The sequence below is a fragment of the Melopsittacus undulatus genome, assembly GCF_012275295.1.
Source record: "Melopsittacus undulatus isolate bMelUnd1 chromosome W unlocalized genomic scaffold, bMelUnd1.mat.Z SUPER_W_unloc_2, whole genome shotgun sequence".
Classification (NCBI taxonomy): Eukaryota; Metazoa; Chordata; class Aves; order Psittaciformes; family Psittaculidae; genus Melopsittacus; species Melopsittacus undulatus.
The window spans coordinates 515,956-660,134 of record NW_022993944.1 but is presented as its reverse complement, the minus strand read 5'-3'; the positions used below and the strand labels follow the sequence as shown (position 1 = coordinate 660,134).

At 42.7% G+C, this 144,179-nt stretch overlaps 1 protein-coding gene across 2 annotated transcripts; it reads left to right on the top strand.

The window, feature by feature from the left end:
* Positions 1-35,297: 35,297 nt before the first annotated feature.
* On the top strand, positions 35,298-139,814 carry LOC117438217 (transportin-1-like). Of its 2 annotated transcripts, XM_034073704.1 has the most exons (25): positions 35,298-35,524; positions 35,647-35,796; positions 37,933-38,008; positions 87,364-87,513; positions 93,877-93,983; positions 96,067-96,200; positions 98,277-98,358; positions 99,066-99,188; positions 103,934-104,052; positions 108,357-108,417; positions 109,639-109,810; positions 114,264-114,416; positions 115,498-115,723; positions 116,686-116,857; positions 118,938-119,024; positions 119,737-119,844; positions 120,062-120,220; positions 120,316-120,403; positions 121,505-121,603; positions 121,823-121,918; positions 124,741-124,816; positions 125,585-125,684; positions 127,115-127,189; positions 136,596-136,738; positions 138,072-139,814. In XM_034073704.1, exons 2-24 carry the CDS (start codon positions 35,692-35,694, stop codon positions 136,701-136,703), a joined length of 2,676 nt encoding a protein of 891 aa, XP_033929595.1. In that variant the 5' UTR covers positions 35,298-35,524; positions 35,647-35,691; the 3' UTR covers positions 136,704-136,738; positions 138,072-139,814. The 2 variants fall into 2 exon arrangements, with proteins under 2 accessions (XP_033929595.1, XP_033929596.1); XM_034073705.1 differs by lacking the exons at positions 127,115-127,189; positions 136,596-136,738; positions 138,072-139,814 and adding an exon at positions 126,063-126,589.
* The last annotated feature ends 4,365 nt before the right edge of the window (positions 139,815-144,179 follow it).

The window sequence follows — 144,179 nt, the reverse complement described above, 5'->3', positions numbered from 1 at the left end:
TGTAGCACATGTTTCACACTCACAAATAACCTGGGCAATAGTGTCCATTGTTAAGTCCACCCCTCGATCACAGGGCCATCTCTATGTTGCATCTCTGCCCTGATGGCCTGAAGTGTCATGGGCCCACCAGGCGAAAAATAATTCACCCTTATGTTGCCAATCTAAGTCCATCTGAGCCACTTCCATCTTAGCAGCTTTATCCACTTGTTGGTTATTGTGGTGTTCCTCAGTGGCCTGACTCTTGGGTACATGAGCATCTACATGGCGTACATTGACCAACAGGTTCTGCACGTGGGCAGTGATATCTTGCCACAGTGCAGCTGTCCAGATGGGTTGACCTCTGCTTTGCCAGTGTCTCTGCTTCCATTCCTGCAACCACCCCCACAGGGCATTTGCCACCATCCATGAGTCAGTATAGAGATAAAGTACTGGCCACCTTTCTCGTTCAGCAATGTCCAAGGCCAGCTGGATGGCTTTCACCTCGGCAAACTGACTCGATTCACCCTCTCCTTCAGCAGTTTCTGCAAATTGTCATAGTGGTCTCCATACAGCTGCCTTCCATCTCTGATGCTTTTTCCACAATGCAACAGGACCCATCAGTAAACAAGGCATACTGTTTTTCACTTTCTGACAGTTTATTATATGGTGGTGCCTCTTCAGCATGCATCACCTCCTCTTCTGGTGACATTCCAAAATCTTTACCCTCTGGCCAGTCCATGATGACTTCTAGAATTCCTGAATGACTGGCATTTCCTATTCGAATTCATTGTGTAATTGGTGCAGCCCACTTACTCCATGGAGCATGGGTTGCATGATGTGTAGATGAGATTCTGCTTTTGAAGATCCAGCCCAGCATGGGCAACGGGGTTGCCAGGAGGAGCTGTGCTTCAGTGCCAATCAATTCTGAAGCAGCTCAAACCCCTTCATAGGCTGCCAGTATTGCTTTTTCAGTTGGTGTATAGCTGGTCTCAGATCCTCTGTATCCCCAAGACCAAAAGCTGAGGGGTCGACCTCAAGTCTCCCAGGAGCTTTCAGCCAGAGGCTCCAGGTAGGACCATTCTCCCCAGCTGTGGTGTAATGAACATTTTTCACATCTTCTCTTGTCCGGACTGGTCCAAAGGCATGAACTATCTCTCATTTAATTTGCTCAAACACTTGCTATTGCTCAGGGCCCCATCTCAAAGCATTCTTCTTCTGGGTCACATGATAGAGAGGGCTTACAATCAAACTGTAATTTTACATGCACTTTCTCCTGAACCCCACAACACCCAAGAAAGCTTATGTTTCTTTCTTGTTAGCTGGTGGAGACATTGCTGTTATCTTGTTGATCACATCTGTGGGGATCTGGTGATGTCCAATGTTGGCATTTAATTCCCCAAAATTGAATATCCTGTGCAGGTTCCTTGACCTTACTCCGTTTTATGGCAAAACCGTCTTTCAGCAGGATTTGGATTATTTTCCTCCCTTTCTCAAAGACTTCTTCCTCTGTATCACCCCACACAATAATGTCATCAATGTATTGCAGGTGTTCTGGAGTTTGCCCCTGTTCCAGTACAGTCTGGATCAGCGCATGGCAGATGATGGGGCTGTGTTTCCACCCCTGGGGCAGTCGCTTCCAAGTGTCCTGGACACCCCTCCAAGTAAAAGCAAACTGTGGCCTGCACTCTGCTGCCAAAAGAATTGAGAAAAATGCATTGTCAGTATCAGTTGTGGCACACCACTTGGCTGCCTTTGACTCCAGTTCATAATGAAGTTCTAGCATGTTCAGTATGGCAGCACTCAATGGTGGTGTGACTTCATTCAGGCCACGAGAGTCTGCTGTTAGTCTCCACCCTCTGTTAAACATTCACACTGGCCACATGGGGCTATGAAAGGGTGAGCGGGTCCTACTGATCACTCCTTGGCTCTCTAGTCTATGGATCAGCCTATGGATGGAAATCAGGGAGTCTCAATTGGTGCAATATTGCTGCCGGTGCACTGTTATTTTCACCATTGGCACTTGTTGTTCTTCAACGTTCAGCAACCCCACAATAGAAGGATGCTCTGAGAGACAAGGCAAGGTGGACAGCTACTCAATTTCCTTAGTCTCCAAAGCAGCAATACCAAAAGCTCATCGATACCCTTTTGAGTCTTTGAATCACCCTCTCCTGAGGTAGTCTATGCCAAGGATGCATGGAGCCTCTGGACCAGTCACAATGGGGTGCTTTTGCCATTTCTTCCCAGTCAGGCTGATTTCAGCCTCCAGTACAGTCAACTCTTGGGATCCTCCTGTCACTCCAGAAATAGAAATGGATTCCACCCCTTGACAGCTTGATGGCATCAGGGTATACTGTGCACCAGTATCTGTGGGACTGATGTGCCAGGCCATCTTTTCCAAGCAGTCCAGTAAATTTGATTGTCCCCTACCTCCACCTGGCTGGAAGCAGGGCCCCTCTAACAGTTATAAGGACACTGGTCACTTCTTGTTGACAGGAGCTGGAGTAAAATCAGCTCTTCCATTCCATCTGGGAACCTGCTCACCAGAAACTGAAGCCACAGCTTTCAAGGGATGATCATCCTTGACCTTTGTTCTTCTCTTCAATTCACACTCCCATTCTTTCAGATCTGAGGCAGGTTTTCCATCCCAGTTCCTCATGTCTTCACCGTGATCCCGCAGGTAAAACCATAGCGTGGCCCATGGCATATACATCCTATATCTTCTCTCTCGAGCAGTAGGGCAGCTTTTGTTAATAGCTGAGTTGGTACACATGGGGAGCTGGATAGATCGTATCTCAATTGCTTGAACTCCTGGGGTTTTCCACAGCTGAAATGATGGAAGGGGTGAGATTGTCTTCTCGGAGTTGATGAATCATTTCATCCACTGTTGGCACTGCTATGTCATTCGAGTTTATTGCTGCCAATGAGTGGGCAATGATGGTGCATTCTGTGTAAATTTCCACCATATGGGTTGTGTACATTCAAATTCATCTGGATCTATGGGTGCATTCCCCGCATCCATTCTGCAATAGATCATCTCTACAATGGCTGATTCCCTCAGAGACTGGATTCCTTTCTCTGTAGTAGCCCACTTGGCTGAACCACTCATAACATTGTCCTTGTAGGGAAACCTGTCCTTCACAGCTGCCAAGAGCCACCTCCAAGGTCTGAGGGACTGTTTCTCTTTTGCAATTGCTTTGTCAATTCCCCCTTCCCTAGCAAGTGATCCCAGCTGCTTGGCTTCCCTACATTCTAGTTCCTGACTGTCAGCCCCATTTTCCCAGCATCGGAGCAACCAGGTGATGATGTGCTCGCCTGGTTGATGGGCAAAACCTTTTCACATATTCCATAGCTCAGTTGAGGTCCGGGGTCAAGTCACCTCTTCTTCTTCCCCTGTTTCATGTAATAACTCCTGATCAGATGCTGTCGTGGGTAGTAAGTTTCTTCATCTTTCTTCAGCTTTCCTGACTCTTTTTTGCTTTTCCCCTTGCGTACAGGGGCAGCCGATATTGGCACAAATTGGTCCTCTGGTTTAGCTACAGAGATTATCACTGTGGTTGGAGTGGCTGCAGTGTCTGTTGTCGTGTTTGAGAAGCTGCTGTACTTGTTGCTGGGGTTGGGGTAGCTGCTCTGCTTGGAATTGGATTAGCTGCATGCTGTGGAATGCACTCAGTCAGAGATCAATATGATCAGACAAAAAGACATTTATTGCAAAGCATTAACTCCTTATATACTATTGCTTACAAACACCTACAGCAATTCGGCATATCATGATTGGATACTTGTCTTGAAGACCATTAGTGACTAACATAATTGATTAAGCACAGGTGTGAGAACTTGACCTCAAAAGCTTGCCAACAGTCCACAGTTCTCTTAACTCGGTGAATTACAGCTTCTTCTTATCTCGCTTGCTTAAGCTTCCTCGGGCCTCTCATGGCCTTGCTGTATCTTTCAGAGTTATTCAGAGTTCATGTACCAAATATCCATTCTCCTGTGAGAACACTGTCTCCACATCTCCCCTTTTTAGTTTTACTAAAAGTTTTTTACAATTTGGTGTGTCTGCTCTATCACTGCTGGACTTGTGTAACATAACAACCCACTACTACAGGCAGCATTATTTCAGTAAGATTAGTCTGATTTGAAGTCACTTGAACCTTTATAACATGTGGCATACCAGTGAATCCTACACACCATATAACAGGTTGGAATAATGGGGATTTAACAAATGTGCCCAGTACACTTGTCTGTTACCCATGGTCACACATAATAAAAGAGATAGTACAAAGTTTTCTGTCATTGCTGTTTCTTTATGTTGTTGAGTTCTGGGGCTTTATAAGTTCCTCTGGCAGTCAGTATGGTCCTGTTGATAGCTGTACACAGCTGGGCCTGCCCTTTTTGCTCCTGGATGGCTCTCTGATAACAGGGGAGGCCATCCCTCACATCAAGGTCTAGCATGGCATGTGTTCCCACCACTCCAGACCTGCTGGGTTGCAGCCAGCAGTGGAGCTAAAGGTTCTTCTTGGTGGCAAACACAGAGGCCAACCCAGTCTTGCCCTTGACTGTGGTAGCAGGCATTTGGTCAATCTCAGTCTTTGCACCTTGTTGTCTATGCAGAGTTTCACCTGCTTCATCCAGTAACAAGTCACTACTTTGGCAAAGCACACACAGATTTACATTAGCAGAGTAACTATTACAGGGTGCATCAGCGTGTTGAAGATGCTGATGGCAGCGAGGGACTAACCAAAGAAACTTCTTACCAGTGAAGTTCTCCCACCCTCTTAATTTGTTCCATTACCTGCTTTATAACAATACCATCATATTAGAATCTTTCTAGCTTTTGCCTTAGCATTTTCTAGCAGCTGCTGAAAATTTGTATGCTCTAACATCTCTTTTTACAAGGGATAAATCCATACAATACAAGGTGTAGTTTCTTACTAGCAACTGGCTAGTAAATACAGGTAGTTTTATACACAAAATCACAACCTCTAATAGCTACTTTACAAGCACACATATTCAAGTTGTTACTTTTCATTTGCCCCCAAGTGATGTTTTGCAATCATTCGTTTTTCTCTTCCTCTATCTCATTTTGCTTGGGGTATTCACAGTCAGCTTCTGTAGCTGATGCATCAAGTTTTTCCACTCATCTGTCCAGCTCATGGCAAGGCTTGACAAACTTTGCAGGCACTACTGCATACTACCTGTATGTAGGAGGACACAAATATACCCCTTCCTCCAGCTGATCAGTTTTTGAGAAACAGACAGGTTAAAATGATTCCTTAAAGCAGAAGCATTCTGATGCAAATGGAATGTGAAGCAGCTGCAGAAATAGACCGCACAGTGTTAACAGTCAAGAAGTTTCCTCCATCATTACACCCTCCTTTTTTTTTTTTTTTCTCAAAGTCGCTCACCCTCCTTTGCACAGCTACAACCACCGGCCTGCTCGGCAGCCACTATAAATGCCTGCCTGCTCAGCAGCAGCAAGAAGTACCTGGGGCACTTTTGCATTAACCATTTCTTGCCTAAAATGTTAAACTGCTACCCGTTGAAAACTTTTACATGAACCTGACAACAAAAAATATACAGAACACCATCTGCCCTCATCACACACACACACACGGGATCCCACAAGCACACTTCCCACAACTACAATATTTGAAACACAAAATCCACACAATCATTACTCCCAATACATGATCCCACATGCAGAACGTGGCACAAAGACCCTGTAAAGACTATCAGGAAACTAGCGCCGAGACGCATCATCACAGTGCCGGGTGGCAGGCTCAGCCTTAGTGAGCGTCCCTGCAGAGGCTCTGCCTCCCTCACATCGCATGAGGCTTGGGCTTTTATACTGACCAAAATTCACTCATTCCAAGACAGGTGGCCAGCCTACATCAGAAGAAGTGACTGTAATATCTATAAAGGTCTCCAAAGGTCGCTAGAAACTTGGACAAACTTATATTAACCAACTTCTAGTACATGAGTATCACAGAGAGACTGTATCAAAAGGAGTTGTATATGGGGTCCCAAGTCCAGGATGTACCACAGTCCACCCAATACCCATGATAAGAACATACAAGAGACTTTCCCACTGCGGGTTTTGAACCAGCATATACACCACAGGGAAACTGTGCAATACATATGCATCCCCCACACGTCTCGCTTCTCCCTTTACAGCTGCCCATTTATCACGAGGATCTGAGGGATATAAATCAGGCTTCTTTTCCGGATGAATAGGCTCCAGATCAAAAGGATTATCCAAGTCAGCATCGGCATTATCAGGTGTCAGAATCTCAGGATCAGCAACAGCAAACTGATGAACGTGCACAGGCTCCTTCTCGGGGTCAATAGGGCCTGAGTCGAAAGGATTGTCTTCATTCCCGTCCTCAGTCTTCACAGCCACGGTGGCAACCGGTGGAGGTTTGGGGGGGGAAGGGCGGGGGGGAGGGGGGCGCGCTGGTCTCCGTGATCTCATTGTTTTACTTTAACATCTCTAAAACAGTTCTCCAAATGACTAACAAACTTTTCACAGTGTCATTGCCTTTCGTGGCTGCATTCCACAGTTAAACTCCTGCCTCATTCCATGAAGAGATCTCAAATCCGGTAGACTCATCAATGTCTGTGTAACGCGTCTTCAACCATTTCAACATTAACTTTAAGTCTGTCTCTTTAAAGGTTGCTCCCTTCACCTTAAGAAGGACTGAAAACACCCATAAAAAGGAGGCTTCTTCCTTAGCAATTTTTTCCCAAGTCTTGAGATTAAAAGCTTCACTGACTCCCCCAATTAACTCCTTATCCTTACTCCAGAGCAACAATCTTTTTAGCATAGCTTCATCATAGTCTGTCCCTCTCACAGAGAGGATATGTTGGAAGAGCTTAAGTATTACTTCTTCTTTACTTAACTGGTTTCCCATCCTTAAGCTCCCTCCCAACCATCCAGCTGCTCACCTTATTTGCACTGTGCAGTGTCTTCCGGGTTCACAAGGCTCCGATCCGAGGATTTCACCTCCAATGCTTCTGCCTCCCGATCTTGGTCCAGCCAGATCGATTGTAGCTGATTTCTTCATGGCCCAGCGATTCACACCCTCTTCCGTTTCAATGTGAACTTATAGAGGGTCCCTGTTTGGGCGCCATTTGCCGCGTAATGGACTCAGTCAAGGATCAATATGATCAGACAAAAAGACATTTATTGTAAAGCATTAACTCCTTATAAACTATTGCTTACGCACACCTACAGCAATTTGGCATATCATGATTGGATACTTGTCTTGAAGACCCTTAGTGACTAACATATAATTGGTTAAGCACAGGTGTGAGAACTTGACCTCGAAAGCTTGCCAACAGTCCACAGTTCTTATCACTCAGTGAATTTCAACTTCTTATCTTGTTTGCTTAAGCTTCCTCGGGCCTCTCACGGCCTTGCTGTATCTTTCAGAGTTATTCAGAGTTCATGTGCCAAATATTAATTCTCCTGTGAGAACACCATCTCCACAGCTGCATTGCCTGTTGTAGTCAGTGTTTGAGTATCTGCTGTACTTGTCGCTGGGGTTGGTGTAGTTGCTCTACCTGGAGATAGAGTAGCTGCATTATCTGTTGCAGTCAGTTTGATTAGCTGCTGTACTTGTCTCTGGGGTTGGTATAGTTTCTCTACATGGAGTTGCAGTAGCTGCGTTATCTGTTGTAGTCAGAGTTTGAGTAGCTGCTGTACTTGTCACTAGGTTTGGTGTAACTGCTGTATTTAGAGTAGCTGCCTTGTCTGTTGCTTTGCCATCAGATCCAGAGACATTTTTTTCCTTTTCAAGGTGCTGGATAGTGTTGAACAAGGACCTGTAAGCATAGTCCAAGCCCCAGCCCATTGCCATTTGTCCCTCTCTGGTATGACCAGGATGACAGCACACCTCATTTAAGTGTTTTACTAGTTTTTCTGGAATTCACACTTGTTCAGTGGTGAAATTCCAAAGCCCTGGAGGGACCCACTGGTCTAAAAACTTGCCCATACTCTCCCACACACCCTGCTACTCATGACTGTCCAGGCTCAGGGAAAATCTCTTGGTCTTCCTATATTGTCATCTAACACAAGACAAGACCCAAACCCAACTCTGTTTAACTTTCGATATCAGACAAAATGGTCATGGGTAAAACATATTCTGTATGCATGCCAACATGGTAATGCCCATATCAATCAGCAGACAGGTGTCAAGGGTAATCAAAGGTCATTCAAAACCTTCAGAACTCTCAAATGATGCTGTAAATAGTCTGTTAGGAGGTCTGGGAAAATAAGATTGTTTCCTTCATAGGTTGACCACCCAAGGAGGAGAAAAAAGATGTGTAATTGCTAAACACTTCTATTATATACCTCCCAAAGTATAGAGGTGGTGACCACACTGGGAACGTAAGCCAGATCAGTTTCATGATCAATGATTCTATTGTTCTACAAGTCATTATCATAAAGTACAGTGAAACAAGAACCTTAGCCCAGGCTCCCCATCCAATAAACACTAAACCAGCAAATACCGGCTGTAAGGTACAACATGCTGGAACTGTGAGATCAAGAACAACAACTTTGAGAGCCAACAAATCAGCATTGTGACAAGTGACTGTTAATCCGAAATAATAAATGCTTATCACAAATACAATCAGACACACTGGTCAAATCTCTTGTTATCTCAACCCTTCATGCCACATGTTGGGTGCCAAAAAGAACTGCTGTGGCCAGCTGGCAACCCAGAATCACGCAGCTGTTTGCTCACTCCCTCCCTTACTCCCCCTGCTCCCGGAGGGATGGGGAGGAGAATTGAAAGAATGTAGCCCCCATGGGTTGAGATAAGAACAGTCCAGCAACTAAGGTATAACACAAAACCACTACTGCTACCACTGATAATAACAGTGATAAGGGAAATAACAAGGGAAGAGAATACAACCACTCACCACCCACCGAGTGGTCCCCAGCCCAACCTGAGCAGTGATCTAGCCCTTCCGGGTAACTGTCCCCAGTTTATATAGTTGGGCATGACATGCTGTGGTATGGAATACCTCTTTAGCTAGTTTGGGTCAGGTGTCCTGTCTCTGCTTCCTCCTTTTTCCCCTCCTCCCTGGCAGAGCATGAGACTCGAGAAGTCCTTGGTCAGAGTAAGCTTTACTTAGCATCAACTAAAAACATAGGTGTTATCAGCGTTGTTCCCAGGCTGAAAGTCAAAACCACAGCACTGCACCAGCTACTAAGAAGGAGAAAAATTACTGCTACTGCTGAACCCAGGACAGTGACTCCACTCTGAGAAGAACAGAGCCCCATATTTCAATTGTGCCCAACTCACAGGGAAATCTGCTTCCTCCCTGGGGCCAGGGTAAGGCTCATCACCAGAAAACTCTCTTGTTTGGTGTGGACTAATGATTACTGTCCTTTACTAGTCTTTCAGGTGGACAATGAAGAATTCTCAACAATAAGAAGCCTGAGGGGACCCCAGAAAGACTTCACAACCTTGAGGTGATTGATTCAGAGTTCATGAGTCCAAGTAGTTTTCTCCTCCCTCCTGCCAGTCACAAGCCGTGACAATCAGGAAAATCTTGCAAAGTAATTCCTGACTCCAGGACTGGAGTCAATGTAAGAATTTTGTGTTTTCTTGACCATGTGTCATCCACACAGCACCAGGCCTGCTGGCAGTAGACAGGGTATGTCTGTCCCAAATAGGGAAAAGTATCCTAGCCCAGGAGCCACCAGGGCTCCTAGAGAGGTCTTTAAATCAGATTCAGAGGGGGAAGAGGATAAAATCAGTCTCGCTAGAAATGAGCCAGGGTGTAGCATGCCATTGTTGGAGGCCAGATCCACAATGCAACTTAAAAGCATCTATGCAAATGTCCGCAGCATGGGCAACAAGCAGGAGAAGCTGGAAGCCATTGTGCAGCAGGAAAACTGTGACATTGTTGCTATCACAGAAATGTGGTGGGACAATTCACATGATTGGAATGCTGCAATGGATGACTACAGGCTGTTCAGAAGGGATAGGAAAGTTGGTGTTGTTGCATTGTATATCAGGGAGTGCACTGACTGCCTTGAACGCAATTGATCATGAAACTGGTCTAGCATGCATTCTCAGTGTGGTCATCACCTCTATATTTTGGGAGGCATGTAATGGGAATTTTTAGCAATTACACATCTTGGTTTTTTTCCCTCGGAGGGTCAACCTATGGAGGAGACATTCCCTCACACCCTCCATTTCCCCACCAGTCTATTTACAGAAGCATTTGAGAATTCTAAAGTTTTTTAATATCCTGTGCATACCTGTGAAGAAAGTGTTCTCACAGGAGAATGGATATTTGGTACATGAGCTCTGAATAATTCTGAAAGATACAGCAAGGCCGTGAGAGGCCCGAGGAAGCTTAAGCAAGCAAGATAAGAAGAAGCTGGAATTCACTGAGTGATGAGAACTGTGGACTGTTGGCAAGCTTTCGAGGTCAAGTTCTCACACCTGTGCTTAACCAATTATATGTTAGTCACTAAGGGTCTTCAAGACAAGTATCCAATCATGATATGCCAAATTGCTGTAGGTGTGTGTAAGCAATAGTATATAAGGAGTTAATGCTTTACAATAAATGTCTTTTTGTCTGATCATATTGATCCTTGACTGAGTCCATTACGCGGCAAATGGCGCCCAAACAGGGACCCTCTATAAGTTCACATTGAAACGGAAGAGGGTGTGAATCGCTGGGCCATGAAGAAATCAGCTACAATCGATCTGGCTGGACCAAGATCGGGAGGCAGAAGCATTGGAGGTGAAATCCTCGGATCGGAGCCTTGTGAACCCGGAAGACACTGCACAGTGCAAATAAGGTGAGCAGCTGGATGGTTGGGAGGGAGCTTAAGGATGGGAAACCAGTTAAGTAAAGAAGAAGTAATACTTAAGCTCTTCCAACATATCTTCACTGTGAGAGGGACAGACTATGATGAAGCTATGCTAAAGATTGTTGCTCTGGAGTAAGGATAAGGAGTTAATTGAGGGAGTCAGTGAAGCTTTTAATCTCAAGACTTGGGAAAAAATTGCTAAGGAAGAAGCCTCCTTTTTATGGGTGTTTTCAGTCCTTCTTAAGGTGAAGGGAGCAACCTTTAAAGAGACAGACTTAAAGTTAATGTTGAAATGGTTGAAGACGCGTTACACAGACATTGATGAGTCTACCGGATTTGAGATCTCTTCATGGAATGAGGCAGGAGTTTAACTGTGGAATGCAGCCACGAAAGGCAATGACACTGTGAAAAGTTTGTTAGTCATTTGGAGAACTGTTTTAGAGATGTTAAAGTAAAACAATGAGATCACGGAGACCAGCGCGCCCCCCTCCCCCCCCCGCCCTCCCCCCCCAAACCTCCACTGGTTGCCACCACGGCTGCGAAGACTGAGGACGAGAATGAAGACAATCCTTTCGACTCAGGCCCTACTGACCCCGAGAAGGAGCCTGTGCACGTTCATCAGTTTGCTGTTGCTGCTCCTGAGATTCTGACGCCTGCTAATGCTGATGCTGACCTGGATGGTGCTTTTGACTTGGAGCCTATTCATCCGGAAAAGAAGCCTGATTTATATCCCCCAGATCCTCTTGATAAATGGGCAGCTGTAAAGGGAGAAGTGAGATGGGTGGGGGTTGCAGATATATTGCACGGTTTCCCATGGTGTATGTGCTGGATGGGTGTGTGTGTGCTGGTGTGTGTACTTCCCACCTGAGATGGGAAGGTCTCTTGTATGCTCTTATCAGGGGTATTGGACAGACTGTAGCAGACCATGGGCTTGGGACCCTATATACAACTCCTTTTGATACAGTCTCTCTGTGATACTCATATACTAGAAGTTGGTAAATATAAGTATGTCCATGTTTCTATCGACCTTTGTAGCCCTTTATAGATATTGCTGGCCACTTCTTTCGATGTAGGCTGGCCACATGTATCGGAATGAGTGTGCATTTTGGTCAGTATAAAAGCCCAAGCCTCATGCGATGTGAGGGAGGCAGAGCCTCTGCAGGGACGCCCACTAAGGTTGAGCCTGCCACCTGGCACTGCAATGATGCTTCTTGGAGCTGGTTTTCTGATAGTCTTCACAAGGTTCTTGTGCACATTCTGCATGTGGGACTGTGTAGTGGGAGTAATGATTGTCTGGATTTTTGTGTTTCAAATATTGTAGTTGTGAGGAGTGTGCTTGTGGGATCCCACATGTGTGTGTGTGTGTTTGTGATGTGAGCAGATGGTGTTCTGTATATTTTTTGTTGTCAGGTTCATGTAAAAGTTTTTAACGGGTAGCAGTTTAACATTTCAGGCAAGAAAGGGTTAATGCAAAAGTGCGGTTGCTGGCAGGTATTTATGGCTGCTGCTGCTGAGAAGGCAGGCAGCTGTAGCTGCAGCCAGGTAGGCATTTATAGCAGCTGCCGAATAGGCCGGCCTTTGTAGCTGTGCAAAGCAGGGTGAGCTACTCTGGGAAAAAAAAAAAATGGAGATGAGAAGTTCATTGGAACTTCTGGCATCAGCTGATGGGCTTACCCTGCCTTCTCCCCATAGAGACACCTACTGGGTAAGAATTTTATGCATGCTAAATAATTAACTCATTCTAGCTGTTATTAGTGACTGTAGTTTTGTTGTGTATTGCTTCAAGCTTGTTTTCCAGCCAGTGTACTATCAACAGCACGTAAGGGATTTGATTCAGTGACTCTGTCAGCGTGGGTCCCTGAATAGGTTAGTCGAATCGCCCTCGATACAGTGGGCTGTCCAGTACCGTTCCCACAATGGGATGCAGACAGGCTGGTCGGACACAAGGGTCTCATCTTTCTTGGGACACTGACAGGCTGATAAAATATAAAGGGTTTAAGGAAACCCCCCTTATGATGTTACAATGTGGTCTGAGCTATAGCGGTTAGGAAGTATTGCTTTTGATAATGCATATACATCAGTGAAAAGGAAGTGCCAGACATCTCTGCGCTCCAGAAGCACCAAAGCTCCTCTTCATCTACTACATCACATAACTGGACTGTTGGGTGAAATTTTCGCCACCATGTCCTGGTATCTATGGGACAAGGGATTGTCGTGGTTTAAATCAAGTCCACACACAGCTCGTTCATTCACTCCCCCCCTTCGCTCCCCCAACTCCTGGAGAGTTAGGAAGGAGAATCCAAAGAATGTAGCCCCCACGGATTGAGATAAGAGCGGTTTAATAGCTAAGGCACAACACAAATCACTACTGCCATTACTACTACAAATAATGATGATAAAGCCAATAACAAGTGAAAAGAATACAACATCTCACCAGTCACCGACCCATAACTCACTCCACCCTGCCCGACCGAGCACCGACTGATACTTCCTCCATCCCCCCAGAGCTCCAGTCCTTCCGGGTCTCTCCCGGTCACATCCTGGGTATGACGTGCTATGGTATGGAATACCTCTTTGGCTAGCCTGGGTCAGGTGTCCTGTCTCTGCCTCCTCTCAGCCTCCCTCCTCCCTGGCAGAGCATGAGCTCAGAAAAAGGCCTTGGACAAAACCAAACATTTGAGCAGTAACTCAAAACATACTTGCTATCAGCAACTGTTCTCAGCCTGAAAGTCAAAACACAGCACTGCACCAGCTACCAAGAAGGAGAAAAATGACTGCTACTGCTCAAACCAGGACAGGGATAGAACCCAGTGGCAAGACAAACTCATGTGGAAAAAGAGAATCTATGGATTACGGAGGGAGGGGCTGTCCACTTGAGGTGCCTGAGGATTGGAGGATGGCAAATGTCACGCCGGTCTATAAGAAGGGCAAGAAGGAGGACCCGAGTAATTAAACACCAGTCAGCCTTACCTCCATCCCTGGAAAGGTGATGGAACAACTTATTCTTGACTCCATCTCTAGGCATATCAAGGATGAGGGGGTTATTAAGAACAACCAACATGGTTTTATGAAGGGAAAGTCATGTTTGACCAACCTTACAGCTTTCTATGAGGAAGTGACTAGGTGGAGGGATGATGGTAGAGTGGTAGATGTGGTTATTCTTGACTTCAGTAAGGCATTTGATACTGTCTCCCACAGCATCCTCATAGGTAAGCTAAGGAAGTGTGGGCTTGATGATCAGGTAGTGAGGTGGATCGAGAACTGGTTGAAAGGAAGAAGGCAGAGAGTTGTGGTCAGTGGGGCAGAATGTAGCCGGACATCTGTGGCTAGTGGAGTGCCTCAAGGGTCGGTGCTGGGACCAGTGCTGTTTAATATTTTCATCAACAACCTGGATGAGGGAACTGAGTGTACCCTCAGCAAGTTCGCTGATGACACTAAATTGGGAGGAGGGGCTGACACACCAGAAGGCTGTGTTGCTATTCAGGGAGACCTGGACAGGCTGGAGAGTTGGGCGGGGAGAAACTTGATGAAATTCAAGAAGGGCAAGTGTAGAGTCTTGCATCTGGGGAAAAACAATCCTATGTACCAGTACAGGTTGGGGGTTGACCTGCTGGAAAGTAGTGAAGGGAAAAGGGACCTGGGGGTCCTGGTGGATAGGAGGATGACCATGAGCCAGCAATGTGCCCTTGTGGCCAAGAAGGCAAATGGCATCCTAGGGTGCATTAGAAAGGGTGTGGTTAGTAGGGCAAGAGAGGTTCTCCTCTCCCTCTATTCTGCCTTAGTGAGACCGCATCTGGAATATTGCGTCCAGTTCTGGGCCCCTCAGTTCAAGGAGGACAGGGAATTGCTTGAAAGAGTCCAGTGCAGAGGCACAGAGATGATTAAGGGAGTGGAACACTTCCCTCATGAGCAGAGGCTGAGGGAGCTGGGCCTCTTCAGCTTGGAGGAGACTGAGGGGTGACCTCATTCATCAGTGTTTACAAATATGTAAAGGGTGGGTGTCAGGATGATGGAGCTAGGCTTTTTTCAGTGATATCCAGTGGTAGGACAAGGGGCAATGGGTGTAAACTGGAGCATAGGAGGTTCCACGTTAACATCAGGAAGAACTTCTTTACTGTGAGAGTGACAGAGCACTGGAACAGGTTGCCCAGGGGAGTTGTGGAGTCTCCTATGTTGGAGATATTCAAGGCCTATTCAAACCCCAAAAAAAAAAAAAACAAATAAAAACCCAAACCTCTCAATCTACTGAAGTATTGGGGCAGTTTGTAACCTGGGGGTAAATCCAAGTCTTGGAGGAACAGTTCGCTTGAAACAAGAACTGCTAATTAAAAAAGCAAGAGGGGAAATGCAACCATAAGTTCTATCAGCCATCATGGTGACAGAGAGAAAAAAAAAAGGGGGGGTGTAATGATGGAGCAAACTCCTTGACTGTTAACAATGTGCAGTCTATTTCTGCAGCTGCTTCACATTCCCTTTGCATCAGAATGCTTCTGCTTTAAGGAATCACTAACCTGTCTACTTCTCAAGAACTGAAAACCTGGGAGAGGGGGTATATATGTGCCCTCCTACCTACAGGTCCATGGCACCTGCCTGCAACGTTTGTCAAACCTTGCCATGAGCTGGACAGATGAGTGGAAGAACTTGATGCATCAGCTACAGGAGCTGACCGTGAATACCCCAAGCAGAATGAGATAGAGGAAGAGAAAAACGAATGATTGCAAAACATCACTTGGGGGCAAATGAAAAGTAACAACTTGAATATGTGTGCTTGTAAATTATTAGAGGCTGTGATCTTGTTTATAAAACCACCTATATTTACTAGCCAGTTGCTAGTAAGAAACTACACTTTGTATTGCATGGATTTATCCCTTGTAAAAAGAGATGTTAGAGCATACAAATTTGCAGCAGCTGTTAGAAAAATGCTAAGGCAAAAGCTAGAAAGATTCTAATATGATGGTAGTGTTATAAAGCAGGTAATGGAACAAATTAAGAGAGTGGGAGAACTTCACTGGTAAGAAGTTTCTTTGGTTAGTCCCTCGCTGCCATCAGCATCTTCAACACGCTGATGCACCCTGTAATAGTTACTCTGCTAATGTAAATCTGTGTGTGCTTTGCCAAAGTAGTGACTTGTTACTGGATGAAGCAGGTGAAACTCTGCATAGACAACAAGGTGCAAAGACTGAGATTGACCAAATGCCTGCTACCACAGTCAAGGGCAAGACTGGGTTGGCCTCTGTGTTTGCCACCAAGAAGAACCTTTAGCTCCACTGCTGGCTGCAACCCAGCAGGTCTGGAGTGGTGGGAACACATGCCATGCTAGACCTTGATGTGAGGGATGGCCTCCCCTGTTATCAGAGAGCCATCCAGGAGCAAAAAGGGCAGGCCCAGCTGTGTACAGCTATCAACAGGACCATACTGACTGCCAGAGGAACTTATAAGCCCCAGAACTCAACAACATAAAGAAACAGCAATGACAGAAAACTTTGTACTATCTCTTTTATTATGTGTGACCATGGGTAACAGACAAGTGTACTGGGCACATTTGTTAAATCCCCATTATTCCAACCTGTTATATGGTGTGTAGGATTCACTGGTATGCCACATGTTATAAAGGTTCAAGTGACTTCAAATCAGACTAATCTTACTGAAATAATGCTGCCTGTAGTAGTGGGTTGTTATGTTACACAAGTCCAGCAGTGATAGAGCAGACACACCAAATTGTAAAAAACTTTTAGTAAAACTAAAAAGGGGGAGATGTGGAGACAGTGTTCTCACAGGAGAATGGATATTTGGTACATGAACTCTGAATAACTCTGAAAGATACAGCAAGGCCATGAGAGGCCCGAGGAAGCTTAAGCAAGCAAGATAAGAAGAAGCTGGAATTCACTGAGTGATAAGAACTCTGGTCTGTTGGCAAGCTTTTGAGGTCAAGTTCTCACACCTGTTCTTAATCAATTATGTTAGTCACTAATGGTCTTCAAGACAAGTATCCAATCATGATACGCCGAATTGCTGTAGGTGTTTGTAAGCAATAGTATATAAGGAGTTAATGCTTTGCAATAAATGGCTTTTTGTCTGTTCATATTGATCTCTGACTGAGTCCATTCCACGGCAGGTAGCCTTTGTACACCCTGGAGGATCAGGAAAAATGGCCTAGAAATGAAACTCTGAATTATAGTACATTGTTGCAGTTAATGTTTTTTTTTTTTTTGAGGCGGCAAGGAAAATGGGATGAAGTAATGTATGCAGATATGCTTTTCATGTTGAGAAATCGCCCGGAATGGCTAAAAGAATGTGGAATTAATATAGCACCTTCGGATCCCTTAATTTTAGCTCTAGAAGAAGAAAGGAAGCAGGCAGGGAATAGATTGGAAAGATATTGTTCTGATTATGATATTGGGGAAATTTGTTTGAAATTTAAGAAAGAACTGAGGATTACAGGGTTGAGGATAGATTGGAGGATTATATATCCCCAAAAGTACTGGATCAGAGACCACCTCCAATTGAGGAGGAAATCTCTGATTCAGATGAGAAACAAGAACAAAGTGTAAAACAAATTCCCTCCCATCCTGTTGCTGCCCGGATTCATAGTAAAATTAAGACCTTTCTGCAAGCCCCTCTGAGGGAAGCAATGGGACCGGAGGGACGTACCAAAATAAAAGTGAATTTTTCTTTAGGATATTTGGATAGATGGAAGCAGGTTGCAAAAGATTATCGAAATGACCCTATAGGGGTAGCAAAGAAATTTGAGATTCTGGTAAAAAGTCAAGATCCTGACTGGAAGGATATAGATGTAATCCTGGATGCATTAACAGAGACAGAAAAACAGTTAGTTATAAAAACTGCTTGCACTCAGGTAAATGCCCAGATTACTGCAGGGGCGATAGAGGGGAGGGTTGAAGATCATATTCCTCTTACAGCTCCGGATTGAGATTATGATGATGATGGAGATTATGCATCTTTAAAGAGATACCAGGATTGGATTAAATATGGGCTTGAAAATGCTATACCTAAAGCTGTAAATTGGTCAGTGCTGTTTGAAGTAAGACAGAGGCCGGGGGAGTCACCGACAGAGTTTCTGTATAAGCTCAGAGAAGCTATGCAAAAATGCACCACACTGGATCCTTCCTCAGAAGAAGGAAAATTACAGTTTGCAAATTCCTTTGTGGGGCAGTGTCATGGTTTGAGCATGTTTTGAGGGTGTTTTTGTTCAAGGTTTTTTCCAGCCAGGTGGAGGAGGGGAGTCCGGGAGGAAGGAGAGACAGGGCACCTGACCCAGGCTAGTCAATGAGGTATTCCATACCATATCACGTGATGCCCAGGATGCTTACTGGGAAAGAGAAAGCTGGAGGGATGGAGCTCTGGAGGAAAATGGAGGAGGGAGCACATGGTGCTTGGCCAGGCAGGGTAGAGTGAGTTTATGGGTCGGTGGCTGGTGGGGTGTTGTATTTTTTTTCACTTGCTATTTGCTGTGGGAGCTACTGGCCGTCAGGAAAAAGCATTCTTTCTAAAACCTTTAAAATATAAGATAGGGAAACAAACTGGAGTACACAAATTTCTATATATGCCAAACTCAACCAAATCATTATTGGGAAGGGATTTATTAGAACATTCGGAGGCAGTCATAAGCTTCAAAAAAGTTGTAATAGAACTAAAAGTAAATGATAACCAGTTAATTGAAGCTTTGAGTGTGTCATTAATTCAACAGGAAATCGAGAAGTCCAATTTCCCTGAAGTAGAAGAAGTCCTCAATCAGGTACATCCAGGAGTTTGGGCATAAGAAATTCCAGGTAAGGAAAAGAACACTTTGCCTATTAAAACTGAAATAAAAAGGGGGGGCTGCCCAATTCGAATAAAACAGTATGCTTTAAGAACACAAGATACAAGGGGAATTAAAGAAATAATTGATAAATTTTTAAGATATGGTCTATTAGTGGAATGTGAATCAAAATATAACATCCCCATTTTACCAGTAAAGAAAGCACATGGGAAAAGCTACAGGCTAGTTCAAGATTTAAGGGAGATAAATAAAATAGTAGAGGACATCCACCCTGTGGTGGCTAATCCATGTACTTTATTGACCAAATTAGAATTAAATCAAAAATGGTTTGCCGTCCTGGATTTAAAGGATGCTTTCCTTTGCTTACCATTGGCCAAAGAAAGACAAAATTTGTTTGCTTTCTAATAGGAAAATCCTGACAGAGGAAGAAAAACTCAGTTAACTTGGACAGTATTACCCCAGGGGTTTAAAAACAGTCCAGCAATTTTTGGAAATCAGCTAGCACGAGAACTAGAATCATGGGAGCCACCTACGCAGACAGGGAATTTGTTACAATATGTGGATGACCTATTAATTGCTACAGAAACAAAGGAAGAATGTATTCAGTAAATGGTGGAATTATTAAATTTTCTGGGACTGAGTGGTTATTGGGTATCCAGACAAAAGGCCCAACTAATCCAAACCCGAGTTTCCTACCTAGGATATGAAATAACAGGAGGACAGAGAGAACTCGGAACTGCTAGAAAAGAAGCCATCTGTCAGACTCCATGACTGTTGACCGTCAAGGAGCTCCGGACATTCCTGGAAATGGTGCAGACTTTGGATTCATGATTATGGTATTTTGGTAAGACCACTATATGAACTGCTGAAGGGAAACCCTCCCTCTTTAGAATGGACTGATTCAGCAAAGGGGGCTTTTAGAAATTTAAAGATGGAGTTAATGAGAGCTCCAGCTCTGGGACTTCCGGATGTGACTAAACCATTTTGGTTATATTCCTATGAAAAACAAGGAATAGCTTTGGGGGACCTTGCTCAGAAATTAGGACCCTACAGAAGGAAAGTGACATATTTTTCAGAACAGCTGGATGAAGCAAGCAAAGGATGGCCCAGATGCCTAAGAGCTGTGGCAGCAGTTGTCATGAATATTGAAGAGGCTCACAAATTCACCTTGGGACAAAAGATTACTCTACTAGTGTCCCATGTGGTATCAGCAGCCCTGGAGCAGAAAGGAGCCCACTGGTTATCTCCCTCATGTTTTTTAAAATACCAGGCCACCCTTGTGGAACAAGATGATATAGAAATTGTGGTCACTAACGTTGTCAATCTAGCATTTTTTTGCATGAACAATCTACAGAAGCACTAACACACAGCTACTCGGCCACCATAGAAACTGTATATTCGAGCCGACCAGACTTGAAAGAAAAACCTCTGTAAAATGCTGATTCGTGATTTACTGATGGAAGTAGCTTCATGAAAAATGGTAAACGGAAAGCAGGTTATGCCATTACTACTACTTCACAGGTAACAGAAGCTAAACCGTTACCCTCGAATACTTCTGCCCAGAAGGCAGAAATAATAGCCTTAACGAGAGCCCTGGAATTGGCTAAAGATAAAAGGATAAATATTTGTACTGATTCTAAATATGCATTTGGTGTGGTCAATGCACATGGTGCTATCTCGAAAGAATGAGGACTTTTGAACACACAAGGGAAACGGATTAAACATGCTACAGAAATTCTACAATTACTGGAAGCTGTTCAGCTACTGGAAGAAGTAGCTATTATGTACTGTAAAGGACATCGACAAGATGACTCTGATCAGGAAATTGGAAATAATTTGGCCGATTTTGAAGCCAAACGAGCAGCTGAACAATCTAAAATCATGTCCTTAATCCCTGATGGCAAACTAACAATTGAAAAATCTAAACCTAGGTATTCAAAAGAGGATAGAAAATTGATTGGGGATATAAAAGGACAGGAAAATAAAGAGGGTTGGCTTCAGATACCTGATGGGCGAATTGTAATTCCCTATAATCAACTCTGGAAGTTAGTTCAGGAAAAACATAATAAAACTCATTGGGGTGGCAATTCTTTATATAAATATTTAGACAAACAAATTGTAGGAAACAAATTGTCAAGAATAAAGAAAGCACCAGAACTAGAGAAGACATGGCAGATCGAACCTTCAGGACCCTTACGTATGAAATTGCATTGGTCATAATTTGGACTCCTATGATAAGTGGTGCACAAGCTTGGAACCAGAATTTATACCTGAAATTAATGCAAAATGCTACTGAAGTTTTTAATAGTAGTGGCTGTTGGGTATGTGCACAGTTGCCTAAATCAGGAGAAAGCCTGGAACTCCCATTAATTGGAGTTCCAATTCCTAACACTGTTGCATAGACAAACCTGTGGGTGAACACTAGCAATTTGTATTCAAAGGGAAGGTTAAGATTTGGAATAGTTAATCCTAATCCAGGTAATAAATATTATACCTGTGCACAAAGATGTATTACACCAGGAACCAGGATAGGAGACCATACTTGCTTAAATGCCACAGATGTATGTCACCATTCAAATTTCAATCACACTATCAATGTAGAATCATAGAATCATAGAATAGTTAGGGTTGGAAAGGACCTTCAGATCATCTAGTTCCAACCCCCCTGTCATGGGCAGGGACACCTCTCACTAAACCATATCACCCAAGGCTTCATCCAACCTGGCCAGGGATAGAGCATTCACAACTTCCCTAGGCAACACATTCCAGTACCTCACCACCCTAACAGTAAAGAATTTCTTCCTTATATCCAATCTAAACCTCTGCTGTTTAAGTTTCAACCCATTACCCCTTGTCCTATCACTATAGTCCCTAATGAATAGTCCCTCACCAGCATCCCTGTAGGCCCCCTTCCCATTCCTAAAGTGAAAGGATGGTATTGCTTATGTGGAGAAAATGCTTATAAGACCTTATCCCCCAACTGAAAGGGGACATGCAACAGGTATCCTTCCGGAACCTGGATTAGAAATTTTGTTAAACGGATTAAGCGAGGGTTTAACTCTATTATTGAACGGCACACTGCATTTCATAGTTTTGTGAGAGGGCTAATTCCATCTTTGGGAGTAAGTGAATTAGAGAAAGCGATTGTAAGTATCTCAGTAACCATAGAGGAAATGGAAAGTAAAAACATTGATATAGTCCAGGCAGAACAACAAAAGATAACCAGCCTATCTAAGGTGGTATTACAAAACTGAACGGCTCTAGACATGTTGTTGGCATCACAAGGAGGGGTTTGTTCTATAATCAATGAGAGTTGTTGTTCCTACATAGACCAAAGTGGCAGAATTGAAACAGATCTGGAGGAAATTTGGAAACAAACAAAGATATTTCATGAGATGGCCTTGGATGACACTTCCTGGGGTTTTGAAGAAATATGGAAAAAGTTAACTTCATGGTTACCTAATGTCTCCTGGTTGAGGCAACTGGTTGTAGGAATATTGATGTTATTTATTTTATTATTGATGACTTGTGGTATGATACAATGTTCCCTCTGGTGTTGTAAACTATCTCTGATAAATTATGAAGATTGGAAAAGGAATGAAATTAAGCATCAAGTAGAAACAGGGAATTATTTCAAAAGGACTTTTGATGGTAATGGTAATATATAAAATGTTGCAAAAGAATTTGCAAAAGGGCACAAAAGAGGGGAGGCTGCAGTGCAGAGCTCGGAGTGTAGAGTGCCTGCACTGGTATTGTGAGGGGAGGGTGCAGAATGGGCAGGGCTGCACTCGGTGCTCCCTGGTGGAGTTCCTCCTGCAGCAGGTGACTGAGCTGCGGGATGATATTAATAGTCTGCAAGATGTCAGGAAAGCTGAGAGAAAGCAGGAATACTTGCTCCAGGCCCAAACTGTGCACGGGCCTCAAGCTTCCCATCTAGCTCATAGAGGAAAGAAGGAGGCTATTAACCTGTGAAGCTGGGAATTAGTAACAAAAAAAAACAAACAACAAAACAACAAAAAAAAGGAGGAAGAGGACAATTAAAAGCAAGGGACTTACTTCTAAATCTGTTGTCCCCACCCAGAACCACTTTGCTGTCCTGCAGGGGGCTGATGTGGAAACGCCCTTGAACCAGAAACAATCAGCTGGTGCACTGGTAAAGATCTCTACTGGCGCTACTAGGAAAAAGCAGCAGGTGGTAGTAGTAGGGGACTGTACTTTGAAAGGCACAGAGGCACCCATCTGTCGGCCTGATCCGGTCGCAAGGGAGGTGTGTTGCCTACCTGGGGCACGCATGTTGCAGAGAGGCTGCCTGCTCTAGTAAGTCCCACGGACTATTACCCGCTTCTAGTGATACATGTGAGTGCTGGGAATATAGATAGTAGTAGCCTGGGGAACATAAAAAAGGACTACAGAGCCCTGGGAGAGGTGGCTAGAGGCTCTGGAGCTCAGAGAGTCTTTTTGACAATTCTCCAGGACACAGGGGAGGACCTTAAAAAAGCTAGGAGGATTGGACAGGTTAATAAATGGTTAAAAGAGTGGTGTCATAGTCAGGGATTTGGGTGTCTTGAACATGGGACCCATGTTTGTAGGCCAGGCCTACTGGGGGCTGGTGGAGCTGCTCTGATAAAGAAGGGAAAGAGTGGTTTTGGTAGGAGGCTTGCCAGACTTGTCAAGGATGCTTTAAACTAGATTTGTTGGAGGAGGGGGGCATCATTCCATCCCAACACACCCAGTCAGTTGCCAGCACCTGTAATAAATACTCAGAGCAATGTAGCAATTCCAGCCGCTCCAGCCAATGAGCTGGCTTCATTTGGAGCTCGGCTCAGATGCCTCTATACAAACGCCTGTAGCATGGGGAACAAACAAGAGGAATTAGAGATGTGGGCACGTCTACAGGGTTATGGTATAATAGGTATCACAGAAACATGGTGGGATGGCTCCTATGACTGGAGTGTTGGAATGGAAGGGTACAGGCTTTGTAAAAAAGACAGGCCCGTCAGGCAGGGAGGGGGAGTTGCCCTTTATGGTAGAGATATGCTGGAGAGTATGGAACTCTCTCTGGGGACAGGTGATCAGTTAACAGAGAGTTTGTGGGTCAGGGTTAAAGGGAGAACAGCTATTGGAGACATTACTGTGGGGATCTGTTACAGACTTCCTGATCAAAAGGAACCTGTGGATGAAGCACTCTACAGACACATAGGTAAGCCTCATGCTCTCAGGCCCTTGTTCTCATGGGGGACTTCAACAACCCTGATATCTGTTGGAATGATGGAACGGCACAGCAGAAGCTGAGGTTTCTCGATTGTGTGGAAGTCAGCTTCCTTCTGCAAGTAATAGAGGAGCCAACAAGGAGAGGTGCCATATTACCTCAAGCTCAACAACAGCTCATTGGAAATGTGACTCTCCAGGGCAGCCTGGGATGCAAATGGTTTTGGGTCCAGCACATAAGGGATTTGATTAAGTGATGCTGTCAGTGTGGGTCCCTGAATAGATTAGTCAAATCACCCTCTGATACAGTGGGCTGTCCAGTACCGTTCCCACAATGGAATGCAGACAGGCTGGTCGGGCACAAGGGTGTCGTCCTTTTTGGGACACTGACAGGCTGATAAAATAGAAATGGTTCAAGGAAACCCCCCTTATAATGTGACAATATGGTCTGAGCCATAGGGGTTAGTAAGTATTGCTTTTGATTCTGCATGTACAGCAGTGAACATGAAGTGCTGGACACCTCTGCCCTCCAGCAGCACCAAAGCTCCTCTTCATCTACTCTCAAGATGTCAGAGCAGAGACTTGTAGGGCTCCTGTTTTGCCTGCTGCACTAATTATTCTGTTTTTATTGGTCATATTAGGTTGCATTCCAACCTGCCTGGCCCTTTAACTGCAGGTAATGACATAGCATACTCCTTGACTGTTAACACTGTGCAGTTTACTTCTGCAGCTGCTTCATATTCCTTTTTCATCAAAATGCCTTTCCTTTAAGGAATAATTGAACCTGTCTTCTTAGTCAAACAATTTGTCAGGTCTTGCCCTGTCAGTCAACAGCTCAATCCTCATTTGCCATGTGTGTAAATCCTCGTGGCTTAAGAAGGAATGTGGTATTTTGACCCTTTGGGGCCCGTAGAACTGGGAAGGGCCAGTGGAACTGATAACCTGGGGGAATGGGTATGTTTGTGTCCTCCTACCTAGAGGTCCATGGCGGCTGCCTGCAAAGTTTGTCAAGCCTTGCCATGAGCTGGACAGATGAGTGGAAAAACTTGATGCATCAGCTACAGGAGCTGACCGTGAATACCCCAAGCAGGATGAGATAGAGGAAGGGAAAAATGCAAAACATCACTTGGGGGCAACTGAAAAGTAACAACTTGAATATGTGTGCTTGTAAAGTAGCTATTATTAGAGGCTGTGATTTTGTGTATAAACCACCTGTATTTACTAACCTGTTGCTAATAAGAAACTACACTTTGTATTGTATGGATTTATCACTTGTAAAAAAGATGTTAGAGCATGCAAATTTACAGCAGCTGCTAGAAAATGCTAAGACAATCTAGAAAGATTCTGATACGATGGTAGCATTATAAAGCAGATAATGGAACAAATTAAGTGAGTGGGAGAACCCCATTGGTGGGAAATTTTCTTTGGCTGGTCCCTCGCTGCCACCAGCATCTTCAACACACTGCTGCACCCTGTAGTAGTTATACTGCTAATGTTAATCTGTGTGTGCTTTGCCATAGTAATGACTTGTTACTGGATGAAGCAGGTGAAACTCTGCATTGACAACAAGGTGCAAGGACTGAGGTTGACCAAATGCCTGCTACCACAGTCAAGGGCAAGACTGGGTTGGCCTCTGTGTTTGCCACCAAGAAGAACCTTTAGCTCCACTGCTGGCTGAAACCCATGAGACACATGTCATGCCAGACCTTGATGTGAGTGATGGCCTCCCATGTTATAAGAGGGCCATGCAGGAGAGAAGGGCAGGCCAAGCAGCCTGTGGCTAGCACGAGAGATGATCTAGTCCAAATCCCCTGCTCAAGCAGGTTCATCTAAAGCAGGATTTATCATTAGCATAAGTAACTATTATAAGTGATAATAATATAATAAATAACTATCATATTTAAATCTTCAGTTCCAAAAGGCTAATGTCAAGAAGCTGCTCTTGTGTGATTTAAGATTCCTTGAGCAGAGAAGGGGATAAAGAAAGCCAAGGACTGTGTCTTTGGAAGTAACAGTATCTCCAGGTTCCCAAGACTCCCAGTATATCTGACCAACACATTTGTGAAACATTTTTTTTCGAGCCTGGACATCACTACTTTTCTTTGCTTTCCCTCCATGTCATGCAGAGACTTGTTATCAACTTGCAAAGAACCAAAGCCAAAGTGCTCGCCACCTTGATCAAAATAGGACAGCGATTGATTTTTTTTTTTTTTGCTTTTAGTATGTAAGCATGGGTGTGAAGACTTTGACGAGTTATGCTGCATGAATTTAAGATCCTTGCTAACCAGCTAGCAGAAAACACCAGGTGGAACCCCTTTCAGAGATGGACGTGGGGGGTGGTACTAGCTGCAAAAAGCTGTTGTATTATTAGTGGTAATAGATATTGGGGTTTTATGTATTTTGTGTTCCTTGTCTTTTAGCACTAATCCATTCCCTTATAGATAGTATACTATATAAAACTGTAGCATGGATAGTAAAATATTTGTGTGTTCCAACTACAGACCACAGGATGGAATGTATCAGCACAATAGATAATGGTCAGTGGTGAAATACACAAAGATAGAAAAGTACTGTTTGTCCACTTTGGCTGCTCCCTGGAAAATACAGTTTTGGTTCCTACCCGGAAAGTTGCGCTTTAGAACTCCCTGGAAAAGTCTCAACACTTAGAGACCTTTCTAGATACTGCTGGCCACTTCTTCCGAAGTAGGCTGGCCCCCTGCATCAGAATGAGTGGGTATATTTGTCAGTATAAAAGCCCAAGCCTCATGCGATGCGGAGGAGGCAGAACCTCATACCACCCAGGTCAATGTTGCCTCCACGGGGATGCCCGCTAAGGTTTAGCCTGCCAAATCTCACTGCGATGATGATCCTCGGATCTGGTTTCCTAATTGTCTTCACGGGGTCCTTGGGGTTGGTAAGATACACACTCTTCGGAAATATTCTTTACTGTATCTGTTAGATTCTCTGTATTTTCCTATATTAATAAACTAGTTGAGAGTTTTCTCTCACCTGGAATCCTCGAACTCTGGAACACCATTTCTTTTTGCCTCATATATGTATATATATATATATATATATATATACACACACAAAGAGAGAAATAGATATCATTCCATAGTCCATGGACCATTCATATAAAATTTGCTGAATTCATTCAGTCCCTGATGTCAGGCTTCATCTCTTGTAAGAGTCTTTCAGGGCAGGAGGGAGAGTGTGTATTGTTGGATTGTTGCTTGCGGACAACACCGCTGAACTTGTCAGTCTTTCTTGGAGTGGTGATCGTGGGAAAGTCAGGGTCTGTCTATGGTGACCTGAGGTTAGTTCTATTGCGGGTGACTTTTTCTATGACTTTATTCTCTGCTGATGATCATGACAGCACATATCTTCTTTTCAAAGCCCAGAGTGGTGGTAATGGGCATCTAGCTGACGGGCTATAAAAGTGTTATATAGCAGGAAACAGCATATAATAGAGGTTATTGACTGTTTTCTCCAAAAATTAAATCCCCTTGAGGTGCACACCAGACTTCGCCATCTTACCGCATTACCCAGCAAGTACATCCACATCCCTGAGCAAAAGCAATCCCATAAATGTGTTTGCCTGTACCTGAAGCAGGAATAACACAGACTGTCTTCCCCAGTAAATTCCTTATGTGCACCACAGGAACTTTATCTCCCTCTACAGTATGTAAAAGTTCTAACTGGGCTGGGCCAGCCCTGTTGGCAGATTCCCTACTGTTGACCAACCAGATGGCTTTTGCTAAATGTGTAACCCAGTATTTGAAAGTCCCACCACCCATTGCTCTCAGTGTAGTTTTTAACAGCCCACTGTATCGTTCGATTTTCCCAGAGGCTGGTGCATGGTAGGGGATGTGATATACCTATTCAATACCACTCTCTTTGGCCCAAGTGTCCATAGGGTTGTTTCAGAAATGACTCAGTACTCTTTGGGGTGCCATGTCACCACAAGACTTGTTTCTCAAGGCCCAGGAGAGTGTTTTGGCCAGGAGCATGTGGTACAGCGTGTTTCCAGCCATCCAGTGGCTGATTCCACCATCGTAAGCACATGGTGCTTGCCTTGGCGTCTGTGTGTCATATAATCAATTTCCCAGGCCTCCCCATATTTGTACTTCAGCCATCAACCTCCATACCAGAGAGGCTTTAACCACTTGGCTTGCTTAACTGCACTACATGTTTCATGTTCGTGAATAACCTGGGCAATAGTGTACATTGTTATGTCCACCCCTCAATCACCAGACCATCTGTAGGTTGCATCTCTGCCCTGATGGCCTGAGGTGTCATGGGACACTGGGCTAAAGTAATTCACAATTATGATGCCAATCTAAATCCGAGTCACTTCAGTCTTAGCTGCTTTATCCAACTCTTCTTTGTTCATAGAATCATAGAATAGCTAGGGTTGGAAAGGACCTTAAAATCATCTAGTTCCAAGCCCCCTTGTCATGGGCAGGGACACCTCACACTAAACCATACCACCCAAGGCTTCATCCAACCTGGCCTTGAACACTGCCAGGGATGGAGCATTCACTACCTCCCTGAGCAACACATTCCAGTACCTCACCACCCTAACAGTAAAGAATTTCTTCCTTATATCCAATCTAAACCTCTGCTGTTTAAGTTTCAACCCATTACCCCTTGTCCTATCACTACAGTCCCTAATGAATAGTCCCTCACCAGCAACCCTGTAGGTCCCCTTCAAATACTGGAAGGCTGCTATGAGGTCTCCACACAGCCTTCTCTTCTCCAGGCTGAACAGACCAAACTTTCTCAGCCTGTCTTCATATGGGAGGTGCTCCAGTCCCCTGATCATCCTCGTGGCCCTCCTCTGGACTTGTTCTAACAGTACCATGTCCTTTTTATGTTGAGGACACCAGAACAGCACACAGTACTCCAAGTAAGGTCTCAAAAGAGCAGAGTAGAGGGGCAGGATCACCTCCTTTGATCTGCTGGTCGCACTTCTTTTGATGCAACCCAGAATACGGTTGGCTTTCTGGGCTGTAAGTACACACTGCTGGGTCATGTTCATTTTCTCATTGACTAACACCCCCAAGTCCTTCTCCGCAGGGCTGCACTGAATTTCCTTATTGCCCAACCTGTAGTTGTGCCTGGGATTGCACAAACCCAGGTGCAGGACCCTGTACTTGGCATGGTTAATCTTCATCAGGTTGGCATCAGCCCACCTCACAAGTGTGTCAAGGTCCCTCTGGATGGCATTCCTTCCTTCCAGCATATCAACTGAACCACACAGCTTGGTGTCATCGGCAAACTTGCTGAGGGTGCACTCAATCCCACTGTCCATGTCACTGACAAAGATGTTGAACAAGACCGGTCCTGACACCGATCCCTGAGGGACACCATTCATTATTGGTCTTCAGCCAGACATTGAGCCATTGACTACAACATTTTGCGTGCGGCCATTCAGCCAGTTCTTTATCCACCAAATGGCCCACCTATCAAATTGATGTCTCTACAATTTAGAGACAAGGATGTCGTGTGGGACAGTGTCAAACACTTTGCAGAAGTCCAGATAGATGACATCAACTGCTCCACCCCTGTCCATCAGTTCCCTAGCCCCATCCTAGAAGGCCACCAAATTGGTCAGGCAGGACTTCCCCTTAGTGAAGCCATGATGGCTGTCACCAAGCACCTTGTTGTTTTTCATGTGCCCTAGCATGCCTTCCAGGAGAATCTGCTCCCAGATTTTGCCAGGCACAGAGGTGAGATTGACTGGTCTGTAATTCCCTGGGTCATCCATTTTCCCCTTCTTGAAACTGGGGGTTATATTTCCCTTTTTCCAGTTATCAAGAACTTCACCTGACTGCCATGGTTTTTCAAATATGATGGCCAGTGGCTTAGCAACTTCATTAGCCATCTCCTTCAGGATGCACAGGTGGATTTCATTAGGTCCCATGGACTTGTGCATGTTTAGGTTCTTAATATGGTCTCATACCAGATCCTCTCCTACAGTGAGCCTAAGGTCTTCATTCTCACAGTGCATGAGTCTGCCTTCCAAGACTTGGGTGGTGTGGTCAGAGAATTTGCCAGTGAAGACTGAGGCAAAGAAGTCATTAAGAACCTCAGCCTTCTCCAAATCCAGGGTAGCCAGTCCTGATAGCTTCCGGAGAGGTCCCACATCGTCCCTAGTCTTTTATTCGCAGTGTGCCTATGGAATCCCTTCCTGATACCTTTCACATTCCTAGCCATATTTAATTGTAACTGATGCTTAGCTTTCCTAACCTGGTCCCTAGCTTCCCAGACAACATCCCTGTATACTTCCCTGGCTGCTTGTCTTTGTTTCCACCTTTTATAAGCCTCTTTTTCCCCTCTAAGTTTCCTCAGGATCTCCTTATCTATTCATGGAGGTCTCCTGGCCCTCCTGCTGCACTTCCTTTGACTCAGGTCGCTGAAGGTCAAAGAACAGGTGCCAGTTGCGACCACAACCGTGCACCGGCAGCAATATTACACCAACCGTGTCTCCCTGATTTCCATCCTTAGGCTGGTCTGTAGACTGGAGAGCCAGGAGATGATCTGCAGGAGCTGCTCACCCTTTAATTGCCCCATGTGGGTGGTGTGAAAGTCTAATGGAGTGTGGAGACTAACAGTAGACTATCATGGCCTGAATGAAGTCACACCACAATTGAGTGCTGCCATACTGGACATGCTAGAACTTCAATATGAACTGGAGTCAAAGGCAGCCAAGTGGTATGCCACAATTGATGTTGCCAATTCATTTTTCTCAATTCTTTTGGCAGCAGAGTGCAGGCCAACGGTTCACTTTTACTTGGAGGGGTGTCCAGTACACTTGGAATCGATTGCACCAGGGGTGGAAACACAACCCCACCATCTGTCATGGACTGGATGAATTCAGCAGCTTTATAGGAATTGGTCCATGAACTAAAGAATGATAGCTTTCTCTTTGTGTGTGGTTGTGTGTGTGTGTATATATATATATATATATATATATATATATATACAAGACAAAAGCAATGGTATATTGAAAATGTGGGATCTAAGCATGATTTGAATGGTATGGAATAATGGGTGAATATTGTCCTGGGTTCAGCAGTAGCAGTAATTTTTCTCCTTCTTAGTAGCTGGTGCAGTGTTGTGGTTTTGACTTTCAGCCTGGGAACAACGCTGATAACACTGATGTTTTTAGTTGTTGGTAAATAATGTTTACTCTGACCAAGGACTTCTTGAGTCTCATGCTCTGCCAGGGAGGAAGGGAAATCAGGAGGAAGCAGAGACAGGACACCTGACCCAAATTAGTCAAAGAGGTATTCCATATCACGGCATGTCATGCCCAGTATATACCTGGAAGGCTCAGATCACTGCTTGGGTTGGGCTGGGTATCGGTTGGTGGGTGGTGAGTGGTTGTATTCTCTTCCCTTGTTATTTCCCTTATCATTATTATTATTGTTGGTAGCAGTAGTGGTTTTGTGTTATTCCTTAGTCATTGGACTGTTCCTATCTCAGCCCATGGGAGTTACATTATTTCAATTCCCCTCCCCATCCCTCCAGGAGTAGAGTGTGGAAGAAGTGGGGGCTGAGTAGTTCTGGGTTACTGGCTGGGCTTAAATGACAACAGTTGATAAAGCTCTGATGTGGAGAGTGCACGTGTAACAGATGGCAACCTACCTGAGAGTTGATTCTCTCTCATGACTGAGAGATATAACAAAGTATTTTTGTCAAACTGTAGATATAGTCTATATGTGTCCTGGGTTCAGCAGTAGCAGTCATTTTTTTTCTCCTTCTTAGTAGCAGGTGCAGTGCTGTGTTTTTTGACTTTCATAGAATCATAGAATCATAGAATAGTTAGGGTTGGAAAGGACCTTAAGGTCATCTAGTTCCAACCCCCCTGCCATGGGCAGGAACACCTCAAACTAAAATATATCACCCAAGGCTTCATCCAACATGGCCTTGAACACTGCCAGGGATGGAGCATTCACAACCTCCCTGAGCAACACATTCCAGCACCTCACCACCCTAACAGTAAAGAATTTCTTCCTTAAATCCAATCTAAACCTCTGCTGTTTAAGTTTCAACCCATTACCCCTTGTCCTATCACTACAGTCCCTAATGACTAGTCCCTCACCAGCATCCCTGTAGGCCCCCTTCAAATACTGGAAGGCTGCTATGAGGTCTCCATGCAGCCTTCTCTTCTCCAGGCTGAACAGCTCCAACTTTCTCAGCCAATCTTCATATGGGAGGTGCTCCAGTCCCCTGATCATCCTCGTGGCCCTCCTCTGGACTTGTTCTAACAGTACCATGTCCTTTTTATGTTGAGGGCACCAGAACTGCACACAATACTCCAAGCGAGGTCCTGGGAACAGCACTGATAATACCAATATTTTTTGTCACTTCTCAAATGTTTAGTCTGACTGAGGACTTTCTGAGTCTTATGCTTGGCCAGGGAGGAGGGGAAGCCGGGAGGAAGCAGAAACAGGACACCTGACTCAAACTAGTCAAAGAGGTATTCCATACCACAGCACGTCATGCCCGGGATTTAACTGGGAGTTACCCGGAAGGGCTGGTTCACTGCTCAATCGGGCTGGGTTTTGACGGGTGGTATTGTATTCTCTTCCCTTGTTATTTCCCTTATCATTATTATTATTGGTGGTAGCAGTAGTGGTTTGTGTTGTACCTTAGTTACTGCACTGTTCTTATCTCAACCCGTCGGAGTTACATTCTTTCTATTCTCCTCCCTGTCCCTCCGGGAGTGTTTATGTTCATTATGACTTTGTTGGAAAGAGAAAAGAAAACATAGGTTTGCAGCTGTTCTATGACCTTCTGTCGTGGTTTAAACCAAGTCCCCCAACTCCCGGAGAGTTAGGAAGGAGAATCCAAAGAATGTAGCCCCCACGGATTGAGATAAGAATGGTTTAATAGTTAAGGTATAATACAAAATCACTACTGCCATTATCACTACAAATAATAATGATAAAGCCAATAACAAGCGAAAAGAATACAACACCCCACCAGCCACCGACCCATAACTCACTCCACCCTGCCCGGCCGAGCACCATGTGCTCCTTCCTCCATTTTCCTTCAGAGCTCCACTTCTCCTGCTCTCTTTCTCCCAGTATGCATCCTGGGCATCACGTGCTATGGTATGGAATACCTCATTGCCTAGCCTGGGTCAGGTGTCCTGTCTCTCCTTCTTCCCGGCCTCCCCTCCTCCACCTGGCTGGAGCACGTGCTCAGAAAAGGCCCTGAACAAAAACACCCTTAAAATATGCTCACTATCAAGCAACTGTTCCCATCCCATAACTCAAAACACAGCATTGCACCAGCTACAAGAAGGAGAAAAATGACTGCTACGGCTGAACCCATGACACCTTCACACATGGCTGCTCTGGGTTACCTGACCAATGCTCTCGGCATGAACAACAGTGAGATCATGAGAAATGTGTAAAGAATTAGAAATCTGGTATAAAGCCAGTTGTTTTTCTAAGGTTATAAAAGCAGGACCTTCTTGTGGCTGAGTCCAAAGCCTCACTTATGGGTGGATGAACCACATAGGGCTTTTCCCAATTACCTGATACTCCCAGCATCAGCTGCAATGGGGCTTCCCATCTGTAAGTGTGGGTCTGGATTATGATGATTCAGTGGTAATTGGTGATGTATTTCTTCTTAATCTCTGTACTTTACTTGAATTTCTGATTTTCTTTATTGTACTTATTTATTGTATATATAGAAATATATACCTGATTGGAGTTAGTGTGCTTGTTTGCTGTAGTGTGCTTGTTTAATAAACTGTGCATGTTATACAGCTAGTGTGTGGTAATTTTGTGGCAAACCCTGCCTGTTAGCAGAACAGTGTGGCACTTGTATTGAGTACTACGCCATAGCATAGGAAGCAGAAAGTGAAAGTAGTTTTCAATTAAAGCAGGATGTAAGCCGGATAATTACAAACACAATGACTAAAAATATGATTGTAAAAAGCTAAGGATTTACTGGTTTTCATTTTTGTATTTTAGACCAGTTTTAAGCAGTGTATGTTCTTATTTTGCCCAGTAATATATGTATATTATATATAAAGTAGCAATATATATAATATGTATGTAATGCATATATATTTATATATATAAAAGCATTGTGTAATCATTCATGGGGTGTAATTTAACAAGAACAAATGCCAGATTCTGCACCTGGGATGGAGTAACACTGGGCACAAGTATAAATTGGGAGAGGACTGTCTGGAGAGCAGCCCTGCAGGGTGCTGGTTAACAGCAGCCTCAATAGGAGTCAGCAGTGTGCTCTGGCATCCAAGAGGGCAAACTGAATCCTGGGATGCATCACGGTACAACCAGCCAGTCAAAAGAGGTGATGATCCTGCTGTATTCAGTGTTGGTGCAGTCTCACCTTGAGTACTATGTTTAGTGCTGGGCCACATGGTTTAAGAAGAATGTTAAGGGACTAGAATCCATCCAGAGGAGGGCAACAAAACTGGTGTAGGGGCTGAAAGGCATGTCCCATGAAAAGTGACTGAGGACTCTGGGTTTGTCTCATTTGCAGTCAAGGAGGATGAGGGATGATCTCATTGCTCTCTACAGATTCCTGAGGAGAGGACTTGGAGAGGGAGGTGCTGATCTCTTCTCCCTGGGATCCAGTGATAGGACACATGGAAATGGCTCAAAGCTGTGTCAGGGGAGTTTCAGACTTGACATTAGGAAGCATTTCTTTACCAAGAGGGTGGTCAAACACTGGAACAGGCTTCCTAGAGATATGGTTGATGCCTCAAGCCTGTCAGTATTTAAGAGGCATTTGGACAATGGTCTTAATAAGATGCTTTAACTTTTGGTCAGCCCTGAAGTGGCCAGGCAGTTGGACTAGATGATCATAGAATCATTTAGGAAAAGATCCTTAAGATCATCAAGTCTCAAGTGTTAACCACTGCCAAGTCCACCATTAAACCATGTCCCTAAGTGCCACATCTACACGTCTTTTAAACACCTCCAGGGACGGTGACTCCATCACTTCCCTGGGCAGCCTGTTCCAGTGCTTGACAAACCTTTTGGGGAAGAAATTTTTCCTAAAATCGTTGTAGATCCCTTCCAACTGAAGTATTCTATTCTATATACACAAAAATTGCTAATTTTGACCTGAGATTTCCTCTGATATATTTTGAGGCTCAGGTTAATATACAATAGATATTCAAAGTAGTTTTAATTTTCTTTCCCCCTTATTGTGTAGTTGCTCCTATTACCTCTTTACAGGTGAAATTGAGAACTTATAAAATCTACGCAGCATTAAGCCAACTCACATAAAAATAAAGCAGACAGCAGAGTAGGTACACGCTCCTAACTCCCGGGTCTGCATTCACATCCCCGCTTCTACTCCGTGGGCGGAACTTGCTGCCAGGCGCTGCGGATGCAAAGCCGCAGCTGTCCCAAGGAGGCCAGACTGGAACTCTGCTTCATCCCTTGCCTGTCAGGGCTGCTGGAGCTTACTTTTTTATTTCGGGTGGTGGGGAGGGGCTGTGGAACGGCTCTTGTTTTGTTGCCCCCAGGCTCCTGATGATGTGGGACGCACTGGAGAAAGGCTGACGGCTATGCCGGCAGATCCGAGGAGGCTTGGGCGGGCGGGGACATGCCTGGCGCTAGGACCCAGGAGGATGCGAGGCGGCTCTTAGAGCCAGATTGCAAATTCGCCGTGACTTAGTGTGTTTGGTGTTTGCGTACGGCCTGCGACGGCAGGAGCAGGTTAGTGTTGTCTGTAGGGTCGGGCTCGGAGTCGGCGGGGTGTGTGAGAGTGGGCCGGGCACCGAGCAGCTAGTTAAATGCGAGCTAGCTAACTTACTTGCTTCCTCCTTCCACTCCCACAGGGCCTGCTGCGCCCCTAACCGCGGCTACGTTTTTCAGCAAGCAAGATGGAGTATGAGTGGAAGCCTGACGAACAGGGGCTTAAGCAAATCCTGCAGCTGCTTAAGGAGTCCCAGTCCCCGGACACCACCACGCAGAGAGCCGTGCAACAAGTATCCTTGGTTGAGGCCTACACTGCACGGGAGGGTGGGGCGGACGAAGCGAGTAGGCAGAGAGGAGCTGTGGTGGTCCGGGCGGGTACTAGGGAGGCCAGGGGCGCCGGGGGTGGGGGCAGAGCAGCCACAGGCTGCTGCAAGGCGGCGGCAGCCGAGCCTGCCCAGTGAGCGGCTACAGCTAGTGCTGTGGGCTGAGTCTCCGCCGGAGCGGGTGGCCGTAGCGCGGCCTTTGAACTGCCGAGGTGTGGGCTGCGGGGTTGCCTTCCCCCGTCGGGAGCCCGGGCACCTTTTATGAATCCAGAGCCAAGTTCCGGGTTACTTAGTTTTGTTTTTAAAGCTATGGCGTGGCAGTTTTTCAGTATCTGCTACTTTCTCAGGTTACTTCACGTTGGGCTCCTGTCAGTGCCTAGCTTTCAGCCGCGGCGGATCCCACCGAGGGGGCTGGAGCGGGGGAGAGGAGGGGCGTGCTGCCTGCTGGGCTGAGTTGGCGGAGCGGCGCGGGGCACCTACGGCAAAGCAGGGCTTGAGTAGGGGCTTCCTAAAATCTTGCTCTGGTATTCAAGGCGAAAGCCATAGTTAGTGAGAGGAGCGCCCCTGGTGGAGCCGCTGCCTGCGTGCTCTCGTTGGCCTGCTGGCTCTGACATAGTATTTTGCTACGTTGTGAGTATGTTTCGGCTTGCCTGGAGTCTTGAGCTTGAAATACTGTTATACTCCTTACATTTCATGAGAAGGGGGAAATCTACCTTATGTGGTTTCTTGTGCAGCTTTGCGGTGCATTTTATGTTAGTGTTGTGAGTTGCTGGTTTGTTGTTTGGGTGTCGTGTTGCACCCCACCACCCCCAAGTCTCTTGATAGTAGAAGTGATGAAATAGCAAGGTTTTAAGGAACTGAGATTGAGAAGCATTTCCCATCTACTGTCTCCTACTCCCAGAGTTAACTATGCAAGTGTTTTAAGATATCTAGAAGTCCTGAAAGGATATCCTTTTATATACATATAAATATATGTAAAGATGTAATGTTAGAAGTTTAGCTTGAATCCAAATTTACTTGACTTCTACTTTCTTAACAGATGTGGTGAAACTTTGTAAGAATTTTTATCTGAAAAGTGAAGGTAGTTTTCATCTTGTTCTTGCAGCTATGTTTTAGATTCTTAAGATGCTTTTGCTTCCTTTCAGAAATAGTATACAGAAGTGGCTAAGCATTCTTATAATAATATTCTTTAATAGTCTTATAATATATATATTATATTATTATATATTAATATATATTATATATTATTATAATAAATTTTTTTGTGTTTCTTGATTGGTTTATTTTTTTTGTTTGGTTTTTTTTGTTGTTTTGTTTGTTTCTTTGTTTTAAGAGACCATGGACAAGCATGACGAACTTGGTACAAATATCTGGGCATTTACAATTAAACAGGTTATTACTGTTGAAAGCTCAGGCTATGGCTAGTTAGTATCATAAAAAAAGTATATGACTAATCATAGAATAGGGTTGGAAGGGACCTTAAGATCATCTAGTTGCAACCTCTCTGCCATGGGCAGGGACATATTAAAGTGACAATATTAAAGTGAGTAGCTTATCAAAATCGTAGCTGTTGTATTTTAATGCTGAAATGCTTTTGTTATGGAGGAAAAAAATGTATTATGGGATTGTGTCTCTCTGGATTCCTTGGGCTTTGCTGGCTTCCAAGTATAAACATTGAGATCTAAAACCACAGAGGAAGGTGGTGGGGGTGTGGTTTATTTTTGTTTTGGTTTTGCTTAGTTTTTTTTTTTGTGGTTTTGCTTTGTAGGGTTGTTTTGTGGTGTTTTTTTTTTTTGCTTGTTTGGTTTTGTTTGGGGTTTTTTTTTCCCCCCTTAGAAATATTTTTAAGGATCTATTAAATTCTGTGTCTGGCCCTGGATGATTTTTTTTTTCCAGATTTCAACGTAAGTAAAAGCTGCTACTTTAGTATGAAAATTACAGAAACTGCTTTCAGATTGTTCATACTCTCTCTGTGTTGTGAACTTGTAGTCGCAGCTGTTTGAAATTATGCAGTAGTACAACTCACATAATAATCATAGTATTCAGAAAGCTATAAGTGTTGTGTGTGAAGATTCAAACTTCCTTAGCAGTTTCTCTTTTCAGAAACTAGAACAACTCAATCGGTATCCAGATTTCAACAACTATCTGATTTTTGTTCTTACGAAGTTGAAGTCTGAAGGTAAGTTCTTGAGATACTGGCTGGGTTTTTTTTGGTGTGGGTGTTTTATTTTTGTTGGGGTTTTTTTTTTTGTTGTTTGGGTTTTTTTTCCCTCAAATTTATTTTATTTAGCTAGAAAGAAATAGGAAGCTGATTTCTATACCCAGTTTCCTGGTTGGTTGGTATAGAATCATAGAATAGTATCTGTAGTTATGCAGAATTTTATTTATCCTCTTGGGAGTCTTTGTGGAAAAATATCTGATAATATGTTGGTGCTTATAGTTTCAGCCTTGGAAGAGATTGTATTCTAAATGTCCTATGAAATCTCAGAAGTGTGGGAGCATTGTACTGCTATCAGACTATTGTCGACGCAGGAGTCACGGACAACGCAGAGACGATCAATGTGATCAAGCGATTGCCAAACTTTATTAGATTCAGTGCTCTTCTTATACCCTTACACCCTTATGTAACAGCCTTGGATACTGAGCTCTAATTGGTTAGTCTAGAGGTTACTACCGTTTACAGAGCTAATGTTTATAACTTGTTATAATTGCAATTAAATACCTTACTGTAAAAATACAGGGGGAAACTACAACCTTGGCAGAGATTATTCTCTGCATGTTTTCAGTGGAAAATTACAGAGGCCTAACAAGACAACTGACCTTGCTTATGCCTGCCAAGAATCTTCTTACTTTAGAGTAACAAGGCTCAGGGTATCAGGATCGCTCACTACGTGGCCTTGGCTCTTTAAGAATTCCCACAGACTATATTCAAATTGTGCAATAACTGCATTTCATGGTGATGAATCATGACTATAACACATTATAAAATGTGCTGCTAAAACCATTTGTGATTGTGATCTCCCTAGTAATCAACCTATTAAATATTTTGAAGATCACATACTAGTGATTTGGAAAAATCTCCAGGAACTCATAAGTAAAGTTTAAGTTGACAAGCAGGTATTCTTTATTGTGGCGCTGGGAGACATGGGGGATTGCTCCTCCTAGTGTGTCTCATCCAAGCATCAACCAGGCTGTGATTATATTGTCCTTAAACATACATATTAGATTACGTATATTACATCACACTTTTAGAGAATGCCTCCTGAATGCACACTAAAATGTGGTAGTGGGCTTTGGGACCCCTGGTGGTTATTAATTCATCACTTTGTTTTAGCGTCCTTGTCATATCAGTAACCACCAGGTGGTTCTGGCAAAGCTTATCTTAGTAATTTCCTTTTCTCTATAGTTGCTAACAAAGCCTAACATTCTTGAGGTTACTTATTTACAACCCTATTCTTCAATCAACCCCATTCTTCAATCCACCCTATTCTTCAATCAACACCATTCTTCACTAGAGTTGTCCAAAGATTCTGTCAGAATCTTCATTCTGAAGTCTTAATTGTAATTACCATTGGCTTATTTTTTTGGTCATTAGTGCCAACTGTTTATGGCATACCATGTAGCTTCTTCCAGTTGTTTTCAGGCAGTTCCTTAGTAACAATCGGGGTGTGTGAAAGATTTTCTTTCCAGTATACTACAGCTACTGATTTCTGAGGTCTTTGCCAGTAGTGTGTGCTTACAGCCCAGAAAGCCAACCGTATTCTGGCCTGCATCAAAAGAAGTGTGACCTGCAGGTCGAAGGAGGTGATCCTGCCCCCTCTACTCTGCTCTTGTGCAACCTCACTTGGAGTATCGTGTGCAGTTCTGCTATTCTCAACATAAAAAGGACATGGAACTGTTAGAACATGTCCAGAGGTGGGCCACAAGGATGATCAGGGGACTGGAGCACCTCCTGTATGAAGACAGGCTGAGAAAGTTGGGGCTGTTCAGCCTAGAGAAGAGAAGGCTGTGTTTTTGCCCAACCTGTAGCTGTGCCTGGGATTGCTCTGACCCAGGTGTAGGACCTTGCACTTGGCATGGTTAAACTTCATGAGGTTGGCATCAGCCCACTTCACAAGCGTGTCGTGGTCCCTCTGGATGGCATTCCTTCCCTCCAGCGTATCAGCCGAACCACACAGCTTGGTGTCATCAGCAAACTTGCTGAGGGTGCACTCAATCCCACTGTCCATGTCACCTCAGAGCAGCCTTCCAGTATCTGAAGGGGGCCTACAGGGATGCTGGTGAGGGACTATTCATTAGGGACTGTAGTGATAGGACAAGGGGTAACGGGTTGAAACTTAAGCAGCAGAGGTTTAGATTAGATCTAAGGAAGAAATACTTTACTGTTAGGGTGGTGAGTTACTGGAATGGGTTTCCCAGGGAGGTAGTGAATGCTCCATCCCTGGCAGTGTTCAAGACCAGGTTGGATGAAGCCTTGGGTGGTATGGTTTAGTGTGAGGTGTTCCTGCCCATGGCAGGGGATTGGAACTAGATGATCTTAAGGTCCTTTCCAACCATAACTATTCTGTGATTCTATGATTCTATTTCAAGAACTCTTTTGGCACATCTTCTGTTGTCTTTATATTTATTTGCACTTAAGATTTTTGATTTGTGAGGGTTTTGTTGTTTTCCTTATTGTTCTGCTACCAGTGCTTTTTCTGCCTTCTAGTGCTTCGCCTCTGAGTTTTTGAATGCTTGCTTTTTTCACTTTGAATTAGATTTTACTTACATGTGGCCCTATAACATTCAAAGCATCAGTAAGAACTTTTATATTTAGAACTGCTGGTTTTTTTTGTGCTGCCAGTTTACTTCAGGAGGAAAGGAAGAGGGAGGAGAAGGAAGAAAGTATGTTTTCATATCTGAAGGCTGGAGTATATCCAAATGTTTTTGTATGGTGTTTGTATAAAATCTGATAATCTTTAAGGCCTTGGGGGAATACCTTAAGTATTTAATCCTTACTTGTTAATGAGTATGCTATCATACCTTAATTGTTCATGTGCTTTATGCCATTGTTGTGGTTTAACCCCAGATGGCAATTTAGTACCACAGAGCTGCTCATCGTGCCCCTCCCTGCCAGGGGGTTTGGGGAGAAAGTCAGAAGACTCAAACTCATGGGCTGAAATAAAGACAGTTCAGTAGGAAAGAAAAGGAAGAAAGTAATGATTAAAAAAAAATGGAATATACAAAACAAGTGATTTACAATATAACTGCTCACCACTTGCTGACTGATGCCTAGACAGTTACTGAACAGCAGCCCCTGGCCGGCTATCTCCCCAGTTCATTTATGGAGCATGCTGTCATATGGTCTGGAATATCCCTTGAGTCAGTTGGGGTCAGCTGTCCCAGCTGTGTCCCCTCCCAACTTGTTGTGCACCCCCAGAACTTTGAACTTGATGATCTTAAGGTCCTTTCCTATTCTATTGTTCTATCAATCTTATTCTCATAATAAACACAATACTGAACCAGCTACTAGGAATAAGAATAACTGTTCCAGCTGAAACCGGGGGAGTATCCACCTCTTATTCCACATCATTTGTATCATGCCAAATCCCACACTTGCCAATATACCATCACCTTTCCTGTATTTTGAGATAAATAAATGCAGATATCATTCCCTTAATCTATGGACCATCCCTATAAAATTCTATTGACATTATTCAGCCCATGAGTTTGGGCTCCATCTGTTAAAACAGTTTCTCCGGGAAGGAAAGATGGTGTATGGTGTTGGGTTGTTGCATGTTGAAACCGGTTCTGATTATATAACTGCTGCACTTCTCTGGTTCTATCACCAAAATTAATTCTTTAGACTGGGTAATTCTACTATAATGCTGTTGATGCAGCATATAACAACCATAGTAGTGATCACATACAGTGTTATATAGCAGCCAACAGGACAGCAGTGAGTTCATTGCCTGTTCTCACTGATTCAGAGAAAACTCCAGGAACAAACTCGCCAACAAAGTTTTCAAGCTGACAAGCAGGTATTCTTTATTGCGGCGCTGGGAGACAAGGGGGATAGCTCCTCCTAACGTGTGTCCCCCTATTGCTACACAAGCAGTTTTTATATAGTCCCTGGGCATACATATTCATGAGGCTATGTATGGATTACATTATTTTCCAGAAAGTTCCCTGCATGCGTACAAAAATGTGGTGGTGGTCTCTGAGGGTCATTTACTTCTTCCAACAATCTTCATCACTTCTGGCAGCCTTTGAAGCACACGCAGTAGATGCTTGTACCAGTTTAATTAGTTTGTTAGCACCACAAACATAATAATCCTCCTGTCCTACTTATCAGTTAGTTTAACTGTAGCCCATCCTGGACACCTGCCATTCCCAGATACTCCTTATCCTTGCATCCTGTTCTAGACTGTTTTTCTTAAAACTATGTCAACTATAACGATCTATTTTGTACAAGAATTCTCAGTATGTTCTCTAGCTGTACTCTATTTTTTTTTCTATGTACCATGCAGCTCAGTAATTTTCCATTGCTACTGTTACAAAGCCATTGAACTTAACGTTACTTAAAACTAATTCTAAAGGTTTATATATTCCAGTTTGTAATTGTGTGCCCCCCCTTGTCTCAAATCCCCCCTTTTTCTGTCCTTTTGCAAATACTTTTGCAGCATTTTATATATTACCATTACCATAAGAAGTCCTTTTGAAATAATTTCCCGTTTCTACTTGATGCTTAATTTCATTCCTTTTCCAATCTTCATAATTTATCAGAGATAATTTACAGCACCAGAGGGAACATTGTTTCATACCATAAGTAATCAATATGAAAACAATTAACATCAATATTCCTGCAAACAGTTGCCTCAACCAGGAGACATTAGGTAACCATGAAGTTAACTTTTGCCATATTTCTTCAAAACCCCAGGAGGTGTCATCCATGGCCATCTCATGAAATATCTTCATTTGTTTCCAAATTTCCTCCAGATCTGTTTCAATTCTGCCACTTTGGTCTATATAGGAACAACAACTTTCATTGATTATGGAAAAAACTCCTCCTTCTGATGCCAAGAACATGTGTAGAGCCATTCAGTTTTGTAATACCACCTTAAATAGGCTGGTTATCTTTTGTTGTTCTGTCTGGATTATGTCAATGTTTTTACTTTCCATTTCCTCTATGGTTGCTGAGATATTTACAGTTGTCTTCCCTAATTCACTTACTCCCAAAGATGGAATTAGCCCTCTCACAAAACTATGAAATGCAGTGTGCCGTTCAGTAATAGGGTTAAACCCTCACTTATTCCGTTTAGCAAAACATGGAATCCGGGTCCTGGAAGGATACCTGTCGATAATAGTAAAATTGGGTATTATAGCACCTAAGGTGCATGTCCCCTTTCAGTTGGGGGGTAGTCTTATAAGCATTTTCTCCACATGTTGGAATGGAAGGTTACAGGCCCTTTAGAAACGACAGGCCTGGCAGATGGGGAGGGGGAGTTGCTATTTATGTTAGGGATAGGCTGGAGAATATGGAAATCTGTTTGAGGACAGGTGATCAGTCAACAGAGTTTGTGGGTTAGGGTTAAAGGGAGAACAGCTGTGGGAGACATTACTGTGGGGATTTGTTACAGACCGCCTGATCAAAAGGAACCTGTGGATGAAGCACTCTGCAGACAGATAGGAAAGGACTCATGCTCACATGCCCTTGTTCTCATGGGGGACTTCAACCACCCTGACATCTGTTGGAGCGACGGTACGGCCCAGCACAAGCAGTCCAGGAGGTTCCTCGATTGTGTGGAAGAAAACTTCCTTCTGCAAGTAATAGAGGAGCTGACGAGGAGAGGTGCCGTGCTTGACCACGGGCTCACCAACAGGGAAGGGCTCGTTGGAAATGTGACTCTCCAGGGCAGCCTTGCATGCAGTGATCATGAGATGGTCAAATTCGCGATCCTCAGGACAGTGAGAAGAGCGTGCAGCAAGCTCACTGCCCTGGACTTCAAGAGAGCAGACTTTGGCCTCTTCAGGAACCAGCTTAGTAAGGTTTCATGGGGTAAAGCCCTAGGGGGCAGGGGGGCCCAAGACTGTTGGTTGATATTCAGGGATCACCTGCTACAAGCTCAGGAGTGTCGCATCCCGACTAGAAGGAAGTGCAGCAGAAGGACCAGGAGATCATTTGCTGAGGTAAGTAGCTGGAGAGAAGACGCCTGCAACACCAGAGTGGAGCGGGGAGTGATCAGCGTCCAGGAGCTTCACCACAGAGCAAGAAGAGCCACTGAGGAGGGAGCCCCAAGTCCTCAACAGGACTTGCCCAGGAGCCAGCTGCTCAGCCTACACGAGGGGCTGACTCACTGGGGGGCCGAGCTAGGAGGAGTGGCACCAGCTGTGAGTGATTAAAAACCTACCCATGGAGCGTGGTGACCAGGAGCGTGGCGACCAGAGCGGGTCGAGGCAGTTCGCACGGGCAGGCAAGCGGGCTGGCAAGCGGGATAACCGCCTTATCAACAGGACTTGCTTGGAGCTCAGGAGGGGAAGGAGTGCTTGCTTGTGTGTTGAGATGTAGATGGATTGATCGACCAGATAGATCATGGTCACAACACGATCAAAAGCTGTAGTGAGGAATAATGTGGGTATCCAGACTGAGCATTCCTGCAGACATGTGGCCGTGCAGGTCTCTGGCTGCAGCAAATGCCTGAGCCTGGCACTTGTATTGGAGGGAGCCAGTGACACTGCTTGTGTTCGCTGTGAGCAAATAAATGATCTGCTCAGACAGATGGTTGAACTGAGGGAGGAGGTAGAAAGGTTGAGAGCCATCAGGGAATGCGAAAGTGAAATAGATTGGTGGAGCCACACCCTAAGGCAGGGGCAGAGGGAAGTGGTTGAACAAGTGACGGATCCCCTTCCCTCCTACCATCAGACAAAAGGAGAGAACTTAAGGGACAAGGATGGATGGAGGGAGGTCCCTCCTCGGAGAGGTAAGCGAAAACCCTAGCAATCCCTTCCTCCCTCCCAGTTGCCCTTGAATAACAGGTTTGAGGTCTTGGTACTACAGAGCCAGGTAAATGGAGATGGAGAGGTACATCTATCTACGGAGTCACCTAGGGCTTGTCACTCACCCCCATGCCTTAGAACTTCCCCAACCAACAAGAAAAGAAGAGTAATTGTGGTGGGTGACTCCCTTCTGAGAGGAACAGAAGGGCCCATTTGTCGACCGGATCCATCCCACAGGGAAGTCTGTTTCCTACCTGGGGCTCGGATTAGAGATGTTAAAAAGAAACTCTCTGATCTGGTGCAGCCCTCTGCCTACTATCCGCTGCTGGTTTTTCAGGTTGGCAGTGATGAAATTATTACAAGGAGGGCAAGGGCAATGAAGAGAGACTTCAGGGCCCTGGGACGGCTGGTTAAAGGGTCTGGAGCGCAAGTGGTGTTTGCCTCTGTACCTGTTACAAGCAAGGGTGAAGAGATAAATAGGAAGAGTCTGCAGATTAATGTATGGCTACGTGACTGGTGCCATAGGCAGGCTTTTGGGTTTTTCAATCATGGGCTGCTGTATGAGACATCTGTTTTGCTGGTAGCAGGTGGGATACAGCAGTCCCAGAGGGGGGAAAGGTTTTTGGGGCAGGGGTTAGCAGGGCTTATTGACAGGGCTTTAAACTAGATATGAAGGGAGGAGGGGATTTAACTGAGCCTGTTAGGGACAAGCCCAAGAGAAACATGCTAGGGCTTGAAGGATGGCAGACTAGGGTGGACTATCAATCTATTGTTTCATTTGTGGGAAAGGATAGTTTAGACCCTGTCCCGCAGGTGAAAAAGGGTACTAGGACAAGAGTTAGCAGAGCTAACTCACAGAGCTTTAGGTTAGATTCAAAGTGCGAGGGGGTCATACCAGAACTAGTGCGGCATTGTTCTAGTATTAAGGAAGACCAGAAGGCCTCCTACCTCCCAAGGATGCCATCAGCATGCTCTGCTCGCTCCCTGAAATGCCTGTACACCAATGCACACAGCATGGGGAATAAGCAGGAGGAGGAGGAAGTCTGTGTGCATTCTAAAGGTTATGACCTAGTGGCAATTACAGAGACATGGTGGGACAGCTCACATGACTGGAATGTGGTCATGGATGGCTACGTTTTTTTTAGGAAAGATAGGTCAGCAAAGCGAGGTGGTGGAGTTGCTCTTTATGTGAGAGAGCGACTAGAATGTATTGAGTTCTGTCCAGGGGCAGATGAGGAGAAAGTGGAATGTCTGTGGGTACGAATTAAGGGACAGACTGGTACGCGTGATACAGTTGTGGGAGTCTATTATAGACCTCCTGATCAGGACGAAGGAGTTGATGAGGCTTTCTACAGGCAACAGGAAACAGCCTCATGACTACATGCCTTAGTCCTCATGGGGGATTTTAACTACCCTGATACTTGCTGGAAGATTCACACAATCGATCATTCACAGTCTAGGAGGTTCCTCCAGTGCATTGATGATAAATTCTTAATGCAAATGGTGGATAAACCAACTAGGAGAGGAGAGCTTATAGATTTAGTACTCACCAACAAGGAGGGTTTTGTTGAAGTGATGATGGTCAATGGCAGTCTTGGCTGCAGTGACCATGAGATGGTGGAGTTTAGGATCCTGTGTGGGAGGAATAGAATAACTAGCAAGGCCACAGTTCTGGATTTCCAATGGGCCAACTTGGGCCTCTTCAATCAACTGCTAAGGGAAGTCTCATGGGAAAGGGTACTAGGTGGTAAAGGGGCTCATGACAGTTGGTCAGCATTCAAGAACCACTTCTTCCAAGCTGAGGATCAGAGCATCCCAATGAGTAGGAAATCAAGTAAGGGATCTAGGAGACCACTGTGGTTAAACAAGGAGCTGCTGGGCAAACTCAAGTGGAAAAGGAGAATCTATGGATTATGGAAAGAGGGGCTGGCCACTTGGGAGGAATATAGGACAGTTGTTAGAGGATGTAGGGAGGCAATTAGGACAGCTAAGGCCTCCTTGGAACTTAATCTTGCTAGTTGGGTTAAGGACAATAGAAAGGGCTTCTTCAAATACATAGGGGATAAAACTAACACAACAGGCAATATAGGCCCACTGCTGAACGAGGTGGGTGCCCTGGAGACAGAGGATACAAAGAAGGCAGAGGTTCTGAATGCCTTCTTTGCCTCTGTCTTTACTCCTGCAGACTCTCCCCTGGGGCCCCAGATTCCTGTAGCCCCAGGACTCAGGACAAGGAGGAGTTTGCTTTGGTAGATGAGGATTGGGTTAGGGATCAGCTATGCAATCTGGACATCTATAAATAGATGGGTTTGGATGGAATGCACCCACGGGTGCTGAGGGAGCTGACGGAGGTCATTGCTAGGCCACTCTCCATCATCTTTGGTAAATCGTGGGAAACGGTAGAGGTGCCTGAGGATTGGAAGATGGCAAATGTCATGCCAGTCTATAAGAAGGGCAAGAAGGAGGACCTGGGTAATTATAGACCGGTCAGCCTTACCTCCATCCCTGGAAAGGTGATGGAACAACTTATTCTTGACTCCATCTCTAGGCATATCAAGGATGAGGGGGTTATTAAGAACAGCCAACATGGTTTTATGAGGGGGAAGTCACATTTGACCAACCTTATAGCCTTCTATGATGAAGTGACTAGGTGGAGGGATGATGGTAGAGCGGTAGATGTGGGTTTTCTTGATTTCAGTAAGGCATTTGATACTGTCTCCCACAGCATTCTCATAGGTAAGCTAAGGAAGTGTGAGCTTGATGATGAGGTAGTGAGGTCAATCAAGAACTGATTGAAAGGAAGAAAGCAGAGAGTTGTGGTCAATGGGGCAGAATCTAGCTGGAGGTCTGTGACTAGTGGAGTCCCTCAGGGGTCGGTGCTGGGACCAGTGCTGTTTAATATTTTCATCAACGACCTGGATGAGGGAACTGAGTGTACCCTCAGCATGTTCACTGATGACACTAAATTGGGAGGAGTGGCTGACACACCAGAAGGCTGTGTTGCCATTCAGCGAGACCTGGACAGGCTGGAGAGTTGGGCGGGGAGAAACTTGATTAAATTCAACAAGAGCAAGTGTAGAGTCTTGCATCTGGGGAAGAACAACCCCATGTACCAGTACAGGTTGGGGGTTGACCTGCTGGAAAGTAGTGAAGGGGAAAGGGACCTGGGTGGATAGGAGGATGACCATGAGCCAGCAATGTGCCCTTGTGGCCAAGAAGGCAAATGGCATCCTAGGGTGCATTAGAAAGGGTGTGGTTAGTAGGTCAAGAGAGGTTCTCCTCCCCCTCTACTCTGCCTTGGTGAGGCTGCATCTGGAGTATTGCGTCCAGTTCTGGGCCCCCCAGTTCAAGAAGGACAGGGAATTGCTTGAAAGAGTCCAGCACAGAGGCACAGAGATGATTAAAGGAGAGGAACACCTCCCTTATGAGGAGAGGCTGAGGGAGCTGGGTCTCTTTAGCTTGGAGGAGACTGAGGGGTGACCTCATTCATCAGTGTTTACAAATATGTAAAGGGTGGGTGTCAGGATGATGGAGCTAGGCGTTTTTCAGTGATATCCAGTGGTAGGACAAGGGGCAATGGGTGTAAAGTGGAGCATAGGAGGTTCCACGTTAACATCAGGAAGAACTTCTTTACTGTAAGAGTGACAGAGCACTGGAACAGGTTGCCCAGGGAGGTTGTGGAGTCTCCTACGTTGGAGATATTCAAGGCCTGCCTGGACAAGTTCCTGTGTGATGTACTCTAGGTTACCCTGCTCTTGCAGGGGGTTGGACTAGATGGTCTTTTGAGGGCCCTTCCAACCCTTGGGATTCTTTGATTCTGTGATTCCCTTGGATGGATAAGGAGCTGCTGAGAAAAATTCACAGGAAAAAAGAGGCTTATAAAAGGTGGAAGTAAGGACAGGCAGCCTGGGAAGAATACAGAGCTGTTGTCCGGGAAGACAGGGACCAGGTTAGAAAAGCTAAGGCCCAGTTAGAAGTAAACTTGGCTACGGATGTTAAGGATAAAAGGAAGGGATTCTATTGGTGCATAGTGAATAAAAAACAGACTAGGGACAATGTGTGCTTCTTCATAAACTATCGGGAGAACTGGCTACCCTGGATTTGGAGAAGGCTGAGGTTCTGAATGACTTCCTTGCCTCGGACTTCACTGGCAAAGGCCCTGTTTGCACCACCCATATCTTGGAAGTCAGGCAGAGGGACTGGGAGTATGAAGACCTTGGGCCCACTGTAGGAGACGATCTGCTATGAGACCATCTTACAAAACTGAACACACACAAGACCATGGGACCTGATGAAATCCATCCGAGGGTCCTGAAGGAGTTGGCGAATGAAGTTGCTAAGCCAGTGGCCATCATATTTGAAAAACCATGGCAGTCAGGTGAAGTTCCCCATGACTGGAAAAAGGGAAATTTAACCCCCAGTTTCAAGAAGGGGACAATGGATGACCGCGGGAATTACGGACCAGTCAATCTCACCTTTGTGCCTGGCAGAATCTGGGAGCAGATTCTCCTGGAAGGCATGCTAGGGCACCTGAAAAACAACAAGGTGCTTGGTGACAGCCATCATGGCTTCACTAAGGGGAAGTCCTGCCTGACCAATTTGGTGGCCTTCTAGGACGGGGTGGAGCAGTTGATGTCATCTACCTGGACTTCTGCAAAGTGTTTGACACTGGCCCACACGACATCCTTGTCTCTAAATTGTAGAGACATCAATTTGATAGGTGGGCCATTTGGTGGATAAAGAACTGGCTGAATGGCCGCACGCAAAATGTTGTGGTCAATGGCTCAGTGTCTGGCTGGAGACCAGTAACGAGTTGTGTTCCTCAGGGATCTGTGTTGGGAATGGTCTTGTTCAACATCTTTGTCAGTGGCATGGACAGTGGGATTGAGTGCACCCTCAGCAAGTTTGCCGATGACACCAAGCTGTGTGGTTCAGTTGATATGCTGGAAGGAAGGAATGCCATCCAGAGGGACTTTGACACACTTGTGAGGTGGGCTGATGCCAACCTGATGAAGATTAACCATGCCAAGTACAGGGTCCTGCACCTGGGTTTGTGCAATCCCAGCACAGCTACAGGTTGGGCAGAAAAGAGATTCAATGCAGCCCTGCACAGAAGGACTTGGGGGTGCTGGTCGATGAGAGACTATAGTGAATAGGACAAGGGGTAATGGGTTAAAACTTAAAGAGGGGAAGTTTAGATTGGATATAAGGAAGAAATTCTTTCCTGATAGGGTGCTGAGGCACGGAAACGGGTTGCCAAAAACAGTTGTCAATGCTCCATCCTTGGCAGTGTTCAAGACCAGGTTGGATGAAGCTTTGGGTGGCATGGCTTAGTGTGAGGTTTCCCTGCCCATGGCAGGGGGGTTGGAACTAGATGGTCTTAAGGTCCTTTCCAACTCTAACTATTCTATGATTCTATAACCAGTATCATCCTTTCCGTTTAGGAATGGGCCACCACTGAACTAGGATACCTTCTATATTATTAGGATGATTGGAATTTGAATGGTGACCTATATCTGTGGTGTTTAAACGAGCATGGTCTCCTATCCTGGTTCCTGATGTAATACATCTTTGTGCACAGTTATAATATTATTTACCTGTATTAGGATTAACTGTTCCAAGTTTTAACCTTTCTCTCGAATACGTTTTGCTAGTGTTCACCCAGAAGTTTGTCCTTGAGACAGTGTTAGGAATTGGAACTCCAGTTAATGGGAGATCCAGGCTTTCTCCTGATTTAGGCAACTGTGCACACACCCAGCAGTCACTACTGTTGGTTTATATTTTCAGTTTTAGGATTATTCTTAAGAAATAGCTGTCACTGTTTTATAACTAATTGAACTGTAGTATATACATTTCTTCCTACAATTTTTTTAAGTATACAAAGATTTACTACCCCATCGGGTTTTATTATGTTCCTCTTGAACTAATTTCCAGAGTTGGTTGTAGGGGATTGCAGTTTGCCCATCAGGTATCTGAAGCCAACCTTCTTTATTTTCCTGTCCTTTTAGACCTTGAGTCAGTTTTCTATTTTTTTAATACCTAGGTTTAGATTTCTGAATTGTTAGTTTGCCGTCAGGGATTAAGGACATGATTTGAGATTGTTCAACTGCTCGTTTGGCTTCAAAATTGGCCTAATTATTTCCAGTTTCCTGATCAGAGTCACCTTGTTGATGCCCTCTACAGTACATAATAGCTACTTCCTCAGGCAGCTGAACAGCTTCCAGTAATTGTAGAATTTCTGTAGCATGTTTAATCCGTTTCCCTTGTGTGTTCAAAAGTCCTTGTTCTTTCCACATAGCACCCTGTGCATGTACCACACCAAATGCATATTTAGAAACAGTCCAAATACTTATCCTTTTATATTTAGCCAATTTCAGGTCTCTCGTTAATGCTATTATTTCTGCCTTCTGGGCATAGGTGTTCTCAGGTAAAGGTTTAGCTTCTGTTACCTGTGAAGTGATGGTATCGGGATATCCTGCTTTCATTCACCATTTTTCATGAAGCTACTACCATCAGTAAACCAAGAATCAGCATCTTACAGAGGTTTTTCTTTCAAGTCTGGACAGCTCAAATATACAGTCTCTATGGTGGCCAAGCAATCGTGTGTTAGTGGTTCTGTCAATCATTCCTGCAAAAGGATGTTGGATTCACAATGTTAGTGACCACAATTTCTATATCATCTTGTTCCACAAGGGTGGCCTGGTATTTTAAAAAATGTGAAGGAGATAACCAATGGGCTCCTTTCTGTTCCAGGACTGCTGATACCACATGGGACGCTATCTTTTGTCCCAAGGTGAATTTGGGAGCCTCTTCAATATTCAAGGCAACTGCTGCCAGAGCTCTTAGGCATCTGGGCCATCCTTTGCTCACTTCTTCCAGCTGTTCTGAAAAATATGCCACTGCCTTCTTATAGAGTCCTAGTTTCTCAGCAAGGACTCCCAAAGGTATTCCTTGTTCTTCATAGGAATATAGGCAAAAGGATTTAGTTACATCTGGAAGTCACAGAGCTGCAGCTCTCATTAGGTCTGTATCAGTCCATTCTAAAGAGGGAGGATTTTCTTCTAACACTTCATATGGTGATCTTACCACAACACCATAATCATGCATCCAGAGTCTGCACCATCCAGTCATTCCCAGGAATGTCTGGAGCTCCTTGGCAGTCTACTGTTGTGGAGTCTGACAAATAGCTTCTTTTTTAGCAGCTCCAAGTTCTCTCTGTCCTCCTGTTATTTTATATCCGAGGTAGGAAACTCAGGTTTGAATTAGTTGGGCCTTTTGTCTGGATACCCAATAACCATTCAGTCCCAGAAAAGTTAATAAATCCACTGTCCACTGGATTCATTCTTCTTTTGTTTCTGTACCAATTAATAGGTCATCCACATATTGTAACAGTGTCCTCATCTGAGTAGGTGGTTTCCATGATTCTATTTCCAGTGCTCATTTCCAAAAATTGCTGTACTGTTTTAAACCCTTTAGGTAATACTGTCCAAGTTAATGGGGTTTCCCTTCCTGTGTCAGTATTTTCCCATTTAAAAGGAAATAATTTTGGCTTTCTTTGGCCAATGGTAAGCAAAGGCAAGAGAACATGTCCTTTAACTCCAAGATGGCAAACCATTTCTGATTATTATTCAATTTCGTCAATAAATCATACAAATTAGCTACTACTGGACGAATATCCTCTGCAGTTTTGTTGATTGCTCTGAGATCTTCAACCAATCTGCAACTTTTCCCGTCATATTTCTTTACTGTGCGGATAGGAGTATTATATTCCAATTCACATTCAAATAATAATCTATGTTTTAAAGTTTATCAAGCATTTTTTAATTCCCTTTGTTCTAGTTTTAAGGGATATTGTTTTATTCTAATTGGGCAAACCCCCCCCCCCCTTTTTATTTCCACTTTAATAGGCATTTTTCACCTTACCTGGAACTTCAGATGCCCATACTCCCAGATATACCTGATTAAGGATTTCTTCTATTTCAGGGAGGTCCTCCTGTTTGCTTCTGTGTTGAATTCAAGATAAACTCAAAACTGCAATTAACTGATTGTTCTTAACTCTGAATTCCATTTTGCCTTCTTTAAATGTTGCTTCTCACCCTAATAAAGATTTTGGAGAATTTCTGCCGCGGAATGGACTCAGTCAGAGATCAATGTGATCAGACAAAAAGCCATTTATTGCAAAGCATTAACTCCTTATATACTATTGCTTACACACACCTACAGCAATTTGGCATATCATGATTGGATACTTGTCTTGAAGACCCTTAGTGACTAACATATAATTGGTAAAGCACAGGTGTGAGAACTTGACCTCGAACGCTTGCCAACAGTCCACAGTTCTCATAAGTCCGTGAATTACAGCTTCTTCTTATCTTGCTTGTTTAGGCTTCCTCGGGCCTCCCATGGCCTTGCTGTATCCCTCGGAGTTATTCAGAGCTCATGTACCAAATATTCATTTTCCTGTGAGAACACTGTCTCCACATCTCCCCCTTTTTAATTTTGTTAAAAGTTTTTGACAATTTATTGTCTGCTCTATCACTGCTTGACTTGTGTAACATAACAACCCACTACTCTAGGTAGCATTATTTCAGTAAGATTGGTCTGACTTGAAGTCACTTGAAGTCACCTTTATAACATGTGGCATACCAGTGAATCCTACACACCATGTAACAGGATGGACTAATGGGGATTTAACAGATGTGCTCAGTATACTTGTCCATTACCCACGGTCACAAATAATAGAACAGATATTACAAAGATTTTTGTCATTGCTGTTTCTTTATGTTGTTGAGTTTTGGGGCTCTGTATATTTCGCTGGCAGTCAGTATGGTCCTGTTGATAGCTGTACACAGCTGGGCCTGCCCTTTTCTCCTGGATAGCTCTCTGGTAACAGTGGAGGCCATTCCTCACATCAAGGTCTGGCATGGCATGTGTCTCCACCGCTCTACACCTGCTGGGTTGCAGCCAGCAGCGTAGCTAAAGGTTCTTCTTGGTGGCAGACACAGAGGCCAACCCAGTCTTGCCCTTGACTGTGGTAGCAGGCATTTGGTCAATCTCAGTCCTTGCACCTTGTTGTCAATGCAGAGTTTCACCTGCTTCACCCAGTAACAAGTCACTACTACAGCAAAGCACACATGGATTTACATTAGCAGAGTAACTATTGCAGAGTGCAGCAGCATGCTGAAGATGCCAATGGCAGTGAGGGACTAACCAAAGAAACTTCTTACCAGTGGAGTTCTCCCACCCTCTTAATTTGTTCCATTACCTGCTTTGTAACAGTACCGTCATATTAGAATCTTTCTACCTTTTGCCTTAGCATTTTCTAGTAGCTACTGCAAATCTGCATGCTCTTAACATCTCTTTTTACAAGTGACAAATCCATACAATACAAGGTATAGTTTCTTATTAGCACCTGGCTAGTAAATACAGCTGATTTTATACACAAAATCACAACCTCTAATAATAGCTACTTTACAAGCACACATATTCAAGCTGTTACTTTTCAGTTGCCCCCAGGTGATGTTTTGCAATCATTTGTTTTTCTCTTCCTCTATCTCATTTTGCTTGGGATTTTCACAGTCAGCTCCTGTAGCTGATCTTCGAGTTCTTCCACTCATCTGTCCAGCTCATGGCAAGTCTTGACAAACTTTGCAGGCAGCTGCCATGAACCTGTAGGTAGGAGGACACAAATATACCCCTTCCTCCGGGTTATCAGTTCTTGAGAAGTAGACAGGTCAAAGTGACTCCTTAAAGCAGAAGAATTCTAATGCAAAGGGGATGTGAAGCAGCTGCAGAAGTAAACTGTACAGTGTTAACAGTCAAGTTTGCCGTAGCATTACCCTTTTTTTTTTTTTTTTTTTTATCACACATGCATATTGTCTGGAAAACAAGCTTGAAGTAATATACATCAAAACTACAGTCATTAATAACAGCTAGAGTGAGTTAATTATTTAGCATGCATAAAATTCTTACCCAATAAGCATAAAAACTATTACATGAACCCAACAACAAAACAAAACACTGTCTGCCCTCATCACACACACGCTTGGGATCCCACAAGCACACTTCACCCAACTACAATATTCGAAACACAAAATCCATACAATCATTACTCCCTCTACACAGTCCCACATAGAGAGCATGGCACAAGGACCTTGTGAAGAGTATCAGGAAATCAGCTCCAAGAAGCATCATTGCAGTGCGAGGTGGCAGGCTCAACCTTAGCGGGTGTCCCCGCAGAGGCTCTGCCTCCCTCACATCGCATGAGGCTTGGGCTTTTATACTGACCAAAAAGCACACTCATTCCGACACAGGTGGCCAGCCTATGTTGGAAGAAGTGGTCAGCCATATCTATAAAGGTCTCCAAAGGTCACTGGAAACATGCATATACTTATATTAGCTCACTTCTAGCTCATAAGCATAACAGACCGACTTCGTGCAAAAGGGTAACCTAACCCATAATCGTAATTTATATTTTAAACACTCATGAGAGACCCACAGTTCACAAGACCCATGTATTGGATAAATTACAGAATCACAGAATCCCAAGGGTTGGAAAGGACCTTGAAAAATTCAGTCCAACCCCCTGCAAGAGCAGGGTAACACAGAGTATGTCACACAGGAACTTGTCCAGGCGGACCTTGAATATCTCCAACGTAGGAGACTCCACAACCCCCCTGGGCAACCTGTTCCAGTGCTCTGTCACTCTCACAGTAAAGAAGTTCAGAGTTCATCCAGTTAACTCATTCAGCTGTTGACAAGGGGGATATCCTGGTTCTCCTTTGGTGCTGCTGGCTCTTTCCAGGGCTTCACCCACCGAGCTGGCACCCACCGCAGGCCGGAGTCTGTAATTACACACATATATCCTCTACCACTTAATTTTACTTCCACAGGACCCTTCCAAACACCAGTTTCCATGTCCTTGTATTGGACCAGGATACCCTGAGTCTTATTCATATAACCTGGGCCTAACACCTGGCCATGTATTACAGCAGGAGGGTCATTAAAGTCTCCTGTTAGTCGCAAGAAATTTATAACATATACAGCTTTCTGTATTCTTGGTACCGGCGTAAGCCCTTCTTCCCCCTTTTTTTTTTTTTTTTTTTTTTGTTTTTCCAATAACTGTTTCAGTGTTTGATGTGTTCGTTCAATGATAGCTTGTCCTCGGGCATCTGTCAAGGACAGGCCGAACTGTCGAACCAACATTTTTGCCGATTGGTGGAAGAAGGCATGAGATGTCCGGGCTTGTTGAAAAATATCTACTGGTGGCCCTGCCCATGCCGGAGCAACTAATTTATCTGCCTTATCATTCCCGTCGCAAAGGCTTCCAGAAAGGCCTGAGTGGCCAACTCTGATTGTAATAGTCCAAGTAGGTGGTCCTTATTTAAATCCTGCATTGCAATCAGAATATCATCCATATAGTGGTAAATTAAACAGTGCTGTAAGTATTGATGAATCGGCTGTAATGACCAAGAAACATAAAGCTGACAAATAGTAGGAGAATGTTTCATCCCTTGAGGCAGCACAACCCATTCATATCTTTTTACTGGTTCTCCTTTGTTAATTGCTGGGACAGAGAAAGCAAATTTTTCCCCATCACTCGGATGCAGGGGAATTGTGAAAAAGCAGTCTTTTAAATCAATTATCATTAAATCCCATCCTTCGGGTATCATAGTGGGACTAGGTAAACCAGCTTGCAAGGCACCCATGTCTTGCATGACGGCATTTATAGCCCGCAAGTCATGTAACAATCGCCATTTTCTGCTTTTCTTGGGGATGGTAAATATAGGAGTATTCCATGGGCTGGTGGAAGGCACAATATGGCCTGCTTCTAATTGTTCAGCGACCAATTAATGAATATGGGACAGCTTTTCTTTTGTCAGCGGCCATTGATCAACCCATACAGGTGTTTCAGTAAGCCATCGTAATTTATAGGTTGGCCGTCCATCAATGGCCACCATTAAAAATTTTTTGTAGTCAATCTCATTCCCATTTGACTAAGAGCATCCCGTCCGAGCAATGCAATTGGAGAGTGCATGACATATGGTCTGATGCGTGTATGACTGCCATCAGATAGAAAGACATCCACCAATTCTGTACTAATTTTTGTCTATTTTATTCCTCCGATTCCAACAACTCCTGTGGCAACGGCTTGTAGGGGCCAAGCTTTTGGCCACTGACGATATGGTATGATAGTAACATCAGCCCCCGTGTCGATTAGCATAGGCAGTTTAATTATTTGATTATTATGGCCCCGTATAGAGACCTGGTCCTCGGGTTTGTGCTTTGCAATATCCAATGCAAACAAAATGTGTGGGATTCCTGTGGAACCCCATGCCTGATTTCCTCTGATTTTTCGCCCCATCTGGGGAACTTTTGCTTCAAATGGGACTAATTGAGCTATTTTAGAATCCTTGGGGATGTGTACTGGGGGTGCATGTGTCTGCACCATGATCCCAATGTTTCCAGTATAATCAGCATCAACTACGCCTGGTAATACAAAGACTCCTGTCCTGGATGTTGATGAGCTTCCTAATAGCAGAGCACATAACCCATGACCAAGGGGCCCACTTAATGTAGATGGAATGCAATGGACAGAAGTATCAGTAATGGTAAAATCTATTGCTGTTGTGACGTCCACTCCGGCACTCCCTGCTGTGGCGGAGGGGACGCAGTCCAGACACCCTGATTTTGTGTCATCGCGCAGGGTGGTGTCGCGCTCACCACCAAGTTTCCCAACAGGGTTCCATCTTTCTTAAACCTAGAATGACATGCTGCTGCTGTGTGACCACGTCTGTCACATCTAGCACAAATGCTTGAGCCGCTGCCCTGGGGGGGGCGACATTTCTTTGCAGTGCATTGTTTTTTAACATGTCCCAGCCGTCCACAATTATGACATTTTACACCCTTCATGCCCCCTCGATCATCCTGACCTTGTTGTAGAAGAGGTCTGACAGCAGCGGCAAAGGCATGTGCCATATATTCCGCCTTTTCCTCTGTTGTGCCCACCTTAGAGCATGCATCCATCATTTCTTGTAATCCAGCAGATTTTGGCAAAGCCTGTAAAATATGCTTACAAATCGGGTTAGCATTTTCCATAGCTAAGGACATAAGCACAGACTCTTTAGCATTAGATGCCAAATCAATATTCTTTCCAATAGCATCTGTTAATCTATCGATAAATTGCATGTAAGGCTCAGTAGCTCCCTGTTTTACCGATGTATAAGAGGGATTAGGTTTTCCTGCCTCTGGTACAGCTTTTAAGGCAGCTAATGCCAATTGCTGTGCTTGCCGTAAAACCTCAACCCTCATATGAGCCTGTACTGCATCAGGATGAAATTGGCCCCTCCCTAGTAACATGTCAGCTGTGATACCATGTAAAGGGTCAGTGGGATTGCGAGCTAAGTTGTCATCAGCAGCTCTTGCAGCTAACTCTTGAAACCCACTCTTAAAGTGTAAGACCTGGGAGGGGGTTAATAAAATTGCAGCTATTCGATAACAATCACTAGGAGTTAACAGCATACTAGAAAATAAGGCAGTTAGCATCTGTTGAGTATATGAGGAAGACAACCCATATTGAGCAATTGCTCCTTTTAGTGCTTTCATAGCCTTCCAATCCATAGGAGTCCAGAGAGGTTGCCCTTGGGCATTCACAATAACTGGAAATGCAGAAGGGATATCAATCGGTAAAATAGTGCCATCTATAATCGCATCTTGAATAAGACCACGCCATCTCAGGGCACTGGGAGCAGCTTGCTGAGAGAGTGCCGGAGTTGGTGGTAGCGGCACCTGAAAAGGGTTAACTTCTGTGGATTGCTCGAGAGCTTGCTCCTTATCTTTAGGCCCCAGCTCCTCCAGGCGGTCTCGTAAATCTTGTAGCTTTTGATCTAACAGCTTTAACCAGCGATGCCATTCCTGGCTAATTTGCGGCTCCAACGGGAGCGCTGCAAGTGCTGGTGTCAAAGGCGAAGGGGGGTGTTGTAAAGTGGGAGTTTTATTATCCTCCTCAAAAGGTTCTCTCTCCCCGTCCGTAGGGGGTGGGGGGTGGGGGGTGGGGGTGGTGGGCCGGGGGAGAGATATTGTCTGCCTCTGGGGCAGTAGCATCACAAAAAGGATTAACCATAGGTGGTCGTGGTCGCACACCCTCCCTCTCCCAAGCCCCCTCATCGCATATTGCGGGGTAGGAGGGGGGCACTGGGTCCTCAAACATCCGTACTTTCTGACGCACGGGCTTTCGAGCTGGAGCCGCCTTGCCCGAAACCAACACTCCGGCTGCTACCGGCACACCAGCAGCAGCCGGCTGTTGCTCAGGCGAGTCCGAAAACATCGGAAAGGCAGACATGACTATTTCCTTCTCAGCTTTCATAATAGTTAACGTGTCTTTTAATAGTCGCCACAGTGTGGCAAGGGGCTTTGCCTCCTTTGACCCTTGGGAATTATCGTCCCACAAACACAACAAGCACAACACACACAAACACAAACCAACAAAAAACAAACAAAAAAACCCAAATACAACAAACACAAACAAACACAAAAACAACTTTCTCCCAAGTCTCAATCTTAAAAGCTTCACCAACCTCCACAATTAGCTTTTTCTTTTTACACCAGAGTAAAAGCCTCTTCAGAGTTTCATCATCATACTTTATCCCTCTCTCAGAGAGGATATGTTGGAAGGTCTTAAACATTACTTCACCTTCTTTACTTAACTGGTTTCCCATCCTTAAGCTCCCTTCCAACCGTCCGGCTGCTTACCTTATTTGCACTGCGCAGTGTCTTCCGGGCTCACAAGGCTCCGATCCGAGGATTCCCTCCTCCGAGGCTTCTGCCTCCCGATCTTGGTCCAGCCAGATCGATTCCAGCCGATTTCTTCACGGCCCAGCGATTCACACCCTCCTCCGTTTCAATGTGAACTTATAGAGGGTCCCTGTTCGGGCGCCATTTGCCGCGGAATGGACTCAGTCAGAGATCAATGTGATCAGACAAAAAGCCATTTATTGCAAAGCATTAACTCCTTATATACTACTGCTTATACACACCTACAGCAATTTGGCATATCATGATTGGATACTTGTCTTGAAGACCCTTAGTGACTAACATATAATTGGTAAAGCACAGGTGTGAGAACTTGACCTCGAACGCTTGCCAACAGTCCACAGTTCTCATAAGTCCGTGAATTACAGCTTCTTCTTATCTTGCTTGCTTAGGCTTCCTCGGGCCTCCCATGGCCTTGCTGTATCCCTCGGAGTTATTCAGAGCTCATGTACCAAATATTCATTTTCCTGTGAGAACACTGTCTCCACAAATTTGGCATGCATAAATTTATGTATTCCCATTTGTATTCCCAAGGGTTTCAAAAACAATGCCTCAGGGTTTTTTTTTGCTTTTTTTTTTGTTTGTTTGGGTTTTTTTGTTGTTGTTTTTTTGTTTTTTTCTTTTTCTTCTCTTTTGTTTTGGTGACCGATAGATTCCAGATCTGTAACAAATTCTTTTCTCTCTGTTTTAAGACTGAATAAGTTGCTCCTGTATCCACTAAAATTTTACTTTATTTCCTCTAGTCCCTAGTTTTAATTTAACCAGTGGATCTGCTAGGGTAGATTCCTCAGGTCCCTGTTAGTCTAGTTCCAATTCAGTCCCCGGAGCCACCCCATGGCACTCCTCCCCTCGGGGCAGTCTCACTTCCAGCATCCAAACTCCCTATAGCACTCACACCGTTTTGGTTCCACAGAAGAGCACACTCCCCCACCTCTGCCCGACATCCCTCCTCCCAGCCTCAAACATAGGTGCTGCAAATCTCCCCTCCTTTCCCCCTTGCTTTTCCCTTTTTTTTTTTTTTTCTTCTCCTCACAATTGCTCACCCTGCTCTGCAGGAGCTGCAGATGCCTGCCTCTGCAACAGCACTTCTGTTCTAACCCTTTCTTAACTCTGAATGTGAATGTGCTGCTCTGTTGCCAGTGACAGCAATCTCTTCCTCCTTATCAATATCAGATAGGACAGATAGGGTGCTCCTCTGGAAGGTACTTGTAATGCATAATTTTCCAACCTATCTTCCTGATTACTGTTTTTTAACTTTAAACATCTTTCCCCAATATCAGAGGCTGAACAACGTCTCTCCATCTTAACTTTCAGGTTTTCCCTGTCCTTTTCCAAATCCAAAATTAAGGGATTTGGTGGAGCTATATTAATTGTGCATTCATTCTGTCCCCCTGGGTGAAAGTGAAAAACATACTTGCATACATTACTTCATCCCCTTTTCCTTGCTGCCTCAAAACAACATTAATTGTAACAGTGTATTATAGGTCAGAGTTCCATTTTTAGGCCATTTTTCCTCATCTTCCAAAGTATACAAAGGCCACCATTGGTTACAATATTTTCTTATTTACTGAGCCCCCAGCGAACTTCCCAATTCTTTCCAATGTGCCAAAATGCACCTTATAGGACTCTTTTTCAAGATCTCTCCATTCTGCTGATTTTCCATTATCAGTCTCTCACTCACACACTCGCTAGGGACTCCACACAGTTACAGCACTTGAAACAGAGACTAAAATTCTATCAAACTACAATTAATAACACAGTTGTAACAGTCCATCACTGATATCAAAATCACAAGACCAAAATTATTACTGTAAGAAGCCACAAAATAAGATGAATACCAGTAGAATCAAAAGCAATACTTCCTAACCACTATGGCTCAGACAATACTGTAACATTATAAGGGGGGTTTCCTTGAACCCTTTATATTTGACCAGCCTGTCAGTGTCCCAAGAAGGATGACACCCTTGTGTCCAAACAGCCTGTCTGCGTCCCACTGTGGGAACCGTACTGGACAGCCCACTGTATCGGGGTATCGGGGTGTGATTTGACTAACCTATTCAGGGACCCACACTGACAGCATCACTGAATCAAATCCCTTATGTGCCGTTGATAGCACACTGGACCCAAAACCATTTCCCCAAGACACCCCCTGTGTCTTGTACGACCCAAACCACAAGAATGCTCCCTGCTTCTTGTGGGTGTATACCAAAGGGATGCTAGCAGCCAGGTATACGCCTTTACCTACGAGATTTCCTATCTCGATTTACGGAAGCCTTGCAAACATTGTGTATGCTTACCAAACCAATGTAGTCTTTATGTAAGATGCCCCTTACACCTTACAGACTATACAAAAGAAAAGAATACCTTTTATGAAGATGGTCCTCCTTGTCTGCTCCCGCAGTGATCCAAATGAGTCGAGGGGTCCCTCCAGGAAAAATTCCCGAGGGCCCTAGGAAGCCCTGTCCTCAGTGGGTCCTGCAGCCGAGAAGAGTAGGTCCCATCTGGAGTGCCAAATACAAGACTTGTTTCTTAAGGTCCAGAATAGTGTTCTGGGCTGTGATGTGGGGAAAAGTGTACGCTTGAGCCATCTGGTGGTGGCTTCAACCATGGGAAGCACATGGTGCTTCCCTTGGCTGGTCAGTGGGAATGTGATATAGTCAATCTGCCAGGCCTTGTCATCTTTGTACTTCAGCCATCATCCTCCATACCAGAGAAGCTTTAGCAGCTTGGCTTGCTTAATTGCAGCAAGTTTCACATTCATGAATAACCTGGGTGGTAGTGCCTAGGGTCAAGTCCACCTCTTGATCATCTATATGTTGCATTTCTGCTTTGATGTCCTGAGGTGTTGTGGGCCCACTGGGCTAAAAGTAATTCACCTTTATGTTGCTAGTCTAAATGTGTCTGAGGCACTTTATTCTTAGCAGCTTGATCCTCCTGTTGGTTGTTCTTATGTTCCTCAGTGGCTCAACTCTTGAGTTCATGAGTATCTAGATGGCATACCTTCACCATCAGGTTCTGCACTCAGGCAGCAATATCTTGCCATAGTGCAGCAGCCCAGATGGGTTTACCTCTGCGTTGCCAGTTGCTCTGCTTCCATTGCTGCAACCACCCCCACAGGGCATTTGCCACCATCCATGAGTCAGTATAAAGTACTGGCCGCTTCTCTCATTCAGCAATGTCTAAGGCCAGCCCAAATGGCTTTCATCTCTGCAAAGTGACTTGATTCACCCTCTCCTTAAGCAGTTTCTGCAACTTTTCATAGGGGACTCCATACAACTACCTCCATCTCCAGTGCTTTCCCACAGTATGGCATGACCCATCAGTAAAGAAGGTATATTGCTTCTTATTTTCTGGTAGTTTCTTGTACAGTGGGGCCTCCTCAGTATGTATTCCGGTGACATTTCAAAATCTTTGCTCTCTGGCCAGTCTATGATGACTTCTAGTATTCCTGGATGACTGGCATTTCCTATTTGGGCTTGTGAGATTAGTGCAGCCATGTAGCATCACTTGCATGGTGTGTAGAGGAGATGCTGCCTTTGAATGTCCAGATCAGCACAGGCAACCAGGGTGCCAGGAGGAGCTGTGCTTCAATGCCAGTCACTTCTGAAGCAGCTTGAACCAGGCTGCCAGTATCTATTTTTAGTTGTAGTATAGCACCTACATTCCCAATTCCAGAAGCTGAGGGGTTGACCTTGAATTTCTAGTGGTGCTTTCTGACAGAGTCTCCAAGTAGGACCATTCTCCCCATCTGCAGTGTCGAATTAGTTTTTCACATCTTGTCTGGTCCAGGCTGGCCCAAGTTTTACTGCATGAACTTTCATTTAATTTTTTCAAAGGCTTGTTGTTGCTTAGGTTCCCATTTGAAATGGTTCTTCTTTGAGGTCACATGATAGAGAGGGCGTACAATCAGACTGTAATTTGGGGTGTGCATTCTCCAGAACTCCACAACACCTAAGAAAGCTTGTGTTTCTTTCTTATTAGTTTGTGGAGTTGCTTTTATCTTGTTGATCGTATCTGTTGGGATCTGGTGATGTCCAGTGTTGGCATTTAATTCCCAAAACGTTTAACTCCTGTACAGATCCTTTGGCCTTGCTCTGTTTTATGACAAAACTGGCCTTCAGAAGGATTTGGATTATTTTCTTCCCTTTCTCAAAAACTTCTTCCACTGTATTGCCCTGCATGATGATATTATCAATGCATTACAGGTGTTATAGAGCTTTCCCCTGTTCCAGTGCAGTCTGGATCAGTCCATGGCAGATGGTAGGGCTGTGTTTCCACCACTGAGGCAATTGATTCCAAGTGTACTGGATGCTACCCTAAGTAAAAGCAAACTGTGGCCTGCACTCTCCTGCCAAAGGAATTGAGAAAAATACACTGGCAGTATTAATTGTGTCATCCCACTTGGCTGCCTTTGACTCCTGTTCATATTGAAGTTCTAGCATGTCTGGTATGGCAGCACTCGGTGGTATGACTTAATTCAGGCCATGATATTCTACTGTTAGTCTTCACTCTCCATTATACTTTCTCAGTGGCCATATGAGGCTATTAAAGGGTGAATGGGTCCTTCTGATCACTCCTTGGCTCTCTTGTCTATGGATCATCTTATGGATGGGAATCAGGGATTGTCAGTTGGTGTTATATTACTGCCAGTGCACTGTTGTGGTTGTGATTGGCACTTGTTCTTCGTCCTTCAGCAACCCCATAACAGGAGGATCCTCTGAGAGACCAGGCAAGGTGGACAGCTGCTTAATTTCCTCTGTCTCCAAGGCAGCTATACCAAAAGCCAATTGGTACCCTTTTGGGTCCTTAAAAATATCCTCTCCTGAGATATAAGGATGCTGGGGAGGGATTCTTCATTAGGGCCTGTAGTAATAGGACAATGGGTAATGGGTTATAACTTAAACAGGGGAAGTTTAGATTAGTCATAAAGAAGAACTTTTTGTGAGGATGCTGAGGGACTGGAATAGGTTGTCCAATGAAGTTGTGAATGCGCAGTCCCTGGTGGTATTCAAGGCCAGGTTGGACAGAGCTTTGGGTGACATAGTTTAGTGTGAGGTGTCTCTGCCCATGGAAGGGGGTTGGAACTTAATGATCTTAAGGTCCTTTCCAACCCTTAAGCATTCTGATTCTATATTCTGTGCCAAGGATGCATGGAGCCTCTGAACTAGTCATTATGGGGTGCTTTTGCCACTGTTTCCTGGTTAGGCTGATTTAATCTTCCAGTGCAGTCAGCTCTTGGGATTCTTCTGTCACTCCAGAAATAGAAATGGGTTGTACCACTTGATAGCTTGATGGCCTCGAGTTGCACTCTGCAGTGCTATCTACTAGAGCCTTTTAGTCCTGTGGACTGGTGTGCCAGGCCACCTGGTCCACACAGTCCAATAAACCCAATTGTCCCTCTCCTCCACCTGGCTGGAGTAGATATTCTTTATTGCAGTGCTGGGTGCAGGCATGAATAGTTTTTCCAAGTTGAATGCATCTGCTACTTGCCAGCAGTGGCTCTATGTTTAGCATATTCATGCATATTCACAACTTTCCAAGAAATTTCTTGGCATATTTTATTTAGTTTTAACTTGCGTGTCTGATTCATGCGTTCCACTTTCCCACTATCCTGTGGTCTCTATAGGGTATGCAAATCCTACTTGATTCCTGAACATTCTCACACTTTCCTAACTACTTCTGCAACAAAGTGCAGACCTCTGTCTGAGGACAAGCTTGCTGGTACACCAAATTGGCGTATTATTTGATTTAATAAATATTCTACTACTTCACGAGCCATATCGATGTGATAAGGGAAAGCCTTTGGCTAACCAGAACACATATCTATTAGTACCTGTATATATATATATGTATATATATATATATATGAGCCTGTTAAGCTGTTCTGTAAAGTCCACTTGCAATAGTCTCCTGGACAGTTGCCTTTGTTGTTCCAGGTGGGGGTCTCTTAGCATGGTAAGAATTTTCTTGTAAACAATGTTTACATTTCTTTATAACACTTTTATAATTGCAGCCCTTTGCGTACTCAGAACTTGGAGATTTAAAGCCTCAGTCATTGATTCTGTTCCCCTATCAGTTGCCTCATTAGAGGCTGGTCAGTTATTACTTGTGTGTTAGGTGTAACCCACTGTCCTTCATCATTGTTCTTGGCTCCCAGTAGGCTAGGTAATTTATCATCCTGTGTTTGATAACTTGGAAATTCATTATCCAAGCACTGATAGTTATGAGGCAATATTAATAAAAGGTCTCTGCCTGCAGCTTCTTTGACTGCTTTGTGAACATAGCGATTACCAGTATTCACTGGAGTATTGTCAAATTGATATGCCTTAAAAGCAAATTTTGACTTTCTGGCAATTCCAAAACTCGGTAGCTTGATCAGATCAGCTTTCTCTGCTGATGTGTTGGGGTGGCAGGGCTTTAGCCTCTCTTTTCTCATGTTTGGTTATGTTGTGGTTTAAGCCCAGCTGGTAACTCAGAACCACACAGCTGGTCATTCCCCCCATTTTTTCCTCCCCGCTCCCAGAGGGATGGCGAGGACAATCAAAAGAATGTAAATCCCACAGATTGAGAAGAAGATAAGAACAGTGCAATAACTAAGGTATAACACAAAACTACTACTGCTACCACCAATAATAATAATGATAAAGGAAATAACAAGGTGACAGAATATAAAATTAAAAGGGGAAAAGGAAAAGAAAACAATAAACACAAGTGATGCACAATACAATTGCTCACCATCCGCCGACCGATATCCAGCCTGACCCAAGCAGCGATCTGGGCCTTTTGGGTAATTCCCTCCAGTTTATATATTGGGCATGATGTGCTGTGGTATGGAATTCACTTTTGGCTAGTTTGGGTCAGGTGTCCTGTCTCTTCTCCCTCCTGGCTTCTTGAGCTACAGCCAACATTTTTTTATTATTATTTTTTTTAAATTTATTTTTTTCCCTTAAACATTCCAGTTTTACTCTGGAGCTTATCTTATGCCCCCATATATGCAATAACATATTCCTAGTTGAAACCCGCAGACACTATAACCCACAATGCACAATATTGTATTATATCAACCAACAATATTAATAATTGGGGACTTGAACTCCTTTCTACCATTTGATCTGTTTCGGGGAACTTGCACCAGAGGCATGGTGGTCAGATTGCAATAGGTCTCTTGGGCCACATTCATTATTTTTCTCAAATCATGTTGGTCCTCCCCCTTTAGCTTTTGTGCCTTTTTCCTTGTATATTCTGTGGATTGACCTTTTATTAAATGGTCTAATTCCTTCCTTCCTTCCTTCCTTCCTTCCTTCCTTCCTTCCTTCCTTCCTTCCTTCCTTCCTTCCTTCCTTCCTTCCTTCCTTCCTTCCTTCCTTCCTCCCTCCCTCCCTCCCTCCCTCCCTCCCTCCTATTCAGGATCAATAGTAGTTTATTTATGCATTGTCTCTTTATCTTTCCATGAATCTGGTGAATGTTAGTATCTTTCTCCAAGGACAATACAAACTGGTCCTGAGGTGCAAGATTAAAACCACAATCTCTTTGCCGTTCTGGATGACTTGTCAAAGTGAAAAACATTTCTACATAAGCTACTTTAACCCTCTTTCCTTCTCATCTCAAGAATAGCATCAATTGTAACAAAGTATTATAATTAATTGTGCCGTTCACAGGCCACTTTTCCCCAAAATCCAGTTTGTACAACAGCCACCACTGATTACAGTATTTTACTAGTCTCCCAAATGACCAAACCACCCTGGGGGTCCACTGATTTGTGTCCAGTTTTGCAAAATGCAACTCAGAGGGGACTTTTTCAGGATTCCCCCTTTGGAGGCAGTGGTACCCATGATCCTGACCTCCACCCAGGTCCAAACAACCAGAACCAGGCTACCTTTACCCATCACGCAGGGCATACCTTGTGACTAATGGGGTAAAGGACAAGAAAGAATGCCTTTTTAAAGAAATAATATCAGGGTCTTCAGGAGGTCCCAAGTTGGTCTGGGGATTTGTGGTTCCTTTCAGGGAAATTCCCTGATGCTGGCATGGAGGTCCTAGAGACTCCCCAGATCTGCGGAAAGCACGGCAGAGGGTCCCTGTTTGGGTGCCAAATTGTTACTGCAAAAGTTGGTAGGAGAAACTCTCCAAGGTTCAATTTGGAGTTTTAGAAAGCAGCATTCTTTATTGCAATGCTGGGCACACACGCGAAAAGTTTTGCAAAGGTGAGCATACCCATTACTTGCTGGCTGCAGCTATATATTTAGCATACTCGTGCATATTCACAGATTTTCCAGTAACTAATTATAACATTTGCATCCTAATTATTCATGCGCTTTCTTGCTGAGTGGGGTCTCTGGTGGTGGCCGATAGTCTTCCTCATTGTGTTTACTGAATGACCTTAGTGCTTGTGCATGCTTGCAAGGTCCTAGAGCTGAGTTAGCAGTTGGTATGTCTTTGCTTCTGTTCTCTTTGAGTCTCTCTTATCTTGAAGGTTAGCGTCCTTTGTCTTATTTACTGTCTCCTTAGTTGTTATCAGTCCTGTGTTCTTTCCCCCATCAGCTGGACATTCCTTACTCCCCATGTGTCAGCAAGTTAGAATAATTTGCTGTATTTTATTACTTTAGTTTAAAGCCACACACACTATTGTTACTTTAAACCTATAATTTAAGACTACAATAAGATTCTCTACTTTGTTCTTATACAAAGGGACTAGAATTCCTTTTCATAGGAGTCGGAGTAAAATCAGCTCTTCCACTTCTGGGAAACTGCTCACCAGAGACTGAAGCAGCAACTTTCTCAGGAGGATCATCATTGACCATTGTTTTCCTTTTCAATTCATGCACCTGTTCCTTCAGAACTGAGGTAGGTTTTCCATCCCACTTTCTCAAGTATTCTCTGTGATCCTGAAGGTAAAACCATAGGGTGGCCCATGGCTTGTACCCCCTATATCTTCCTTCTTGGGCAATAGGGTGCCTTCTGTTAATAGTTGATATGCAGGTCTGTACATGTGGAGGGCTGGATAGGACATCTCTCAATTGCTTGAACTCCTGGGACAGGAGCTTTTCCCACAGCTGAAATGATGGAAGGAAGGGGCAAGATTGTCTTCAAACTCCTGGAACTGATGACTCACTTCATTCACTGTTGGTGCCACTGCATTCCTCCAGCTCATTGATGCCAATGAGTTGGTGTATGATGGTGTTGCACTCCTTGTAAATTTCCACCACATGGGTTGTGTACATTCAACTTCATCTGGATCTACAGGTGCATTCCCGGCATCTGACTTATGATAGATCATCTCTAGAATGGCTAATTCCTTCAGGTACTGGAGGGCTTTCTCTATCATGGTCCACTTGGCTGGGTGACATATAATATTTGTCCTTTTAGGGATATCTTTCCTTCACAGCTGCCAAGAGCTGCCTCTAGAGGCTAAATACTCATTTCTCTTTCACAGTAGCTTTGTCAATTCTCCCTTCCCTAGCAAGTGATCCTAGCTTCTTGGCTTCCCTAACTTCTAGTTTGTGACTGTAGGTCCCGTTGTCCCAGCATCGGAGCAACCAGGTGACGATGTGCTCATTTGTAAAATGGCTGAAATATTTTGTGTATTCTGCAGCTCAGTCAAGGACAGGGATTGAGAAAATACCTCTTTCTCTGATTCTAGTACTAATTCCTCTCATTCGGGTGTCATCCCTTCTGGTTCATGCATTGAGTCTTCATGTTACTTCATTGCAAGTTGCTTTTTGTGCTTTTCGCTTGCTTTTCCCCTTGCTTATAGAGGCAACTGATATCGGCACGGATTGGTCCTTTGGTTCAGCTGCAGTGTCTTCACTGGGGTTGGAGTGGTTGCTGTGGTCATTTCTGGGGATGGAGCAGCCGTATTGTCTGTTACTTTGAGATCAGATCCAGAGATATCTTTTTCTTGCTCCTTACAGAGCAGGGCTATGTAGGCATAAGCTAAACCACAGCACGTTGCAGCGAGTTGTTCCTCTCTGGTATTGCCAAGATGACAGCACACCTTGTCTAAGTGTTTTACTATTTTTTTCAGATTATGCACTTGTTGAGGGTTGAAGTTCCAAAGCACTGGAGGGGCCCACTAGCCTAGGAGCTTGCCTATACTATCCCACACACCCTGCCACTCATGGCTGTTCAGCATCAGGGAAGATCTCTTTGTGGTATTCTTGGATAGCTGCTTAACCTTAGATAAGACCCGAGCCCAACCCTGCTTAGCTTCCAGCATCAGATGAGACTGGGCATTCTCGGGGTGGTATGGCTGTGGGTAGAACATATGCAGCATATGCAGTAGCATGTTGAATCCCAATAAAAGGAGCAGGCTAGTTTCAAGGGTCCTGAAAGGATATTCAAAATCTTTAAAATTCTCAAATGATGCTGTAAATAGCCTGCTGGGGGAGCAGGTGTGATAGGATGTCACCCTCATAGGTTGGCCCTTGGAGGAAAAAAAAAAAGATAGGTAATTGTTACCAGTTCACATTACATGCCTCCCAAAGTATAAAGGTGATGGCAGTGCTAAGAATGCATACCAGATTGGTTTCATGATCAATAATTGTATTTTATTACAGGTCATTATCATAAAGTACAACAAAATGAGAACCTTAGCCTAGGCTCCAAAGCCAATAAACACTAAACCAGCAAATACTGGCTGCAAGTAAGATGTAACATAATGAAACTCTGAGACCTTGTGCAACAACTCCAAGGGCAAATAAATCAACATTGTGATTAGTGACTATTAATCCAAAACACTCAATTCTTATCATAAATACATTTTGACACACTCTGGTCAGATCTGTCATTATCACAACCTTTCGGGCCCCATGTTTGGCAACACACAGGACTGTCATGGTTTAAGCCCAGACGGTTGCACAGAACCACACAGCTGCTCGCTCACTCCCTTGCTTCTTTCTCGCCCCCCCAGCTTCCGGCTGGATGGGGAGGAGACTCGAAAGAATGTAAACCCTACAGGGTGAGATAAGAACAGTCTACTAACTAAGGTATAATACAAAACTACTACTATTACCACCAATAATAATAATGATAAGGGAAATAACAAGGGATATAAAATTAAAAAGAGAAAGGGAAAAGAAAACAATAAACACAAGTGATGCACAATACAATTGCTCACCACCTGCCAACTGATACTCAGCCTGACCTGAGCAGCAATCTGGGCCTTGCAGGTAACTCCCCTCAGTTTATATACTGGGCGTGACATTCTGTTGGTTGGAATACCCCTTTGGCTAGTTTGGGTCAGGTGTCCTGTCAGTGCTTCCTTCTGGCTTCCCATGCCCCTCCTCACTGGCAGAGCATGAGACTGAAAAGTCCTTGATCGGGGTAAGCATTACAGAGCAACAGCTAAAAACATTGGTGTATTATCAGCATTGTTCTCAGACTAAAGTAAAAAACACAGCACTGCACCACCTACTAAGAAGGAGAATAATGCCTGCTACAGCTGAACCCAGGACAAGCTGCACACACTATTGTTAGTTTAAATGTATGATTTAAACCTACAGGTCACCCCTTGTCTTTCCCATTTGATTCTTTGTAAAAAGGGAGTCTCTACCTTCTTTGTAACCACTCCTTAAATCCTGGAACATAGAATCATAGAATAGTTAGGGTTGGAAAGAACCTTAAGATCATCTAGTTTCAACCCCCCTGCTATGGGCATGAATGCCTCACACTAGACTGTCGCCCAAGGCTCTGTCCAACCGAGCCTTGATGCCTGCTACGAGATCTCCCCTGAGACTTCTTTTCTCTAGGCTGAACAAGCCCAGCTCTCTTAGCCTTTCCTCAAACAGCTTCCCAGCCCTTGGATCATCTTTTTGGCCCTTCTCTGGACCCTCTCCAGCCTGTCCTGATTCGGAGAAAACTGCAGGAACAAACTCACAGTTTCAAGTTGACAAGCAGGTATTCTTTATTGCGGTGCTGGGAGACATGGGGGATAGCTCCTCCTAACGTGTGTCCCCATATTGCTATACAGGCCATCCTTATATGGTCACTGGGCATATTACATAATTTTCCAGAAAGTTTCCCGCATGCATACAAAAATGTGATGGTGGTCTTTAAGGGTCGTTTACTTTTCCCAACAATCTTCATAACCAGCTTAATTAACATTACAGACATAGCAATCATCCTGTTCTTCTACTTATCAGTTAGTTTAACTGCTCCCATCTGGACATCTGCTGGTTCCACATACTCCCCAGTAGATGTTTACACCAGCTTAATGGGTTTATTAACACCACAAACATAGCAATCATCCTGTCCTTTTACTTCTCAGTTTTGCTGTGCCCATCCTGGACATCTGCTAGTCCCAGATACTCCCCATCCCCAGGTCCTGTTTTTCTATTCTGGTTTTACACCTTTTGTACTAAGGTCCTAAGGACCTGAAACTATGTCAACTACCTTCAAGCACCTCAGTTATTTTCCATTACAAAGCCATCAAACTTAACATTACTTAGAACTGATTACATTTTGTGCTTTTGTGCCTCCTTGTCTCAGTCCACATCTTTTTCTTTTGTAGAGCAGGGACCAAACCTAAATACTGTATTCCAGGTGTGGCCTGACAAGCACTGAGTACGGTGGAATAATGACTTTATTTCTGCTGGTGATGCCCCTAGTGATGAAACCCAGCATCCTGTTGGCATTCTTTGCCACAGCAACACACTCTTAACTCATATTGAGCTTGCTCTGCACCAGAACCCCAGCTCCCTTTCCACAGAGCTGCTCCCCAGCTGGGCAAATAAATCTGTTCTCCTAGAAGAGTTGTTAGCCTTTGAAATGCAGTGTTGTGCAAATGGAAGAACTTTTATTTATACGCTGTTCAGATTTTGGTGGGTATTTAAAACCTTTAGCATAGGTGAATTGTTATGAATATATATACATAGTGTGGATTTCTGGTTTATAAAGTTACAGAACTCTATGTAAAACTATGATTGCAAGTCAATGCATTTATAGTTGCAGAGCATGAAAAGGGATGCTACTTTAGACTGAAATATACTTTTTTTATGTTACATGATGGCATTCTGGTTTTGAATTTCAAATAAAATCAGTTGATACAACTTAATTTAACAAAATCTTCTCTTACGAAAAGTGATTTGGAGAAAACTCCAGGAACAAACTCGCCAACAGTTTCAAGTTGACAAGCAGGTATTCTTTATTGTGGCGCTGGAACACATGGGGGATAGCTCCTCCCAACATGTGTCCCCTTATTGCTATATACAGGCCATCCTTATATGGTCGCTGGGCATATTACATTGTTTTCCAGAAAGTTTCCCACATGCATACAAAAATGTGATGGTGGTCTTTAAGGGTCATTTACTTTTCCCAGCTTAATTAACATTACAGACATAGCAATCATACTGTCCTTCTACTTATCAGTTAGTTTAACTGCTCCCATACTGGCCATCAGCTAGTCCCAGATACTCCCCATCCCCAGGTCCTGTTTTTCCATTCTACTTTTCTTACACCTTTTGTACTAAGGTTTTAAGGACCTGAAACTATGTCAACTACCTTCAGACACCGCAGTTATTTATAAGAAGGAGATACCCAGTGGGCTTCTTTCTGTTCCAGAACTGCTGATACAACATGGGACAATCTTTTGTCCCAAGGGAAATTTGCAAGCCTCTTCAATGTTCATGATAAGTGCTGCCACAGCCCTTAGGCACCTGATCTATCCTTTGCTCGCTTCATCCAGCTGTTTTGCAAAATGCACCACTGTCCTCTTATAGGGTCCTAGTTTCTGAGCAGGGACCAAAGCTATTTCCCGTTCTTCATAGGAATATAGCCAAAAGGATTTAGTCACATCCAGAAGTCACAGAGCTGCAGTTCTCATTAGCTCTGTTTTTTTTTAAATTCAGCAGAGGGCTTTACCTCCTCTACTGAATCAGTCCATTCCAAAGAGAGAGGGGTTTCTTTTAACAGTTCATATAGTGGTCTTACCAGAACACCATAATCATGCATCCAAAGTCTGCGTCATCCAGTCATTCCCAGTAACGTCCGGAACTCCTTGATGGTCAATGGTCGTGGAGTTTGACAAATGGCTTCTTTTCTAGCAGTTCCAACTTCTCTGTTCTCCTATTATTTCATATCCTAGGTAGGAAACTCGGGTTTGAATTAGTTGGGCCTTTTGTCTGGATACCCTATAATTATTCAGGCCCAAGAAATTCAATAATCCCACCATTCACTAGACACATTTTTCCTTTGTTTCTGTGGCAAGTAATAGGTCATCTGCATATTGTAACAGAGTCCCCGTCTGAGTGAGTGGATTCCATGATTCTAGTTCCAGTGCTAACTGGTTTTGAAAAATCGTTGGACTGGTTTTAAACCCTTGAGGTAATACTGTCCAAGTTAATTGAGTTTTCCTTACTGTGTCAGGATTTTCCCTATTCAAAAGCAAATAAATTCTGGTTTTCTTTGGCCAATGTTAAACAAAAGAAAGAGTTCTTTAAATCTAAGACGGCAAACCATTTGATTATTATTCAATTTAGTCAATAAGGTAGATGGATTTGCTATTACTGGATGAATATCCTCTACAAATTTGTTGATTGCTCTGAGATCTTGAACCAATCTGCAACTTTATTTCTTTACTGGCAAGATAGGAGTATTATATCCCAATTCACATTCAATTAATAATTTATATTTTAAAATTTATCAGTGATTTTTAGTTCCCTTTCCCTGTGATTTTAGGGGATACTGTTTTATTCTAATTGGGCAGGGCCCCCTCTTCTTATTTCTCCTTTAACAGGCAAAGCATTTTTTGGCTTACCAGGAACTTCAGATGCCCATCCTCCCAGATATACCTGATTAAGGATTTCTTCTATTTCAGGGAGGTCCTCTTGTTTGCTTTTCTGTTGAATTAAAGATAAACTCAAAACTGCAATTAACTGATTTTTAACACTTAATTCCATTTTACCTTCTTTAAATGCTGCTTCTCGCCCTAATAAAGATTTCGGAGAATTTAGCATGCATAAAAAAATTTATGCATTCCCATTTGTTTTTCCAGTTTGTACTTTGAGGGTTTCAGAAAGAATGCTTTTTTTTTTTTTTCCTTGGTGGCCAGTAGCTCCCACATCTGTAACAAATTCTTTTCCTTCTGATTTAACGCCAAATAACTTTCTCCCGTATCCACTAAAATTCCACTTTATTTCCTCTAGTCCCTAGTTTTAAGTTAACCAGTGGATCTGCTAGGGTAGGTTCCCCAGGTCCCCGCCAGTCTAGTTCCAATTCAGCCACTGGAGCCACCCCATGCACTCCCCCCAGGGCAGTCTCATGTCCAACGTCCAAACTCCCCACAACACACACCAGTCCGGTCCCACAGGAGAAGAACACACTCCCCCACCTCCACCCAACATCCCTCCACCTCTGCCTCCCCAGCACTCATCCCACGCTCAAACACAGGAGCTGCCTGAGCTCCCTTCCTTTCCTTCTTGGTTTTCTTTAACTTTAAACATCTTTCCCCAGTATCACAATCTGAAAAACATCTCTCCAGCTTAGCTTTCAGTTTTTCCCTGTCCTTTTCCAAAGCCAAAATTAAGGGATCTGGCAGAGGTATATTAATTTCGCATTCCATCTGTCATATCTGCATACATTACTTCATTCCATTTTCCTTGCCACCTCAAAACCAACATTAATTGTAACAATGTATCATAGTTCCAAGTTCCATTTTTAGGCCATTTTTCCTGATCTTCCAAACTATACAAAGGCCACCATTGGTTACAATATTTTATCAACGTTTTCTCATTTACCGAGCCCCCAGGAAACCCTCCCAGTTCTTCTCAATGTGCCAAAATGCACTCTTTTCCAAGATCTCTCTACTCTGCCGATTTCCCATTATCAGTCTCTCATTCACACACACACACGGGATCCCACAGACACACTCCACACAGTTACAACACTTGAGACAGAGACTAAAATTGTAGCAAACTAACAATTAATAGTTATAACAACCTGTCACCAACACTAAAATCACAAGACCAAAATCATCACTATAACAAGATACAAAATAGACACTCCACAGTTACAGCACTTGAAACAGAGACAACAATTAGTAACGCATTTATAGCAGTCTTGTCACCAATACCAAAATCACAAGACTAAAATCATAACTATAACAATCTACAACATAAGTCAAATACCAGTAAAATCCAAAACCTTTTCTACAAGACACCCACTGCGTCTTGCAGGAACCAAACCATAGGATGCCTGCTGCTTCTTGTGATTGTATACCGGTAAAAACCAAAACCTTTTCTACCAGACACCCACTGTGTCTTGCAGGACCTAAACCACAAGATGCCCACTACCTCCTGTGATTGTAAAGCACAGGATGCCCACTGCTTCTTGTGCATGTATACTGTAAAAACCAAAACCTTTTCCACAAGACACCCACTGGTTCTTGCAGGACCCAAACCACAAGATGCCCACTGCCTCCTGTGATTGTAAACCATAGGATACCTGCTGCTTCTTGTGGATGTATACCAAACGGACGCCAGCAGAGATTTCCTATCTCGATTTACGGAAGGCTTCCAAACCATGTGTATGCTTACCAAACCAATTTACGAAACTGAGGTGCCCCTTGCATCTTACAGACTATATAAAAGAATACCTTTTATGAAGATGGTCCTTGTCTGCTCCCGCAGTGATCCGAATGAGTCAAGGGGTCCCCTGTGGGAAAAACCCCCCGAGGGTCCTAGGGAGCCCTGTCTTCAGTGAGTCCTGCAGCCGAGCAGAGAGGGTCCCATATGGGGTGCCAAACTGATTCAGAGAGAACTCCAGGAACAAACTCAGCAACAGTTTCAAGTTGACAAGCAGGTATTGTTTATTGCAGCGCCGGGAGACACGGGGGATAGCTCCTCCTAACGTGTGTCCCCTGTTGCTATACGGGCCATCCTTATATGGTCACTGGGCATATTACATCATTTTCCAGAAAGTTTCTGTCGTGGTTTAAAACCAAACTGAACAGCTCATTCACTCCCCCCCTTGCTCCCCCAACTCCCGGAGAGTTAGGAAGGAGAATCCAAAGAATGTAGCCCCCATGGGTTGAGATAAGAACGGTTTAATAACTAAGGCATAACACAAATCACTACTGCTACTACTACTACAAATAATAATGATAAATCCAATAACAAGGGAAGAGAATACAACACCTCACCAGCCACCGACCCATAACTCACCCCACCCTGCCTGACCGAGCACCGACCGATACCTCCTCCATCCCCCCAGAGCTCCAGCCCTTCTGGCTATCTCCCGGTTACATCCTGGGTATGACGTGCTATGGTATGGAATACCTCATTGGCTAGCCTGGGTCAGGTGTCCTGTCTCTCCTTCCTCCCGGCCTCCCCTCCTCCCTTTCAGAGCATGAGCTCAGAAAAGGCCTTGGACAAAACCAAACATTTGAGCAGTAACTCAAAACATACTTGCTCTCAGCAACCATTCCCAGCCCGAAAGTCAAAACACAGCACTGCACCAGCTACCAAGAAGGAGAAAAATGACTGCTACTGCTCAAAACCAAGACAGTTTCCCACATGCATACAAGAATGTGATGGTGGTCTTTAAGGGTCATTTACTTTTCCCAGCTTAATTAACATTACAGACATAGCAATCATCCTGTCCTTGTACTTATCAGCTAGTTTAAGTGCTCCCATCCTGGCCATCAGCTAGTCCCAGATACTCCCCATCCCCAGGTCCTTTTTTTCCATTCTGCTTTTCTTGAACCTTTTGTACTAAGGTTCTAAGGACCTGAAACTGTGTCAACTACCTTCAGACACCGCAGTTATTTTCCATTACAAAGCCATTAAACTTATCATTACTTAGAACTGATTACATTTTGTGCTTTTGTGCCTCCTTGTCTCAAAAGGGATATTTCTTTTCCTAGTAGCACAGAACATAGAAGCAGAGAATGGTTTGAGTTGGAAAGGAACTTAAGATCATGTAGTTCCAATCCCCCTGCCAGGTGCAGGAACTCCTCACACTAGACTGTCTCCCAAGGCTCTGTCCAACCTGGCTTTGAACACTGCCAGAGATGGAGCATTCACTACATCTTTGGGCAACCTGTTCCAGTGCCTCACCACCCTCACAGTAAAGAACTTCTTCCTTATATCTAACCTGAACTTCCCCTGTTTAAGTTTAAGCCCATTACTCCTTGTTCTATCACTATAGTCCCTGATGAAGAGTCCATCTCTAGAATCCTTGTAGTCCCCCTTCAGATACTGGAAGGCTGCTATGAGGTCTCCACACAGCTTCTCTTTTCCAGCCTGAAGAGTTCTGGTTTTCTCAGCCTGTCTTTGTATAGTAGGTGCTCTAGCTCCCTGTCCTTTCTATGTTGAGGACACCAGAAATGTGCACATTACTCCAAGTGGGGTCTCACAAGAGCAGAGTAGAGGGGCAGCATCATCTCCTTTGACCTGCTGGTCATGCTTCTTTTGATGCCGCCCAGTATGCAGTTGGTTTCTGGGCTGCGAGCGCGTACTGCTGGCAAATCCTTCTCTACAGGGCTACTCTGAATCACTTTTCTGCCCAACCTGTAGCTGTGCCTGGGATTACTCCAACCCAGGTGTGGGACCTTGCATTTTTCTTTGTTGAAGTTCATGAGGTTGGCATTGGCCCACCTCTCAGTCATGTCAAGGTCCCTCTGGATGACACCCCTTCCCTCCAGCGCGTTGACCAGACCACATAGCTTAGTGTCATCAGCTAAATTGCTGAGGGTGCACTCAATCCCACCATCCATTTCTGTAATTTAACATGGTAGTATTTTCAGTGGTCCTCAGTCAGTCATCCTTCCCACTAGACCAGGACTTCTGATAAATTATGGAGAGTGGCTTGGCACTCACACAGTGAGTCACACACTGACTCCTCTACCAAGCTCCTTCAGCACTCTTGGGTGGAACCCATCTGGCTCCATAGTCTTGTGTACGTCTAAGTGGAGCAGGAGGTCACTAACCCTTTCTTCCTGGATAATGGGGACTTCAGTCAGCTCCTCATCTCTGCCATCCAGCTCAGGGGACTGAGTGCCCTGAGGATGGCTGGTCTTTCTATTAAAGACTGAGGCAAAGGCAGCATTAAGTACCTCAGCCTTTTCCTCATCCTTGGTCACTAGGATTCCCCCAATATCCAGTAAAGGATGGAAGTTCTCCCTGACCCTCCTTTTGTTGCTAATATATTTATGAAAGTATTTTTTATTATTTTTTTCATGGCCGTGGCCAGATTAAGTTCCATCTGTGTCTTTGTCTTTCTTTTCTCTCTCTGTGTCCTCACAACATCCTTGTACTCTTCATGGGGTGACAGTCCCTTCTTCCACATGTGATATAATTTTTTTTTTCCTTTTCCTGAGTTCCATCAATATCTCCCTGTTTGGCACATGGATACCGCCTGCTCCTGTGCCTTGAGGATTTCATTCTTGAAGAGTGTCCAGCCTTCCTGGACCTCTTTGTTTTTCAGTAATGTTTTCCAAGGAGTTCTGCCAACCAGTATCCTAAACAGGCCAAAGTCAGCTCTCTGGAACTCTAAGGTGGTAGTCTTGCTGACTTTCTTCAAGGATTGAAAATTGTATCATTTCATGATTGCTTTGCCTAAGACAGCCTCCAACCATCACATCACATGTCAGTCCTACTCTGTGAACAGCAAATCTATGCAGGCATCTCCCCTACTTGGCTCACTCGCCAGCTGGGTCAGGAAATTATCATCCACAGTCTATGAACCTCCTGGACTGTTTCTTCTCTGCTGTATTGTGCTTCCAGCAGTTATATGCTAGGTTGAAGTCCCCCACAAGAACAAGGGCTAGCAATTGTGAAACTTCTCCAGGTTGTTTGAGGAATAGTTCATCCACAGCTTTATCCTGGTTGGGGTGGTCTATAACAGACTCCTACCAGGGTATCTGCTTAGTTGGCCTTTCTCCTGATCTTTACCCTCAAACGTTCAGCCTTCTCACTGACAACATTGAGTTCAAGGCAGTCAGTGCACTCCCTGACATACAGTGCAACCCCATTTCCTTGCCTGTCCCTTCTGAACAACCTGTAGCCATCTATTGCAGCACTTTTGTCATGTAGATTGTCCCACTACATTTCTGTGATGGCAATTATGTAATAATTTCCCTGCTGCACAATGGCTTCCAGCTCCTGGTTTTTGCCCATGCTGCACACATTGGCAAAGACACATTTAAGTTGTCCTGTGGATCTCTCCTCCAGCAGTGGCATGCTACCCCCGGCTCATTTCTAGCAACCCTGTTTTTGTCCTCTTCTCCCTTTGCATCTAATTTAAAGCCATCTCTATGAGCTCTGCTAGCTCCTGGGCTAGGATCCTTTTCCCCCTTTGGGACAGGCATACCCTGTCTGCTACCAGCAGGCCTAGTGCCATGTAAACCAACCTGTGGTCAAAACCCAAAACACTGACACCAGTCCCAGAGCAAGGAATTGATTTGTGAGATTTTCATGATGCTTCCATTGTCATTGCTTGTGACTGGCAGGAGGGAGGAGAAAACTACTTGAGCTCCCAAATCCTGAACTAGTCACCCCAAGGCCCTGAAGTCTTTCTTGAGTCCTCTCAGAATTCTTATTGAAGAAACTTTCTCATTGCCCACCTGAAAGACTAGTAAAGGACAGGAATCATTAAGTTATACCAGATGAGAGTTTTCTGGTGATGTCCCTTACCCTGGCACCAGGGAGGTAGCAGACTTCCCTATGTGTCGGGCTCAGTTAACACATGGGGCCCTCTGTTCCTCTCAGGGTGGAGTCACCAATCACAATCACCCTTTTCTTAATAGAGTTGGTTATCACAGAATCACAGAATCCCAAGGGCTGGAAGGGACCTCAAAAGATCATCTAGACCAACCCCCCTGCAAGAGCAGGGTAACCTAGAGTATATCACACAGGAACTTGTCCAGGCGGGCCTTGAATGTCTCCAATGTAGGAGACTCCACAACCTCCCTGGGCAACCTGTTCCAGTGCTCTGTCACTCTTACAGTAAAGAAGTTCTTCCTGATGTTAACGTGGAACCTCCTATGCTCCAGTTTACACCCATTGCCCCTTGTCCTACCACTGGATATCACTGAAAAAAGCCTAGCTCCATCATCCTGACACCCACCCTTTACATATTTGTAAACACTGATGAATGAGGTCACCCCTCAGTCTCCTCCAAGCTAAAGAGACCCAGCTCCCTCAGCCTCTCCTCGTGAGGGAAGTGTTCCACTCCCTTAATCATCTCTGTGCCTCTGCACTGGACTCTTTCAAGCAATTCCCTGGACGCAATACTTCAGATGCGGCCTCACCAAGGCAGAGTAGAGGGGGAGGAGAACCTCAATTGCCCTACTAACCACACCCTTTCTAATGCACCCTAGGATGCCATTTGCCTTCTTGGCCACAAGGGCACATTGCTGGCTCATGGTCATCCTCCTATCCACCAGGACCCCCAGGTCCCTTTCCCCTTCATTACTTTCCAGCAGGTCAACCCCCAACCTGTACTGGTACATGGGGTTGTTCTTCCCCAGATGCAAGACTCTACACTTGCTCTTGTTGAATTTCATCAAGTTTCTCACTGCCCAACTCTCCAGCCTGTCCAGGTCTCGCTGAATGGCAACACAGCCTTCTGGTGTGTCAGCCACTCCTCCCAATTTAGTGTCATCAGTGAACATGCTGAGGGTACACTCAGTTCCCTCATCCAGGTCGTTGATGAAAATATTAAACAGCACTGGTCCCAGCACCGACCCCTGAGGGACTCCACTAGTCACAGACCTCCAGCTAGATTCTGCCCCATTGACCACAACTCTCTGCCTTCTTCCTTTCAACCAGTTCTCGATTCACCTCACTACCTGGTCATCAAGCCCACACTTCCTTAGCTTATCTATGAGAATGCTGTGGGAGACAGTATCAAATGCCTTACTGAAATCAAGAAAACCCACATCTACCGCTCTACCATCATCCCTCCACCTAGTCACTTCATCATAGAAGGCTATAAGGTTGGTCAAATGTGACTTCCCCCTCATAAAACCATGTTGGTTGTTCTTAATAACCCCCTCATCCTTGATATGCCTAGAGATGGAGTCAAGAATAAGTTGTTCCATCACCTTTCCAGGGACGGAGGTAAGGCTGACTGGTGTTTAATTACTCAGGTCCTCCTTCTTGCCCTTCTTATAGGCTGGTGTGACATTTGCCATCTTCCAATCCTCAGGCACCTCTCCCGTTTCCCACGATTTACCAAAGATGATGGAGAATGGCCTAGCAATGACCTCCGTCAGCTCCCTCAGCACCCGTGGGTGCATTCCATCCAAACCCATCTATTTATAGATGTCCAGATTGCATAGCTGATCCCTAACCCAATCCTCATCTACCAAAGCAAACTCCTCCTTGTCCTGAGTCCTGGGGCTACAGGAATCTGGGGCCCCGGGGGAGAGTCTGCAGGAGTAAAGACAGAGGCAAAGAAAGCATTCAGCACCTCTGCCTTCTTTATATCCTCTGTCTCCAGGGCACCCACCTCGTTCAGCAGTGGGCCTATATTGCCTGTTGTGTTAGTTTTATCCCCTATGTATTTGAAGAAGCCCTTTCTATTGTCCTTAACCCAACTAGCAAGATTAAGTTCCAAGGAGGCCTTAGCTGTCCTAATTGCCTCCCTATATCCTCTAACAACTGTCCTATATTCCTCCCAAGTGGCCAGCCCCTCTTTCCATAATCCATAGATTCTCCTTTTCCACTTGAGTTTGCCCAGCAGCTCCTTGTTTAACCACAGTGGTCTCCTAGATCCCTTACTTGATTTCCTACTCATTGGGATGCTCTGATCCTGAGCTTGGAAGAAGTGGTTCTTGAATGCTGACCCAACTATCATGAGCCCCTTTACCGCCTAGTACCCTTTCCCATGAGACTTCCCTTAGCAGTTGATTGAACAGGCCAAAGTTGGCCCTTGGGAAATCCAGAACTGTGGCCTTGCTAGTTATTCTATTCCTCCCACACAGGATCCTAAACTCCACCATCTCATGGTCACTGCAGCCAAGACTGCCATTGACCATCATCACTTCAACCAAACCCTCCTTGTTGGAGAGTACTAAATCTATCAGCTCTCCTCTCCTAGTTGGTTTATCCACCATTTGCATTAAGAAGTTATCATCAATGAACTGGAGGAACCTCCTAGACTGTGAATGATTGGCTGTGTGTGTCTTCCAGCAAATTATGATAGGAGGCATTGTCTGACTGATTTGTGGTGACACTTCTAACCTGGATGATCCCTTATCTACTTCATCATCCTCCTCGTTTTCCTGTTCAAGTACCAGGGCCTGGTGTCTGTTGTAGAGGGGTTCTTCTGAAGGTGACATGAGTTTCAGGGGTAATACGCCATCTTCTGAGGAGTAACCTGTTTCTGATCTTGTTTCCTATGTCCACTTCATCTGCCTGGTGGCAAGAGGGTAGTGGATCCTTAATTCATTTTGCTTTGGTTGCTGGTTTGCTTTTGTCAGGGATGGTAGAGTATGGCTCCACCAGTCAATCTCCTCTTCAGATTCCCTTATGCTCCTTAGCCATTCCACCTCTTCCCGTAGCACAGCCACCTTGCAGAGGAAATCATCAGCCTGCTTACAACTTACACAGCTATCATCCAACATCACAGATGAGTCAGTCTCACCTCTGTGCCTGGCAAGATCTTGAAGCAGATTCTCCTGGAAGGCATGTTAGGGCACATGAAAAACAACAAGGTGCTTGGTGACAGCCAGCATGGCTTCAGGAAGGGGAAGTCCTGCCTGACCAATTTGGTGGCCTTCTAGGATGGGGCTAGGGAACTGATGGACAGGGGTAGAGCAGTTGATGTCATCTACCTGGACTTGTGCAAAGCATTTGACACTATCCCACACGACATCCTTGTCTCTAAATTGGAGAGACATCAATTTGATAGGTGGACCACTCAGTGGATAAAGAACTGCATGGATGGCCACACACAAAGAGTTGTGGTCAATGGTTCAATGTCCGGCTGGAGACCTGTAATGAGTGGTGTCCCTCAGGGATAGGTGTCGGGACCTGTCTTGTTCAACAACTTTGTTGGTGACATGGACAGTGGGATTGAGTGCACCCTCAGCAAGTTTGCCGATGACACCAATCTGTGTGGTTTGGTTGATAACTTGGAGGGAAGGAATGCCATCCAGAGGAACCTCGACATGCTTGTAAGGTGTGGGCTGATGCCAACCTTGTGAAGTTTAACCATGCAAGTGCAAGGTCCTACACCTGGGTTGGAGCAATCCCAGGCACAGCAGTGAAGAGATTCAGTGCAGCCCTGTGGAGGACTTCGGGGTGTTGGTCGATGAGAAAATGAACATGATGTGGCAGCGTGTGCTCACAGCCCAGAAAGCCAACCGTATCCTGGGCTGCATCAAGAGTGTGATCAGCAGGTCGAAAGAGGTGATCCTGCCCCTCTACTCTGCTCTTGTGAGACCTCACTTGGAGTATTGTGTACTGTTCTGGTGTCCTCAACATAAAAAGGACATGGAACTGTTAGAACAAGTCCAGAGGAGGGCCACTAGGATGATCAGGGTACTGGAGCACCTCCCATATGAAGACAGGCTGAGAAAGTTGGGTCTGTTCAGCCTGGAGAAGAGAAGGCTGCGTGGAGACCTCATAGCAGCCTTCCAATATCTGAAGGGGGCTATAGGGATGCTGGTGAGGGACGATTTATTAGGGACTGTAGTGATAGGACAAGGGGTAATGGGTTGAAACTTAAACAGCAGAGGTTTATATTAGATCTAAGGAAGAAATTCTTTACTGTTAGGGTGGTGAGGTGCTGGAATGGGTTCCTTCTGCAAGCAATAGAGGAGCTGATAAGGAGAGGTGCCCTAGTTGATCTTGTGCTCACCAACAGGGAAGGGCTCCTTGGAAATGTGACGCTCCGGGGAACCTTGGATGCAGCGATCACCAGATGGTCGAATTTGAGGTCCTCAGGACAGTGAGAAGAGCATGCAGCAAGCTCACTGCCCTGGACTTCAAGCGAGCAGTCTTTGGCCTCTTCAGGAACCTGCTTAGCAAGTGTCCTGGGTTCAGCAATAGCAGTCATTTTTTCTCCTTCTTGGTAGCTGGTGCAGCACTCTGTTTTGACTTCTGGACTGGGAACGGTGCTGATAGCACCTATGTTTTAGTTACTGCTCAAATCTTTTCTCTGACCAAGGACTTTCTGAGCCTCATGCTCTGAAAGGGAGGAGGGGAGGCCGGGAGGAAGGAGGGACAGGACACCTGACCCAGGCTATCCAAAGAGGTATTCCGTACCACAGCACATCATGCCAGGATGTAACGGAGAGTTACGCGGAAGTGCTAGGACTCTGGGGGTTGGAGGAGGTATTGATCGGTGCTCGGTCGGGCAGGGTGGGGTGAGTTATGGATCGGCGGCTGGTGAGGTGTTTTATTCTTTTCACTTCCTATTTCCTTTATCATTATTATTAGTAGTAGTAGTAACAGTAGTGATTTGTGTTATACCTTAGTTATTAAACTGTTCTTATCTCAACCTGTGGGAGCTACATTCTTTCAATTCTCCTTCCTAACTCTCCAGGAGTTGCGGGAGCAAGGGGGTGTGAGTGAACGAGCTGTGCAGATTGGTTTAAACCATGACAGCAATATTGCATGGGATATAGCCTTAGAGGGCAGGGAGGCCCAAGGCTCTTGGTTAATATTCAAGGGTCACCTGCTACAAGCTCGGGACTGTTGCATCCCAACTAGAAGGAAGTGCAGCAGAAGGGCCAGGAGACCACCTTGGATGGATAAGGAGCTGCTGAGAAAAATTCACTGGAAAAAAAAGGCTTATAAAAGGTGGAAGCAAGGATAGGCGGCCTGGGATGAATACAGGTATGTTGTCCGGGAAGCTAGGGGCCAAGTTAGGAAAGCTAAGGCCCAGTTGGAGCTAAACTTGGCTAGGGATGTTAAAGATAATAGGAAGGGATTTTATAGGTATGTAGCAGCTAAAAAACAGGCTAAGGACAATGTAGGCCTCTCCGGAAGCTTTCGGGAGAACTGGCTTCATAGGATTTGTAGAAGGCTGAGGTTCTGAATGACTTCTTTGCCTCGGTCTTCACTGACAAAGGCTCTGACCGTACCACCCAAGTCTTGGAAGGCGGACACAGGGACTGTGAAAATCAAGACCTTGGGCCCACTGTAGGAGAGAATGTGGTTTGAGACCATCTTAAGAACGTGAATGTACACAAGTCCATGGGACCTGAACAAATCCATCCATGGGTCCTGAAGGAGCTGGCGAATGAAGTTGCAAATCCACTGGCCATCATATTTGAAAAATCATGGCAGTCAGGTGAAGTTCCCGTGTACTGGAAAAAGGGGAATATAACCCCATTTTCAAGAAGGGGAAAATGGATGACCTGGGTTATTACAGACCAGTCAGTCTCACCTCTGTGCCTGGCAAAATCTGGGAGCAGATTCTCCTGGAAGGCATGCTAGGGCACAAGAAAACAAGGTGCTTGGTGACAGCCAGCATGGCTTCACTAGGGGGAAATCCTGCCTGACCAATCTGGTGACCTTCTATGACGGGGCTACAAAAATGATGGACAGGGGTGGAGCAGTTAATGTCATCTACTGGGACTTGTGCAAAGTGTTCGACACTGTCCCACTCAACATCCTTGTCTCTAAATTAGAGAGACATCAATTTGATAGGTGGACTGCTCAGTGGATAAGGAACTGGCTGAATGGCCGCACGCAAAGAGTTGCTTGTGAGGTGGGCTGATGCCAACCACATGAAGTTTATCCATGACAAGTGCAAGGTCCTACACATGCGTCAGAGCAATCCCAGGCACAGCTACAGGTTGGGCAATAAGGAAATTCAGTGTAGCCCTGTGGAGAAGGACTTGGGGTTGTTAGTCAATGAGAAAATGAACATGAGCCAGCAGTGTGCGCTTGCAGCTCAGAAAGCCGACCGTATTCTCGGCTGCATCAAAAGAAACGTGACCAGCAGGTCAAAGGACATGATCCTGCCCCTCTATTCTGCTCTTGTGAGACCTCACTTGGAGTATTGTGTGCAGTTCTGGTTCCCTCAATATAAAAAGGACATGGAACTGTTAGAACAAGTCCAGAGGAGGGCCACGAGGATGATCAGGGGACCAGAGCACCTCCCATATGAAGACAGGCTGAGAAAGTTGGGTCTGTTCAGCCTGGAGAAGAGAAGGCTGCGTGGAGACCTCATAGCAGCCTTCCAGTATCTGAAGGGGGCTATAGGGATGCTGGTGAGGGACTATTCATTAGGGACTGTAGTGATAGGACAAGGGGTAATGGGTTGAAACTTAAACAGCAGAGGTTTAGATTGGATCTAAGGAAGAAATTCTTTACTGTTAGGGTGGTGAGGCACTGGAATGGTTTGCCCAGGGGGGTTTTGAATGCTCCATCCCTGGCAGTGTTCAAGGCCAGGTTGGATGAAGCCTTGGGTGATATGGTTTAGTGTGAGGTTTGTCCCTGCCCTTGGCAAGGGGGTTGGAGCTAGATGATCTTAACGTCCTTTCCAACCCTAACTATTCTATGATTCTATGAGTCTCCTATAACCCATGAGTTCAGATCTATGCCTTGCTTATATCTGTATGAAAATTTCATAAAATGTAGAATTTGCAGTGCTGATATTCTAATTTTGAATGAATAGAAATTGTGAACTCTGAAATTAAAAAACTTTGCTATATGAGTTGGTGGATGTATTTGTAAGGGGAGATAAAGGTATAAAGACTAATATTTATCACTTTAAGCTTCGGTCTTGTATTGTTCTGGGAAGGTGCTTTATCCTATGAGCTGTTCGAAGTTTCAATGTAATTTTCTATTGCAGATGAACCGACGCGTTCCTTGAGTGGTCTCATCTTGAAGAATAATGTAAAAGCACATTTTTACAACTTTCCAAATGGGGTAACTGACTTCATTAAAAGTGAATGTCTGAACAACATTGGTGATTCCTCCCCCTTAATTAGAGCTACTGTAGGTAAGTTTACTCTCATTAGTGTCTTCCGCATACTAAAGATGTTACAGATATGTGAGCTGCAACTAGTGAGAATTATTAAACTCCTAAAACTTTGCTTCTGATAAATGTTACAACTGCACTATGTTTTGATACTGATATTAATCTTAAGTGTGCATATATGAAAGTCACACTTATTTTTGCTTCTTGTTGTCTTAAAACTGATTTAGCAATTCAGTTCATATCTCTTGAAGTGTAACTGAACATAAGTTTACTTGAATCTACTGAAATTCAGCTTGCTGCCAGTTTTTATACATAAGAACAGGAACAGGATAGAGATCTGACTTCAGAACTGTTTCAGCACTGCACTTACATCAATTAAATACTTCTGTTAGCTGTTTTCCTCCCTGCCTCTCCATATGCATACCCCTTCAGGGAATCATTATATCATTATACTATGTGTGATGCACATTAATATAATTAGTTCCTTTTTTTAAAATACCTTCTCTCAGAAAAGAGTAGATAAAGTGTGGTAATCAGAGAACATTATGCCATCAACACATAGAGCTGATTTCTATTTAGCATGTGTTTTGCACCCTTCTGTGTGAAATAATTAAATTTTGGATCCTTGTAGGCTTCTGTCTTAATAGTGAGGTTGGTCCAGTATTCACTGACGTCTTGATACTAGCTAGGTGTAAATATATTACTACTTGCATAGGCTACCTTGTTCGCATGAGTTGGCATGTGCTACTCATAGCTGCTCTTTGAGATGCATATGTGGTTTTGCTGTTCAAGCACTATCAATTTAATGAGCCAACCACAAATAAGATCTCTGGAGTTCTGAGAGAAAGATGAGCAAGTACATCAAAACAGCATTAGAGAAAAAATAATGTAGCCTTTGTAGTCTCTGACGTCTGGTGTCAACCAGACAAACGCTGATACCTTTTGATCAAGATGGAAGCAAGCAGATTAATCCCATTCTCAGAAGTCACTTCATTGAGGACAATGAAGATGGTAATACAGTCTATTTTAGAACTGTGGGTCAAGACTGAATGGTAACTACACGTTGTTGTATCATTGCTAAGCTTTTCCCTGTTTTAACCCCCAAATGAGTAACAGTGTGAAACTTTTCTGTGCTGTGTAGTACAGCTATTAAAACCCCTTGTGCCAACACTGAAATATGGATTCAAGTTCAAAAAAGATGGCTGCATGTGTTGACCCACAAACTTACCAGGAAATAAATGCATTTATTTAGGAGCTGTCTGTGACTGTTCTTAAAAACTTTATTGGATTCTAGTCTAGGCGGGACCTTAGTATAGCTCTCTGCTTAAAAGCAAGCAGGGGAAACAGTTTGAGTGTTTAAGAGTAGTGGCAGGACTAGAGAACTTCACTGCAGAAGGAAAGTGAAAGTTAATGATTGCCCTATGAGGGGAGAATTTTGTCATGAAGTTCAACTGTTTAGAATTTAGTTCAGAAATGAAAATTAGGAGCTAAAGAGGCAAACCACCAACCAAAACCCCCCAACCTTTCCCCTGTCCCATTATTGGCATGAAAGTACTGAATCATAGTTGCTTTATCCTTACATTCATTTTTTTTATTGTAAATTGATGCTATAAACTGGGGTTGCATGTAATTAGAATAGTGACATAAAAGATGCTGTCATGCCAATTACAGTTCTGTTTTTAACAATTTCTGACATTCCTCTGGAGTCTGTTCTCTTATGTGTTTATGGGTCAATGAGCTCAGTTGCTGTACTTGTTAGATTTCCTATTTCTCAAGTGAAATATCAACAGGTTCTGTAATACTGATTTGCAGTTAAGTTCATTACAAATCAAAGCCTACCTTTATAAAGACTTGCAGTTTCCAGTTTCTAACCTTGCAGCTTAGTATGTTGGTTGGAAGGAAAGGCCTTGTTTAACTGTCAACTCTAGCCCAAACCTGTCAAAAAGCTGCAAGCTACTAAATTGGTTATTTCTTTGATTATTCTTCTGATGTCCTTGTTTCTGTGTCTGTGTTGCAGAGAAAGCCACAAAGGCAGATATGTGTCTGGAGTCTTCTGTTCCCTCCTGGCCAATTAAAGAAGCAGGCGGGTGGGAAATATTTCACATTTGAAAGGAAATGAAACTCATTAGAAAGCCATGTAGATTTCTCTTAACATGAGCATAAATGCCTGAACATTTTATATGTCTGTGTCCTAATTTTTCTTAAAATCTGTTGCAAAGTTTCAAATGCTATACCTATTGCATCTTTAAGTTTTTGATAGCCTGTTATTTATTTATTTATTTATGTATTTACTTATTTATTGTTGCCCCCACATGTAGTGGTTTAAGCCCAGCCAGTAACTCAGAACTTCACAGTCACTTGCTCACTCCCCCCCTTCTTCCCCCCCTGATCCTGGAAGGATGGGAAGGAGAATCAAAAGAATGTAAATCCCATGGGTGGAGATAAGAACAGTCCAGTAACTAAAGGTATAATAAAAAATTACTACTGCTACCACCAGTAATAATAAGGATAATGGAAATAACAAGGGGAGAGAATATAAAACTGAAAAGGGAAAACGAAAAGAACACAATAAACACAAGTGAATACAATTGCTCACCACCTGCCGACTTATACCCAGCCCGACCTGAGCAGCAATCTGGGCCTTCCAGGTAACTCCCTCAGTTTATATAGTGGGCATGAATATATGGAATATATTAATGGTATGGAATATAGAATACCCCTTTGGCTAGTTTGGGTTAGGTGTCCTGTCTCTGCTTCCTCCCAGCTTCCCATGCCCCTCCTCACTGGCAGAAGATGAGACTGAAAAGTTCTTGATTGGAGTAAGCATTACTTAGCAAGAATTAAAAATATCAGTGTGTTATCAGCATTGTTCTCAGACTAAACCCAAAAAACACAGCACTGCACTACCTACTAAGGAGAAAAAATAACTGTTGTAGCATAACTGAGGAGACCACCAAAGTGTCTCTTCATCATATCCAAAATCATAGAATCATAGAATAGTTAGGGTTGGAAAGGACCTTAAGATCATCTAATTCCAACCCCCCTGCCATGGGCAGGGACACCTCAAACTAAACCATATCACCCAAGGCTTCATCCAACCTGGCCTTGAACACTGCCAGGGGTGGAGCATTCCCAACCTCCCTGGGCAACCCATTCCAGTACCTCACCACACTAACAGTAAAAAATTTCTTCCTTAGATCTAATATAAACCTCTGCTATTTAAGTTTCAACCCATTACCCCTTGTCCTATCACTACAGTCCCTAATGAATAGTCCCTCACCAGCATCCCTGTAGGCCCCCTTCAGATACTGGAAGGCTGCTATGAGGTCTCCATGCAGCCTTCTCTTCTCCAGGCTGAACAGACCCAACTTTCTCAGCCTGTCTTCATATGGGAGGTGCTCCAGTCCCCTGATCATCCTCGTGGCCCTCCTCTGGACTTGTTCTAACAGTTCCATGTCCTTTTTATATTGAGGGAACCAGAACTGCACACAATACTCCAAGTGAGGTCTCACAAGAGCAGAATAGAGGGGCAGGATCATGTCCTTTGACCTGCTGGTCACGTTTCTTTTGATGCAGCCGAGAATACGGTCGGCTTTCTGAGCTGCAAGCGCACACTGCTGGCTCATGTTCATTTTCTCATTGACTAACAACCCCAAGTCCTTCTCCACAGGGCTGCACTGAATTTCATTATTGCCCAACCTGTAGCTGTGCCTGGGATTGCTCTGACCCATGTGCAGGACCTTATACTTGTCATGGTTAAACTTCATGAGGTTGGCATCAGCCCACCTCACAAGCCTGTCAAGGTCCCTCTGGATGGCATTCCTTCCTTCCAGCATATCAACCGAACTACACAGCTTGGTGTCATCGGCAAAGTTGCTGAGGGTGCACTCAATCCCACTGTCCATGGCACCAACAAAGTTGTTGAACAAGACAGGTCCCAACACCGATCCCTGAAGGACACCATTCGTTACAGGTCTCCAGCTGGACATTGAACCGTTGACCACAACTCTTTGTGTGCGGCCATCCAGCCAGTTCCTTATACACCAAGTGGTCCACCTATCAAATTGATGTCTCTCCAATTTAGAGACAAGGATGTCATGTGGGACAGTGTCAAACGCTTTGCACAAGTCCAGGTAGATGACATCAACTACTCCACCCCTGTCCATCATTTTTGTAGCCCCATCATAGAAGGCCACCAAATTGGTCAGGCAGGATTTCCCCCTAGTGAAGCCATGCTGGCTGTCACCAAGCACCTTGTTGTTTTTCTTGTGCCCTAGCATGCCTTCCATGAGAATCTGCTCCCAGATTTTGCCAGGCACAGAGGTGAGACTGACTGGTCTGTAATTCCCTGGGTCATCCATTTTCCCCTTCTTGAAAATGGGGTTATATTTCCCTTTTTCCAGTCATCAGGAAAATGTAGGCTCCTTGCCTACACATCTGGAACTGATCCTTCCTAGGTTATCCTGTTGCTGTCTAGAATAAGCCTATTTGAAGAATGCTTACAGAATCATAGATTCTTAAGTTTGTTTCTCACCTGCTAATTCTACAAGCCTGTTAGAGATCTAAGTCAGGGAGACAATTTTAGTACATTGTCTGGGAGGCAAGGACATTAATTTATTTTGTTCTTGTCCTGGGTTCAGCAGTAGCAGTCATTTTTGTCCTTCTTAGTAGCTGGTGCAATGCTGTGTTTTCGACTTTAGTCTGAGAACAGTGCAGATAAAACACCAATGTTTTTACTTCTTGCTAAATGATGTTTACTCTGATCAAGGACTTTTTCAGTCTTATGCTCTGCTAGTGAGATGGGTCATGGGAAGCTGGGAGGAAGGAGAGACAGGACATCTGACCCAAGCTAGCCAAAGTGGTTTTCCATACCATAGCACGTCATGCCCAGTATATGAACTGAGGGGAGTTACCCTGAAGGCCCAGATCACTGCTCGGGTCAAGCTGGGTATCAGTCGGTGTGTCATGAGTAATTGTATTCTCTCCCCTTGTTATTTTCCTTAATAGTAGCCATAGTAGTTTTGTATTATGCCTTAGTTACAGGACTGTTTTTATCTCAAACTGTGGGATTTACATTCTTTCGATAATCCTCCCTATCCCTCTGGGAGCAGGGGGAGGAAGAAGGGGGGAGTGAGTGAGTGACTGCATGGGTCTGAATTACCAGCTGGGCTTAAACCATGACAGTTCTGTTTATGAAGTTCAGGGTTTTTTGTTTGGTTGTGTTTTTATTTTTAAAGTAGATCATTAAGCTCCAGCAACAGTAAAATATATATGTTCTGTTAATCCATCTGGTATTCCTTGCAGGGCCATAATATTCAGAAGATACAGCCTTTAAGACTCCATATATCTCCATAGGCTTTTGGGAGTCTTTTCTATTCAATTGCAATTGTGAAGACAACTGGATGCAAACTACTTCTGGAGTTGTAAAATTGTGTTTTATCTCCATCTTAATTTTTTTGCCCTTTGTCTTCTTGGTCTCTGCCTTATTGCATCAAAGTAAACATGATGCATAGTAACTTTATGTCTTGCCCAGAATGTCCTTTGCTCTGTAATGTTGTCCTGTATTCTTATATATTTAATAAGAATTTTAATATTCTGTAGAAAAAGGATATATGGTGATTAGCTCAATGAAAAAATTAGGAAAGTTTTTTTTTGCATCACTTGTCACTTGGGAGATTACTAGTTCAGGCAAAATGGACTCGTAGTCGGTCCTAGTTTGTAAAGTGGCCTTCCCCATTTTTGTCACCTAATTGTTTTTTCCTGGGATTTTGTATGTGCTGGAAATTGAATTAGTAACTCTTTGGGCCATCCTATCTTTTTGCTGAATCTGAATCAGCCAACTCTACAGCTGATCTCTGGGTGACTTGCCATAGTGTATAAGGTCTTAGTAGGTATCTCCATCTTAGAATGTGTCCTTAATGTTTTTAGTAAACATAGTAAAGTTGTGAACACATAATTTACTATTGGGTTATAAGTTTATTGAATGACAGCTTCCAATGTTCATGCTTTTGTATTATAATAAAGAGGAAGTGACTTGAGGTGGATACTCTATGTATACTGGAGGTCAAGATTTGTACGGTTTTTAGTAAATTTAGAGCAGAACCTGTCCTGCAGTGATTATTTTCTTAAATGGAAATGTGCTTGACTACTCACATCTCAGGCTTTCATAGCAGCAGGAAGGAACAACTTACCTTTGCATTACAAAGCCCTTCAAATACCATTTGTAATGAAATGTACTTCTGCTTTTTATGATTGCCAGCTCTTAATAAAACATAAAACTCATTAACACCTTAGATCTTTGAGAGGAATAAAATGAGAAAAATTGATGTGAATCATGTGAAGATATATGAGATCTTGTTTCCTTTATTCCTCTGATTCACTTAGGCATTCTGATAACAACCGTTGCTTCAAAAGGGGAATTACAGAATTGGCCTGAACTCTTACCAAAGCTTTGCAGCCTGTTGGATTCTGAAGATTACAATACCTGTGAGGTAAGGAGGTTTATTTTGAAATAGATTATAATCTAAATTTGACTATTCTTTTTCTTTATATATGCTAAATATATTTCTAGTATTTTTTCTGTGTGTGTATACATACATGTATAATCTCTTCAGAGAACAGTGGGTCAAATTTGATACTTTTTATTCTACCTGCATTCTGTGTTCTTAGTGTTCATTCAAATGAATGTTTTATTTGCATAAAACCAGAATAAGGCTGTATATGGGTAGTCATAGAGTCACAGAATAGTAATGGTTGGAAAGGACCTTAAGATCATCTAGTTCCAACCCCTCTGCCATGGGCAGGGACACCACACACTAAACCATGTCACCCAAGACTCTGTCCAACCTGGCCTTGAACATTGCCAGGGATGGAGTATTCACAACTTCCTTGGGCAACCCGTTCCAGTGCCTCACCACTCTCACAGTAAAGAACTTCTTCCTTACATCTAATCTAAACTTCTCCTTGTCCTAACCCTAACCCTAACCCTAACCCTAACCCTTGTCCTGTTGCTACAGTCCCTGATGAAGTATCCCTCTCTGGCATCCTTGTAGCCACCCTTCAGATATTGGAAGGCTGCTATGAGGTCTCAGGTGAAACCTAAAGTGTCCTAAAGTTACCATTTTGTGATGCCCAATCTTTTAGGCATCATCAAGCTGCCCCTGTATTTTCTCTTGCTTAAAAGTAGTGTTGTTCATTCCTCTTATAACTTAATCTGGAAATGTAATCTGTCACTGCTATTTCAGGCTAGTGTGAAATTAACTTTTTTTGCTCAGTGTTTATGAAGGAAAATGAATAAATACCAGATTGCCATGGTTTAAGCCCAGCTGGGACCTCAGCAACACATGGCCATTTGCTCACACCCCCTTTCTCCCATCCCCTCGGCAGGATGGGGAAGAGAATCGAAGGAATGTAAAACCCACGGGTTGAGATAAGAACAGTTTAATAACTAAAATAAAGTACAATACTAAAACTGAAAAGGGGAATAACAAGGAGATAGATATAAAACTAAAGGGGGGAAAAAAACCCAAACAAAACAATAAACAGCAGTGATGCACAATCCAGTTGCTCACCACCCACCAAACGATACCCAGCCCAACCTGAGCAGCGATTGATCCCTTCCAGGTAACTGCCCCCTGTTTATATACTGGTCATAATATGTTGTGGTATTGAATACCCCTTTGGCTAGTTTGGGTCAGGTGTCCTGTCTCTGCTCCCCCCAGCTTCTTTTTCCCCTCCTCACTGGCAGAGCATGAGAGACTGAAAAGTCCTTGAGCAGGGTAAGTGCTACTGAGCAACATCTAAAGCATCGGTGTGTTATCTACATCGTTCTGAGACTAAAGCAAAAACACAGCACTGTATCAGCTACTAGGAAGAAAATTAATTATCCCAGCTGAAATCAGGACACAAATCAACTGTTTTAAGCTATGAGGAGAAAAAAAGCCGTCTGATTTTTAAAAAATAAAAGGCTGTGATCACACAATTTTAATTACTTGATGCTGTGAAGCCTTTTGTATAAAATAATCCTTAGAGATATGACAAGTGGTCCAAGATGTCTTGCTGTTATGTAGTGTTTTAGTGCCACTTTCTTAAGAAAGAAGAAAAAAAAACAACAAAAAACAACTCAGAAAATCCACAACCAACCCTTGGAAATGAAACTCAAATTGACCATCATGTCCAGAGTTCTATTTTGCCCTATAAAAAAACATTAAAGGAAATAAAATTGTATATGAAATTAACTTGGATGCATCTTTAATTTGTCATTTAGTTTTCAAATAAGATTTTGCTTTTAACCTTTTTAAAAAATATGATTGAATAAATGAGCATTGAATACTAAAAATTGTCACTTAACTTATGGATAGTTTGAGAGCTTATAGATGACAGTATAAAGTGCTTAAATAAAAAGCTTTAACAATGTTTTAATTTAACTCCATGTTTCATTAGCTACTTTTATTGTGGTGGTGTGCTAAAATTGCCTGTTCTGTACAAACCTTAAAATGTTGCTTTCTTCAAAATGTAAATTAACAGGTTTTGAGGTTTGCAGGTTTTTGTTTGTTTTTTTTTTTTTTTTAACAGGGTGCATTTGGTGCTCTTCAGAAGATATGTGAAGATTCTGCTGAAATTTTAGATAGTGATGTATTGGACCGACCACTCAATATCATGATACCTAAATTCTTGCAGTTCTTCAAGCACAGAAGTCCAAAAATAAGGTAAGTTTGGGTTTTGTACTAAAGTTACCTGTTAAAAATTTATTTACATGAGCAGTGAGGTTGATATTTTGTAGATCAGTTTAAAGCATACTTAGTTTTTTTTAATTGATACTGCATATGCAAGTTGCGAGAAGGCACAGAGATGTCACGTGTCATTAATTTCCACATTTATCTGCTTAGTTAACAGATCAGCCTCACCTCTTTATACATCTTCCAATCTCAAATTTGTTTGACTTTGAAAATCAAACTGTTTCTTTTAAGATTTTGCATTTTATCATGGAAGCTGCAGTGCTGTGATTAAAATTTCATATTATGATTAGAAAACATTTATTTTGTAATGACTGCAGCAATAGGAGAGTAAAAAAATGTTTGTTATCACTTTCTGAGTTCTTGCAGAAAGTATTTTTCTGCTTAAACTGCACTTAGAAAGCTCTTTATCTTTCAGCTGAATCAAATTAAAGGGGTTCAGCATCTTTTTACTTTAATACAGTATTAATCTCTTCAAAGTAATAGGAGTATAGAATAGAAGAAAAATTAACTTGTTATTGCTAATATTTGTCAACAAGAACAGTAGCATTTACCCTGAAATAAGCCAGCGATATGCCCTCACCTGGAGCCCTGTGTCCATTTCTGTGCTTATCAGTACAGGAGAGACATGGAGCTCCTGGAGCTAGTCCAGTGAAGTTCCACAAGGATGATGAAAGGTCTGTAGCCTCTTTTCTAGGAGGAAACCCTGAGGGAGCTGGGACTGTTCAGACTAAAGAACAGAAGACTCTGGGGATACCTTGTCAATGCATGTAAATGTCTGAAGGGAGGGTGTAAACAAGACTGAGCCAGGCTCTTTTTAGACAACCCAGTGACAGGACAAGAGGCAATGGACAAAAACTGAACCACATGCAGTTCTGCCTTAACATCAGGAAATACTTTTTCTTACTTGTGAGGTTGATCAAGTGCTGGTTGCCTAGAGAAGATGGTGGAGTCCCCATCCTTGGAAATATTCAAAAGCTGTTGGGATGTGGGCCTGTGCAACCAGCTCTAGGTGTCCCTACTTGAGCAAGAATGTCCAACCTCAACCATTCAGTGTGATTCCATGAAATAAGTTTTATAACTCCTGTTTGAAAATCATATTGAAAGATTCTTGGAGGCAGCAATTATTGCCAATGTTAGTAGATGGTGCAGACTCAAAGGAAGAGTATAACTAAGAATATAGCATTATAGGATTTAAATAAGATATAGAAACTCACCTAAAATGCATGTGCACTAAGAAAAATATATAACAAAGCATGAACTTGCACTTGTGGAAAAATAAGCTTAATTGGAGCTGAGAAAGATGGAGGAAATACTCATTTTTTTCTTATCACATTAAAAACAGTCTTTTACTTTTTGTCTGCTGTGATGTTTGTGTCTTTGAGAAAATTAAAACAGTTTCAACTTAAAGTAGATCACCTGCTGACCCATAGCTTGGTTTCAGTACACAGTGCTGAAGTATAAAAAATATTGGTAGTGTCAGTAAAATATTTTATGTTTAAATCTGTCAAGAGACAACTTTTGAACATTGTTTTATGAGACTTTCTTCCAATAAATGTCTGAACAGACTAGATGTTTGGAGTTACGTTCGTGCTAAAATTTCACTGTGTTGACTTGTATAGAAATTTTAATATCAGAGAAGATTAATAATCATAATATATGGAAACAGAACATCCTTACATGCTGTTGGGAACAAATGTACCAAACTCATCCTGCTCTGGTTTTTTATGTACTGAATGCTTTATTTAAAATCATTTATTAGATATAGAATCATAGAATAGTTAGGGTTGGAAAGGATCTTAAGATCATCTAGTTCCAACCCCCCTGCCATGGGCAGGGACACCGATATATTGGAGTATAAGGTGGTACTTAAAAATGTGGTTTAGTAATTTTTCTTTATTAACAATATAGATGTGCAGATTTGTTCCCTCTCGCTCCTTGAAAATGCTTGGACAATGTGATTTGCTTCCTAATGTTTTTGATGCGTATGTACAGTTTAGAAAATGTTTAAATAAAAATATATATGTATTTTAACTGTTCCATTTGTAGGTCTCATGCTGTTGCATGTGTCAATCAGTTTATCATCAGCAGAACTCAAGCTCTTATGTTGCACATAGATTCTTTTATTGAGGTGAGTGTGCATTCTTGGTTGTGGGGGGTTAAGTTAAATTACATAACTGATTTATTAAGAGCTTTGAGTAATGTTTTACAACCACCATTACACCCAAACTTGACACTGCTGTCTTCCCATTATCTTCAGTCCCCATTGACCAAAGTTCATTTTGTATGCTTATGCTCAGGTTAGATTACTCTCAATCCAAGAAACAGTATTTCGAAAAATGCTTCCTTTTCATAAATAGGAGAAACTCTTGTTGCATAAAGGTACTGGCAGTAGTCTGTCACTTACCTGTGATGGAGAGTTCAGGACAGGGATCATCATGTCACTGAGTCTGGATGACGGGTCTCTCGGAATACTTCTACTGATTAAAAGGGTGTTATTTGGGTTATCTAGAGTACGTTATTTACTGCTGTTATGTACTGAAGGAGTTTTCTAGCTTCAGAACTTCATTAATGTTTAGGGTAAAAAAATAATTCAGGAAATAATGTTCTTCTGTCTAATGTACACATGACCAAAACACTGGTAACAATGCACATCGAGAGTCTGAAGAGTTCATTTGCTAAACCATATATCTTTAAGAAATAATATGGTATTTTTAGGTGTGGGATGGAAGGGTACAGAAGTACATGTTTGCATATTTAGTTTGCCAGTCATATCAACTTCAATACAAGTTGAACTAGATTAATTGAGGCTTTTCAATTGATATTACTTTCTAACAGAATCTTTTTGCACTGGCTGGTGACGAGGAGCCCGAAGTACGTAAAAATGTTTGCCGTGCTCTGGTAATGTTGCTGGAAGTTCGAATGGATCGCCTGCTTCCTCATATGATTAGTATAGTTGATGTGAGTCTCATTTCTCAGATTGTGTGCTGTAACATGTTCGGGGTTGTAGAAATAATAACAAATTAAAAGCATTCATCAGAACAGGTATGTAACTCTTCTGCTTGCCTACTCTTCATTTTCCTTCAAGACTGAGGTTGCGAAAGTTTCTTTCTAGCTAATTACCAACTTGACATTGTATTTGACAATGTATATGTCAGTTGTTCATACTTCATTAAGTTAATTGATCCTAAAATAGCCAGGATCAGCCATACCATGGAGCAGCCAGGTGTTGCCTGACCACAAGAAGATCATGTGAAAAATTCTAGTTCTAGTGCTGATACTGCTACAGTTTACACATTGAAGCTCTCACCTTTTTTTTGAATCTTTTGACAACAAGGATAAGGAATGTTATTTTACATAGCTGAAATTCTCTTTGAGCTGCTAATGAAACTGCCTGCCATTACATTCAGTTCTATAGGTTAGTGTCATTTGATAGTTTCTTTATCATTCTAGATTGGTACAGACTGGCCTACCAGAGGGCCAATCAGATGGTTTTTGTCTGCTCAACTGCTTGAGTTGTAATTTCCATATTTCTGGGAAATATTGGCAGTTTCTAGTTGCCTTTACATAGACTACTTGCTAGACTGGAAATATAGCAAAGATCAATATGTTTCTAATGGAGATTTCATGTTAACAAGTCGGTCATAACTCAGTGTCAAATTCCATAAGGGCTAGGTCTAGACTACATGAAGAAGGTGTTTTTTGTTGGTTTGTTGTTTTCTTTTTGTTGTTGGTAGTGGTTTTTTGGGTTTTTTTTCTTCTGGACAAAGGCATTAAAGAGGCATAAAATTGAGGTGACCCATTGTGGCATATTGTGACAGGACTCGGGTTGGTGAAGATACCGAGACAAAGCTTTATTACAATCAAGCCCTTTTATCCCCTTGTTCAGTGCTTTCCCAACATGCACAAGCATGCCACGTTCAATCTCATTGGATTCTGTGAAAATCCCCTAGGTTAAACACACACACAATAGTCCAATCACAATGTTGATCATGCGCTGTTCACGTGATGACAGTTCTGCCTTCTTGCTTCCCATCTTGCCATGTCCTCTGACCTTCAGCTGAAATTCTTTGTTACATCAACATCCTGTCTTATTGCCCCAAGGCTCGTTTTGTTACATTTTCTGTGTTTCAACATCCTAACTTATCGTCCCAAGGCTTGTTCGGTATCAAGGCCTCAGAGCTTGTTTTCAGTGTTGCTTAAGCTCATCATGCAAATCCTATTGCCTTCACCTCCCACAACCCACAACAGCCTTGGCCTACTGTCTAGTCTTCCTATGTGTTGTCTTGAATTCCATGACACCAACCCTGGCAAATATCATAGAATGGTCCTATCCCTATAGGCCCTTGTAAAAAGTGCCTCTCCAGATTTCTTGTCAGCCCCTTTAGGCACTAGAAGCTGCTCTAAAGTCTCTCCAGAGCCTTCTCTTCTCCAGGCTGAACAAGCCCAGCTCTCTCAGCCTGTCTCCAGAGTAGAGGTTCTCCAGCCCTTGGAGCATCTTCATGGCCTCCTCTGGACCTGCTTTAACAAGTTCATGTCCTTCTTATGTTGGGAGCCCCAGAGCTGAACATAATACTCCAGATGGTGACTCACAAGAGCAGAGGGAGAGAATCCCCTCCCTCAACCTGCTGGTCATGCTTCTTTTGATGCAGCCCAGGGTGCAGTTGGCTTTCTGGGCTGCAAGCACACACTGGTGGGTCATGTTGGACTTTTTATCAACCAACACCCCCAAGTCCTTCTCAGAGCTGCTCTCAATCCATTCTTCACCCAGCCTGTAGTTGTGCTTGGGATTGCTCTGACCCAGGTGCAGGACTTTGCACTTGGCACTGTTGAACTTTGTGAGGTTTGCGTTGACCCACCTCTCAAGTGTGTCAAGGTCCCTCTGGGTGGCATCCCTTCCCTCCAATGTGTTGACTGCACAACACAACTTGATGTTGTTGTCAAACTTTCTGAGGGTGCACTCAATCCCACTGTCCGTGTTGCTGACGAAGATGTTGAACACCACCAGTCCCAATACTAACCCCTGCGGAACATCACTGATCTCCACTTGGACATGGAGCTGTTGACCACAATGCTCTGCATGAGGCCATCCAGCCAATTCTTTATCTATTGGGTAGTCCATTTGTCAAATCCACATCTCTCCAGTTTAGAGAGAAGGATGTCGTGCAGAATAGTGTCAAATGCCTTGCAAAAGTCCAGGTAGATGATGTCAGCTGCTCTTCCCTTAACCACCAATGCTGTCACCCCATCATAGAAGGCCACCAAAATTGGTCAGGCATGATTTGCCCTTAGTGAAGCCATTTTTGCTGTCACCAACCGCCTCCCTATTTTCCATGTGCCTCAGCATAGTTTCCAGGAGGATCTACTCCATGATCTTGTTGGGCACTGAGGTGAAACTGACTAGTCTCTAGTTCCCCAGGTCTTCCTTGTTTCCTTTTTAAAAATGGGATTTATTTTTTCCCTTTTTCCAGTCAGCAGGAACTACACCGGATTGCCATGACTTCTCAAATATGATGGATAATGGCTTGGCAACTAAATCATCCAGTTCCCTCAGGACCCATAAATACATCTTCAGGTCCCATGGACTTGTGCACCTTCAGGTTCCTTTGATGATTTGGAACCTGATCTTCTCCTACAGCAGGTGGTTCTTCATTCCCCCACTCTCTGCCTTTGCCTTCTGCAACTCCAGTGGCTGGAGTTGTTGCCAGTGAAGACCGAGGCAAAATTCATGGCAGGGTGTTGACGCAGGAGTCACGGACAATGTGGAGACGGTCAATGTGATCAAGCGATTGCCAAAGTTTGTTCAGATACAGTGCTCCTTTTATACCCTTACACCCTTAGGTTTCTTATGTAACAGCCTTGGATACTGAGCTCTAATTGGTTAGTCTAGAGGTTACTACCGTTTACAAAGCTAATGTTTATAACTTGTTATAATTGCGATTAAATACCTTACTCTAAAAATACAGGGGGAAACTACAACCTTGGCAGAGATAATTCTCTGCACGTTTTCAGTGGAAAATTACAGAGGAATAACAAGACAACTGACCTTGCTTATGCCTGCCAAAAATCTTCTTACTTTACAGTAATAAGGCTCAGGGTATTGGAATCGCTCACTACGTGGCCTTGGCTCTTTAAGAATTCCCACAGCAGGGGGGTTGGAACTAGATGATATTAAGGTCCTTTCCAACCCTAACCTATGATTCTATGAGTACCTTGGACTTATCCAAATCCTGGGTAACCAGTTCTCCCGTTTCCTTCTGGAGAGGGCCTACATTTCCCCTTGTCTTCTTTTAATTCCCTGTGTACCTATAGAAGTTTTTCTTGTTGCCCTTAATGTCCCTGGCCAGATTTAATTCTGTCAGGTCTTTAGCTTTCCTAACCTGATCTCTGGCTGCTCAGAGAATTACTCTGTATTCCTCCCAGGCTACCTGTCCTTGCTTCCACCCTCTGTAGGCTTCCCTTTTGTGTTGGAGTTCATTCATGTTCTCATGTAACATGTTACAAGTAGGGATAGTTGTTTCTTAGGTGTTGTTTTTGGGTTGGTTTTTTTTTTTTGGTTGGTTGGTTTTGGTTGCTGTCTTTTTTTGAGAGAGAGAATAAAGCTTTGGAGATTTTATTGTCAACAAGTGATAACTTCTCTGGCTCTTCACCCTCCTAAGATCAGTAAGGACTTTGCAGGTATAAATGATGTCACCAACCAGAAATAAAAACAAGTTTGGGTTCTCACTGTATCTGGTATTTTGTTGGGAAAACTATTGCCAGGCTGCTTCTCTACAGAAGACAGTAGTAGTGGATTTTTGTTCTGTAACAAAGTTTAGACCTCTCCCCTGTTTCAGGGCTACTGTGTACTGTTACTGTTTTCTCCATTTCTGTATACACATTGGTATGTGCAAATGTAATATCCCAGAACTGACTACTGTTCAACATGAGTCTGGTTTTGCCCCTTTGAAGCTTGAATATCTCCAAGCTGAATGCTGCTGATGGTGGCTGCTGTAACTGAAGGAAGTCTTAAAAAGAAACTTGTATCCATAAGCCTAAAGAAAAGGCTTATAGAGAATCACTTTTAAAGTAGCTAAGAATATTAATGATGCAGTAGTGATTTAAAGACAGAAGGTATTGGCCAGCATCATGCTTTTGAAGCAGGCAATTTTAGTATTAGCTTTCTTGCTAAGTTCCTGGAGCATGTAGGAATGGTTGAATTTTTATTTCAGTGGGTTGTTTGAGCATGTTCTTCTATTTGAGCAGATGTGTATTTTTTGTGGGTTTTTTTGGTTTGGGTTTTTGGGCTTTTTTTTTTTCTCCTTCCTTTGAGAACATGACAACAGGATATGTCAGGAGTAGACTGACCTAACAGATTTCAGTTATTAGATTTCATTTGCGTGTTCACATTCCTGTTCTCAGGAAACTGCTGTTTATTATCTTGGGTCTCTGTCTGTAGTTTCTTGGTAATAGCATTCTCACAAAAGCAGTTAAGAAACTTAGAATATGAATCACCTGGCATTAAGAAATAAGTCTCTTGGCTTATTCTCACCATAGCTTTGAATAGTCTCTTATATATATTTCTTCCTCTTGCCTCAAAGAAACAAAATTACTCTGGTAGTGTATTCTGTTTTTGCAAACACATTTTCCAATTTTGATAGTGTCTTCTGGGCCCTTAAAACTTACAGAAGTTTTTGTTTTGGTTTTTTTTTTTATATATTATGTAGTATATGCTTCAAAGGACCCAAGACCAAGATGAAAACGTGGCTTTGGAGGCTTGTGAGTTTTGGCTGACTTTGGCTGACCAGCCAATTTGTAAAGATGTATTATGTCGGCATCTCACTAAGTAAGTATTAGGAATTAAAACTCCTAGTTAATTTGAAATAGCCACCTTTAAACTTCAGTTGACTTGTTCCTGGTTACTCTTATGGAGTCTGTATCTAATTTCTTGTATGCTTAGGAGTTTTCTGTAGCTAGTTCTTGTACACAAAAGTCACTGAAAAGACTTCTAAGTATTTCAGAGTCAGCTCCAGAAACAACCTGTGTCCTTTGCCTCATCAAGTATATCCAGGTCCCTGAGTGAAAGCAATGCCACAAGTGTGTTTGCCTTTACCTGAAGCAGGAATAACCCAGACTGTCTTCCCCAGCAGATTTTTTACGCGCACCACAGGAACTTTATGCCCCTCTACAGTACTTAAAAAATCTGCTTGGGCTGTGTCAGCCCTGTTGGCAGATTCCCTGTTGTTTACCAACCAGGTGGCCTTTGCTAAATGCGTATCCCAATGTTTGAATGTCCCACCACCCATTGCTCTCAGTATATTTTCTAACATCCTATTGTACCGTTTGATTTTCCCAGAGGCTGGTGCATGGTAGGGGATGTGTTTGAGTTTTAAACATCTGTATGCCTGCAACAGTGCTCATAACTTTTCCAGACTAATGTGAATACTTCTGCAATAGGAAATGAATTCTTCAGTGTTCCCAGTAAATGGAGACTAGTTTTGACATGCATGGAAGGGTTTTGAAAATACTAGAGCAGTTTTGTCTGTGATTCTGTTCTTCCAGTCAAGATATAGAAGAGATGCATTCTTTTCAGCAAAAATGACCATTTTAGATGTAAAGCTTTTTTTTTAAAAAAAGGGGTGTTTGTCAAAATTTCAGTTTTCATAAGCAATTAGCAGAGAATTGAGATCAAAACACTTACTGTAGCCATACAGGAATAGGTGTTGAAAACAGGAGAGCCAATGTTATGAGAAATTATTTTTAGGTTTTAAAATGTTTTTTCTTAAATACTACTTTTAATATTAAATATCCACATATTAATACTAGTCAATTTCTCAGTATAAAACTTAAACAACTTCTGGCCTACATGAACACTGACGTTGCAACAGCTTCATCCTTGGTTGTGTTGGATTTTTTAAGGAACTTTTAAATTTCTAGAAAAAGAGGTAAGAGTAACATTACATGTCTTTCAGCATCATGTTTGTTGGCGAGTCCTTTTTGACTAGGGAGCTATATAAATTTGCCAGTACCTGATGATAATCTTAAATTATTTTTATATTAAGTGGGAGAAGATCCTATCCAACCTGATTGTTTAATATCTTGTTCTATTTTGTTCCTATAGGATTTCTTAAAAAATATATAGCTCCTGCATACTTCATGAAGTATGCTGCAGAAAATGTCAACAAATGTGTGTTAATCTGAATAGTTACTATCCTTTCAATAAAAGTTCAGGTGGTAATGCACCTTTGAGATGTGTGAATAATATCGCTGGCCTGAGTACCTTCAGAAGCAATACTCCTCAGCTGCAGAATTGCAGAATATGCTGAGTCTGAGAAGAATATATTGAGTCTGTCACTGTTGCTGGGTCCAGCAAGTAGTAGCTTGATTTGGCTTATAATACTTATTTATATTTTTATTGATTTATTTTTGTAGTGAATGTGGTTTTATCTGTGTATTTCCCCCAGTACTTTTTCTTCTTTTCTTTTTTTATTCTGAATTGGAGAGACATCAATTTGATAGGCGGACCACTCAGTGGATAAAGAACTGCATGGATGGTCGCACTCAAAGAGTTGTGGTCAACGGTTCAATGTCCGGCTGGAGATCAGTAACGAGTGGTGTCCCTCAGGGATCGGTGTTGGGATCGGTCTTGTTTAACATCTTTGTTGGTGACATGGACAGTGGGATTGAGTGTGCCCTCAGCAAGTTTGCCGATGACACCAAGCTGTGTGGTTCAGTTGATACACTGGAGGGAAGGAATGCCATTCAAAGGGACCTTGACAGGCTTGTGAGGTGGGCTGATGCCAACCTCATGAAGTTTAACCGTGACAAGTGCAAGGTCCTACACCTGGGTTGGAGCAATCCCAGGCACAGCTACAGGTTGGGCAAAAAGGAAATTCAGTGCAGCCCTGCGGAGAAGGACTTGGGGGTGTTGGTCGATGAGAAAATGAACATGAGCAAGCAGTGTGCGCTTACAGCCCAGAAAGCCAACCGTATTCTGGGCTGCATCAAAAGAAGTGTGACCAGCAGGTCAAAGGAGGTGATCCTGCCCCTCTACTCTGCTCTTGTGAGACCTCACTTGGAGTATTGTGTGCAGTTCTGGTGTCCTCAACATGAAAAAGAACATGGAACTGTTGGAACAAGTCCAGAGGAGGGCCACGAGGATGATCAGGGGACTGGAGTACCTCCCATATGAAGACAGGCTGAGAAAGTTGGGACTGTTCAGCCTGGAGAAGGCTGCATGGAGACCTCATAGCAGCCTTCCAGTATCTGAAGGGGGCCTACAGGGATGCTGGTGAGGGACTATTCATTAGGGGCTGTAGTGATAGGACAAGGGGTAATGGGTTGAAACTCAAACAGCAGAGTTTTAGACTGGATCTAAGGAAGAAATTCTTCACTGTTAGGGTGGTGAGGTACTGGAATGGGTTGCCCAGGGAGGTAGTGAATGCTCCACCCCTGGCAGTGTTCAAGGCCAGGTTGGATGAAGCCTTGGGTGATATGGTTTAGTTTGAGGTGTCCCTGCCCATGGCAAGGGGGTTGGAACTAGATGATCTTAAGGTCCTTTCCAACCCTAACTATTCTATGATTGTATGATTCTATTTCATACATCAAGAACATTGGAGTCCCGTGGCCATAACCAGTTGAATAAATAAGTGAGTTCTATTATGGCCTAATGACACGACTAATATCAAGATCTCTGCAGTGTTGAGGACTTGTCTTAAGGGATGATACTTGAATTTATCACAAAAGGATAGGAGGGCTTAATATATTTAGGCTTACATGCCAAAGTCTTTCCACAGGGCTGCTTTCCAGCCTCTAATCCCCTAATTTGTATGTATATTGAAACAAGGGGAACACAAAAATGGAATATATGAACCTTTAGAATTAGTTTTAAGCAATGTTAAGTTCAATGGCTTTGTAACAGTAGCAGTGGAAAATTACTGAGGTGCATAATACATAGAAAAAAATAGAGTACAGACAGAGAACATACTGGCACAAGATAAATCGTTAGAGTTGATGTAGTCTTAAGAAAAACAGTCTAGAAAAACAGGACGCAGGGATAAGGAGTATCTGGGAATGGCAGGTCTCCAGGATAGGCTACGGGTAAACTAACTGATAAGTAGGAGGATAGGAGGGTTATTATGTCTCTGATGCTAACGAACCAATTAAACTGGTACAAGCATCTATTGCGCATGCTTCAGAGGCAGCCAGAAGTGATTAAGATTGTTGGAAGAAGTAAACGACCCTCAGAGACCACCACCACAATTCTGTATGCATGCGGGGAGCTTTCTGGAAAGTGATGTAATCCATACATAGCCTCATGAATATGTATGTATGCCCAGGGACTATATAAGGATGGCTTGTGTAGCAATAGGGAGACACACGTTAGGAGGAGTTATCCCCCGTGTCTCCCGGCGCTGCAATAAGGAATACCTGCTTGTCAGCTTGAAAACTTTGTTGGCAATTTTGTTCCTGGAGTTTTCTCCGAATCAATACCCAGGATTTCCTTGTCCCAGGTGCAGAATCCAGCACTTGCTTTTGTTAAATTTTATACGGTTGGTGATTGCCCAGCTCTCTAGTCTATCCAGAGCTCTCTATAAAATCTCTCTACCCTTGAGGGAGTGCACAGCTCCTCCTTATTTAGTGTCATCGGCAAACTTACATAATGTACATTCAATTCCTGCATCCACATCATTTATAAAAACGTTAAAGAGCATTGGCCCTAAAATTGAGCCCTGGAGAACCCCACTGGTGACTGGCTGACAGCCTGATATAACCCCATTTACTATATAACCCTTTGAGCCCAATCTGTCAGCCAGTTGCTCACCCAACATATTATGGACTTGTCTAGCTGTGTGCTGAACATTTTGTCCAGAAGGATACCTCCTTTAGGTTCGCTAAAATCCAAACCCCACACATCTAATGGCTTCCCTTGGTCCACTAGATAGGTGACCTTGTCATAAAAGGAAATTTACTTAAGCAGAATTTTCTCCTCATGAGCCCATCCTGCAGTCATCTGCATTGTCTGTCAATTGTTTTTCAATAACTCCCAGAATGACCTTCTCCATAGTTTTATTAGGCACTGAAGTGAGACTGACAGGCTAGTAATTACCAGAGTCTCCCTTACTGACATATATCAATATTTCTTTGTAGACTGATACCTGTGCTGATAAATGGTATGAAATATGCAGAGATTGATATTATTCTGTTGAAGGTAAGCACTGATTCCTTTTATACTCTGGAAGAATATTTGGTTGGCTTCTGACTTGTAAATCGGAATGATTGAGTTGGTAGGCCAGATCTGGTCTGTCATCTGTTCAATTGGGATTTAGCTTTCTTGGGCAAGGTGTGCTGTTCCAAAAATTAAATGTGACTGCTACCATGTTTGTTGGAAAATAATCTGTGGGCTTTCCTGCTTTGTCCCTGTCCCCTTCCACCCAACTTTGGCAGAGCTGGGATACTTTTACCCATGAATTACTGCAGCAAAGCAGCCTAAAAAAATTATCAGAATTCATTTTAATGCCCTTCTAGCTTGAACTATACAGCTTTTTTCCATCACATTTTAGAATGTCTGCATACTAGAATTTCTCTCTCTTCTTCCTTCTATAATTCATTCTTATCAAGAATAATTTCTTAATAAGAAGGATACTTCATGCTTTCGTGTGAGCTTATCTCTCTTGCTTCTATTTTCCTGTCATTTTTCTGGTAAATACTTGTCATGGTTTAAGCCCAGCTGGGAACACAGAGCCACACAGCCTCTCACTCACTCACTCCCCTCCTTCTTCCTCCCCCTGCTCCCAGAGGGATGGGGAGGAAAATCAAGAGAATGTAAGTCCCACAGTTTGAGATAAAAACAGTCCCGTAACTAAGATATAATACAAAACTCCTCCTCCTACTACCAATAATAATAATGATAAGGGAAATAACAAGGGGAGAGAATACAATTGCTCACTACCCACCGACAGATACCCAGCCTTACCCGAGGTAACTCCCCCCAGTTTATATAGCAGGCATGACATGCTGTGGTATGGAATACCCCTTTGGCTAGTTTGGGTCAGGTGTCCTGTCTCTGCTTCCTCCCAGCTTCCCATGCCCCTCCTTCCTGGCAGAGCATGAGACTGAAAAAGTCTTTGATCGGAGTAAGCATTACTTAGCAAGAACTAAAACCACTGGTGTTTTATCAGCATTGTTCCCAGCCTAAGTCGAAAACACAGCACTACAACAGCTAGTAAGAAGGAGAAAAATGACTGCTACTGCTGAACCCAGGACAATACTGTAACAGAATGCAAGAACAATGGTATATTTAGTTAGCTGGCAGCACAAGTGTGATGTGACTCTTTCATATTCTTATAAAATCTTTAAGTTTACACTGCATTCTGAACTTCCTTGAGCAATATAGTTAAACTAGTTCATCTGATAAAAATTTTGATGACAGGGGGATGTTGAAGAAGATGAAGCTATTCCAGATAGTGAACAGGATATAAGACCTCGGTTTTATCGTTCACGGACGGTAGCTCAGCAACATGAAGAAGATGGTACTGAAGATGGTAACGATGATGACAGTGATCTTGATGATGATGATGATACTCTTTCTGACTGGAATTTAAGTATGTCAAAGTAATATGTAAAATGTTTTAAAATATAGCTATTTGCATAATACAAGAGTAGGAATAAAAACAAGAGCTTGTGTATAGGAATACTGAGACTTTGCTTTTGAATATAAAAAGAATTATCTGCTGATATAATTGGTGGTTGGGGCAGAGGGTATGCCTTTTAGGTGATATTTTGGCTATATAATTGTACTGACAAAAGCTAGCCACCAGTAAGCTTATTTAAAATATGGCCAGTAGAGCTACAAACATAAACTTTGATGCAATTCAACAGAAGCTTTGGATTTTGAATTTTCATTGTTCTTAGCTTGAGGAAGCTTAATAATGCTTTATTTTACTTCAGTCTTCCCTCTAAATCTGGTTTGCGTGATAGTATTTTTTTCCTCCATTTGAACATGCTGCTACTGACAGCCATTACCAGTAGTTCTGATGTAGTGTAGATGAACATACCTTGAAGCTTATGGAACAAACAACTTTGAGGCATATCTAAAATTTTAAATTATTATTATTTTAGAGGAAAATAAGAATAAATATGCTTGCTTTTGTAAAGTATTGTTTAAAATAGTTTTAACTTCATAATGCTGTTCTTGTGGTCATTATTGTATGTACAGATTGTAGAATTAAACAAATTTTCTGAAAAACATAGCTGAAATGACAGAATGTGCCTGCGGTTCACAGTTTTTAAGATGGTGAGGAAGCTAAAGCTAACTAGGAAAGAGAGAGAACAGAACTGTTAAGAAATCTGTTTTGATGTATGTCATCTGGACTTGAAAAAATGTTTATTAGCTTAAATTCAGAATTGTGTGCCCTATTGCTTATCTAGTGTTCTATATTTGACTTCCAATTTGAACAGAGGAAATGTCAGCACAGCCTGACAGTTAGCAACATTGCTTACTAATGAGACCTGGTAACTACATACGGGAGCCTGCCTTTTTTTCCTCTAGTAGAAAGCTGAAACGGACTGAGCTTAAAGAAGTAGGTGCTGGTCTTGGGGAGTCTGTGCTGTTTATTACTGCTTTGCAGTAGAGATCTGTTCTGAGCCTTGTATGAACTTTTGTTCCAATGGATAATTTCTGACAGATTAAGAAGGAACTGAAATCATAATAAGCAAAAAAGAAAAAGGCAGTATAAATTCTTTAATACGAGCATTATTTTTCTAGACATGATAGCACCACAACAGAAAACCAGAGTAAGGATTCTGAATCATGTGTTGAAGTTTTCTGAGCTTTTTTGTGCTAAAAATATGTGATTAAAAACTTTCAAACAAATTTTGAGGTGGTGTTCTTTCTATTGTTACATCACAGAATTAGGGGTAAGATATAAAAGCTCAGAGCAGAGGTCAACAGATTTCTTTCAGTCTCTAGAGACTGATGATTTTGCCTCTTTTGCTTTGAGACACGGATCATGTTTGAACATTTTCTTTTTAATCAATTGATAATAGTTTTAGGCTATTTCTCCTCAGTTCCTCCAGTATGTGACATTCATGTCGCAGACCTTCCGTTTTCTGTATTGTTACACAATCCTGAAATTATGTAGTGTATATAATGTTGCAATATAATAACATGGTTCCTGTTGGTAATTGTTGTAATATCCCAAGTGTATAAGCCTTTTCAGCGGCTATAAAAATGATGCAAAAATGGCTTTCCTAAGAGCTGTGACTTTGTACCAGAGCACAGTGGATCCCAGAGCCACAAAGATGATTACGGGAGTGGAACACTTGCCTCACGAGGAGAGGCTGAGGGAGCTGGGTCTCTTTAGCTTGGAGGAGACTGAGGGGTGACCTCATTCATCAGTGTTTACAAATATGTAAAGGGTGGGTGTCAGGATGATGGAGCTAGGCTTTTTTCAGTGATATCCAGTGGTAGGACAAGGGGCAATGGGTGTAAAGTGGAGCATAGGAGGTTCCACGTTAACATCAGGAAGAACTTCTTTACTGTAAGAGTGACAGAGCACTGGAAAAGGTTGCCCAGGAGGTTGTGGAGTCTCCTACATTGGTGATATTCAAGGCCCGCCTGGACAAGTTCCTGCGTGATGTACTCTAGGTTACCCTGCTCTTGCAGGGGGGTTGGACTAGATGATCTTTCAGTGAGAAGAGCGTGCAGCAAGCTCACCGCCCTGGCCTTCAAGAGAGCAGACTTTGGCCACTTCAGGAACCTGCTTAGTAGGGTTCCATGGGATATAGCCCTAGAGGGCAAGGGGGCCCAAGACTCTTGGTTAATATTCAAGGGTCGCCTGCTACAAGCTCACGAATGTTGCATCCTGACTAGAAGGAAGTGCAGCTGAAGGGCCAGGAGACCACCTTGGATGGATAAGGAGCTGCTGAGAAAAATTCACAGGAAAAAAGAGTTTTATTAAAGGTGGAAGCAAGGACAGGCGGCCTGGGATGAATACAGGAATGTTGTCTGGGAAGCTAGGGACCAGGTTAGGAAAGCTAAGGCCCAGGTGGAGCTAAACTTGCCTAGGGATGTTGAAGATAACAGGAAGGGATTTTATAGGTATGTAGCAGCTAAAAAACAGACTAGGGACAATGTAGGCCCCCTCCGGAAGCTTACATGAGAACTGGCTACACAGGATTTGGAGAAGGCTGAGGTTCTGAATGACTTCTTTGCCTCGGTCTTCACTGGCAAAGGCTCTGACCGCACCACCCAAGTCTTGGAAGGCGGACACAGGGACTGTGAAAATCTAGACCTTCTGCCCGCTGTACGAGAGGATCTGGTTTGAGATCATTATAAGAACCTGAATGTACACAAGTCCATGGGACCTGATGAAATCCATCTGCGGGTTTTGAAGGAGCTGGGAAATGAAGTTGCAAAGCACTGGCCATCAGATTTGAAAAATCATGGCAGTCAGGTGAAGTTCCCGATGACTGGAAAAAGGGAAATATAACCCCCATTTTCAAGAAGGGGAAAATGAATGACCTGGGTTATTACAGACCAGTCAGTCTCACCTCTGTGCCTGGCAAAATCTGGGAGCAGATTCTCATGGAAGGCATGCTAGGGCACAAGAAAAACAACAAGGTGCTTGGTGACAGCCAGCATGGCTTTACTAGGGGAATATCCTGCCTGACCAATTTGGTGGCCTTCTATGACGGGGCTACAGAAATGATGGACAGGGGTGGAGCAGTTGATGTCATCTACCTGGACTTGTGCAAAGCATTCAACACTGTCCCACATGACATCCTTGTCTCTAAATTGGAGACATCAATTTGATAAGTGGACCACTCGGTGGATAAAGAACTGGCTGAATGGCCACATGCAAAGAGTTGTGGTCAACGGTTCAATGTCCAGCTGGAGACCAGTAACAAGTGGTGTCCCTCTGGGATGGGTGTTGGGATCGGTCTTGTTTAATATCTTTGCCAGTGACATGGACAGTGGGATTGAGTGCACCCTCAGCAAATTTGCCGATGACACCAAGCTGTGTGGTTCAGTTGATACACTGGAGGGAAGGAATGCCATCCAGAGGGACCTTGACATGCTTGTGGGGTGGGCTCATGCCAACCTCATGAAGTTTAACCGTGACAAGTGCAAGGTCCTATACCTGGGTTGGAGCAATCCCTGGCACAGCTACAGGTTGGGCAAAAAGGAAATTCAGTGCAGCACTGTGGAGAAGGACTTGGGGGTGTTGGTCGATGAGAAAATGAACATGACCCAGCAGTGTGTGCTTACAGCCCAGAAAGCCAACCGTATTCTGGCCTGCATCAAAAGAAGTGTGACCAGCAGGTCAAAGGAGAGGATCCTGCCCATCTACTCTGCTCTTGTGAGACCTCACTTGGAGTATTGTGTGCAGTTCTGGTGTCCTCAACATGAAAAAGAACATGGAACTGTTGGAACAAGTCCAGAGGAGGGCCACGAGGATGATCAGGGGACTGGAGTACCTCCCATATTAAGATAGGCTGAGGAAGTTGGGTCTGTTCAGCATGGAGAAGAGAAGGCTGCATGGAGACCCCATAGCAGCCTTCCAGTATCTGAAGGGGGCCTACAGGGATGCTGGTGAGGGACTATTCATTAGGGGCTGTAGTGATAGGACAAGGGGTAACGGGTTGAAACTCAAACAGCAGAGTTTTAGACTTGATATAAGGAAGAAATTCTTCACTGTTAGGGTGGTGAGGTACTGGAATGGGTTGCCCAGGGAGGTAGTGAATGCTCCATCCCTGGCAGTGTTCAAGGCCAGGTTGGATGAAGCCTTGGGTGATATGGTTTAGTGTGAGGTGTCCCTGCCCATGGCAGGGGGGGTTGGAACTAGATGATCTTAAGGTCCTTTCCAACCCTAGCTGTTCTATGATTCTATCTTTCGAGGTCCCTTCCAACCCTGGGGATTCTGTGATTCTGTAATTAAATGGAAGTATCTTTCCTCCTAATGCCCTGGCAGCTCAAATTTAAAATGAGGATTATACTTGTCTAAGTACAACTGCTTTTGTAATAAGCAGTTTCCTGCTGTTAATTCCCCTCAGGGAAATGTTCTGCTGCTGCTCTAGATGTCTTGGCTAATGTATTTCATGATGAACTTCTGCCACACATCTTGCCCCTTTTGAAGGAGTTGCTCTTCCATCCCGAATGGGCAGTTAAAGAATCTGGTATTCTTGTTCTTGGAGCAATTGCTGAAGGTAAGGCAACAGTGCATGTCAAGTTGTGGAATTTTTGATTGATTCTAAAGCAGCTCTGTGATTTCTTCTTGGTGAATTTACTTCTGCAAACAAGTATATGTCTTTAGCTGACTTGGTTTTAGTGATTAATCCCTACATCTGCTCATTGGTGACTGCAGTTATTTGTTTAATTTTTTAGTTTAAAATCTCTGCATCTTTTGGAGACATAAGGCATAACTTAGTTTCTTTTATTCCTCTCTTTCTTCACTCTGCATCATATATTTATAGGTTTCTTATAAAGTACTACTGTGATTTTGATATGACAGTGATATTTATTAAATTTGAGCCTTACATTTCAGTCATTGTTTTTAGAAATGGAGACCAGTCCTGTGACGTCAGTGCCTTGAGCTGCTTTTTGTGGATGGTTCTCTGATTTAAATGTGATAACTTCCATTTCTTTGTATTTACTCACAGACTTGGCTTTTTACCCGTATTTCCAGCATTCCTGTCCATTTTTGCAAATTTAAGGAATATGTTTGGGTCCATGCCTAGATTAACTCTTTTCCTACAGTACCTAGTTAACATACATTTTTGTTTATTGCTAGAAAACATTTTTGTTGATTTTGATTTCAAGTCAAGTAAGGTAAAAGTTTGTACTTCTGGCAAATCTCAGTGTATTACTGCCCTTGCTGACTTGAAGTGTGTAGATTTCTTAAGGAATGCTTTTTAATGATATGGTGATTTGTTATCAAGGCCTAATCTTTCTCTACTTGTTGTCTTGGTCACTCTGACTAGACTGGCATAAGACTTCCAAGCCTTATGAACTAATAGTATTTGGATGTTCTTGCTATACTCCATTTAATAAAGCAGAATTTCTGGAGATTGGGGAAGCACCGAAGTAGAAATATAGTTGAAATGAATGTAAAATTGATTGGGAATTTCAGTTATTGTTTATGGTGAGGTTTCTTTTTAGGACTTAGCATAAATTAGGTAGAATTATTTGTATAATGTTAAGATCTATTGCATACCTTCTAGGAAATAGCAAAAAGTTATATTATGTTTTCTATTTCTTGTACTGTAATAGCTTTATTTTTCCTTCTAGGCTGCATGCAGGGTATGATTCCATATCTTCCTGAGCTGATCCCTCACCTTATTCAATGCCTCTCTAACAAAAAGGCTCTTGTGCGCTCCATTACATGTTGGACTCTTAGTCGCTATGCACACTGGGTAGTTAGTCAACCCCCAGACACATACTTGAAGCCATTAATGACTGAGTTGCTAAAGTGTATCCTGGATACCAACAAGAGAGTACAAGAAGCTGCCTGCAGGTGAGCAAAAGCTTAAACAAAAAGCATTATCCATGATATTGCTTTTTCATGGGAAACAAATTTGATGCTTTTATAAATTAACACATAAATTAACATAATTAACATAAGTTAACACTTCTAGCTCTTAATGTATTTTAGTTTTTTCCTTTTAAATTGGAGTAGGTTCACCTTCTTCTGAAGAAGTCACAAATTACTCTGAGTTGAAATAAAATTATTTCTTTTGTCCACTTTGTTTTCAGAATATATGAATCTCCAAACTAAACCATCTCTTACAGTAAAAGAAATTATCTGTATCTGACAGCTGTTTATATTCAATATTTTAAGTTTCACTGACCAGAAATCTGGCTTTTATATGCCCTATGAACAAGGTCAATGCTGATGATAAAAGGAAAACTGTCCTATCATTGCATTAGTGATGTTGTATATATTTAGCTCAGGATTACCAAAACATTTGGGTTGCAGTTATTTCAAGGGATATTCCCTTTCTCTTGAAAGGAGACCCTTGGAGGTAAGATTCCCTTCTCCCACTTGTTTGCTAATATTAAAAAAAATGAATGGACACACCATTAATGAAATGGGTACACCTCTTGTGCAGGAAGTTCAGCAAATAAAGCTTTCATGTGTCAGTTTGTGTGGGGCAGAAGTGTACACAGCAGACTGCCAAGGAAGTTTCCTTATAAAGCAGAATTAGATCTGTAACAGGTATACGTAAACAGGTTTTACAGGAATATTTTTAAATTTTGCTTATTGCAATATAAGAGCTGAATCTTTGTGTTCAATGAAAATAGATTGATTTTGTCTCAGTAATACCATTTTGAAAATATACCTTGGATGAATTTGAGAATTAAATACAGCTCTGTGTTTAAACAGAAATGGGTAGTTTGGGGCATTTTGGGGTGGTCTTGTTTTGTTTTTTCCAAGATACTGACTGACCTGTTTGGGGTGGGGTTTTTGTCATTCAGTGCCTTTGCTACTCTAGAAGAGGAGGCTTGTACAGAGCTTGTTCCTTATCTTGCATATATACTTGACACTTTGGTCTTCGCATTTAGTAAATATCAGCATAAAAACCTGCTCATTCTTTATGATGCTATAGGAACTCTAGCAGATTCTGTAGGACATCATCTAAATAAACCAGTGAGTATACCTTACGCACTTGTCATATATTGAAAAACTGGGTAGGTGTTTTTTGTCATGTGCTTTATATGTTATAAAACAGAAATACTGACCTTTCTGTGTAGGCTTCAATAATAAATATTTACATGCAAAATACATAGACTGCATGTAATTTTCCCACTACCAAATATGTGGTGGCTTATAAAATGTGCTTCTCATTATTGTGATTTTTTTTCCCTCATTCTCAGAATTTTTCAACTCAGAGGAGATACATATATCAATATAGATACGAAATGGGACTTTAAAGAAATTGGTGGAATGTGTGTGCTAATTTCTACTGACTTTTTTTTTTTTGTAACCACTTTCAGTATAGCTAAACTGCTCTGTGTGTCTTTCCAGTGTATTGGAGCACATCATTATTAGAAATTGCTTTATCAGAGAATGTGACAGATCATAGAATCATAGAATATTTAGGGTTGGAAAGGACCTTAACATCTTATAGTTCCAACCTCCCTGCCATGGGCAGGGACACCTCAGATATGCATTTTATATATAAAAACACAGAATCCTTTGGACAAAGCACAGATAACACACAGGCAAATATAGTGGGTTTTTGTAGTGTACGTAAGTACTTTAATAGGATTTGTATGCGTGTCATGTATATCTTATGATGGCTATTTGTCGTGGTTTAACCCCAGCTGGGAACTAAGTACCACACAGACACTTGCTAATTCCCACTCCCCACCCAATGGCATGGGGAGGAGAATCAGAAAAAAGGTAAAAACCCACAGGTTGAGACAAAAACAATTTAATAACTGAAATAAAGTAAAATATAATAATATAATAATAAAAGGAAATAGAGGGAAGAAGGAATAATGCACCCCACCATCCCCCTCCACCTCCTAAAAAAAAGCCCATCCCTGAGCAGAGATTGGTCCCTTCCAGGTAATTCCCTTCAGTTTATATATTAAGCATGACGTGCTGTGGTATGGAATATCCCTTTGGCTAGTTTGGGTCAGGTGTCCTGTCTCTGCTTCCTACTGGCTTCCCGTGCCCTTCCTCACTGGCAGAGCATGAGAGACTAAAAAGTCCTCAATCAGGTTAATTACTACTTAGCAACAACTAAACCATGTGTGTGTTATCAGCACTGTTGTCAGACCAAAGATGAAATACAGCACTGTACCAGCTACTAAGAAGGAAAATAACTATCCCAGCCAAAACCAGGACAGTATTGAAATTTCCTTTATTTCTCTATAGTGTTTTACATGACATAGACACACTAAAATAAAACAATTTGGGTTGTTGCCATGAAATTTTACTTGATTTCCAAGACTCCACACCATCAAATGACATTTTTCTCAATGTCTATCTGGCCCTGGCCAGCTTCACATTTGATATCATCAGGAGGAGGCTAAATGGGAGCTCCTGGTGATGGTGGGACTTTCTTCAGTCACTTAGAATATTGTGTCTTTGGACATGGCATTAGCTGGCAGAATGTATTGGCTCTTTGGATACTTACTGGGAGCAATAGTACTACAGGGATGATTTGCTTAATGTCCTTGTGACTGTGACAACAGTGGTAGGAAAGATGCAACATCTTTATGCAGAATTGTTTAGTGCACCCTTCTGGAGGGACAGAAAATTACTTTCTTCATGGATAGGTAGTTGCTTGAGGAGGTTTCAGGAATTTGGGGGGATAGGGTTGTAGCATCAGAGTAATGAGAGATGGTTGAGAAATAGCAGATGAACAGCCAGACTGCATTGCCGGCAAAAACATTTTCTGTAGGCCCTGAGGCAATCCCATAGATTTGTGAAAACCCAGGCAGCTATTAAAAGTTGCTAGACTGAAGCTAAACCTGGAGGAAAAGATTCATTCTGGAAAGGTACTTATGTGACTCAGCAAAAAATCTTAAGACATAAATTGCAAAATCTAATACTTCTACGTAATTTAGTACTTCTACATATTGCAACAAGGTTTAAATTACAATATATCAATTTTCTTTTGCTTAAAAAGTAGAACATATCAATTCTTAATATATCAATCTTCTAACTAGTATGCAATGATGTGTTTCAGTAGCTGATGTATTTTCATCCTAAATAGGAATATATTCAGATGCTAATGCCTCCATTAATCCAGAAGTGGAACATATTGAAGGATGAAGATAAAGATCTCTTTCCTTTATTAGAGGTAAATATTAAAATTTGAATATACTTCTTTTATGAATTGCCCCTATTACTAAAGTTTCTCCTCCTAGTAAGTATAACTATAAAAGCTGACAGTGTTAGGTATCTCCTGTTACGGAGAAAATATTATGACTGTAGTGAGAAAATCTTGTGACTGAGGAAATGCCATCAGGTTTAGCGGAAATATTTAGATGATTTTTCTGCCATTCTTGAGTGTTTTCTTTGGGATTCTATGATTCTAAAAAAATATTCAATCCCCCTGTGGTTCTTCTCTCTCTCCTTGCTCTCCCTTCATCCCTCCATTAAAACTGTTATCAGACAGTCTGAAGGTATGAACTATGTAGTCTATTGTCTGTACTTTCCAAGTGTGAAGGAGGAAAACACTTCTAGAGAAATTAGTTTCATAACTCTTGGGTAAAATTAGGGCTTGTACGTGGTCAGGATACTGAAATTTAGTGTAAGTGCTAGCTGATTTATAGTAACTGTATGAGCTTTCTTAGCCACTTCTAAGAAGATGTTGCTTCTACGAAATTTCCTTGACTGACACAAGTAGGAGTGAGCCGACAGTTGCTTTGGCTCAGCTAATTTGTATTGCCTTTCTAGATTGTTTTTATTTACTTGTGGGTATAATTCACCTCTCTCAAGTAAAAGGTACTTTGGGGTGGTAGGGAAGGTTAGTATGTCTCTTGCTCTTTTTTTTCTTTATTTTATTTCAGTGCCTGTCGTCAGTTGCTACTGCCTTGCAATCTGGGTTTCTTCCATACTGTGAACCTGTATACCAGCGTTGTGTAAATCTGGTGCAGAAGACTCTTGCACAAGCCATGGTATTTTTCTATTGCTATTCCAGTGTTTTCAGGATAACTCCTCAAACCAATGTATTAACTATGTAAATTGTGGGTTTGCAGGAAAGTTTGTAGTATTAGCCATTGAATATTTAAATGAAGCTGCAGTTCTGAAACTAATTTTTGTTTGGTTTATTTTTACTTTTACACATACCCCTGAGAAATACTCGTTTTCAAAATGTGTACTTATTTGTTGCAGTTGCACAACGCTCAGCCAGACCAATATGAGGCTCCAGATAAAGATTTCATGATTGTGGCCCTTGATTTACTCAGTGGTTTAGCTGAAGGACTTGGAGGCAACATTGAACAGCTAGTGGCTTGCAGCAATACCCTGACATTAATGTACCAATGCATGCAGGTGAGATGAGTAACCTGTTTAATCCAAGGATTTTCTTTCTTAAGGGAATTTGGAACACTTCTAGAATTGTCAGGTTTTTTTCTTCCTCTCTTTAGGATAAAATGCCTGAGGTACGGCAGAGTTCTTTTGCATTGTTAGGTGATCTGACAAAGGCGTGTTTTCAGCATGTTAAGCCTTGCATCGGTATGTTTCTTTTACGTATTAATTCTGGTTTAGCCATTGTTAAGTTCCCTTTTCTGTGGCATGCCTTCTCATGGTGTTATAAGCTTTCATTTTCCTGGTGTCTGTAGTCTTTTCTCCTTTGAACTGTGTGTTTAAGACATATTGCTCTTTTTGTAGACAGTGCAAAAGTTCATTTTGCTGCTTGATTTTTATAATGTAACATGCTTTCTATTGTACTGGAATACAGCAAAACATGTACTTTGACTTCAATTAGGACAGTTTTCTTTGATAAATACTTCTTTTTTCTTTAAAAAAAACCCCATCAGCTTTAAATAGTTGTGGTTTTTTGTTCTATTAGAATCTTTTGTTACATATAATTTATGTATATTGAAATTAGAAAACCTGGTTAGAGGGTAGTTTTGGTGTTTTTTCTTGTTTTCTTTTTAATTTCAGTAGGGAAGTAGCATCAGTTATACACTTAAGTATTCACTGTCTTTTCCCTCAGATACTCTCAAGATACACTTAACTTCACAAATGAATGCCTGGATAGGCTTAGAATTTAAAATTTATTTAGCAGATGTTATAATCCATCTTTGTGACTAGTATTTTATTAAAATTTATTCAAGGCTGTGATTTGCTTTCTAGGATTCATTGTTGTTTGCCACTGTTTTTTTTGGGGGGGGGATGTGGAGGATAGGGTGTTGTGTTTGGTGGGGGTTATTTTTGTTGGTTTTGTTGTTTGGGGGGTGTTTGGGGTTTTTTAGTTGGTTTGGGTTTTTTTTTTAGCACAGCTGAATACATAGCTATCCAGATGTGGGGTTTTTTTCTTCCCTCACCCCCAGGATGGGGAGGAAAAAAAGGCTTCTAGTGTTACGTAAAGCTTATTAGAAATATTTTAAAATCATAGTTTGAAAAGATTTGCATTGATCTGCTTAGGTTGTAAAATTTAGGTTAATCTATGTAGCAGAAATAGAACTCTTGTTAATTCTGGTGTAATGCTTTAAAAGAATTTAAATACGCTTATGTGATTTTTTAAACACACACCCCTCCCCCGTGATCTTACAGTAATGGGACAAGATTGTTGTATTGTGTGATGAGATTTTAAAATGTTGTTCTTTCTAGCTGATTTCATGCCCATTTTGGGAACCAACCTAAACCCGGAATTCATTTCTGTGTGTAACAATGCTACCTGGGCAATTGGAGAAATCTCCATCCAGATGGGTAAGATTTTTAACTATTTTTTTTTCTTTGAATCTTTGAAAATTTAGAATGGTGTGTGTGGGTTGTGGGTTTTTATTATTTTTAGTGATACTTACACATTTAGATTTAAATTAGATTTTATATTCTTGTCCTTGACAGTAAATTCAATGTACCAGATATAAATAGATCATGTATATTAATGGTAATTTTCTTCTGAATGTTTCTTTTTGTCTGTTTCAGGTACAGAGATGCAGCCTTATATTCCAATGGTGTTGCACCAGCTTGTAGAAATAATTAACAGACCCAACACACCAAAGACATTATTAGAGAACACAGGTACCCAAAAAGTGAAACATTCACGGTGAAGGGAATTAGAGGGCTGTTTGTTTTTTTAATAATGATTTTAAAAATTGCATAGAACTTCTTTTATTGTTATATATTTGACTTTTATAAGCAAAACTAAATCTTTTGCAGAAGCTCTTAAAGTCTCAGTCTTGCAACAATACATCTATCATATATCTAGATTATTAAAGTTATTGCTTTCTCACCTTTATTACATTTTATATTTTTCATCTATTTAAATATTCTTCAATTTTATTTACATATATGACAAATGTATGCAGTGACACTTAAAGACTTAGTGACTTTACACTGATTTTAATATATGCATGTCCTTACACCTGTATTGCATTAATATGTCTAGTGTTTGAAACAAATGTAATTGGCATATATAAAACAAATAATGAACTCAAATCATGAATTTACAAAAAATGCACTTTTTAAAGATTAATTTGTAGTAATATGCACAAAAATCTAGATCTGTGATGGCAGTTTAACCACAACATATCTGAAATTATGTATAACTTCTACTATCTGGTCACTTAATAAAAAAATTCTAAAAAGTCTAACTGGCATGCTTATTTCTATGTTCTGGCCAGCAGCTTTGCCTTCCAAAATCTCAATTTGGAAGCATCCACCAAATGTTTTATTGAATCAGAATTTCTGAGGCTTGTTTCTTTTGTGTTTATAGAGGGCGTATTCTGGTATGAAGAGCACCTTCCCTACTTCATCAATACTTTATTAATAATTTAACAGGTTTCTGTTTAGCTATTTTACCATTTGAGAATCTTTTGACTTTTTTCTGTTTGAAAACTATTTTGTAAGAAAAATTATAGTTTGATAATTATGCTTGACATAATTGAAGATTGCATAAATTCAGTGTTAGTTACTTTTTTTTTAAGTATAAATTGGAGAGAGATTTTTTCAATGCATATTTATCCTCCAGTATTCTCTACATACCAACCCCATCATTTAGTACGGAAGGTGAACTTGAAGGAAAAATTGCCTAGTTATCTGGCATATTATAGGTATTGCTTTTTTAAAAGATTATTTTGGAGCAAATAATTGCTTGTTACACTATGGAATAGTATAGCGATATAAATTCTCTTTCTCCCTGTCCCATCCCCCATCATCTGTACTGATGGTTGTATAATACCTATAACTGAGAAGTATCTAGTACTTAAAAGTTTGCCTCCATCACTGCTAGAGAATTTTTTTAAGCGTCCAAACATTGACTTTTTTTTTCTTTTTTAAGCATCTTAATAGTTACTTTAAATGCGGATGCCTAACTGCAGATAAATGTTGAGTGTGGTGTACTTATTATAAGTTTGTTGTGGGATATTGTGCTGCATACATGCCATTGGTATGTGCAAGAGTATTACTGTTTTCTATTTTAGGTTGTTATGTAATGAAGTATGAAAACACTTCTATGGAAACATGCAAGGACCACCTTAAGTAAAAGTAGTTGCATAAAAAATAATGAGTGCATGACAAAACGTTAAGCTTTGTCAGAAATTACTATTCCTTGTACAGACCTGTGAGAACTTACAGATAAACCTTGAAAGTGTATTTTCATTTGAAAGTGCCACTTCAAATACAGTTTTATAAGTTAGATCTGCCAAAAGTTTAAAAAACAGCATATTGAAATTTTATAATGTCTGGGCAAAATAGTACATTACCAGTGAGCCACAGCTTTCATGGAATGAGTACATTTCAAACTGCTAGTATTTCCTACATTAAACTTTTATTGGAGAAAGCATCACCTGCTTTATTGCATGTTTCATGAAACTTTTCACAAATGCCTGTTAATTAGTGTTGCGTAGTATGTCCCTTGAATGCAGGTTTCCTTTCTTTGCTTCATATAAATCTGCTGGATTTTAGTGTTATTCGTGTATTTTGCTTCAAGTAATCCTGATACATTATTCCTACCTTCTCCTTTTCCTAAAGATTAATCTTTCATGAGTTGAGCAAGCACCATTAAAACATGTTTGCATGATGATATTTTATCCAGTCTCCCTTAGAACAAAAGACAACACTACTTAATCATGCAAAGAAGCAGTTTTGTTTGTCATGTGTCCTTGTGCTTTTGTATAAAAAGATTCTTATATAACTTTCTTGAGGAAGCTTTTTCTGAACAGGAGAAATATTGGGATTAAAGAATTAATTTTCTGCAGTCAGTTGCTGTGAGTTAGTGACCACTTAAAAATCTCTACAAGATTATGAAGAAAACAAATATTTGGTGCTCTTAGAGAAGTGTTTAATCTATTTATAGTGTATTAGATAGACCACAATATATTCAATGTAAAAGTATGTATAAATGTATTTTTACTGATAGATAGTAAGCCTATTAAAATCCTGATTTCAAAGTACTGAAAAAGTAAAATGCTTAGGACTACTTACTACTAAAACTGAAAATGCTTAATTCCTTTCTGTCAAGAGTATCCATAATAGTACTTTTTATTTAAAATTTTGAAGTGTATGGTAGGTAAATTTACTGTAAGAAATGATTCTGAAGATGGCAGAGTGACTGATTACATCAGAAAGATTTTAAATTGTGGATTTTGGTGTTATCGATCTCATTTTCTTCTTTAATTTCTCTTTTACCCTGGAAAGTATACCATATACATTGCTGCCTCTAATTTAGGGGGTGGAAATAAACAGCACTGGTGAAATCTTATGTTTACTATCATACACAGATTCTGTTGGCTTCTGTTTCTGAGTTATTTGTTGTTTTTTCTTTATTTTTTTCTCCTCCCCACTCATTTGCTCATGTCTTGGTTGGCGTTTGGTGGTGTATAACCGTGATTGCATTACCTTAGCAATAACAATTGGTCGTCTTGGTTACGTTTGTCCTCAAGAAGTGGCCCCCGTGCTACAGCAGTTTATAAGACCCTGGTGTGTATTATTAAATCTTTATTTTTTAATTCATTTTTCTTCACTTTCTTTCTTCTGTCTCACTTTTAGATATATTTTCGGTTGGTTACAAAATCTCAATCCTTAGTCATTGCCAACCATGTGACTAATCTTGTCCTATCAGGTTTGTGAGTTTTTAGTAGCAATGTCATATATTCCTTATGTTGTGGCTAACAACTAATTTATGCATGGGATAAGATTGTCACATGCTTGTGTGTTAAAGCTTGACTACAAAAGAGCATTTTAAAATCCACCAGAATGATAACACAATGCATGCAAATACTGTAAAATTTAAACTGTGTATTACTTCAGTCTGAGGCTTGAATTGCTGCAAGGAATATGTTTCTAGACTTGCTATGTATAAAGTAGCTTGCTTGCTGCTGTAAAAGTTAAATAACTGTTCTGTAAGTGATATCTGACATAATTCACACTGTGATAGCATTATACGTTCTGCTTTTAATAATGATAGTTTCTATAAATATTTCATATACATGTTTCTTTTGTATTTAATGGAATACAGGTCACACTTCCTAACTGCATATAGCACAACAGGAAAGCAAGATTCTGGAGATGATACCTAATGGGAATATACTAGTAAAGACTGTGCATCAAGTATCTTTCTAAGTGTTCAAAATAGTATTTCAGATAATCTTATCAGTGTGACTTATTCCATCAAATACTGTCATCTAGTTCTGACTTGATAGAATGAAAAAGTAATAGAATTAGCTAAGTTTTGCTTTCCAACCCTAGGTGCACTTCTCTGCGAAACATAAGAGACAATGAAGAAAAGGATTCAGCATTCCGTGGGATATGTACCATGATCTCGGTCAATCCCAGTGGAGTAGTCCAAGTAAGATTAAATAAATATATCTTAACTTTTTTTCTTTCTTCATGTAAAATTTAGTGAGAGCTGTATATGGAGTACAAAACAATCTAGCTTGATGTTGTTTCCTTGTAGTACATGCTGTAGCTGCTTTTTTGATGTCAAGGATGCCAATGTGTTTATATTTTATATTATACATATCATGATACTTCAGGATTTCTGCTTCAGTAATTATCACTTACGGAAAGGACAGTATTGTTAAATTAATTTTTTGCCTTTTACTTACAAAGAATATATAAACAATGGACTTTGACTGTATTTTGATACATCTGTCAATCTTTTCTATGTTGAGGATATGTATGAAAATACAAGGCAAAAGTTGACATACTAAAACCTATTTTTCAGGTGCGATCTAGGCTTTTAAAAAAAAAGAAACAGAACACAAGCAATAACCACCCCTTCATTCTTAAAACTTAGGTAGGGAAGATTTTGTTTCAACTTTGGATATATTGCCTGAATAGTCAATACAACAAGGAAGGTGCATCTCTTTAAAATAAATGGTACATCTCAGGGACAGCGTATGAGTCTCTGCAGCTCCAAAATAACGCTATACCAATGTCATATTTTCTAAGAGGGAAATGAAAGTGAATTTCCCTCTCCTCTGCCTGGAATCCTTCCCGAAACACAAGAATTGATCCTCTATCATGTTTTGAATTTTTCAGTTCATTTCACTTATCCCTTATTTTGTACTTAGCATTTTCCTCCTGCTGTCCATTTGTTCTTTCACACAGCTTAAAGGGAGAGAGTAATTAAAGACTGTCATCATAATCCCAGCTCCTATGGTAGTTGTCCTCTTCACTTCCTATCCAAAAACATGTGCATTATCAACTTAATCATTAAGACTGATGTTTTAATGGTATAGGAGGAGGCAATGCATGACGACAGATGAAATAAACATCGGGATTTTGGAGTGGCTTTAGTTTTGAACCTGTATGATAAACACTATGTGTATCCCAGAAACAGCTTCTGGCTCTGCAGAAAGAAATACAGCACTGGAAATGCATGAGAGTGAATTGCAAGTGTGGTCTTGCACTTGTTGATTGTTATTAAGATGATTCTCAAACTCAGTATGTCTACCGAAAGAATTAAGACAAGTATGGTGTGGGAGGGGAGGAGGTGTTTGTTCGATATGGGATTTTTCTGAACTGTGGTTTTATTTAATCAAAAACCTGATTAAACAAAGCTATTCCTACACTCAGCTATTTCTATTTCCATACACTTAAGCATACAATAAATTACCATTATTGTCTGAATTAATTGCAAAATAAAGCCATAAAACCAAAAGCAGTTGTGAATTAGGATCAAATAACCTGCATAGTTCATAGAACAAACATCAAGCAATGTGTTCAAACCTATAAATTGAGGTTTCTAACCAATATGATTGCTTAATCTTTTAGGACTTTATTTTTTTTTGTGATGCTGTTGCATCATGGATTAGCCCAAAAGATGATCTCCGAGACATGTTCTGTAAGGTAATGTTTCTAGTATGACAGTATATCTGAACTACAATTGTTTTGGATCCTGTTTCTTTGTTGCTTTCTATTTCCACTATTAGCACTTACTGTACTTGTGGTCATGAAGGCTTTCTTGCAAAGGCATAAATTTTCAGACAAAGCTTCATTTAAAAAATCTGAATTTTTACCTATATTGTTTTTACGTGCTTTCAGGTTATTCAAAAATTGTTTTCAACAGTGTTTAAAAGCTTGCTTGGGATCTTATTTGAAAGGATAATCATCCTCAAAGATATTTTCATAATGTCCTGCCTACTACGTTTTGACTGCATTTGGAAGAATAGGGGGGGTTTATGCCTCCTTTTTTTTGAAGAACATCTAGAAAATTGCAAATCATGGAATGGTTGGAAAGGACCTTAGGATCATCTAGTTCTAACCCCCCTGCCATGGGCAGGAACGCCTCACACTAGACCATGTTGCTCAAGGCCCCATCCAACCTGGCCTTGAACACTGCCAGGGATGGAGCATTCACAGCTTCTTCCAGTGCTTTCCTGATCCGTTTATCTTGCTTCAGCTGAAAATAAGATTTTTTTGGGATTGCTTAACCCTCTTCAGAATCCCTCTTGGAGAAGCAAGTCTTCAAGAAACTAACGTACAGTGATAGCAAAGAATACACCCCTAGACAAACTCAATAGAATTTAAGCAAAAAGACTGTTTCCCGTGCATAAACAAACAAAAAAAACCCCTAAACACTCAAAATAATATGTTGTTTGCGCCCTACTGTCTTAGGTTAAAAACCAGGAAAAAAAAATTTCAGTTTCATGAACAAATGCTGTTACTGTTCAGTAGCGTGGCTCCCATCATATGTCATAAAATGAAATCTCTGTTTAAGAAGGATGCATGTAAAAAGTTAATAATTCATAGAATACCAGGTTTGAAGGGACCTCAAGAATCATCTGGTCCAACCTTTAACCCTAAACCTTGACACCCTCTTAAAGCTAAAACGGAGCGTATTTCTAAGTACGACTCATGGGTCAATATTAGCACTTTCTCCTCATTGCCAAGTGTGCAGATCAGAAAAGAAGACAGAAATTTGAATCCCATCTTGAGTAGAAAACACAAAAATCTCACTATCCTAGTTAGGGGACTAGTTATCTGCAAAGCTTCAAAGGAACATCAGGAACAGGAAAGGCATAGCTGTGAGTATTCTCATACTCTACATCAGCAGAAGGAAACAGGAAATATGAGCCTAAAGGAAATTCCAGGGTGCTGTCTGTGGTGATTATCCAAAGCAGTTTCAGTACATCAAAGAATCACAGAACCAGTAGTGTTGGAAGGGATCTCTGGAGATCATTGTCATGGGTTCAGCCTATTAGGGTTAGCCTAATTAATAATTAGCCTATTCTAGTCCAACCCCCCTGCCAAGGAAGGAACACCTAGACCAGGTTGCACAGGAACATGTGTGGGTGGGTTTTGAATGTCTTCGCAGAGGGAGAGTCCACAACCCCCTAGGCAGCCTGTTCCAGTGCTCTGCCACCCTCAACGTAAAGAATTTCTTCCTCATGTTGAGGTGAAACTTTTTGTGTTTTACTTTATGGCCATTGCTCCTCGTCCTGTCACTGGGCACCACTGAAAAGAGTATGGCATCATCCTCCTGGCACCCACCTCTGAGATATTTATATGCATTAATGAGATCCCCTCTCTGTCTGCTCTTCACTAGACTAAGCAGGCCCAGCTCCTGCAGTCTCTCCTCATAAGAGAGATGCTTCAGACCCCTGATCATCCTTGTGGCCCTCTGCTGGACCCTCTCCAGCAGCTCCTTGTCTTTCTTGTACTGAGGAGCCCAGAGCTGGACACAGTACTTCAGATGTGGCCTCATCAGGGTCAAGTAGAGGGGGAGGATCACCTCCCTTGACCTGCTGGCCACACTCCTCCCAATGCACCCCGGGATACTCTTGGCCTTCCTGGACAAAAGGGCAGAACTGCTCTCTACTAGGTCAGCCCCCAACCTGTACTGATACTTGGGGTTATTCTTCCCCAGGTGTAGTACCCTACACTTGCCCTTCTTGAGCCTCCTGAGGTTTTTCTCCACCCAATTCTCCAGCCTATCAAGGTCCCACTGAATGGTAGCACAGCCTTCAGGTGTATCAGCCACTCCCCCCAGCTTCGTATCATCAGCCAACTTGATGAGTGTACACTCTAGCCCTTCATCTAAGTCATTGATAAGCAAATTAAATAAGACTGGACCCAGTATTGATCCCTGGGGAACACCACTGACTGCAGGCCAATGACTGGATACTACTCCACTGATCACAACCCTCCAAAGTGTGCCATACAGCCAGTTTTCAATCCACCTCAGTGTCCATTCATCTAACCCACATTTACTAACTTTACCTACGAGAATGTTATGGGAGACAGTGTCAAAAGCCTTGCTGAAGTCAAGGTAGATAACATCCACTGCTCTCCCCTTGTTGACCCATCCTGCCATGTCATCATAAAAGGCTATTAGATTGGTCAAGCAAGATTTACCCTTGGTGAATTCATGATGACTACATGTCATGAAAGACATATGCATGGACTAAGAGAGTGAAGGCCTTAAGCCCATTGTAGGAGAGGATAAGGTTCAAGATCATCCAAGGAACCTGTATGTGCACAAGTCCATGGGACCAGATGAAATTCATAGAATCATAGAATAGTTAGGATTGGAAAGGACCTCAAGATCATCTAGTTCCAACCCCCCTGCCATGGGCAGGGACACCTCAAACTAAACCATATCACCCAAGGCTTCATCCAACCTGGCCTTGAACACTGACTGGGATGGAGCATTCACTACCTCCCTGGGCAACCCACTCCAGTACCTCACCACCCTAACAGTAAAAAATTTCTTCCTTATATCCACTCTAAACCTCTGCTGTTTGAGTTTCAATTCATTACCCCTTGTCCTATCACTACAGTCCCTAATGAATACTCCCTCACCAGCATCCCTGTAGGCCCCCTTCAGATACTGGAAGGCTGCTATGAGGTCTCCACGCAGCCTTCTCTTCTCCAGGCTGAACAGCCCCAACTTTCTCAGCCTGTCTTCATATGGGAGGTGCTCCAGTACCCTGATCATCCTCGTGGCCCTCCTCTGGACTTGTTCTAACAGTACCATGTCCTTTTTATGTCAAGGACACCAGAACTGCACACAATACTCCAAGTGAGATCTGACAAGGGCAGAGTAGTGGGGCAGGATCACCTCCTTTGACCTGCTGGTCACGCTCCTTTTGATGCAGCCCAAAATATGGTGGGCTTTCTGGGCTGTGAGTGCACACTGCCGGCTCATGTTCATTTTCTAACACCCCCAAGTCCTTCTCCATAGGACTACCATGAATTTCCTTTTTGCCCAACCTGTAGCTGTGCCTGGGATTGCTCCGACCCAGGTGTAGGACCTTGCACTTGGCATGGTTAAACTTCATGAGGTTGGCATCAGCCCACCTCACAAGTGTGTCAAGGTCCCTCTGAATGGCATTCGTTCCCTCTAGCATATCAACAGAGCCACAAAGCTTGGTGTCATCAGCAAACTTGCTGAGGGCACACTCAATTCCATTGTCCATGTCAGCGACAAAGATATTAAACAAGACCGGTCCCAACACCGATCCCTGAGGGACACCACTCGTTACTGATCTCCAGCTGGACATTGAACCGTTGACCACAACTCTTTGAGTGCGACCATCCAGCCATTTCTTTATCCACCGAGTGGTCCACCTATCAAATTGATGACACTCCAATTTAGAGACAAGGATGTCATGTGGGACAGTGTTGAACTCTTTACACAAGTCCGGGTAGATGACATCAACTGCTCCACCCCTGTCCATCACTTTTGTAGCCCCACCATAGAAGGCCACCAAATTGGTCAGGCAGGATTTTCTTCTAGTAAAGCCATGCTGGCTGTCACCAAGTACCTTGTTGTTTTTCATATGCCCTAGCATGCCTTCTAGGAGAATCTGCTCCCAGATTTTGCCAGGCACAGAGGGGAGACTGTCTGTAATTCCTGTAATTCAGAGACTGACTGGTCTGTAATTCCCCGGGTCATCCATTTCCCCCTTCTTGAAAATGAGGGTTATATTTCCCTTTTTTCAGGTTCCAGTGGCTTTGCAACATCAGTCGCCAGCTCCTTTAGGACCCACGGATGGATATCATCAGGGCCCATGGACTTGTGTACATTCACGTTCTTAAGATGGTCTCGAACCAGATCCTCATGTACAGTGGGCCCAAGGTCTAGGTTTTCACAGTCCCTGCATCCGCCTTCCAAGACTCGGGTGCTGCAGTCAGAGCCTTTGCCAGTGAAGACTAAGGCAAAGAAGCCATTCAGAACCTCAGCCTTCTCCAAGTCCTGTGTAGCCAGTTCTCCCAAAAGCTTCTGGAGGGGGCCGACATTGTCCTTAGTCTGTTTTTTAGCCACAACATACCTATAAAATCCCTTCCTATTATCTTTAACATCCCTTGCCAAGTTTAGCTCCTATTGTGCCTTAGCTTTCTTAACTTGGTCCCTAACTACCCTGACAACATCCCTGTATTCATCCCAGGCCACCTGTCCTTGTTTCCACCTTTTATAAGACTCTTTTTTCCTGTGAATTTTTTCTCAGCAGCTCCTTATCCATCCAAGGAGGTCTCCAGGCACTCCTGCTGCACTTCCTTCTAGTCAGGATGCAACACTCCTGAGCTGGTAGCAGGTGATCCTTGAATGTTAACCAAGAGTCTTGGGCCCCCTTGCCCTCTAGGGCTATATCCCATAAAACCTTGCTAAGCAGGTTCCTGAAGAGGCCAAAGTCAGCTCTCTTGAAGTCCAGGGCAGTGAGCTTACTGCATGCTCTCCTCACTGTCTTGAGGACCTCAAATTCGACCATCTCATGATCACTGCATCCAAGACTTCCCTGGAGAGTCACATTTCCAATGAGCCCTTCCCTGTTGGTGAGCACGAGGTCAAGCAGGGCACCTCTACTCGTCTGCTCATTTATTGCTTGCAGAAGGAAGTTGTCTTTCACAGAATCAAGAAACCTCTTGGATTGCTTGTGCCGGGCCATACCGTTGCCCCAACAGATGTCAGGGTGGTTGAAGTCCCCCATGAGAACAAGGGCCTGAGAGTGTGAGGCTTTTCCTATTTGTCCGTAGAGTTCTTCATCCACAGGTTCCTCTTGATCAGGCGGTCTGTAACATATCCGCACAGTAATGTGTCCCATCACCGATTTCCCCTTAAACCTGACCCACAAACTTTCTGTTAACTGATCACTTGTCCCCAGGGAGAGTTCCATACTCTCCAGCCTATCCCTAACATAAAGGGCAACTCCCCCTTCCCTTCTACCGTGCCTGTTTTTTCTAAAAAGCCTATAACCTTCCATTCCAACAGTCCAGTCAAAGGAGCCATCCCACCATGTTTCGGTGATGCCTATTATATCATAGCCCCGCAGATGTGCCCACATCTCTAATTCCTCTTGTTTGTTCCCCATGCTACGGGCGTATGTATAGAGGCATCTGAGCCGAGCTCCAAATGAAGCCAGCTCAGAGGCTGGAGCAGCTAGGATATCACTACATTGCTCAAAGTATTTATTATAGGTGCTGGCAACTGACTGGGTGTGTTGGGATGGAATGATGCTCCCCTCCCCCAACACAACTAGTTTAAAGCATCCTTGACAAGTCTGGCAAGCCTCCCAGCAAAACCACTCTTCCCTTTCTTTATCAGAGCAGCTCCATCAGCTCCCAGTAGGCCTGGCCTACAAATTTGGGCCCCATGTTCAAGACACCCAAACCCTTGACTATGACACCACCCTTTTAACCATTTATTAACCTGTCCAATCCTCCTTGCCTTTGGAAGGTCCTCCCCTGTGTCCTGGAGAATTGTCGAACAGACTATCTGAGCTCCAGAACCCCTGACCACCTTTCCCAGAGCTCTGTAGTCCTTCTTTATACTCCTCAGGCTACTACTATCTATATCCCTAGCACCCACATGTATCACTAGAAGCGGGTAATAGTCCGTGGGACTTACTAGAGCAGGCAGCCTCTCCGCAACATCCCTGATCCGTGCCCCAGGTAGGCAACACACCTCCCTTGCGACCGGGTCAGGCCGACAGATGAGCGCTTCTGTCCCTTTCAAGGCAGAGTCCCCTACTACTACAACCCACCGCTTTTTCCTGGCGGCACCAGTACCTATCTTCTGTACCAGTGCACCAGCCGACTGTTTCTGATGCAAGTGCATTTCCTCATCAGCCCCTTGCAGGACAGCAAAGCAGCTCTGGGTGGGTACAGCAGATTTAGGAGGAAGCCCCTTGCTTTTAATTCCTCTCAGCTTCCCTGACATCTTGCAGCTTACTGACAACATCCCATAGCTCAGCCACCTGCTGGAGGAGGACCTCCATCTGGGAGCAGCGAGCGCAGCCCTGCTCATTCTGCACCTTTCCCTCACAAGACCAGTGCAGGCACTCTCTACACTCCGAGCTCTGCACCGCAACCTCCTCATTTACCGGCTCTGTCTGGATGCCTACGCTGGCCACCACCGGGGCGGCCGGGGCAGAGCTCCCAGACCGGACCCTGCTCATACGGCGAGTGTTCACCATCCCGCTCGCCTGCCCGCGAGAACTGCTGCACAAACTGCCTCGACCCGCTCTGTTTGCCTGCTCTGTTCGCCGCGCTCCCTGTGTAGATTTTTAACCACTCACAGTTGGTGCCACTCCTCCTGTCTCCGCCCCCGGTGAGCCTCCTCCTCGCGGGAGCTGAGCTCTTTGCAAGTCCTGTCGAGGACTTGAGGCTCCCTCCTCAGTGGCTCTTGTCGCTCTGTGGTGAGGCTTCTGGACACTGATCTCCCCTGGCTCCGCTCCGGTGCCACAGGCGTCCTTTCTCAAGCCACCCCCCTCAGCAAGTGGGTCCTGAGGAAACTGGAGGATGAATTTGCTAAGCCACTGTTCATCATATTTGAAAAATCACAGTAGTGAGGGGAAGTTCCCAGCGACTGGTAAAAGGGAAATATGTCCCCCATTTTTAAAAATGGAAATTTGAAGACCCGGGAAACTACAGACCAGTCAGTCTCACCTCTGTGCCTGGCAGGATCACAGAGCAGTTTCTCCTGGAAACCATACACACGAAAAACAATGAGGTGGTTGGTGGCAGCCAACATGTCTTCACTAAGGGCAAATCATGCCTGACCAATTTGGTGACCTTCTGCTATGGGGCTACAGAAGAGATGGCTAGGGGCAGAGCCACTGATGTCTACCTGGACTTGTGCAAAGAGTTTGGCACTCTCCTGCATGACATCCTTGTCTCTAAACAAGGTGGGCCAATGCCAACCTCATGAAGTTCAACAATGTGAAGTGGAAGGTCCTACACCTGGGTTGAGGCAATCCCAGGCACAGCTACAGGTTGGGTGGAGAAGGACTTGGGGGTGGTGGTTGATGAGAAACTGAACGTGAGCTGGCTTCAGTGTGCGCTCGCAGCCCAGAAACCAACCGTATTCTGGGCTGCATCAAAAGAAGCATGACCAGCGGGTCAAAGGAGGTGATCCCTCCCCTCTACTCTGCTCTTGTGAGACCCCATAGAACAGTTGGAACAAGTCCAGAGGAGGCCACGAGGATGATCAAGAGCCTGGAGCACCTCCCATACAAAGACAGGCTGAGAAAATTTGGACTGTGCAGCCTGGAGAAGTCTGCATGGTAACCTCATAGCAGCCTTCCAATATCTGTAGTGGGCCTACATGGATGTCGGAGAGGGGCTCTTCATTAGGGACTGCAGTGATAAGACAAGGGGCAATAGGCTCAAAGTGAAACAGTGGAGTTTTATGTTGGATATAAGGAAGAAATTCTTTACTGTGAGGGTGGTGAGACACTGGCACAGGTTGCACAGAGAAGCTGTGGCTGCCCCATGCCTGGAAGTGTTCAAGGCCACGTTGGACAAGGCCTTGAGCAACCTGATCTAGTGGCATGTGTCCCTGCCCATGGCAGGGGGGGTTGAACTAGATGATCTTAAGGTCCTTTCCAACCCAAACCATTCTGCAATTCTATGATTCTGTGTTTCTCTCCTGGTCTTTCAGCATTCAGTACATGCTTTAATAATCCATGCTCCTCGCTTTTAGATTCTTTCCAGGATATCCATGTGGGATCTAACACATTCAAACTAAACGCGGTATTTCTTGGTCACTTGGCATAAAGACAGCCTTTCTTTTTAAACTGTGTTCTTCTGTACTTTTTGCCATGCAAGGAAGGAGACAAAGCTTTCTTCAAATGATGGCATGGAAATTTTTTAATTACTTCCTCATTAGAGTGACTTTATATGCTAGCTGAATACACAATTACCTTAGTTAAGCTGCATGTTTTTCCAACACTGGAGCTGAGAGTGAAAATGCCCCTTCCAAGAGCACAGGTAGATGAGCTGCTAGTGTTGACAACTGATACATATCCTATTAATTGCATCACATTTTATGAAAGCAAAATATCTGAAGACTCTAGCTGAAGCTCACTTGCTAAAACTGCACTGGAAGATGATTTTTAAAAAGTGGTTCTTTTGTTGTGCCTGAATATATCTGAAGGGGGCCTACAAGGATGCCAGAGAGGAACTCTTCGTCAGGGACTGTAGTGATAGGACAAGGGATAACGATTTTAAACTTAAACAGGGGAACTTCAGGTTAGATATAAGGAAGTTGTTCTTTACTGTGAGGGCAGTGAGGCACTGGAAAAGGTTGCCCAGAGAAGTTGCGAATGCTCCACCCCTGAGAGTGTTGAAGGCCAGGTTGGACAGGGCCTTGAGCAGCCTGGTCTAGTGTGAGGCATCCCTGCTCATGGCAGGGGGATTGGAACTAGATGATCTTAAGGTCCTTTCCACTCCTAACCATTCTGTGATTCTATGATCCTTAGATTTTTTTCAGTCATTTCTTTCTTCTCTTCCCCTTTCATGCTGGCTTTTGACTACTGTGTTTAAAAGAACAGATAACTGTTCTTTTGAAGCATGAAAGATTTTAATAGTTTCCTTTTTACTAATAGGTGTCTACAGGTTCCATGGAAAAAAACACAGATCTCACAATATGCTTTTGTATTTGCTAGAAATTGACAGACATTTGGTCTGTCAAATATTGGTGGTGGCATACATATGCACATATGTATATTTTTATATATGTATAATATAGTATGTATTTATATATTTTATACTAATTTGAGTGCATAGCTATAGTCTATATGTCACCCTTAACTGAAATGTTTGGGGTGGTGTTTTTTTTTTCCTTTAAGACAGACATTACTAGACTTCATTTGTTTCTTAGTAGTTTTTAAAATATGAAGCTGGGGAATTCAAATGGACAGATGCACAGTCCAGCAGTTTGTGGGTTACTGCATATGTTGCTTGAAATTGTGATCATGATTCTACTATTTAATTATTATCTTGACTTCTGCCCTCCTCCCCACATTTGTAGATTCTGCATGGATTTAAAAACCAAGTTGGAGATGAGAATTGGAGGCGTTTCTCTGACCAGTTTCCTCTTCCCTTAAAAGAGCGCCTTGCAGCTTACTATGGAGTTTAACCTTATGTGCTGTAGCTGCAGTCCCATAATTAGAGGTAACCACACAAATCTGCCTTACTAAGGGGGGGAGGGGGAGAGATTCATAGTAGTATATCAAGATAAGATCGGACGTGTTGGTGTAAAAAAGTGCCTGTTTATGTTTAATGAGCAAAATTATGATTATAATCCTCAAGCTATCATACTGAAGTCACAAGCTTCCTTATGTCTTATGAATTAGTAGATGACAGATGTGGTCTAAGCAGGAATATTTCCCTAGAATAGGAAAGCAAATTTAAGATGCTAGCCGTGAGGAGTCAGATACATTTCTAACCACATACTAGATGATCTTTGCACTGAATAAAGGACGTTATGCTAATCTGTAACTGTACTGACTGTAGAGCTTGATGTTTTGGGGAGGCTGATGTGTTTATTATTGCCACATTCCACTTTATGCACCAATTTAGTATTGTTACAGTTCTGTCTGGAGAATGATTCAACTTCAGCAAAGAATTGTGATTGTGCATTCTAGAATACTTGTATTCTTATATCACCTTGCTTTGTGTGCTATTTGTGCACACTATATAAAAGCAAAGTTCCCTCTGGTAAAGTAGTGTGATACTGTGAAGAGATTATTATACTACCCCAAAGAGAGGGCAAATTAAGTTTATTCATTCAATCTTTATATAAATTTGATACTTCCTCTAGAACTTTTGTACTGAAATTATGAGTGTGAATCATGCAGTTCTGTTTTGTTGTTGAATGGACAAGAGTCAGCCAAAGTTTAGTCAGTCAGTGACATAAGAGAATTGCATTTTTTATCTGAATAATGGATTACAACTAAACCAATTTCAAACATTTACGTGCTGATAAATGAGGGCATTTTAATTCTGAAATAAGAGGTATTTTTCATCCTAATGAAGAGGAATCTGAAGTGGTAAAACTGTCACTTATCCTCAGCTTGTACTGAGGAGATACTATGACTATCTTGTTTAATCCACCTGAAAGCGAAATTGTTTGGTCAGTAGAAGGTATGTTAATATTTTTTCTCAATGTTGTAACTACCTTATAATCTTGTACTAAACCAGGAAAAGCTTGTTAGAATATATAGGACTGCTTTTATCTTAAATCTAAGCTTAGCCACATAGTGGAATTGTCAGTGTAGCCTTAAAGTATACAGTGCTCTTTCATGAATAATAATTTATCTGGTATAAATGGGGTCTTTTCTTAAACAGTCTTAAAAGGTAAAATCTAGTCATAGATTCATTTTTTAAGTTAAAAGTTTTCACCTACTGCTTAAAAAAAGACAAAACAAGCTCTTTGTTTATGCACTGATCTGTCAGTTAAGGTTCATGATTAGATTTAACTATACCTCTATCTTTTCTTTTATAGGTCCTTCAGTCTGGGAGACTATGAGGGAGTCTCTGCACCCAGGGAAAATGTTACCCTTTACTGGGGGGAAGGGTAAACCAGTAGGGAATAGAGTACAATCCCAACCCTACTGGGTGGGGTGGGAGGGAAGTGTTGCCGTCACTGTATTAAGTCAATGTTGGGAAATGTTTTGACATCTGGAGCCTTTGTGGGTGGAAATCTTTCTCGTTTTACAACTCTGCACTGGATGTGAGGAAGAAGGAAAAAAAAACTATTAACAAAACAGCCCATTCTGGACTATTGTGGGGAACTGTACCAAAATAAGAACCATATCATTGAACCATAGGGATACATAAAGAGGAAAACTATTTTGCACACAATAAAAGAAATCTAAGGATGGGGGTCACAAACAGTAAAAGGCTTTCTTTTTTCTTTTCTGTTGTTTTTGTTTGTTTGTTTGTTTTAAGTAAGAGTTTTCTACATTATTTCATCTTGCTTGATGGGATTCCTAGGTGATTTGCATGTTTACGAGTAAGTAAGCAAATTAAGTTAGTACAGTTAAAATGCAGATTGTGTCTGTATTAGGAGCAGACATTTGCAGTGTGCAACTTAGAAACCCTGTTGTAAATTCATAATCATAGAGTCATAGAATGGTTAGGGTTGGAAGGGACCTTAAGATCATCTAGTTCCAACCCCCCTGCCATGGGCAAGGACACCTTCCACTAGATCTTGTCACCCAAGACCCTGTCCAACCTGGCCTTGAACACTGCCAGGGATTAATAAAAGTTAACTTGGACAAAATTAAGCAATCTGCAAGCTGCCAAATGAGTTATTCCTTTCACTTTTGGGGTAAGGGGAGGGACACTTCAAAGGAAAGATTCACATATTAATTTTTACATTAAAAAAAAATCAAGTACCAGATATTTGTTTATTGTACTTAATTAATTTAATTTCTAGTGTAAAGAATTTTTTCTTAACATGCAGTTTAGGGTTCATACATGTATTCTGACTCATAGTAATTTAAACTAGTGGTAAAGTAGAATGCTTGCATCACATAGAGTGTGTGTGCCAGTCTTGTTTTGCAGTTTACTAATTCAATATAGCCCCACATTTAAAATTCCTTTTCTGAGATTCTGTGGATCTTATTTTTATTAAGAATATAGATATAAAGTAATGTAGTTAACAATTAGGCCTTGAAACACCTTTCTAGGATCTGTTAAGATTAAGATTGATATTGTATTGTGTGTAACCTGCACAATGTGGAAAACTGATATAACTGTGCAAGATATTTGCCTCTGTGCTGTCAGTGTGATGTGCTTTCTGCATGCTTATATGCTAGTGATTTTTAGCAGAATCTCTAAAAGAGTTACATGGTAAGACCCATTAAAGGCTACATAAATGTTAGTTGACATATAAAGACAATTGTAGAAGTCAATGACATGATTGCTATATTTGTGCGTATTCCCACTCAACATATTACCTTTTATGCTTTCTGTTCACAGCATGATCTTAGAGATGTTTAACGGATGTAATGTACGGTATCTACAACGTATTAATGCATGTTGATAGCCCTTTGTGATGTAGCTAAATGCACAAGGGTAAAAGTTTAAAGCTACAGAGTGAAAGTTGGTTTGGATCCTCTCATTTCATTTGTTTAGCTTTTCTGTTGATGTTCTGGGGTTTTTTTTGGTTGTTTTGGGTTTGGTTATTTTTCCCTCTATACTTACACGTATTCCTGTGAATAAACCCTTGTTAAATCTTTTCTTTCCATGTGTATTTTCTTATGCACTGTGAATGTGTAATCCTAACTGGTACATTTTGATCTTGTGTTAATCTGAAAGTGGCAAGTCTTTCATATATATTGCCTAAAGAGTATCCCATGGTGATAAAGGAAAATGGAGAAATTTTTAAATCTGCTGGTCAGAGGTGAAACTGCACTTTTTAATTTTTTCAAGTGCTGCATAATGAGCCTGCAAAACAAAAGTAAGCCATAACAGCCTTTGTATAGATTTAGTTTCTCGCCTTTACATTGCAAAATTGGATATTGGATAATAGTTTGGATGGGAGTTTTTTGGTGGTTTGTGCTTTGTTTGTAAGGTTTTGGGGTTTTGTTTGCTGGTGGGAGGGGTGGTTTTTGAAGAACTTGCTGCTCTTTGCATGGTTTTGTTCTTTGAGTGTTAAATGATTTAGCTGTTGCACTGAAGCCTGAGCTGTACGAGTGTGAACTTATAAATGCTGTTTGGGGGCTTTTTTTTATGCATGTGTCATGGGTTCAGCAGTAGCTCATGCTCTGCCAGGGAGGAGGGAGAGATAGGGCGCCTGGTCTGGGCTAGTCGGGGAGGTATTCCATACCACAGCACGTCCTGCTCGGGGAGGGGACTGGAAACTGTTCGGAAGGGAAGGTGTTAACATTCCTCCGGGCTGGGCTCGGAGAGGGAACTGGAAGTTGGCCAGGAGGGGAGGGGTTAGCTCTCTCTTCCGGGCTGGGCTCCTTTCGGCGGGTGGTATCGTATTCTCTCTCCTTGTTTATTTCCTCTAACATTGACTTGTTAGTGGTAGCAGTAGTGATTTGTGTTATACCTTAATTGCTGGACTGATTTTACCTCAATCCGTGGGAGTTGTATTCCTCCGGCTCTCCTCCCCATCCCTCCGGGATTGGGAAGGTGGTGGGGGGGGGAAACAAAGGAGTGTGGGGTACTGCGGGAGTGAGTGAGCGAACTGTGCAGATTTGGTTTAAACCACGACAGCATGATAGCATACGTGCTTTAAATGTGTCGCATTGTCCCCCCTCCTTTTTTTTTTTTTCTTTTTTTTGTGGGGGGGGGGGGGCTTTGCAAATTTAAATGGATTATGCCTGAAGAATAGTTTAGACATGTACCATCCCTGGCAGTGTTCAAGGCCAGGTTGGATGAAGCTTTGGGTGATATGGTTTAGTGTGAGGTGTCCTTGCCCATGGCAGGGGGGTTGGAACTAGATGATCTTAAGATCCTTTCCAACCCTAACTATTCTATGATTCTATGTACTGTATGAAGTACGTTCAGTAATGCTAGTACATAGTATTTATTCATTTTGGTCAAATTTGCATGTGATAATTTGCTTTCAAATTACATTGCTTTGATGGCAAATACAAAATCTCTTCTTAATTAATAACGCTGAAGTAAATTAGTAACAGTTTTAGTTACTAAAAACACTTGAACAACAAATTCTGGAAGAAGAAGGAAAAAAACTTTAAAGCTTAGCAAGGTAGGATGTTATTTTAGATTTGAACTTGCTTTAATTTTGAGTGTGTTTGAACATTAAGGAAGAGTTTCAGGTAAATGACATTAAAAAAATTTGTAGAATAGAAAATCAAATAATACTGTAGCATTACAGCTGGAATCTGAGTTTAACTAAACTTTAAATTTCAGAAAGCCCCTTTAACCAAAGAAAACCACTGCACCTCAGGTTAGTTTAGGGTGGCACTTTTTTTACATAGTATTTTCGTAAATATTTGTACGGATGTGAACTGATCTGGTATAACAGCAAAGAAAATAGCTAAGGCAGAAATAAAAAGTACTGACAAAATAGCCTTTTGTGCCAGTATGCTCTCTCACGGTATATTTTAAAGCAAATAAACCATATTCCTAATGCATAATATAGTGCAGACATTTTCAGAAGCCCTTTAGGGTTTAATCTGAGGTAAGAAAAGTTCTAAATCAGCATTAACAGTTATAATTCAATGATTGTGTCATGGGATATATAAAAAGTATTTTAGTTTTTGTGGTGTAGTCTTGACAGTTCTTGAATGTTGACTGAAGGTTTATACTAGTAGAATTGTGAGTTTGTTACATTTCAGTATTTCTGCCTCTTGCACGGCTTCATTTGCCCCTTACACACCCAGTATAGTGCTTGTAGTCTACTAAACTACAGAAATAGCTGCTGCTAAGGAATGGTGTAGGTTTTCTACTTAAAAAAAATTGTTGTAGGAACCTCAGGAGGTCACTGTTTAATGTTTTTATATATGCCCTCTTCCTGTTTTGAGTTTCCCTTTCTGAAGGATTGAGAGAATGAAGAAAAGCTGCTGATCAAACTAAGTTGGTACCAGAAAGGGCATTTGAAATCCTTATAAAATGCATCTTTTTGGCAGTTCTAAATTGCTGTTAAATAATGATTCGGAGAAAATTCCAGGAACAAACTTGCCAACAAAGTTTTCAAGCTGACAAGCAGGTATTTTTTATTGCGGCGCCGGGAGACACGGGGGATAGCTCCTCCTAACATGTGCCTCTATTGTTACACAAGCCGTCCTTATATAGTCCCTGGGCATACATGCATATTCATGAGGCTACGTATGGATTACATCACTTTCCAGAAAGTTCCCCGCATGCATACAAAAATGCGGTGGTGGTCTCTGAGGGTCGTTTACTTCTTCCAACAATCTTCATCACTTCTGGCAGCCTTTGAAATATGCACAGTAGATGCTTATATGAGCTTAATTGGTTCATTAGCACCAGAGACATCATAATCCTCCTGTTCTCCTACTTATCAGTTAGTTTAACAGTAGCCCATCCTGGACACCTGCCATTCCCAGACATCCCCTGTGTCCTGTTCTTCTAGACTGTTTTTCTTAAAACTACATCAACTATAATGATTTATCTTGTGCCAATATGTTCTCTAGCTGTATTTATTTTTTCTGTGTATCATGCACCTCAGTAATTTTCCACTGCTACTGTTACAAAGCCATCAAACTTAACATTGCTTAAAACTAATTCTAAAGGTTTATATATTCCGTTTTGTGATTTTGTGTTCCCCTTGTTTCAATCCCCCCTTTTTCTGTCCTTTTGCAAATTCTTTTGCAACATTTTATATATTACCATTACCATTACCATCCTTTTGAAATAATTTCCCATTTCTAACTCGGTGCTTAATTTCATTCCTTTTCCAATCTTCATAATTGATCATAGGTAGTTTACCACACCAGAAGGAACATTGTATCATACCACAAGTCATCAATATTAAAATAATTAACATCAATATTCTTGCAACCAGTTGCCTCAACCAGGAGACATTAGGTAACCATGAAGTTAACTTTTTCCATGTTTCTTCAAAACCCCAGGAGGTGTCATCCATGGCCATCTCATGAAATATCTTTGTTTCCAAATTTCCTCCAGATCTGTTTCAATTCTGCCACTTTGGTCTATGTAGGAACAACAACTCTCATTGATTATGGAACAAACTCCTCCTTCTGATGCCAATAACATGTCTGGAGCCATTCGGTTTTATACCACCTTAGATAGGCTGGTTATGTCTTGTTGTTCTGCCTGTATTATATCAATGTCTTTACTTTCCATTTCCTCTATGGCTGCTGAGATATTTACAATTGCTTTCTCTAATTCACTTACTCCCAAAGATGGAATTAGCCCTCTCACAAAACTGTGAAATGCAGTATGTCATTCAATAATAGGGTTAAACAAACCCTCACTTAATACGTTTAACGAAACTTCTAATCCAGGATCCGGAAGGATACCTGTCGAAAATAGTAAAATTGGGTATTACAGCACCCTTCCAGTTGGGGGGGTAAAGTCTTATAAGCATTTTCTCCACATAACCAATGCCACCCTTTCCCTTTAGGAACGGGCCACCACTGAACTACGATACCATCTATATTAATGGTGTGATTGCAATTTGAATGGTGACATACATCTGTGGCATTTAAGCAAGTATGGTCTCCTGCCCTGGTTCCTGGTGTAATACATCTTTGTGCACAGGTGTAATATTTATTACCTGGATTAGGATTAACTATTCCAAATCTCAACCTTCCCTTTGAATACAAATTGCTAGTGTTCACCCACAGGTTTGTCCATGAGACAGTGTTAGGAATTGGAACTCCACTTAATGGGAGTTCCAGGCTTTCTCCTGATTTAGGCAACTGTGCACACACCCAACAGTCACTACGATTAAAAACTTCAGTAACATTTTGCATTAATTTCAGGTATAAGTTCTGGTCCCAAGCTTGTGCACCAGTTATCATATGAGTCCAAATTATGACCAACGCAATTTCATACGTAAGGGTCCTGAAGGTTCGATCTGCCATGTCTTCTCTGGTTCTGGTGCTTTCTTTATTCTTGAATAATGTATCCAAGCAGGTTGTTC

Bases quoted from the DNA above. Each gene is read 5' to 3' on its own strand.
- LOC117438217 (XM_034073704.1), top strand. From the start codon at position 35,692: ATGGAGTATGAGTGGAAGCCTGACGAACAGGGGCTTAAGCAAATCCTG. The intron at 108,418-109,638 runs GTAAGCACTGAT...TTTTGATGACAG, and splicing joins TTGATATTATTCTGTTGAAG to GGGGATGTTGAAGAAGATGA. The intron at 127,190-136,595 runs GTAATGTTTCTA...CCACATTTGTAG, and splicing joins TCCGAGACATGTTCTGTAAG to ATTCTGCATGGATTTAAAAA.